We start from the raw sequence: 117,627 nt of genomic DNA on the forward strand, positions 1-117,627 counted from the left end.
CGAACGACCGCGATGGTCTTCAGTCTGCTTAGTGCGAGTTTTTTAACGTTCTCGATAGCGTAAACGTTAATTCAAATTTGTATGGAGTTGGAACTTTTGCGTAAGTTTGCCGCTAGGGGCGCTGTTCCAACTGTATACAAATTCTAGTTACCTTTTACGCTATCGAGAACGTTATAAAACTCGCACTAAGCACACTGTATACGTATTGAACCTAACCCATGAATCAGCTCGCTGAGTTTCCCGCCGGATCTTCTCAGTGGGTCGCGATTCCGATCCGGTAGTAGATTCATTCGCGAAGCAGCTACCCTTGAGCTGTTGGGTCTCCTTCGGAGGCGCTCGGGTAGCTGTTAGCAAATCCCACCCCTCTTGGCTGAGCCTTTGCTCGCCCACCTGTCCTGGTGAAACTGGAAAGGCCTCCGGGCCACCAGTAATCCTTCAATCATAAAAAAAAGTACACGTATTGTACGTGTGTGATTCACCAAGATCAGTAAATTCTCGTATCTGTATGGTCGAAGCCATTTTGTGCTCACCAAGAAATAAATAACTTTAAATTTTGAGAATTCTACTTTTATAACAACTATAAAAAATAATGGATTTTATTCATTTACTCGAATACTTTTTTGACATGGCAATATTAAATTAATTAATAATGTGAAATTTAAGGTATTTTTTTTTCATTCGTTCATCTCCATCAGCTGTCGTCTTTTGTTCTCTGTTTCGAGCAGCTTACGGCGGAGTTGCAACATTATAGCGTTATTTCTTTTCTGCGAACAATAACATTCCCAGATCAAGAAGATTAATGATTAAAGAATGGACTATAGAAAGAAGGTAGAAGAAGGTACTAAAATATATACTATAACAATGATATATTTTTTTCGATAAAAAACAAATTGAATGTGCGTGATAAGTTGTTATTAGTTTTACAGCTTTAGAAGTACTTTTACTGGGTTCCGTAAATTATATTCTGATTTTAGTAAAAAAATAAATAAATTTGTAACACTATTAATTAAAGTAGACATGAATCTCTATAAAAGTGAGTTTACATGAGTTTAAATGAGTGAAAGTGTATAATCTATGATGAGTGGCATTTGACCTTCAAAACTGCGCATTCCTTTTCCACAGCAGCGCATTTTCCCTCCACGACGACAGCTTCTCTGTCGTGTTCCGCATTTATTTCTAGAATCTGCTTTTCTTTTTGGATACGCAACTTTAGTTCCGCTGCTTCTATGTCTCTTTGCTCTTTGTTCTTTAATTCGATTAGTTCACGTTCTGCGACGTGAATGAACTATGACGAATCTTTTTTTTTTTTGGTTAGATGGTTGGACGAGTTGGACGAGACACCCACCTGGTGTTAAGTGGTTACTGAAGCCCATAGACATCCACAACGTAAATGCGCCATCCACCTTGAGATATAAGTTCTAAGGTCTCAAGTATAGTTACAACGGCTGCCCCACCTTTCAAACCGAAACGCATTACTGCTTCACGGCAGAAATACGCAGGGTGGTGGTACCTACCCGCGCGGACTCACAAGAGGTCCTGATACCAGTAAAAAATATTTCTCTAAATGGGTATAAGGGACCCACATTTCAACTAGTGTTACATAGCTACTGAAAATATTTTAATTGGCTTTATAGGTAGACGAGTTTACGGCCCATTTGACAGCGAGTGGTTACCGTCACTCATAGACGTCAGCAGTGCTAGAGGCATAGTCAAACCGCTGCCTAACGCTACGTGTCCATGGTCATCACTAACTTTAATGCAGCCACCCACATCAAGACAATATCGAAATCTCAATCGCATTGCTCGATGGGCTCCAAACCGGAATGCATCACTGCTTTGCAGCGAATGTAAAGGTTAAAATATAATTTCTTTACAGTTATTTTAATTGAAAGAAAAAAGTGTGTGTCCAGTTAAGATGGCGAAATTTACTTCGCGATTCTTTCCGGTAACTAGCTTAGACCAGATGAGCCATTCATCCAAATACACTATAATATTAATTGTAGTACACAGTATTAATGTATTAAAATGAAACCTTTTTCGAAAAGTCTCTCGAAGTCACTCAAATGTGAATTGAGGTTGGACAAATGGGCCCTAGATTTGGCTTCCTCAGATATTCTACATATTTCTATCATTGAGATTTGGTTCTGCGTCTGAGATATCTGCTCTTTCATATCCTAAAAAATTAAGGAAACGTGTCAAGGATTGCTTCCCACAACAATCTCGCCCTGGAAATTTGCGTGTTTACCGATATTGCGAATTTGGGGGTTAGAGAGATTGTTGGAGGCCTTTCCGGCTTCACCAGTGTGCTTAGTACGAGTTTTTTAACGTTCTCGATACCGTAAAAGTTAACTCAAATTTGTATGCAGTTGGAACAGCGCCCCTAGCGGCAAACGTTCCAACTCCATACAAATGTCAACTAACTTTTACGCTATCGAGAACGTTAAAAGACTCGCACTAAGCACATGGAATAAATAGGTGGAAGTCATTATAACAGGCGGGCGGCCCATTTGTGCCGCTAAATCCATTCACTTCTTTCAAATACCCAAATTAAAATTTAAAACTTACTTCTAATCGTTCCCTCAAATATTCTACTTCACTTTTCAAACTTCCAAGCTCTTCCAAGAGAGCCCGTTCCTTGTTACGTAGTTTTAGAACTTCTTTTTCTTTCATTATTTTCCGCTTATTAACTAAAAATAAGTATAGAAAAATAGCTGCTTTTAACTTTACAAGGCAACGTTTTTTTTATTGCTTAGATGAGTGAACGAGTTCACGGCCCACTTAGTTTTAAGTGGTCACCGGAGCTCATAGGCATCAACAACGTAAACCCACCTTGAGGCATGAGCTCGAAGTTTCAGTTTTATAGTACAACGGCTGATTCACCCTTCAAACCAAAACGTCTTACTCCTTCACGGCAGAAATAGGCAGGGTGGTGGTACCTACTCATGCGAGCTCACAAGATGCTCCACCAGTAAACCACCATCACCAGTAAAATTGCTCGTTGCGCTAAGTTCAGCAGTTCCGAACTTTTTCTCCGGCGTTAAACATATTGGAAAAAGAACAGGGACAACCAAACTCCACACGTCATACTTAGACTGAATCCAATATTCCCATCGAATTCTCATATGAAGCCAGATCTCGTATTGCAGAAATCATAATTTTATCACATATGTACGTATAATGTAAATAATTGAAAATATGTGTATATTTTTCATGGCCTCATGGCTTAAAGGTACCTAGGTGCCATACCAGGCTATAAGCTCAAAAAAAAATTTTTTTTGCCATTTTTTATGGACATGAACAATAATATAAAGCTGACTTTGATCGAGTAGGTACCAGCTGAGAAATCATTAATGGTACAGGAGTTATGTTAAGCGGCACTCACACTCGCTACAGCATTGCCCACATGAATCCGCACCGATTTTATATAAAGAAAAAAATAGATTTTCATTCCTTTTTACTAAATTAATTCTTGATAATACCTATTTAGTTCAAGCCATATATAAAACACTGAAAATTTAAGAACTCAAGCGTCTGTTTTAATACAGGGTTCGTTCTGACAATTACACTTTTCTACGTCTCATTAGTTATTATTATAGTATTAGGTATTTACCTGATTTAAATTTTAATTTCACTAAATCTAACTTTTCGTCGCGTAATGACATTTTACCTTATCCTGAATATTTCTATGAGTAGTTGAGTACATATGCTAGAGTAACTTGCCCTGCCTAAACCACTCTCTTTATTGTGCTCGTTATTTTACATTAATACTTTAAAAGTTTATGTGTATTAGTAATGGAAAATTTCGCAAATCAATTTTTTACTTTACCGCCTAAATCTATTACGACTTTTTCGATCTCAAAGAAGCAAAGACTTAACATACTATAATTCGCCAATAGGTTTACTTGCTTTCGATCCATTATTATTACGATTTATTTTTAAGATTTTTACATTTCTGATAAAAATTAAACGTGTGCGGTAGGACAAGTCATGTAAGCAGTTGCTTTTATATCAAATATCAAAAAGGGTTATTTTTTCCCCTACCTATTCACTGGTAGCCTAAGGGGCTATTTCAGCTATGCCCGAGCTCACGGGCTCAACTTGAGAGAATTTGCTAACACTAGCCTTCAATTTGCAGAATCTACCATCCGATCGAAGCCCCGACCCACTGAGAAAATCCGGTAAGAATCTCAGGGGGTAAAAAAGGGTCACTTCATATTTTAGGAAAATGATTATCAATAGGATGTAAAATTTGAATAACTAATCATAGAAAAATGGTTAATAAAAGCTAGACAACTAATTGAGCAACAAATATTCGTCTCGACACTCTCGACACGGGCACACATAAACAAATGTTCGATTCAACTACAAAAAAACGGAGAGAAAGAAAGTTCTTTTTTTATTGCTTAGATGGGTGGACGAGCTCACAGCCCACCTGGTGTTAAGTGATTACTGGAGCTCATAGACATTTAAAACGAAATGCGTCACCCACTTTGAGATATAAGTTCTAAGGTCTCAAGTATAGTTACGTGTATTGGGCATATCGCTTACGAGTTCATTTCTACTTTAATTCCGTCAACGATAATAAAAATAGCATTTCGAGCTATTTTTAATACACCAAATGAGTCGGTAAATTTCTAGTTTACATTTAACTTTTCATCAACTTAATAAACAAGGACTTCATTGTCTAGGCCACGTCCTTTTGCCTTACCAAGTCAAAAACCAAATAAATGTCAATTGTACTGTTCTAGAGTTTGAAAAAGTTTGTTAAAAACGATTAATCGAATTCAAAAAAGAAAAAGCATGTTTTGTTAAAACTTTTAAGCTTTGTTTGAAAATTAAAATGCGGATTGAATGTTATTTTATTATGTATTTGCTCTACTCTCATGTGTCTTGATCTCTAATATATAATTTATATGTAAATAGTAAAAACGATTAACTATTAAACGAAATTTATCAATAGTTTCTCTATTTTTATCAGAGTTTTTTTAATTACAACAAGCAAACCTAACAAAACATTAACAATTGACAACCGATAACAATCACAAGTGCGAACATCACGCTCCAATTGCACACATTTTTTGTATGTATTTAGGTATGTTCATTATTAGACATAGGGAGATAGAATCTATAGATTACAATATTATTAGAAGAGAATTCATTTCGAGTGAACTAGGGCCGCGCATATCGAGTTAACAAATCGATATGACACTTCACTAACGTCAATATCGTCAAATCGCGAATGCTCTTTTCAGAGTGAAGCCAAGTAAAGTTATAAAATACGTGTTTTAAGTTATGAAAATAAAGTAAAATGTAGTTCAACTCAAATTACAAAGATAGAAATATTGTTTTCTTGAGACATCAGATTTACAGTTTGCCGCACAAATGTGTAAGTCCTCGAAAATGGTGTCTGGGAGCACGAGGGTGATACAAGTGACCAACATCGCGCCTCAAGCGACTAAAGACCAGATGCAGACGCTATTCGGCTATTTGGGTAAAATCGACGACATCCGCTTGTATCCAACGATCAGAGACGTTTCGTGTCCCGTACAGTCCCGCATCTGTTACGTAAAATATTATGACTCTGCAAACGTAAATGTGGCACAGCATATGACTAACACTGTATTCATAGACCGCGCACTGATTGTGATACCGGTGCAGTCGGGTGAGATACCAGATGAACACAAAGCGCTCGAAATGTCCAGTAATGGAACCTTGGTACCGGGGTTAAGTTCTGTAGAACCAAGACTGCCCATGCATGTCATCAATACTTTGGATGGAATCCCGCCGAACCAAGTCATTCAAACGCACGACGCTAATTTGACAGCAGCTGGTTTGCCTCCATATCCCCCTTTGCCAACCACATATGACTCTAGAAAAATAGAAGAAATCAGAAGAACAGTCCTAGTGGCTGATACGGGTTCATTAACTTCCCAACAGTTGATTGATCACTTCTGCCAGGCAGGTGAAGTGAAGTATATGCGCTTCTGCAGCAGAGATGTTGACACCCTCAAGTATGCTCTTATTGAGATGACTGAGCAGGAAGCTGTGATCAAAGCATTGCACCTAAATGGATCCACTTTGGACGGACAAACTATTCAGGTAATAATGCATTCCAGCTGGGTAGATAGCTGTAATGGCCTATGTAGTTGAGGTTATACCTGTATTTCATAGTAAATGGCAGTATTCCTGGAAGACCCTTATGGTATGGCCAAAAATATTGTTCTTTATAGTTATCTATAATAGCAGAAATATGATCAAGCAGTTGTAAATTGGGTGATTTTGTCAAATCTCTTTTTCTAAATATACATGTGATAGTTTTTGTCAGACACTTATGATAAAAGTTGGGTATATATGTATAAGTTTTTAGCATTTAATACATTTATCAATCACGCGTCACTGAAGTGATGCTTTTGTGAGGAATCTGCTGCCCACCTGTGGGTAACACTTTTTGTTGACGTTAATAGGGTATTTTTGGATTTTTATAAGAAATTTAATGGAATAAGCATTAATATCTAAATATAGAATGTACATACATGTAAGTAGGTTTTTCCATTAAAACACTTTAAACAAAATATGCTTCTTGAAAAAGAAGAGTGTGGGAAACTGTACTAAGATCTCAGGTACTTCTCTACCCAAAGAACTCACTCATTTCCTATTTGGAAACAAAATTATTTACGATAAATAGAAGATAATTTTATACTTTATTCTTTGTGATAAATCTGTATGGAATAAAAGATAAGGGATAAATAGAAGATATTATTATCATACTCAAGTTGTGTTGTTTATAGACCTGTCTATAGCTTGTTAAGTTGTGGCATGCTGAGATTTGTGCTCCATGATTTTTTTTTTTTTTTTATTGCTTAGATGGATGGACGAGCTCACAGCCCACCTGATGTTAAGTGGTTACTGGAGCCCATAGACATCTGCAACGTAAATGCGCCACCCACCTCGAGATATAAGTTCTAAGGTCTCAGTATAGTTACAACGGCTACCCCACCCTTCGAACCGAAACGCATTACTGCTTCACGGCGGAAATAGGCGGGGTGGTGGTACCTACCCGTGCGGACTCCTAAGAGGTCCTACCACCAGTGATTACGCAAATTATAATTTTGCGGGTTTGATTTTTATTACACGATGTTATTCCTTCACCGTGGAAGTCAATCGTGAACATTTATTGAGTACGTGTGAGTATATTGAGTGAGAAATACAAACTAATTGTGCTCAGTTACAAACATGTTTAGTGTTTTTGACGATGTCGATTTCTACCACATGGCTGATTATTCTTGACAAGATAGCATTTGACAACTCGCAAATGAACTTACTAATAGTTTTGGCACTTCACCCAAATAGTTTTCTTCACTTGTAATGATCGAGAAATAAAATTGTACAATTGCAGAAAAATTTAGAGCGTCATCACTTAACATGTCAGTATCAACTGTTACTCAATCAACATAAATGTATTTAATTTTGTCCAGGTATATCATGCTACGCAATCAATATGCAAACCGCAAACAAAAAGCAATGAGGCTGCCCAACGTGAAATAGAAGAAGCTATGTGCAGAGTGAAGGAAGCACAGAATTTTATATCAGCAGCCATTGATCCTGTCATCGGATTACTGTCTAAAGACAAGAGAAGGTTTTTATTTCTGTTAATCCATATGATATGATGCTAATTAAATTAAGTAGTATGTTTTACTAAATATATTCTACACCACAATAATGAGATTTTTGTTTAAAATTATTTCAAAAATTACATTATGCCTAATGTGTTTACAATATGTGGGAAAAATCGAAATTTTACTACTTATTTTTTATGAATAATAGTTAAAAACATACATACAGGCATAGTTAAGATGAGATGTTTCATTCAGGAAAATCATTCTTCTTTTTGTATTGGCTTTTATTCTCACATAAAACGGTTTCGCACAACACGGGACTTTGTACGAACGTATCTGCCGTGTTATAGGAGGGTTATCTAAATAAAAAAACGGTGCACGTGCAACTTGGTGCACGTGAATGAAGTGAAACTTCTTTTTCGATGAATAGTATTATGGTTTTCTTCATTTTTCATCCTTAAATCAGATTGCTCTTGTAATAGGGAATGTTGTATATAAAAGATGAGAGAAATGATTTATAATGTAAATGTTGAAGAAATAAATGAAAGAAAAATTAATTTAAATATATATTTTTTAAAGACTTCATTAAAATATTAGAAGCTACTCGTTGTTAAAGTTCGCGCTGGCCTGTAACAGGTATACTACACGCATTCGTTCGAGTGCTACAGCTACACATTCACTCTCGCTCTGTCTCTTTCTAGTAAGTAGCTTTAAACGTTTAACGCAACCTTGTTGGAAGTCCCATTAGAAGTTTCACTTCTTACAAATATTACTTTTAAATTAGTAGTAAGTATTAACAATAGTTTTTTGTGCGTTACAGGACTCGGTCACGTTCCCGGTCGCGTCGCCGATCTAGGTCTCGGTCGCGTCGTTCTCGCTCCCGACACCGCGCCAAGCGCTCCTCCCGCTCTCGCTCGCGGCATCGCGCTCGCCGCTCACGCTCTCGACATAGACATCGCACTAGGTAAATACAATACCCGCCTGAGGTTAGCACTTGTCAATAAGAAGTCACGATAGAGGAATACTGATGCTTGAAAAATTATACAAAATTTCAATAAAGAATAAACAGTTTAGTGTAATTTAAAATTGTTTTAGGTCTCGTTCCCGACATCGCAGTTCCCGTCGTTCCCGCTCCCGGTCTCGGCACCACAGCTCGCGTTCGAAGAAGGAACGCTCTAAAGATCGCGACCGGAAAGATAGGAAAGGCTCTACAGAAAAAGATAAAGAGAAAGAGAAAGAAAAACGAGAAAAAACCAAATCACCTCCTCCTAAGGCAATAGAAAAAGAAACGAAAGAAGAACAAAAGCCAGAAATTACTGAAACGAATGGTACTAGTCCAGAATTAAAGTCGAAGGCTTCCACTCCTCCTGATGATAAAGAACGGGAGAACGAGAAAAGTGAAAAAGAGAAGGTGAAAGAGAAAGAGAAAGAAAAGTCTCCATCTAAAAAGAAAGAACGTTCCCGTTCACGGGACAAGAAGAAGGAGCGGTCGCGGTCGCGACGCAGATCCCGATCCCGCTCCCGTCGTAAACGTTCTAGATCTCGGAAGCGATCTCGTTCCAGAGAGCGGAAAAGAACGCGCTCCAGAGAAAGAAAGAGATCGAGATCCAAAAAACGGTCCCGGTCACGAGATCGCAAGAGATCTAGGTCCAGGGACAGAAAGAAGTCTAAATCTAGAGAAAGGAAGCGGTCTAGGTCGCGTGATCGCAAGCGGTCTCGCTCCCACAGTCGCCGCTCCAAGAGTCGTTCTCACAGAGATTCCAAAACACCCCACGATAATAAGTCACGCGACAGAACTCCCACTCTTCCTCCTTTACCGGATAAAAGCGTTCCAATAATTGAGAAGGCTCCAGATATAAATGATGAAAATACATCTCCAGATAATATGGATATTTCAGATTCTCCTTAGTTTAAGATGACATAAGTACTTTTTGGTTTATTAATATTAATAATTTAGGTTTAATATATGTCCGATTTCTTACATAATAAATTCTAGATAATAATCGATGTTTTATTTTATTAAATGAGTCAGACTACACTATTGTGTATAATTTATTTGCCTTAAATAAATCAATTGGCAACGACGGGCTGTTGTAATATTATTGACTACCTTTCAACTTTTTAATTAAAACATTGATAAATTTCAACTTCTTATGAAGTTGTCAATATTTCGATTATTCATGGCTCCATTCACGTTCCGCGTCAACGAAATCTTATTAAGTTAATAAGGCGTGAAATGATTTTTTCTTTTTCTAATTCATCAGTTATGGCGACAATATTCAACCAGTAACATCTCAAAATAGCTTTATGTATTAAAGAGATAATTAAAAAATGTTTTCCTTCACAAGATGTCCTTGAGTCGACTAGAACGAGTGGGAAATTTAGCGGTTCAAATTTTTGTGTCAGTTCTTGAAAATTTAACCTACTCTCCAAATTCTAGCCAATACAATATAGCCAAATAGCCTCGCTTGATTTCTGAATTTGCGTTTGTATTATTTATTTACTCAGAAAATGATGTATGGATTAGAGCATTTAAATCACCTACAAACTCAGGTATGTAACATATGCCTGGTGCAATATTTTTATGAACAACAAGCGAATCATTTAGTTAAATTTCTTCAAAAATCATTCAAACTTGAATTTACTGGTGGTAGGACCTCTTGTGAGTCCGCACGGGTAGGTACCACCACCCCGCCTGTTTCTGTCGTGAAGCAGTAATGCGTTTCGGTTCGAAGGGTGGGGCAGCCGTTGTAACTATCTTGAGACCTTAGAACTTATATCTCAAGGTGGGTGGCGCATTTACGTCGTAGATGTCTATGGGCACCAGCAACTACTTCACACCAGGTGGGCTGTGAGTTCGTCCACCCATGTAAGCAATAAAAAAAAACCTTATGACATATTAACAAACCTCATCCACGTCAACAATGCTAGGGTTACAGCCACGTCGCTGCCTACCACGTGAGTACTCTTTGTCGTCTTTGCCAACCTCGTTTAATAAATAACATGTCTTAAGATGGTTGACGATATATATACATAACATTGTTCGTGGAGTCCCTTAACTACTGAACACCGGGTGGGAAGTGGAACTGACAGTACTGGAAGTACTGAGACCTTAGAACTTATATCTCAAGGTGTGTGGCGCATTTAAGTTGTAGATGTCTATGGGTTCCAGTAACCATTTAACACCAGGTAGGCTGTGAGCTCGTCCACACATCTAAGCAATAAAAAAAAATGTACTTATAAAATTCTATTTCATCGCTTTCAGAATTACTTGATCACTGCTGTTTACCTCCACTATTTCACACCGGGCAGCCTAAGAATACGAACGATAGAGCATTCAATCTATCTCGGTGAGCTCAAGACACTAATAGAGAACATATTCGATCCATTGCTTCTCGAAACATCGAGACGATGGCTCCAGAAAAGCGAGTCGCCGTACCCCGGCTATTGTCGAGCGCCAGCCAGTGATAAATGTTTGCCTGTACTTTGTAATTGTGAAAAACTCAGAGAAATATGGAATAAACAAAAGAAAAAAATCTATCAAGGCAATAAATAAAATAGCATGCTTTAATAGCTCTTATATTGTACACTATTCCCCTCTTATACATCGTATTTCTCTCTGCTAATGGTTTGATGGAAGAAAACTCATGAATGAGTTAAGCTCGCCTTTGTACATAGTATTTATTTATTCTTTAAATCTGTTTTTATTGTATTTTCTTTTTGTGTACAATAAGTATTAATAAATAAAATAAAAAAAAGTCATCAATAGATTTGTGCCGCGTTTATTATTTATATAGTGCATACACATTTATTCGCCTTATCTATTATATTATTATTCTTAATACAAATAATAAAATCATTACACAGCCTAAAAAAATAACACTTAACGCTTCCACGTTAATATATTTAATTATTTGTACCTACGCATAAATGAACTCACTGCCAAGCAGTTTGTTTACCAGGGATATTTTTTCTTAACAGCGCAAATTTGAGCAATGAAATATTACGCCTTTACACGTTCGAAATACTAAGTGCTCTCTGCTAAAACATATCTATAGAAGTCTTGCAAAAATTCTGGTTTTCATTAAATTTTCTTAGCGTCACGGAGGAGGTCCTATAGCAGACAACGTAAAACGCTTTGGCATCTAAAAGAAGCCCCAAGGAACATCCATAAAATTTATGTTTTAGTCATAATATACAACGCCATGCAGTGGTCGCTGTGGCGGTAATATTCTTCAAGAAACCATGTTTTTAAAGCTACCAAAAAGCTTTTGCTTAAACTGGCAACACTGAGTTACTGTCTACAAACAAATAGTACATTTGAGTCGTCTATTATCAAAGGTGGCAATCTGTGCATTTGAACAAGAAAATGTTATTGATATGTCAATACAGATTGATTTGAATATAATCGTCTCCTTCAAAGAATACGGTTCAAAATCTGCATTAAATAAAGGTTAATACTTAACCTGTTATTTATCTAAGATGTCGTTCAGAAGAGTTTTGTGGCTGCCAATGGAATACAAAGTCAATAATTCGTTTTTCTGATTTACCAATAATTGTCCAAAAGTCACATTGCCGGCTTTGATACTAGTCGACTCATTTGCTGTCTTTTCGTTAGACTTTTTCGGATTATTTATTTGCTTGCGTTTATTTTTCCCTACTTCGCTTCAATCGTACCGAAATGATATTGAGTTGTGAAAAGCTATTTGGTTTAATCGACATTTCGGTTAAAAAGCGACATTTATCTTTGTAATTAAAAGTGCGTTTTATTTAGTGTTAGCATCAACAGTTCGATGTTTTTAATGGAACTTCAATTAAGTTTACTTCATTCGAGTGACTGCAGAACTATTTTTGTAATGATATAATAATTTTCTGAATTTTAAACGAAATGGCTCTCCTGTAAAGTTGTAAAAATGTCGCTTAAACCAAATAGCATTTCACCCGACGATATAATTTTGGTGCTATGGTTGCGATGACTGTAACAGTATGTGTTATCCTGCCACTTAACATATATTTTAATCATGGTGCTATGATTGCAATGAATGTAACAGTATGTGTTGCCCTGCCACTTAGCATACATCGCCTTTTCGCATTAAAAGTGTACAATTTCCAAAAATATTCGAAATTGAGTTAATATGCGTAACGTTTTTTTTCTCATAAATACTGCAAAAGAGCGTAGTTATGTTTTAGTTCTTTTTTTTTAGTTTACCCATGTTTTCACTACTATTAACAAAATTAATACATATTTTTATCTTACTTTAAAATACAGATAATGTAACTGGTAAAAAATAAAAAATAAATGTTGCAAATATGATTAATATTAAAAATATTACATGTTAAACCTTTAAAACAATATCCTGTAAAATTATAGTAAGTGCTGAGATTATACAGTTTTAATGCGAGAAGACGACATTTCAATTTATCAATATGTCGTGCATTGCGTATCTCCAGGTCCACCGGCGCGCCAACGACTCGAACCGCGCGCGATCTCTGACGTACATCTCGCCCAGCTCCGGCTCCATGCAAACCTAATTAATAAAGAAAAAAATGTATCTTTTTTTCCCACCTATGACTATTTCAGACTATTTCAGCTTCTCCTTGACGTGTAGGTGAGCTCACGGGACTCAAACCGGAGTGTTGCTAACACTGGCCCTAGCAAGAGCAGTGCTTCGCTGGATCGGAAGCGCGAGAAACTTAGTGGACTGTGTCTATGGGTTAATTTACTCCTCGAGCCCTTGGTCGCAAGCGACGGGTTCGGCGAGGACGATGACCGGTGCTTGGGGTACCTAAAAGCACCGTTAATGGATGCGTAATGACGTGTTTAGGGCGACGTCGACTGGATCGGGTATGTATTTTCCAGCGGCCACGACAAGAGGGTTTTCATGTCGTGCCGCCTTCTCAAAGTGGGGCATTGAGGCCGACTGTAGATACTTACTGACTGAGTCAAACTCCAGGTCACCATGGTGCTCCTACAGATATCGGGATTAATTGACTTGAAGGGGTTTCAAGTTGGTGCGGACCGCGTGAGCGAACACTACACTTGCATACGTCATGACGGAGCAAGTTTAGTAGTGTCATCTTGTTATGAAGGTACAATTTACTTCCCTTGCAAATCATAGTATAGAGACGTCCTAATATGAAGCACGGTCGCGTACCGTTTTAATGTGGGGTCGGAATGTCATCACTCTGTCGAGGGTGACGCCTAGACATTTGACTTCGAGGCCCACGGTATGGCCTGACCAAAGAGAGCTATGGGGCTAACGGCGAAGGTGTTAACGCGCCCATTAAGGAGTGGAATGCTCGAAGTGGTGTTCGGAAGGTGACACCTTTTCGAGAGCACCACTGTGCTTTTTGTGAGGTTGATGTCAATGCGCCACTTCCGGAACCACTGTCTCATGGTGGCTACTGCGATCTGAAGCCGTCGATGCAATAGCGACTTCTTCATACACGAGTAGATAGGGACTTTAGGGACGCGAGGAGTGAAGTTGTGTGATTTGTTTTATTTTGTCTATTTAGTGTTTCTTCAGGTTTAAATGTGTAATAACGGTGGTTCATTAACTGTTTAATATCTGTGAAAGTGCACAAATGTGGAAAATGAAACAAAGCCGCTGGACGTAACTTCTCGGGATTCTACAAAAAGTCCACTGAAAAATCTCAGTAAATGACCACCATTTTACTTAGATTATATTTAATCCCATATTATCTCATTTAATTTAATTTCATCCCAGTTGATTAATTTCTCAAATTAATCATCTTCATTTCATTTCATTTCACTCCATATTATCATTTTTCATAAAAATAAGAATATAAATTAGTATAAGACATGACTTAAAGGTCTTAGTTACCAGGACATAAAATCCCTTTAAAAAAAAAGTAGTAGATAGTGGTGTCATCAGCGAAGAGCGCTAGATGGGTCTCCGGAGACCGGGGTATATCATTGATATACAAACTAAATAATAATGAGGAGAGCGCGGAGTCCGGCCGTCAGATGGCGGGGGGTACCTCCCTAGGGCTGCAGTTGAGATATGCAATACTTACGGCAGTATAAGGGTCAGTGAGCAGGCTCTGTATGGAGATGAGCACCTTGCTGAGCGTGAGCGCAAGGGACCAGTTGTGGTGCACGGAGTCGATGCCGACGTCGCCGTGCCGCGACACGTTGGGGTGCAGAATGCGCGTCAGGAACCGGACCACGGGTGGACTCATCGGATACCTGCGTCGCGAGAGCGACTCACTTTCAACATCATAATCAAAGTGGGAGGCGCATTTACGTTGTACATGTTTATGGGTTCCAGTAACGGTTTAACACCAGGTGTGCTGTGAGCTCGTCCAACCGTGTAAGCAAATTTTTTTTTTTAATTATACTAACGAGTATGGCACTTGAATGTAGAGGTAGAAGACTCCGCCCTCATAGGGCGAGCCGACAGGTCCGGTGACGCTCGCCTGCCAGTGGCAACACTTCGGGTCCAGCGGAGTCGCCGCTATGCCTTCCGGAGGATCGTTGCGTAGCATCTGCGAATCAAAAGAAAAATATTTACTTTAACCAAAAGTAAATTTGAAAACTTTTTAGATGAGTTCATTGTATGCTCATATGCTTAATTACATATATAATCAGGTCAGTGGTCCCACTATACGCCTCGTTGTGATAGCTGTAAGCTTCTGTAACAACACAACTAAAAGTAGCTCACTTGTCATTCAGCCATCTTAAACATCTTTTTTTTTACTAAAGTTATTTATTTTAATCGTTTCTTTTCATTTTAACCGTACGCGATCGAGCATTCCATTCCATATATGTATATCGATATCCATTCGATATGCATTTCCAAATGCATGTCTTTCTTGAATGAACTTTTTGAAATGAGAAACCCGGGCAGCGGTCTGTCTATGGCGCTGATATTGCCGATGTCTATGAGCACCCTTAACCACTTATTAATTGTGCAAATTGACCTGAATGGTACGCATTGAATAGTAGGCAGCGGCTTGTTCTGCTCCTGGCATTGCTGATGTCCATAAGCGACGGTAACCACTTAAGCTGTATGCTCGTGTACCTAGAAAGGCAATAAAAAAACCCGAATTAAATTTGACTGTCTATTAGAACTGCATTCAAAGATGACATGAAATTTTTTTTATTGCTTAGATGGGTGAACGAGCTCACAACCCACCTGGTGTTAAGTGGTTACTGGAGCCCATAGACATCTACAACGCAAATGCGCCACCCACCTTGAGATATAAGTTCTAAGGTCTCAGTATAGTAACAACGGCTACCCCACCCTTCAAACCGAAACGCATTAGGGGCCATCCATAAAGTACGTCACACGTTAATGGGGAGGGAGGGTATCACCGAAGTGTGACATCGTGTGACAAGGGGCATGAGGGGGTCAATACTTTTGTGACGTCACATGTTAAAATTTAAAATACTAAAACGCAAAGTTTGTATGTGAATTAAAAATTTTAAAAATTTACAAACTTGATCTATATTTATTAATAATAATAAATAATTAAAAATGAAGTGCCTGATTTACCAGTAATAGCTGATATAAAAGAGTGGATCCAAAGTCCATGGACACTCGATAATTAAGTTTTTTTATCTTTAATTAATATAATTAATCGTTTATTATTTTCTAACTAGTCGTTTGTTTTTTCGGTTTTATGAAATGTTGGACTTTATGTTGATTTTATTAGATTATTATTTAATAAAAATAAGTAAAAAATGAAAATAGCTGTTTTCTCTCGATTATTTTTAAATACATACATAAATTTAAAAAATGTGTGACGTCACATCAGGAGGGGGGGGTTATAAAAATGTGACAACCTGTGACAAGGAGGGGGGGAGGGGTTCAAAAGTCCTAAAATTCGTGTGACGTACTTTATGGATGGCCCCTTACTGCTTCACGGCAGAAATAGGCGGGGTGGTGGTACCTACCCGTGCGGACTCCCAAGAGGTCCTACCACCAGTGATTACGCAAATTATAATTTTGCGGGTTTGATTTTTATTACACGATGTTATTCCTTCACCGTGGAAGTCAATCGTGAACATTTGTTGAGTACATATTTCATTAGAAAAATTGGTACCCGCCTGCGGGATTCGAACACCGGTGCATCGCTACATACGAATGCACCGGACGTCTTATCCTTTAGGCCACGACGACTTCGAGTTTGTGTTTATAATTGTAAATTTAAGTGCTGTTCTAATTACTACAATAATAATATAAAGTGATGAAAAGTATTAAATGATACCTGTAAAGTTTATAAATAAATCATTACATATATAAATAATCAGAACATAGGACCGTTTGCTTTAACAGAAAAACTGCCTTAAATACTCAGTATGAAGACTTAATGAAAACGACAGAAGGTAACTGACTCCCTACAACTCTATTCCAGAGAATAGTAGAGCAGGTTTCCACTGTGGCTAAAATAACATAATCACATTAATAGAATTTCAATTGAAACATGACTAAAACATTTTTCTGTCTGAATTTTGAAATCAGAGATTTAAATTTTTATTATAGTTCGAATTAGCTGTCTACTCCCATCTCAGTCTTTCTACATAATCAAATAAGTAATTCAGTCACGCTTGGCCAAAGTATATATTTTCTGCTTTTGTTTATCACAAAATCCCTTTGCTGCTGACTACTAACATAATGGGGTACAATGCATTTTAACATAAAATTACTTTTAAGCCGACTTAACCCAATAGGTGTATGGCTCTAATAAAGAATTAAAAAAGAAAAAAACTTTTAATATTTACCTTGAGTTCTATCCTAAGCCTGTTTCTCCTCCAAGCGTTTTCCTCTCCGGCCGGCTGAGCTTGTACACACATTTGCACCAGACAGTTACGGCAGAAACATGACTCCACTAGAGATTGATACTTCTAAAAATATATATAAAAGTTTAGTAAACTGACATTAGTTATATACATTTCCACGTCAAAAACTACATCTTAATAAAGATTCAAGATTCATTGCAGCAGTAATGTATTTAAAAAAAAAAGTAGGTCACAAACAATTGATTTGAGAAAGCGGCTTAATCCCGAGTACAATCAAAGTCAGAAATTATATTAAAATCAACAAACTGAACTTGTCAAAGTATTTTAATCAAGTAGAGATTGACGAACAATTTGAACCGAAACTACATTTCACCCATTTATATATTTCATTAATCCATACATAATTGAATTATATTAAATAAACTTATTTTATGATAAACTTTTTTTTATATATGATTTTTTACAATTAAGCTTGGAATAAGTATTTTTTCTCCTACCGACGCCGAAAGTTCGGTTTGCGTCCTGCTGTACAGAGAAGAAAGTGTGACTTTTCCTCCCTGGATACTGACAAGTGCGCATGCGCGTTAGTATCTGCGTCTGCTCTTACGCACCTAAAATTCTCCGCCATTGTTGTGCTCGGGTAATTTGCAATCTTGTGCTTAGTGTAAAAGTGAAATAAACAAAAGGCAAAAAAATTTAATAGTGAAGTATTAAACAAATATGAGTTCATCAGACAGTTCTTATTCAATTAGTAGTTGTTTATTTAAAAATTCAAAAACAGTTAAATTGTTTTTTTTATGAGTTGCGCGTGTTTTTATCCCGCGTGTTTACCACCCTCGGCTTCGGCTCGGGTGGCAATTTTACACGCGGGAGGAAATGCCCAACTTTTCTCTCTTGGCGCACAATGTACTATATTATTATCATCTTCATTACCTTGTGCCAGTCGGTGTGCGTGGCGAGTGGACGATAGAGTGGCCAACGAGCGGCCGCGAAGTCCTCCCACCGTCCTGGACACACCCGGGCTCGTACCAGCCTCCACCATCGCGTGCACACACAAGAACAGGCGCATAGCGACAAATCGTCCAGGTAACTGAAGATGCACAACAACACTGAAAACAATAATAAATACGAATGTAGGAACATGGCTAGCTGGCAATGAATAGCATGATGCCTTCCTGTGGCCGTCGTAAGAGTCGACTAAGGGACGTCGTAAAAGTCGACTAAGGGGCGTCGTAAAAGTCGACTAAGAGGCGTCGTAAAAATAGACTAAGGAATTCACCGGAGAATAGGCAACAGAATTCCAATTATACCAGCATGCTGCCATGGCCGACCGTTATTGACTGGTGGTAGAGCGTATTCTAAGCCAATATGGGAAAAACACCATGCGCTGCCAGAATATACTTGGCCTCAAGAAACATCAAAAAGCATGAATTCGTTCACACGTCTACTCAATGTTAAAATGCCTCTTTGTGTGTTTTTAGCCATATCACAAGAGAACGTTTTGAAATCGTCATGGCCTAAAGGATAAGACGCCCGGTGCAATCGTATCTAGCGATGCACCGGTGCGCGAATCCCAAAGGCGGGTACCAGTTTTTGTAATGAAATACGTACTAAACAATTGTTCACGATTTACTTCCACGGTGAAAGAATAACATCGTGTAATAAAAATCAAACCTGCAAAATTATAATTTGCGTAATTACTTATGGTGGGGCGTATTATAAGACCTCATGGGTAGCTACTACCACTCTGCCTATTTCTGCAGTGAAGTACGGCATTTCGGTTTGAAGGATGGGGCAGCCATTATACTATAAAACCGTGACATAGAACTCTTGTTGCAAGGTGGGTGGCGGCATTTTCGTTGTAGATGTCTATGGGATCCCGTGACCACTTAACATCAGTTGGGCCGTAAGCTCGTCCACCCATCAAAGTTCTAAAAAAAAGAAACTATTGGGTTGAAATGGCTAATATACCTTCTGATGGTAAATGTTCAACTAGTCCTGGAGCTAAATTATCAGGTGGCCGTGGTGTTGAAAGGGCGTGTAAAGATCGCGCAAGACTCGGAATTGGTGGAGGAGGCGGTGGGGGTGCTTGCACCGCACGGTCTGACATTGAACTGCTACTGCTTGCACCCGGGCCTGAGTTGCTAGCCCTGCTTACCTCATCTTCAGGACTTGTCTCACTGTCTAACGAGTTCTAAAAAAATACCTTCTATTTACTATATAAAATATTTCATGATAAAATGATATTACACTAATCAACTTAATAACAAACTATGCTATTTTATTAGTATAATTAAAGATTAATTTCAGAAAAAATAAATATTAGATTGTTCTCTTGGTAGGGCACATGGTAGCTAGCATCATCAGAGAACAAAACAGTACTTAACAAATGTTCACGATTGACTTCCACAGTGAAGGAATAACATCGTGTAATAAAAATCAAACCCGCAAAATTATAACTTGCGTAATTACTCTTGTGAGTCCGCGCGGGTAGATACCACTGCCCTGCCTATTTCTACCGTGAAGTAGTAATGCGTTTCGGTCTGAAGGGTAGAGCAGCCGTTGTAACTATACTGAGATCTTAGAACTTATATCTCAAGGTGGATGGCGCATTTACGTTGTAGATGTCTATGGGCTCCAGTAACCACTTAGCACCAGGTGAGCTGTGAACTCGTCCACCCATAAAGCAATAAAAAAAAAAGTTCTGACTAAAAACATATCAACCGCTGTAACTATAAAATCTACATTTTTAACTAGATGTAGTTTATAGCTCTAAATTTTAAAAATTGAATTTTAATCCATCCGTCAGCAGTGGATATTGTAGTTGCTGATGTTTCTATCACAATGTTAGTGCCATTAACAGTTGACAGAAAGAAATCAAAGTTTGAACCTATATACCTAAAAATTTTAATTACAGATAAATCAGAGAGCAACGGCACACTTTTATTTGAATTCATTTACTTACCCTATAATACCACCAAGCTGGCAATGTACATGTTCTATGTAACCTCCTTTCAGAGCTGTAGTTGAGATCCGAAGGTTCATCATTGCCAGAATCACCATCATCTGTTTTTTCAGTACAGAAGTAGGAAGTTGGAAGGTATGATGGAAAATCAGGGAATAGAAAAGCATGGCAAGTGACGCAGACTGGTTCCCCAAAACTAGGGCCATAATATCCATTACAGACATGACATGTTGAATTCTGAAAAACATGTAATATGTATGAATTATGTTATAAGTATTGATGCTTGTATGGAATTTTTTTAATATTTTCAAATTTCGATAAGCAAGTATTTTTCAAATACTAATTAAAACAAAAGTATAGTCCCCAGCACGTAACTTAGCAAGAGTCGTTAGATGCACAGAAGTCGTTATTCTTTTAAATTTGTTTGTAATGCCAGGACCAAATACCAATGACCATATAGTCGATTCAGTCACTGAGCGTTTTATTATTTACGCCAGTGACGACAGCGACGCTTTGTTATGTTAACGATGAAGAGCCAACTCCTTCCACCAGCTCAGGTGCTACCATAAATTTAATCCAAGGGGTAGCACTATTAGAAAATGATAGTAACGACGGCGACACATAATTTTTAATATTAAGTATATTTTTTTAAATAAACTCCTTACCTTTTAATTGTATTTTATTTATAACAACTAATACACTTCACGAATTCCTCTCTTTTCTTTAACTTTCTTCTAAGCACACAGGCTTAAAAACAAATTATGGCAAATAAAAAATAAAATAAAATAAAATAAAATTATATGCGGGCAATAAAAGTGACCATATTTTTGTTGCAATGTGCACTATGCGCGACATTACCCCCACTACACCAAAACCTTGCCAACTTACGTGCCGCTTACTATACTATTGTTTTGTCCCAAACTCTCATTGTAGGTGTTAGGATGGCATCAAGGAAATAATGAAATTATGTTTAGCAATATATTTAAAACATGCCAACAAGCAAACAAACAAATCTAAATTTTTTTACTATGGCAAATTTAAAAAATCATTGATTCCTATTTGGTGTCTTGTCTTAATATTTTTTAGTTAATAACAATGTGCAATACAATAGACATGAAATTATAAGGGTTTGTCCTCACCTTTGAACCCTCTAGGCATTGCAAAGATTTTCTAGAAAACTATAATTCCTATTTTCTTCTCAATTTAACCTGGCCCTGAAGAGACCACTTGAAAACTTTTGCAATGTTAGAAAATTAGAGAAACCATTTTTCTTAGTTGTCCAGTGAAGTTTGCTTTTATTTCAATTAGTATTACAATGTTGAAAAATCAAGTAGAATATAAAATGTACCAGGGTGTAAAGTTTATTTTTATTGTAGTGTTTACTGTAAAAACCTAATGTTATATTTAAGAAATCAGTATTTTACTCACATCATACTCAAAATCAAATGGTTGTTCATATGAAGTCACTAGTTTGTCACAGTTATCTTCTAACTTCTTTATATAGTCAATGAATTCCGGACCTATAGCAGTCATTGCTGGCACTTGATGATGTATTAATTTTACACTTGAACTTTTGCAGTTTTACAGACTTCGCAGGCAGGATTTTATTTAGGTATTTATTTAATTAATACAAAGCCTAAATTCAGTTTCCTTACTGTTTATTCATAAAAATAAATTATAGTGTTTATCTGTGATTTTCTTCTTCTTCTTTATTTTTTGTCTCCGGCACGGTTTGTGCATTAGCCAGTGTCAAGTATTATGATTTCTATAATTATGAATAGTAAAAAACGAAGGAAACTGTTCATGTTGGCCATTATTAATATCAGTGTAATAGCCTCTCATCAGCCTACAGAAACCAATCCCCTCAAATTTAACCGTCCAACAAAGTTGATTAATATTACGAAACATGGTATGAAATAAAATGAAATGAGATGAGATGGGGATGAAACATAATCTGGATAAAATGGTGGTCATTTACTGAGACTTTCTCAGTGGACTTTTTGGAGGATCCCAAGAAGTTACGTCCAGCGGCTTGGTTTCATTTTCCCACATTTGGGCACTTTCACAGATACTAAACAGTTACTAGACTTTCACAGATACTAGACAGTAAACAGTTAATAAACCACCGTTATTACACATTTAAACCTGAAGAAACACTAAATAGACAAAATAAAACACTTAACCGATCAATACCGCTATAGGTATACGGGAGCTCTCTTCTTCGACGTGGCAAAAGCGTTCGACCAAGTCTGGCACAACGGTTTGATTTTGAAACTATTGCTCGGGATTTCTTGTCAAACCGCTTTTTTTGATTTCGAGGCGAGGGAACCCGCTTCTCCCCGCGACCGCTCACGACTGAAGTCCCGCAGGGCTCGGTCCTCTCACCGCTTCTATTTAATTTTAATTTAGTTTATTCGTCAACGATATTGCCCGGTCGCCGCCAACCTTACGAGTGAGCTTTATTCGCCGACGACACGGCTTTATGCTATTCGAGTAGAAACAAGTCCCTAATCGCGAGGAAACACGTCGTTCCGAAAACGGTGCATAAACATCAACCCAGCGAAAAGCACTGCGATGCTATTTCAAAGGGGAAACTCCACGCGGATTTCCGCCCGAATTAGGAGGAGGAATCTCACACCCCCGATCACCCTCTTCGGCCAACTTCGGTCAATCGCCTGGGTGTCACCCTGGATGCATCCATGACATTCCGCCCACATATAAAATCAGTCTGCGATCGTGCCGCGTTTATTCTCGGCAGGCTCTACCTCATTGTCTGTAAACGGAGTAAAATGTCCCTTCGGAAAAAGGTGACACTTTAGAAAACTTGCTTACAGCCTGTCATGCCTTACGCGACTGTGGTGTTTGCTCACGCGACCCACACACACACACACACACACACACACAGACACCCTCCAATACCTACAATCTCGTTTTTGCAGATTAGCCAGGGCCGGGACAGTAGCCTACAAACATATTTTATAAAACACAGTCGCGCCATCTAATACACCGCTCTTAAAACTAAGCCACATAATAGTTCATCAAAAAGTGTAAGATGGCATTGCCACTCCATCGCATAGTTACCGACAGTCAGTGACAACGCTACGACAGTTTTCAAGTTGTCAGATTTGAGTGACACAAAATGGCGATTGCAATTTGCGTATGCGCGTGTTTGTAGTTTTCGTTGCGTTTTGTGATAAATTCTGTTTTCTTCGTGTTTGTGATACTCCAGATAGTGTGTGTAGTCGAGCTCCGTGTTCCTCCGCGCTTCTGTGAAGTTTATATCATAAATTCATAGATTTTGTGTGCCGGCCTGCCGGCTACTGACCGGGAGACGTTCGTGATAAGACGCTATCGCTATTTGTGTTGGTTTTGCGGAATAGACGCTCAAGTGTATACTTTCTCTGTGCTCTTAATATTACTTCGACACGATGCCGAGACGCTGTATATTAAAATGTGCACCAGAACCTGGTAAGCTTCTATACTTATACAACTTCTAGAATAATTCAGTTTCAAATGTCCAAATCAATAATACCAAATGGATTCAGCCCAACTGCTACCAAATTTATAAATTAAATAAAATTGCCCAAAGAATTTATGTTAACATCGAATGTTTGTACAGGTTACGAATCTTGGATAAAGTTGTCTTGATGTGTTTTTTGTACTTTGCTGTTAATAATAATTTAGAGCTGAATTATAGCAATAGAAGTAGCATAATGAAATCCCTTATACACTAGATAATCAATTGTCTCTGACAGTGCTTACCGGTTGTTATCAACAGTATATACATATCGTACTTAATTTTTTCAGGTGTAAGGTTTCACGTATTTCCCAGCCTAGAGAGTAAACCTGAACGTTTTAAGGCATGGGTTCAAGCAATTGGAGGTAAACTGGATACCCCAGAGGACTATGAATACTACAGAAACCAACGCATATGTGATCGGCATTTTGCAAAAGAAAATAAAAACCGATACAATCGTGTGGACGCTTTGGGAGTTCCATCGCTTCATTTAATCGGTAAAAAAAGTTACTTACTGTGTTACTGTAGTAACTAGTTTTAACAGATATATAGATTCTTTTTACTTTTACAGAAACTGATCTGGGAGAAAGAGAAAAAAATTCTTTAGGAGTAAGCTTTGCCTCCTCAGTACAAGAGACATTGAATTTGGATGTTATTGAACCTACAACTTCCAATGTCCTAGTTGAAGGTTTGTAAATCTTTGAACAAGAAAAATTGGAATTAATCATAATCATGATTGAACTATAATAATAAAAACAATGCAGAGAATCTAATTTGAAATTTAGATATTAATATAATTTTATACCTATGTATCTTGCACTTGAGTTTTGAAGCTTAGTGTACGAAAGGGTGCATAAGGGTTTATTTATTTAAATATACTTAATTGTACATCAAGATACTTAAATGTCACAATGGGCGAGCCTTATAGCTTAATTTATATTTATACAGGGTTACAGGCTAAGTCAACCTATTCCCGTTAAGGGCCTGTAATTTACATAGTTTCTGACTGATTTGACTATGAAGCCCCCTATCATAAAACTAACCAATTTAAAGATATTTGAATTTAAATACAAAAAAAAACCCAATTTTTTGCTATCAGCTTAGATATTTTGAAATGCATAAGTATAATTATTATTAGTACTTGATTTTTACTTGTAAAATAAGATGCCGTATGACCCCTATAACCAATATTGTATGTAAAATGAATAAATAAGTCACAGGCGATTAAAACTTATAAACGCGAATAAAAAATAGATTTTTTTTCTTTCAAGGATATCTAGAAACAATATTATCGCGCCTGTTTGGCAGATGTGCTTAACAATATCTACGTTTCATCAGCTATCCAACGAGGTATAACAATCTAGGGTTTAAATAAAACATCATAGAAAAAAAATTAGTTGCGAGCCCCCAGGTAGCAGTTCTAACAGTCCCTCGCCAATAATAATTCTCCTTCAAGGTTAATGCGGTGCGCTTTGTAAAACAATGCGAAGATGTGTGCAAAACGGGCAGACATGTTGAATATGAAATTTAGACTTAAGATGTTTTTTTGGAACTTGAAAGTTTAATAAACTTAGTATCTTGTACATATTCACTTATTGTTTTGTTTAGCCTCTCCTGTAGCCTATAAAACTAAGTGTTTTCTACAAATTTTTGATAAAAACCTAGATCGTTATACCTTGTTAGATAGCTGATGAAACATAGATATTGTTAAGTACATCTGCCAAACAGGCGCCATAATATTTTTTTTAGATATCCTTGAAAGAAAAATTAACTTTTATTATTATTATTTTTAAAAATTAATTTTTAATTGGTTTCTATAAGTTTTAATTATCTACATAGACTTATTTATTCATTTTACATACAATATTGGTTACAGGGGTCATACAGCATCTTATTTTACAAGTAAAAATCAAGTAATAATGATAATTAGGCTAATGCATTTCAAAATATCTAAGCTGATAGCCAAAATTTGGGTAATTTTATAAAAAACAATTATATTCAAATATCTCTAAATTGGTTAGATTGATGATAGGGTGTTTCATAGTCAAATCAGTCAGAAACTATGTAAACTACATGCCCTTAACAGGAATAGGTCGACGTAACCCTGTATATATATTATAGCCCATACTACTTGCTGATAATGTAGCTTTCATGAAGAAACAAATTCTAATCACAAATTTCAGAGCTATTACATTCTTAGGTTTTCAGTTCTAATATCTATTTAATTTTTTTACTTCCAGATATGATGACACGGAACAATCGTTTATCCTTGCGAAAATATAATATGTACCAAAGTCAAATCAAACAATTAAGGAAAAGAGTGAACACTTTTCAAAAAAGAGAAGATAACTTCAGGACAAGATTAGCAAATGCTGAAAAGATTACTGATGAATCTGCATTTAAAAGGATTGCCAAAAATATGACTCTGCCTGCAAAGATTTTTACGAATATGCAGTTTCGCACTACGTCAAAAAAACCGTCGGGCAGGAGATTTCTATTAGAAGAAAAAGTGCTATCATTAACACTCTACAAAAGAAGTCCCAAATGTTATTCAATGTTGTCCAGGTATTTTTCTTTACCAGCGCCTAAAACTTTGAAAAGACTTCTCAGTGAAATTAAATTGGGCCCTGGTATCAATACGATTGTTATGGAAAAATTAAAGAAAACTGTTAGTGAGCTCACCATGGAAGACCGCTTGTGCACTTTAATTTTTGATGAGATGTCTATAACCCCTCAGCTGCATTATGATGCAGCAAAAGACCAATTAAAAGGGTTCACAAGCCATGGACACAAATTAGCAGATCATGCCTTAGTTTTTATGGTGAAAGGCATAAAAAAAACTACAAGCAACCTGTCGCCTACTATTTTACCAACAGCCTCCAATCAGTTGAGTTAAAAACATTTATTACAGAAGTTATTGAAAATGTACACAAGACTGGACTCATGATACTCTGTACCATCTGTGACCAAAGCACAGTGAATGTGAGTGCTGTTAATAGTTTAGTTGGAGATACTAAGGCAGACTATTTAAGACAGAATAAAGAATGGAGACAAGATTTCTTTGAAATTAATAAGAAAATAATTATACCTCTTTATGATGTTCCACATCTCATCAAGGGATTACGCAATAATCTCCTCACCAAAGATATGTATTATAAAGACGATGAAGATAAAGGCAAAATCAAAAAAGTGAAGTGGGAATATTTCCAATTGCTGTATGAGGCTGACAAATCATATGGAGAGTTAAGATGCCTTCAGAAATTAACAGAGGAGCATGTTAATCCTGATAAAATTAAGAAGATGCGAGTGAAGGCAGCAACGCAACTGTTCAGTCACAGTGTGGCTGTAGCCACTGAGCATTTAACAGCCAGAGGGAATTTGCCACAGGAGTGCAGGGATATAATTCCAATTGTATTAATAATTGACAAATTATTTGACAGTTTAAATGGTAACACTTTTCATGTACCCAACGGAAAACTACATAAAGGGCCTGTTAAAAGGTTTTCACCCCATCATCAGCTTTGGCAAAAAGCCATAAAAGCCTTGAACTCTATCAAGTTTGTTACTAAGAAAAATGTTATAATTGAAACTGTACCATCTGTAAAAAATTTTGTAAAAACAATTGAGGGTATGCAAGCTCTCTGGAAAATTTTATCCCAAAAATATTCTTTTGACTGTATGTTAACAAGGCACTTTAATCAGGACCCAGTCGAAAACTTTTTTGGTAATATTAGGAGTTTCGGAGCAAGAAATGTGGCACCAAATTGTGTAGCATTTGAAGGTGCTTTTAAGGCGTTGTTATTAAATAATTATAATTCTCCCCACTCAATCTATGCCAATTGCGAAGCAGATAAAAATTATTGCTTACAAACCTTAGACTTTTTTGTTAAAGAAAAACATAATCTGCCCGCATCCAAAGAGCCAGAGATAATACACTTAAGAGAAAATTTATCTCAAAATATTAATGAAAGTCAGGATGCTGGGCAAAGGACATACGTGTGTGGCTGGGTTCTTACCAAATGTTTGAAAAATGTCGTAAAAAATTGTAAAATTTGTAGAAGTGCCTTGATTGGAAATAAAGATAGTCAACAAAACACATACATAAGGGCAAAAGAATATGAAAAATCAAAAAAGTGGTTGTGTTATCCCACTTATCAACTAGATAAAAGTTTCCAGGAAGTACAAGACATTACTATATCACATTTAAAGAAAGATGTGCCTAAAGAAAATTTAAGTAAAACAATAAAAATGTTTTGTGATATATTTGTAACATACCCTTTCGATTGTATAGACCATAAAGAAAAATTGACACACTATTTTGAAGACAGTGTAATTAATGTAATTATTTATAGCTGGTGCAGGTCAATTAATAGAATATTAAGTGGTAAGCTGACATATGAAGGTGATGATGAGATGAAAGTCTTAGCTCAAAAGTATTTTAATAAAAATCGACACAAAAAAATAAATAAATAAACTGTTTCGTTTGAGAATTCTTTGTTTTAATCATAAGACCTTGTACCTGTCGTCGGCTAACCATGTTAAACTGCTAAGTCCACTATCTTCGTAAAGATTTTGATGAGAAAAAATATCATCAAAATCTTTACTAGTAGGTGGACTTAACAGGTTAACATGTTTAGTCTGCAATAATAGCATTATACATACTTTATTGTGTATATATAGAGCTATACGTATATATATAGCGGATTAGTACAAGAGCGGTGTAATAGATGGCACTGTCGACTGGGTCCCCGAAAACATCCTAAGAGGGCTCTCTATTAGGTTATATATAATCTTACTCTATGAGATTAGCCGTCGGAGCTCCGTGATTCGTGAGGAACGTCGACTTACAAGACGACCTCATACTCGACCTATTAGTATCGTGTAGGTAAAATTTTAGAGCTTTAATTTGTAGATTAACTTGAAGGTTTTTTTTTATTGCTTAGATGGGTGGACGAATTCACAGCTCATCTGGTGTTAAGTGGGTACTGGAGCCCCATAGACATCTACAACGTAAATGTGCCACTTACCTTGAGACAAAAGTTCTAAGGTCTCAGTACAGTTACAACGGCTATCCCACCCTTCAAACCGAAACGCATTACTACTTCACGGCAGAAATAGGCGGGGTGGTGGACCTACCCGTGCGGACTCACAAGAGGTCCTACCGCCAGTAAATGAATCAAATAGAATAATTATAATTACGGTTACCTTTGTTGATAAACGTAATTTAAGACATGTTTTTGATCAGTACAATTGTAGGGCAACCGCTGATTCATCGCTAATATCAACGGTCTAGTATAGTGGGCATGTGTACAGAACGCAATGAAGACCATAGTTTGACCATAGCAGTGGTTCGCAAAAAGCGGCTCGCGAGCCACTTGCGGTTCTTCCGTGAAATATTTAGTTCCAGCAAGGAATATTACAGTCTTACCTTGAAAAGAAGAGTACCTATTTTTGAAACATAAGGCCATAATGTGTTAAAAAATGGCCCTAAATTTTGAAATTTAGAAAATTTCAATTGTCTTATCTTTAGTTGGCTCTTTTGGTTGACAAAATTGCCGACCGTTGGTTTATAGTATTAAGACAGTTGAGGGGTAGCAAATAGTTGTATACCCATGTTGAAGAATCGACCTATACGATAATACATGTTTTAGATTGAACCAGGCTTTTATAAATAAAACAACAGGCTTTTCTGCTTAATATTATCCTTATTGTTATGTTTCAGGTTTTTTGTTTTTTTTTCTGTTACGCATTATATACTTGTTTTTTTTTCGTTAAACAAATTATGCAAAACGTTTTTCAACATTTCGTGTTTCCAATTTCAAATTATATTTTCACACGACAGAATATATTTTCATTTAACTTATTCAAGATACCGACGATTCGATTTTAATTTCTGGATAAATTATTATTTCGTAATTTCATAAAGAACTACTAATAATATGAATATCATTCTGGGCTCTGCTTGTGTATCATAAAGTGATAAGTCTGATTCAAAAGGCACTTACTTAGTGTTTTTATGTATTGCAATTTGCCTAGAATATAAGAAAACTCGACACTATTTTACTTCATTTTGTAGGCTATATTACTTGTTAAGCTATGTATTGATCGTGAGAACTCTTTTAGAACTTTGTATATATAATTCCGTTTCTTGATTCGAACGAAGCTCACAATAAATAATTAAATGGTAGAAATACTTAGCAGACACGTTGACAGTGTTAGAATGTAGTTCTTCGATACGGACCAGTGTATTTCATCAATATATCCGGAAGTACATAACTTAAATGTATATTAAATAAAGTAGATTTCAAAAAAAAACACAAAAACGTCTATATTGCTGACAGAATACATAAACTCTCAGCCGCAGTATAAAATCTGGTTTAGATTTACTTTTTGATATAAAGTGTTATAATACTTATTTCACTTGCGTATTTTCTTGATCGTCACTTTAAATAACATTATTTTCTTGAGATTACTCGGACAAAGTTAGAAAACAGAATACACAGCACTGCGGGAAAGACGATACACATTAATTAAAAAACTAAAAATAATAACTCGTTGGGAAATGATAAGTTAATTAAGGATTATTTCTCATTAATTTATCTAATGAGGTACTCGAGGTACATTTATACCAAAATCACACAGAACCTATTTATTGCGTAATCGCATCTCTACAGTTAACTCTTTAGGCTAGGCATCTAGAACACAAGATGTAAGGAACTTATCAGTTACACACTTTTTATAATGTCACAAGCCTGATAATTTCCAATATTACAACTTATTTATTATATTACTTAAAACTAACAGTTTTTTTTTGCTTCCATTGATCTTATACAATAAATAAAATCAACTTCTAAATAAAACCAATCGTTGACAATACAACATTAGAATCTTGATAAAAATTTACAAATTCACGCGATTTTTTATTTAAAAAAAAAAAAAGATATTTCTTACCTACACAACACGTTAAAGTTAATTCAAATGCAGGGACACACTGCGGTGTTTTTGTTTGGACACACCAATGTTAGACATAGATAGCTACATAGGCGATCACATTACTGTCTTATGACGTCACTCGACAGTGGATTACGGAATAGTGAGCGTTATCGTCCTGGGTAGTAAGTTCGGGCGGCGTCACACTGTCGCGCTATGCTACAGTTAGATATACGCGCGCCACTTCACTAATGGGTTAACGAGGGCCATGGCCGGGGGGGCGGACCCCACTACCACACTCAGTACGGGGAGTAGTACGAGCCGCGCTTGAAGACTCTGCAATAAAGCCACGCGGTTAATTCGCTGAACTATCTCGCTAGCAGTTCATATTGCATCCGCTGATTTATATTTCGAAGCCATTCATAAAACATTCACTTCCGTATTCATTTCTTAATGTTAAATGTGAAAATTTGAAAGTTTTTGTAATATTCTAATAAAATAGAAAAATAGATACATTCGGGCATGCATGAATAGCGTGTATGCCCAGGCATGTAGTCATTCTTTTGCCGAAAAATTTGTCTGGAACATCAACCTTACCTCTTTCACACAAACCACCACCCAAGTTTTTTTTTTTTTCATTAATCGTAGCTAAGCGATTCAAACTCAAAACACCCGCAGTCATTACGATATTTCATGTCTACGTGCCTGTTTCTACAAAATAATAAAAGGAAGAGGTAGCACTAAAAATGCAAATTACAATTATAAACTTTATTGTAAACATGTACTTAAATATAAAAATATGTACTCAAATTAAACAACCAGTTGCGACGCAAATAAATATTTTCGCTAATGTAAAACAAAACATTTTGCAAGCCACTGTATTACGAAATTAAAAAGAATCGCATGCTAAAATAAATTGAACATGCTGTCGGGAATAAAAAAAAAAAAAATACAATTCAGTTGGTAAGCTTCTCAGAAGAAAAAAATTACAATACAATTTAACGTTTCTGTTTGTAGCAGCGATTTCACCACTTTGCAACTTGCAACAGAATCCCAATCAAACGGACATTTTCATTTCATTTTCATTTCATACATATATATTTATGTACATCACCAAACTTGACATTATAATATAGTAACATTTTTTTTCTCTTTAGTTAAAAATTAGTACGTTTACATGACACCTCGAATCCACCAAGGTCTCGAACGCTGAACGATATGTTTAACACAGTGAGAACCAAAGGTACGCGCTTCCATTGGCCTACGGCAGACGCACTGCACGCAACGGATTTTATTTTGCTTTGCTGCGTCCACTATCCGCGCCGCCCGCATCGAACGCGGGGGGGGGTCGGCAACGCGGCGCCCCCGATCGATTTTAATGCGCCCTCGCTGGACTAATATAAATGTATGATAGCCAGAGTGATTTACTTACTCTTGTCAAACGGCGATATACAGCAAGTATTCAGTTGAGTTTAGGAGTGTGCTAACCTTGAGCGTATCTAATAACACGCACGTATTTTTTGTTAGTGTGTGATCGTATTTCGAATAGATCACGGGTTGACAAAATCTATTTTTTTTAATGCCTATTTATACCTATTGATTATCTGTAAAATGTGCGCCCTCGGTGATTTTCAAATTTAGTATTGCGCCCTTGAGGACAAACAGATTGCCGACCCCTGAACGCCGGCATTTATGAGCCAAGACTACAAAATAAAATCCGTTGCGTGCGGTGCGTCTGGCGCTGGTCAATGGACGCGTACCTCAAGATGACGTCTGTTGCAAGAGGGGCGCGGTGTGCGTGTGCGGGGGGGTGTGCGGTCGCGCGCGCGTTGTTCAGTAGGGAACGTACCTGCCGCGTCGCGGGGGCCGGAAGCCCGTGTAGTAAGGCGCGAGGCCGCCGCGGTAGCCGCGCCCGCGCCCGCGCATCGTGCGCGGCGGGCGGTTCGTAGACGACAGACCCGGCTTGTTCGTACGCTTCGGCATCACCTGACAACGTTCATAATCTGCTAATTAAACACTTCGCACCGACTGTCTTCACATTAAACGTTTTAATACTGAGCTCATTTTCACATATTTTGCTAAAATTGCTAAGAGATTTTTTTAATTGTATTATGAAAAACAAACTTTAAAAAATATGTTAACAATTGACAGCCGGACGGGTACAGCTAGTATACCCTATAAACTACCTGTAATGAATCCAATCAATACCACCCAATACACCTTAAGATCAAACAATAATCGGTATTACGACGCTCACGCTTTATACGCATTATCGACTAGAGTCGACCTATCGACGGTTCACACTCAAAGAGTTATTATGAGATTGACAAATTGTTACTTTAATTATCATTAAACTACTTCCGACGTTCAGGTTACTTTACATGGTCATCGAGGACAAATTTTTGTCATTTTCAATATCACACACTCCAAGGTGGTGGTATCACACCCTTCGAGGTGGGTGGCGCATTTACGTTGTAGATGTCTATGGGCTCCAGTAACCACTTAACACCAGGTGGGCTGTGAGCTCGTCCATCCATCTAAGCAATAAAAAAAATAAAAAAATAAAAAATAAAAAACATGTATAGCATGTGAATCAATATGTCCATTATGCTTTATGAATTTATTTGTACAATATCTTTACTATTGTTTGACAGCCATGTAGGTCATATGCCCTAAATTCTGTTACCGAGTGCCTGGATTCTTAAATTTAGCCTCTTTTATTTGTATGTTTTAGTATTTTAGTCTCTTAGAAATAGATTCATTCTCAGTATCTTCAGATTCTGCTGTCCAGAGTCTACTATGTATTCCGGCGCTTTAGTAACAGAAATCGACATAATTGCTTATGTGCGCCATGAAGAGCACCTACATAACAGTCAAAGTATTAATCTGTAGAATATGAAAAAAGCTTGATACCTTTGGATAATGTAAGGAAAGTTCTAGTTCATTTTTTAGTTAAAATCACAATATATACCTTTATTTGCCTTCCTCTAAATAATGATTCATCCATAGCCATTGCAGTCTGGACACTATCCTTGTCGCCAAATTCGATGTAGGCAAAACCTTTTGGGTGGCCATCATACTTATTGCATAATATTGTAACCCTGAAAATAAACAATACAAAATGTATTTTTGTCATTTATTAATATAACGATATTTTTTTTTGAGGATATCAGAATTATCAACCCCAATTCAGCAATATAACAAAACGCTAGTAACTGTATTGATCAACACCAAAGTTTAACAGTAAAATTCTGAGGAACTTTACAAGCCAGGCCAGGCTTTGCGATTATAGGTTCAGTATAAGTACAAGTCAATTAAGAAAAAAACGAATCCACACCTAGCTGTTCCAGAGAAACCCAACTCAGCAACAGCCTATGAAAATTCATTAAAAATAATGTTTCTTAATTACCTACTATGTTTCTGATGACAATAGATTATAAAATAAACTACCAATTTTCTAATTTGAAAAAAAAAAAAAAACTTTTGCCACCTATGCTGGTAACCTCGAAGGGCTATGGTTACACCAGCTTCGCCGAACAGGGAATTGGTTGGAGATTTGCACACTAGAAACAAAAGAATTTTACCTGTTAATAGATCCACAACCATGAAAGTGCTGCTCCAGCTCCTCAGCCGTGGCTCCATAATCAACATTACCAACATATACTGATCTATTGTCTGCTTCTATTTTTTCTTCGATAGACATGTTTAATGGACTGGCTGTGGAACCAAAATGAGGATTTCAATACTTTTAACTTACTTCGTTGCATTTATTGATATTTAGTTTATTTTTAATAACATTAGAGTACAGAATGTGTACATTGTCTGTCTCGATTACGCTTCGCTGTGATACGCGAAATATTATCTGTAATACACAATTTGTTGAAATTACTCGCGTCCTAGGTACATATAATACGTACATACATTGATAATACTAGAAAGTCGTCGTGGCCTAACGGATAAGACGTCCGATGTATTCGTGTTGAGCGATGCACCGGTGTTCGAATCTCAGGCGGGTACCAATTTTTCTAATGAAATACGTACTCAACAAATGTTCACGATTGACTTCCACGGTGAAGGAATAACATCGTGTAATAAAAATCAAACCCGCAAAATTATAATTTACGTAATTACTGGTAGTAGGACCTCTTGTGAGTCGCGCGGGTGGGTACCACCACCCTGCCTGTTTCTGCCGTGAAGCAGTAACGCGTTTCGGTTTGAAGGGTAGGGCAGCCGTTGTAACTATACTTGAGACCTTAGAACTTATATCTCAAGGTGGGTGGCGCATTTACGTTGTGGATGTCTATGGGTTCCAGTAACCACATAACACCAGGTGGGCTGTGAGCTCGTCCACCCATTTAAGCAATAAGGAAAAAAAACAAAAAAAAAGTTCTTGCAAATGTCAAAACAAAATACTCTCTTAAAAATACCATATTCAGTCATTCCAAGGTTACAAAATAAAACAACTTGTGTTGACTGTGCAAATGTTATGCGGTTTTTATAAATTCCGCTGATCAGTTTTATACGCAAAATTAGGTCAAAATGACCTGATCCGAAACAAATTGCAAATTTTTGTTCCTATTTTGATTTTAATTATGGTTCATTAAGCAAAACGATACATATTTCGTTGTTCTTTAAAGGGATTAATTTTGATGAAACTTTTTTATGTTTAGCACACACTATCCTATTTAGCCTACTAGGCTATTCAAAGTATGCCGCCCCTACCGATCTTTATTAGATACCCAAGTTTACAATAATATTAATTATATTTCTTTTATTAAAACGAACTTAGGTAGGAACGACGGTCATATCACTCGTACGCGCCGCAATAACGAGACAATGGAAATTGTCTTTAAATTTCTGTAGATATTTAAAAAAATCAATGGTCGACATTTGATATTTTAGGCCTTGATTAGATTTAAAAAAAATGGTATTGTGGTGCTAGTTTCTCGATTACAATAAAATATCTGTTTTTTTCTCAGAATTGTGCATTATTCAAAAACACTTGATACGATCAATAACAAGAACATCAATAAAATTGTGCTCAAGATTTTTTTTTGTGACCTGGCTCACGTTGGTCTATACTAAAAATAGTCTGCTTGCCTGTTAGTTTCCGAAGAATACTTACTTAGTCCTGGTGGGCTTCCCATACTCATTTGCTTGTCAACTTCAGTCTGCATTTGTTTCAGTTTCTCAGCTTCTTCTTCCATCTCCCGCACTCGGGCCTTGATAGCTGCAAGGTCAGGAGCTTCTCCGCCGGCCGCTTCATCTCCGCCCTTTAAGACAATAGGGTCTAATAAAATATAACATAATAATTTTTTTTACATATCAAGTGTAAGTAAGTGATTCCCAAGATCGAAGCCAGATTGAGCCAGAACACACAAGTTTATTTATTTATTTTAATGTTGTTTTCTGCCATATACTCAAGTTAAAGATAGCAACTGACTAGTATCATTCATTGTTACACTTTACAATGTGCATGCACTTGTATGGCTGGGTAGAATCACAAGGACCAACCAATGAACCTAATTTTGACAATTATTATTTTGATGTTGACTGTATGAAAATTTTATAAATTAACTTTACTATTATAAGAAATTAAAGTTTTCCAGAATCTATTTTCATATTAATAATAAATAATGTCCGTGACATAAAATCACACTCCAAATGACCACCACAGGAGGAAGTTTTTATTTGAAATTTGATTTATTGATTAAAACGAAAAAGAAAATTAATTGTAAACTTTGCATGAAAAATTAGGGATCAAAGAACACTTTGAGAGGTAGTTATAATGAAAATTCTATTGAAATTCTATGCAATATAGTTAATACAACAATCATTCAATTCTTAATTTTATGTACATCTAATTAATTGCTATTTTAAAACCAACAACATAAAACTATTATAACAAAATATAAAATCATGCTAACCAATTTTGTGAGTTATTTTTACAGTAACAAACAATATATAAACAAATAGGCAGATCACACGAGACAAGATAATACAACTGCTACACAGGAATGTAATGGTTACTTTTTGAAGTATAAAACAACATAATAATGTTACTACACTGTTAAAACACACTACGCACACTACCACCAGTATGATAAGTGCTTAAAGTGAAATAAATAAATAATGTAATTCAAGTGAGTCTTCAAAATTTAGGTTGTTTTTTTTGTTTCCAGTTATTATATTATATTTGGAATACAAAAAACCATTGTCTATTTTTTAGTGATAGCAATTAAGCTAATCAATAACATAATATTACTTCTTGTTCTTATGTGCTCAAGAAAATGTTTTAGCAAACGGAGGAAAAAATGGTACCAACTATTTCGTTTTGGCCTAAAGTTATAGATATTTCAATAAAAATATGTGTTAATGTAATGTAATGTCTTGATTTATCAATCAGCAAAAAAGAATAATACTTTGAATACCATATCAATAATCATGTAATTTTTAATACTAATTAAAATATTGACAATATGTATTGTCAAAGAAAGCTGAGAACTATTTATTCTACTGAACAGACATACTACATTGCAATTATCATATGGTCTGACAAGCCATGCAGTAGTATGAAATAGGAAATAAACTTTTGATTTTTCTGTTTTCCAAACATGCAGAACTAAAAGTTCTTTAAACAAATAAAATACATTGTCTATTTTACAATATTTTACTCGGCTTAGAAAATGTGAACCATGCCAAGTTTTATTTTTGTGTAAGGCATAGTTGAACTTTCATTCCAGCTTACAATCACAATCGGTACACTATGTATTTTTATATAGAAATATAGTTTCCATGAAAAAAGTCCACAGAATAATGATTCCAAAATTGATTTAGAACATTCTTACAAAATTTACTAATATTCCAGTATTCGATTATATTTAAAATGGTATTTTTCCAATTTACATATGTATTTCAAAAACATCAAAAACACAAGAGTAGAGCTATAAAATGCTGCTTGGATATTTTGAAGTAGTTTTACACAGGATGCATAACATTGCTATGTATAACAAACATGCTGACAACACAACTACATTAAAAATTACATTAGCCAAAATAAATACAGATTTTTCAAAATTATTGATTATCTCACATTTAACATTTAAGTTGTATAAATTGAAGCAAGATACCTTATATACTGGTCTTGATATCCAACCGTGTTACATTTAACAATTAATATGAGTTTTAATAAATTTCATATATAAAGTTGTAGTAGTGCTTATTATGTGATTTATTTGTGGTCTTAAATAGGCAGAAATCCAATATTAGTAATTTAATAGGTGACACTATTCACGGTTATTTTGGTAATGATGCGATATAAGTTCTGTGTTAATTGTGTAGACTAACAACCAAGTAAACAGGTTCATATTGAACAAACACATGAAAAATGAAGCAATAGTGGGGTCTATATATGTTGAGATTCGTGGTGTTTTAACTGTTTATAGTTAAAAACATAATTAAGGAATATTTAAAACAATATCACTTACTCCGAGACTATTGTCAGTCATATTCATTGAGCCGTTAGTTCCTTCCAAATGATTGTTGTCAATCGAGTCTAAAAAATCATCATTTTCTGCCATTTCCACCGAGCGTCGAAATCATGAATTATATATTTCGAGATCACTTTACTTCTCTGAAACTAAAACCCTAAGTGTATAACCGAAATCGTATACAGTAACGCATATTTTCTTCATCGTAAATAAATTGCCATAGTAGCAAAGTATCTGACGTACCGGTAACCAAATCCACTATGAAATCGTTGACCTACTCAGGTAATACAGTTCATAACAACAAATAGGACAGTTTTCAAATTACAGTCAGTATTCGAATTACATAAAATAACAATTTGATGCAAGATATTTACGGATTCATTCTAAAATGCTAATGTATAGCTATTCGGTTAGATCCAAACATTAAACAATTTGCATGAAATGTCATTAGACCGTATGTCAAATATCATTGTTTGCTTGATTCGTTTATTAGATTGACAACGAAAACATAGCACATACGGCCAGCTTTCTAGAAAATGACGAAAACCATGCCTTTTGTCAAGTGTGAAAAATGAAATCGAAATTACAATAAAAATATAATTAATTATGAAATGAAACAAAACGAGGTAAAATAAGATATTCTAAGATAACCTCTCAGTAAAAGCATACTAATTTACCGAGTTCAATGGAGTTTCAAGAAAAAACCCTAGTTTTTTTTTCCACCTATGCTGATGGCCTTGAGAGGCTAGTTCAACTCACTGAGCTCAAGCCGGGAGTGTTGCTAACACTGCCCCTAGTAAGAGCAGTGCTTCGCGGAATCTACCACCGAATCGGAAACGCAAGCCACCGAGAAGATCTGGCAAGAAACTCAGTTGGCTGTGTCTTTGGGCTAAGTTACTGGCTGAGCCCTTCGTTACAAGCGAGGGGTTCGACGAGGACGGTGACCGGTGCTTGTAGTACCTAAGAGCACCGTTAATGGATCGGGAGGATCAGTAATGACGTGAAACCCTAGTACTCTCTCGAAAATGCTCTCGTTATTTAAAAAGTTATATACAATCTTAGATAGTACAAGTTTTAAGCAATTTACGAACTTAGTATTGGCCCTAGTATTCATTGCTGCAAAGGTTTTGGCAAAGTTTTACGACCGGCTGCCTATCTGACGTCAATCCTCTTTGGGAACGTTTTTGTTGGTAGATTGCCCGCTACCAGTCGGGTAAGGCGCTGTAAATTTGCGCTTAAATCCTTCTGTCGCCTTTTACGACACTCCTGGGAAGATAAGCTGGCGGAACTATTCTTAGCGGGATCCGCACGGGGCAGTGTGAAAGCAGTGTGACGAGGAAGTGTGAAAGTAGTCCCGGTAATTAACAAATTAAAGAGCAGACGGTTAGCGTGCCATGGACATGTGATGCGTAGAGAGAAGATCCATTTGACTAGGAGATGTATGGAAATGGTAGTACAAGATAGAGAGGGAAGAGTAACGGTTGAGATGACAGTGATAGAAGAGAATGGAATAGAAAAATTCACTGTGCTGAGTGAAGTTGTGTGATTTGTTTTATTTTGTCTATTCTGAAGGGTTTCTTCAGGTTTAGATGTGTAATAACGGTAGCTTATTAACTGTTTAGTATCAGTGAAAGTGCACAAATGTAGGAAAATGAAGCCAAGCCGCTGAACATAACGTCTCGGGGTCCTCCAAAAAGTCCACTGCAAAAGTCTCAGTAAATGACCACCATTTTACTGAGATTATCTTTCATACTATTGAGAGAGTTCATATAGAGTCCCTTATTTATTTCGCCGTAAAGTCATGTTTTATGTAATTAACACCACAGTTGAAACAATAGAAACTTTATTGTTGTAGCGGCATAAACAATTCTAAGTTATTATATTATATTAGTTATTAGACGGCGTTACATTCGGCGGTAATAAGGTCCCGTGTCACAGACTATATTCTGTTTCCCACCTCTCGTGCGTTCCGGCTTACGCATCATAAAAAGGTGCGTACTTAAACGCCACACTATATCGTCTCATCTCATTTCACGTCATATTATAATTTTTCATAAAAATAAGAATAAAAATTAAAATAAGACATGATTTAAAGGTCTTAGTTACTAGGTCATAAAATCCCTTAAAAAACTTTCATAATACTTATACTATTTTTTCTTTAAATAATAATTAATAGAATAGGTATTCTATGTACATTTTTTAAGGGATTTTCCAGGCCGGGGGCCGAACCTCCCACGAGGTCCCCGCGCAAAAGGGGCGCGCGGGGTATGTGAGACTCAACGATCTGCATGGTGTTGTGAGCAGACCGCGGGCCCAAGGATTTTAGGACCCACCCACTAAACGACTCCCCTGCACTCTTTCCCCCCACGTCCGATCCCCTCCGAAGTCAGAACCCGGATGAGGTAGGGGGGCTACCGCGGTCAACACTACAACCAGACGGCGTGGCTCACCCCAAGGACGCCCAGCCGACGGAGCCTTCGAGGCGAATCGAAGGCTCTGAAACGTCGGCCGTCTCGGTACGGCAGCCCGTCGGGCCGCCCAGACGGTGCCGCTGGTGTCCCGGAATACCCCGCTGGACCAGAACCAGCCTGCCGGGTCGGGACGCGATACACCGTCGACCGGTCGCTCTATTTACTCCACGGCAGCGCGCTAGAGTGCTGGTAGCGCGCCGCGCGGCCTCACCCCCTCAGGTCGCCCCTTGACCTTCACCGGGGGGAGGCCGCTACATACAGGGGCCGGAACGTACGGGCGTATTCCCGCCTCCGGCCCCCGGCTCGACGGCGACGGATTGGTGCGGAAAGGGAAGAGCTCTCCCTCTCTCGCTCCGCCGCCTCCTTCTGCGAGATGGTGGACTCGCAGAAGTCGAGCATCGCCTTCCAGGACGCGTCGCTGCCGAGCATCGTAGCCACGACGCGCGGCAGCGAGAGGTCCTCTCCTATGACCGCGACGAGGGCGGCGCGTTGCTCGTCGAATCCAGAGCAACGCGCCAATGTATGTTCCGCTGTGTCTTCCTCGTCGCGGTCCGCGCAGTGGTGGCACTGCGCCGTCGGTTCCCTTCCGGCTATCTTGAAGAGGTACCGGCCAAAACACCCATGGCCGGTCAACATCTGCGTCAGCCGGAAGGTGAGGCATCCGCGGGATTTTATAACCTGGTAACTAAGACTTTTAAGTCACATCTTATTTTGATTTATATTTCTTATTTTTATGAAAAATGATAATATGGAGTGAAATAAAATAAAATGAAGATGATTAATTTGAGACCTTAATCAACTGGGATGAAATTAAATGAAACAAGATGAGATGAGATGATATGGGATGAAATATAATCTTAGTAAAATGATGGTCATTTATTGAGATTTTTTCAGTGGACTTTTTGAAGGATTTCGAAAAGTTACGTCCAATGGCTTTGTTTTATTTTCCCACATTTGTGCACTTTCACAGATATTAAACAGTTAATAAGCCACCGTTATTACACATTTAAACCTGAAGAAACACTAAACAGACAAAATAAAACAAATCACACAACTTCACTCCTCCCGTTTCCGCGAAAAGTCCCTTATATAGGTAGGTACACTAATAATATAGCATAGATTTTTTTTTTGGTACAATTTTTCCTTATTAGGAAAGGCAAGGGGATCTAAGCCCAAACAGCCTTTACAGCATAGATTATACACGATAGTATGTACCTACACTGTAATAAAAATAAAACAGCTCTCGCATAATTGAGCTTTCTATTTTGTAGTTTTGACTTTATTAAATTTACTAATGGTTACTATACCAAATTGGTGCAAAATCATCATTTCGGTAAAACTATTTCCACAATACAATATCGGTGTACCAACTTGTAACAAACCAACAAATAACCATTATTGAAATCTGCGTCCTTATAGCGTTAAAAACAAAACAAAATGGAATGTTTATTGTTTATTTTATCATGTTTGTACTTGAATTCGATTTGCTTAAAATTACCAATATACAAATTTTAAATTTAGCTATCTTAGATGTGTACAATATAAACTTAAATTAATGGTACTACATACGTTTTATCTTGTACACATATTTTTATGTATTTACTTACTGTGAATGGAATGAAATAAGTACATTATTGTATTAAATCTCGCAACTTGTTTTGCCCCTTGTGAAAGGCCTTCTCCAAGTCACAGAGTCCTTTTTTATTTTACATTGGTGTCAAAAAGCTATCTATAAATACAGCCAATCAATGGAAAAAAGTAAAATAAGGAAGATAAGTTCTAATTACCTGCTAGACAGAGAACACACACAGAGAATTTCAATGTTTACTGTTTCTGTACAAATCTTGTCTTGCAATTGTACAGATTGATTCCCCTCAATGGTCATGTTTCCCCTCAAATGTTGAAGCTTATGTCTGAATTGTTCATTCTTCATGTTCACAGATCATCTATTCATTTACAATTATTTTAACATATAAATACATATATCATTTTATTAATGGAATAAAGCAAAGAACATCCAAGAAAGCTTTAAATAAAATTGAAGATTCATACTCTTCATTTGCTGTACTATAGACACTAACATAGTTTTACATGATTTTCCAGGTAATAGTGAGTATCAGCTGGATCCACACTATATATTTGAGTTGGAAACTATCGAATATTGTGAAATAATGCCTCTCACAGCTGACGTTGCTGCACAACAAGTACAGGTGTGAAGGATCAAGTGTGAAGTGATCATTTACTTAATTTTATATCATCATTTATAGACGTACAGATTGTAAGGAAACTATTAACAATTGAGCATTACTATTTTCTTATAATTAATACCTATGTAACCAGCAATGGGCCTTATGAGAAGGCTCAAGGTCACCCAAAGAGCAATGGAGAGGGCTGTGCTCGGAGTTTCCCTGCAAGATCGAATCATAAATGAGGAGACTTGCCGGATAACCATGGTAACTAACATATCCCAAAGGATTGCGACATTGAAGTGGCAGTGGGCAGGGCACATTGCTCGTAAAATGGATGGCCATTGGAGCCAAAAAGAAGATGTTACCAGCCAATAGTATTCAATGTACCTTTAACAAAACCAACTAATATTATGTTGTTTTTGTACACAGGAAAGATTGAGGTCATTACACAGATTGATTTATGATATAGAAGCGGAGAGGTCTCGCAATGAACAGTGCATAGATGCCATACTTAGAGCTGAAAAATCTACAGGATCTCCTTCGAGTGCTGATGATTCATCAGGATCTTCCCAACAAGTGATTATAAGATTTTTAACATTCAAATTGTTCAATACATTCATATAATGCAATAAAGTTCAATCATGAAATTAAAAATTTATAAAAGTACATAATAATCACCTACTTAGCTTCAATAACTTGAATACTTTTGTTGCGTCCATCTTCTTAAATTGTTTTTCAATTATTCTCACTAGGTTACACTTTATTATACAAAATCTGTATATCATGAAAATCAATTAATTAATAAATAATTAATTTTATTTAAAATATAATACTATAAGGTATGTAATTAAAATAGTAAATGTTCCAGTGGGTTTTCGGGAAAAGCTTAGAAGATACTCATCTTAAAATTGCTCTGTAATATTGGCCCAGACAGCTGACAGTCAATCCCATGTTACATAAGCTAATCGACACCACCACCACCCCAACAAACAAGAACTACTACTACTCATTGTATCTAATGAAGAAATGTTGATTGTTTTTTCCCGCTAATGGTTATTAAAATATTTTTGTTTAACAGGTTTCGCAGCTTAAAAGTTTATATAAATCGGGCTTAACAGCTGCCGAACAAGAGGAAAGACTACTTAGAGCTGCACTGTCAAGGATTTACGAAATACGTGCAATTAAAAATGAACGTCGAATTCAGGTATCAAATCATATTTATTGATGAATATAGGTTTGGTCCTGTAATATCTCACAGGCCTGTTCACATGCTAGGACCAGCATAATATGCCAGTGGCAGGCAGCGACAGTCAACAAGTACAAAGGCAATAAAAAAAAGTGTGTGTATGCAAGTCACACACGGTAGAAGCTAAACTTATAAATAAGATATAGATATACTGACTATCCCACTACACAGGAGCATACATATGGATAATGCTTAGTAGACGATAGTGGGGATGCTACGAAGAGTCGCACAAAGAGGAGACCGAGAACGTCTAATGTGTTCTATCTCATTCTATCGCCGGCTTAATCCTATACATTTATGTGTTTGTGTCTCTATGGACTAATTTTTTCGTTTCATCGACTTTGAAATCACGATTCTAAAGAAGATTCACTTCAATAAATAAAAAAAGTTTGGTTTTGAATCTGTAACGTAGAGTCGTTTCGTTGCGGCAGGCTCGTCACGCGGGTAACAAGGAGACGATCGGTTGCGGGGCGCTGATGAAGCTGCTCCTGAGTGCCGCGCAAACGTTGCCGCTGCACGTGGGGCGCGCGGGGGAGCGGGCGCCGCCGCTGTGCGGAGCGGTGCCGGCCGACGCGGGGCACGTCGCTCGACCCGGGGACGCCGTCGCCGCGCTCGTGCGGGTCTCCGATAACGAGGACAACTGGATATTGGCCGAGGTGCGTGTAAACAAACTTCCAATACACTGCAAACGTTTGGAGTGAACGTTATGGTTATGCACCTTAAGCTTGTTGGAAATATCGATATATGATGTTTTTGAGCGATATTTAATACTTCGATATATCGATGTATTGATATAAAATTCCAAGTATCGAAGAGGTATGAAAATCGATATTTTTTTACCAATACCAATATTACCAATATTTTACCAATAAACATAATTTTTATGTTGTAAAATGAAAAATCCTAAAAAGGAATTTTTTTTATTTTATTATCTTTTTAACAAATTATATTTTATGTATTTCTTGTTTTTGGTCGACTCGATTAGCTGTTTCATAATTTGGTTTTTAAGTTTCTTAAAATTAAGTTTTATAAAATATGTTAATAGTTGTTCTTGATTTATTGTAAATTATGTCTATTGATGATGTCCCTAGTGGTAAACGTAGGTAGACGTTCCAACTGCATACAAATTTGAGTTAACTTTTACGCTATCGAGAACGTTAAAAAACTCGCACTGAGCACATCGATGTATTTTTCGTAATTGATAATTTAAATTAATTTTTCTTCTTAAACAGGAACTGATCAGTATTGCTTTCGTACAGGTGGTGAGCTGGTTGCCCGCTCAGGGGAAATACGAAGTGGACGACATCGACGAGGAGCAGAAGAATCGTCACGTGCTGAGCAAGCGCCGCGTCGTGCCGCTGCCGCTGATGCGAGCCGACCCTCGGACCGACGAACACGCTCTCTTCCCTAAAGGTAGGCAGAGGCTTGGTTCTGCCCCTGGCATTGCTGAAGTCCATGGGCGACGGTAACCACTCACCATCAGGTGGGCCGTGCGCTCGTCTGCCTACAAGGGCAGTAAAAAATAAATAAATAAAAGGTGACACGAATATGTTTTTTTTAAAAGGATTTTATGACCTGGTAACTAAGACCTTTAGTCAAGTCTTATTTTTTAATTCATATTCATGTTTATATGAAATGAAATGAAGATGATTAATTTGAGACATTAATCAACTGAGATGAAATTAAATGAAATGAGATGAGATGGGATCAAATATAATCTCAGTAAAATGGTGGTAATTTACTGAGACTTTTTCAATGGACTATTTGTAGGATCCCGAGAAGTTACGTTTGTTTTATTTTCCCAGATTTGTGCACTTTCACAGATACTAAACAGCTCTTAATAAACCACCGTTATTACACATTTAAACCTGAATAAACATTAAGTAGACAAAATAAAACAAATCACACAACTTCTATCTTCACGTTCCCACCAAAAAGTCCACACAAATATGAAAATTATTAAAAGAAAACAAAAAAAATGCTTGTCGGGGTGAACGACCTCACGGTGCACCTAGTATAAAAGCTGTTCCATTTTTAACGCAGTAGGCTGGTCGAATACACACTGCTACTCATCCTCGTGTGTATACCTTAGTTGAAATTTCGAACATCCTCGGAAAGAGATAGGGTGGTGCTGTTCACACAGCCAATACGTTTTGCGAGAGCTTCGTTTTTTTTTTAAATCTTACAATGATTCGACTTTATTTTTTGTTTCTCGTTGACCTAGCGTTCAGCTCTCGCTCTAAGTCGAATTATATTTGGCGTTCGAGATTCGAGATGTCATGTTTCTTGTATGTATGCGATTTATCGACGTATAAAAAACATCTAAGCTCGATACTGTTGAGTACTATTGGTGTGAGTTGACCTTTGTCTTAATTTAAGTAGTTTACTATTATAATAAAAAGTAGTCTGAGTATTATTCCTACCCACTCTAACCGGCGCCATCTAGGCGGGCTTCGGACAGTCTGCCGACCGAGAGGGCTGGTGGTCGTGGCACCGACGACCGCCAGTCCGGCGTCCCGAGGGGGAGGGTGATGGGAGAGATGTGCTCCGCACTAAACGCTTCACTTTCCCCCCTTTGCCTTGTCATGAGTTCTGTCTCATGCGAGGTTTGGACGTTGGTTGTTGAGCGACAGGAGGTTTTAGTCAGTTCGACTCTGACATACCCCGCCCAGTATCCCCAGAAAAGGGCGGAAGTCCGGCGATTTACTCCTGACCAAAAAAAAAAAAAAAAAGAGTATTATTCCCTTCGATCAACAATAGTAACTAGATAAAGGGATACGTACAAAATTAAAGCAAAAACTGTCCGCGTGAATATATACTTATATAGCTACATTCGTTTACTAACAAACGGAGAAAAAAGTTTTGAAACACTTTTACTTTCAAACAAATAACAACTATGGCTCCTAGTAATAAAGTCACAAATCTCCAAAACATTATCTAATACTTACGATCATTCGTCACATAAAACGAGCAAAGCAATAAATTACTCCTGTCACTTACCAATAAAAAGACATATTTTAAACAACTTTTAATGTTAAATCAATCTTAAGGTGCAACAAATAAAGTAACTTTTCTCTTAATTGCTCTGAGAACTAACATCGTTTTGCTTTATTTATTTTTGCTTCTTGAAATGCCGATTTCTATTTACTACAGGAGGTAAGGGAGTCGCGCCTAACACTAAAATAATTTATTAATGAATTAAAGTAAAAGTTTAGTTGTTTACTTTTTATGTTTTGGAAATGTATGTTTGTTAGTATCTATACATTACTTATTATTTTATTAGCGTTACGTTTTTGTGTAATATATATTTTTAAGTTTTCGCGACCAGTGCACATAATAAAACAACGTTTAAACGGTTTCAAGCGTGGTATTTTTATTACAATGTTTCGGCCACATTTCAGTAGCCGTGAGCACGGAAGGCAAAGATGTCCAGTGTCAATAAGCGGAGTTCTTAGCTGGCTTATAAAAGTCATCTCTTGTTTCTCTGGCGACAATCGAGATCCATTCTGCACACGTGATTGCTAGGAAAGCTAAAATAAAAATGGAAAGCTAAGTATCTAATGAGAGTCCAACAAACAGACACAAAAGCAGCATTAACCAATTTTAACCAACTAATTTTGAAGTGCTGCTAACAATTTTTAAAAAATTATTACAACACAAATCTACTCCATGCATTTACTGTTCTGTTAAGCAAAAGTTTGTCCATGTGTTGGCCGAGCCTTGGCCAACATTTGTAGCGGTGGTTAAAAATCGGTAATTTTGTTCAAAATTTAATATTATTTATAAGTTTAAAGCTTACAATATAGTTTATACTTCATGTACTTACCGAAAGTAAGATACTCCGGCCGTTAAATTGCTTTTTCGGGCCTTATTTTTGCAACTTTTGAATACACACTGCGGTATTGTGAGACGGGTTGACATTGGCTGTGTTTGAAGTGAACTAAACAAAATAAGAGCTCACATTTCAAGTGCGCTGTTATTTGACGAGACGGATTTTATGCACCGACCCGAAATCTAGTTACTATTGTTGATCGAAGATTATTCCTATCAAAATAAATTGTTATTTATTTGTGTAAATATAAAGAACTAGCTGTTCCCGGTCCGCTTCGCTGGGCATTTAAAATTAACATTATTATTTCTCACCCACACAAAGATTTTCATCATTAACGCCCCCGCAACTGGTGTAGGGAGTCCAACACTCATATAAATATTAGCCTATCCATTAAGTACATGTATTTTCTACATGGATAACAAGTTTCAAGTCGTCAAAACCACTGTACATTTATATATTAGTATAGATAAAATGATTTCAAAGGTGCGGTGGTGATGGCGCTATACCCGCAGACCACGTGCTTCTATCGCGCCGTAGTCAACCGGCTGCCCGCGAGCGCTGCTGACCCCTATGAAGTGTTGTTCGAGGTAAAAATTTATAATATTATTACAATTCTATATACTAACTAACTAGTTGACCCGGCAAAAGTTCTTTTGCCATATAATTTTTCTAGGAAAAATAAATAAAGTAGATACCGACTGCAGCGCCATCTGCCAGGCTGATTTGCGAATTTAAACCATCCAAGGCGTGAACCAAACGCATACAAAAAAATTCATTCAAATCGGTCCAGCCGTTTAGGAGTTCAGTGACATACACACGTACAGTAGAATTACATATATGTATATGAAAATGTATAATAATATTTTAAAAGTAATGCAAAAATATTATAACTACATACTTTGTACCAGATTTTATTATAAAATATATTTTTTAACTATGGCAAGACCGCTAAACTATATTCCTATAAGGCCTTGTTTCAAATTAGCTCCAGTATAACAAAAAAAAAAAAACCTTTTGCCTGCAGGATTCGTCGTACGCGGACGGCTACTCGCCCCCGGAGCGCGTGGCGCAGCGCTACGTCATCGCCATCAAGGAGGGCAAGGGCCGTGCCACCTGATGCCGCCCGCACCGCCCGCCCGCCGCCGCGTCCTCCTCCGCTTCCGCTACCGCTACCTAGTCACCTCGGCCGACACCCACGCGTAATGCGTACTGTTGTTCTACATTACACAAGCTGAATCGAAGACAAATTTTCTTTCGCATATTAAAATGATGATCATAATACATAGCTGAATTTGAAATTTAAAGGCTTTACACAAGAATTCTCGAATATTGTTTCAAGAAACATTAATCTCTACGAATTACATGAAGCGACAGGCTAAACTCGCCTTTCAATGCTTCCAAACGGTTGATACTTTATACTGTCTGTGACCAGTTGAAGGATGCTATAAGCACGCCGCTTGTGTGTGATTCAGCCTTTATAAAGTGTAGTTTTTCGTTAGAATTTTGTCGAGTGTGTCAGAGAATTTGTTGGATGTACATTTTGATTTTAATGTGGTGATCGGTTAGTAATCGTTGTGGTGCGATGTGATTTGCGGATTTAGTGGACCGGACCAGTGTGTATAGACGATGACAAAAATAATTTTGTGAAAGGTTTAGTGCTTGTTCACAATAGACGCCAACGAGAGATAGTAAGAGAGACCTAAGTGTTGCATGTTTAATTTTAAAAAATTTAAATGGTACATGAATAATATTTAGATTGTAGACATATAGTCCTTAGATACGCCATATGGCAGATTTATAGAACAAAAACTTGCTGTATATAAATCATAAGATTTATTAAAATGAAATAAGTTATTGTGTTAACTGTAACTGTGTATTCAGTTAATGCAGCTAATTTAAGAATGACGAAAAATGCACGAATTTAAGTATTACCTATTCTAATTTTATCCACTTAGGACACTAAGAACAGTTCGCGTCTGTTCGAAATGTCAATACGGATGAGATGTCCAGGGGCCTCCGTGACTTCGTAGTGTTAGTCCTACAAGCCCAGATTTCGATCTCATTGACGTTGTTGTATGTAGATAGTTTTTCACATAATTCATAAAATTACACTTACAAAATTAATATTACATTACAGATGTAAAACCAAACACGTTAGTTATTTAATCATAAATATTATTATATCCATTATTTAAAATAAAACAACGTTTACGAATTAAATCTTCGCATCCGTTACGCTTTTTTATGAATCACTAAAGTAAATTACTAGATTTAAAGTTGTTGACCCTTTCGCTATGACAGGCCTCGCTGCAGTGTTCCGTAGGATGAGTATACGGCGCACCTGAAGAGTAATTACCATCGCCCGTGGGCATCAGCAATGCCAGGGGCAGAGCCAAGCCGCTGCCTACCGTTTTAGATAAGTTTTATAAAAAATTTAATTGACAGCTGCTAAAGAGACAAAAATTCTCCATAACCTTCATCTAGCGTTATGTATCTAGTTTAAGTGTTTATTATGGTAATAATATGTTGATTACCTATTTTGAAGGAATTAGATTTAGTCACCCTGTAAACTGTAGTGGTCAACACAGACAAATATTTTTATCAAAACTTAGTAGTAGCAGTAGTCTCTAGTAGTCATAATAAAATAAACATTTTAAGATTACATATCTTTTAATTCCTTAGGTTATGTAAAATCTACAGAATACATGATACAATGTTTATGTCCGAAATATACAATTAAATTTTGATTTGTTGTTAAAACGAATTGATTTTTATAAGTTCTTTGATCACTTACAAACTAAAGAGTAATATTAATGGAAGAAAATAAAATATACCTCGCTTTTTAAACAATAATAAAAAATGGTAAAGGAACTTCTTTGACATAAGTGTTTATATTTTCTTATAATGTGTATGCTTTAATGTTTTGTGAGTAAAATAAAGTTAGTCATAATGAAAAATAAAAATGTCTACAAACGTAGGACATATAATGGCAACCATACTTATAAATAAATATTTAAAAAAAACTAGTTTCATCACATGCCCACATACATCAATTCATACTGACACAGCCTATGGAAATTCAACTTAAATCTTACGTAAGAAATGAGCAACTTTTCCACTATGGCATATCGATACTATACATTCAACATAAATAAGAAATGAGATCAAAATGCTATGTTTTGCCAGCCTGGAATCTCGAGTACAATGCCAATGTATTATATTGTTATACATATAAAGCCAGTATTGATTTATAATTAAACATCTGATTATTGTGACTTCTGTTAATACATACAAGTGATATATCGCCAAAAACAGATTTTCCATTGATAGTCACCACGGCTAGAGAGCTAAAAGCAAATATTTGGTACTAAATGAAAATGACTAAAAACATAAATTCATTATAGACTCGTATTTTTGCTGTATTTGGACGAACTCGAAAAACCTGTAAAAAATATAATTAATAAATCAACAATATCAATGAACATTTCTTCATTGCGCAGTTTACTTTAAAACGACACAACTATAAATAAACTAAGGTAATATCAACAAAGCTCTTTCATTTTGTCAGTAGAAGCGTGTATTACACGTTTAGTTATTGTATTACAATTAGTTACTATCTGGTTCTGTCACTCATCAGGGATGAAGACCTTAAAAGTTTATTTTACAGCAAAACATTAGCTTAGAGACTGGCCACACTTCATTGTCAACAAGTGAACCTGATACGTGTCCAATCATTCGTTGATTTATACTTCATTTAATATAGTATCATGGATGAGATAGCACTAGTTCTACTGTCCATATATGGTTAGAAAAATATTCGGACGTTTTTAAAAATCAAATATTGACATTGACAGCTACTGTCTGTCAACAGTCACCCGTTCATTGTAAATGTACACGTCGTACCTCTAGACAGCCTGCCTGTCAGATAGTAGATGATGCAGCTTTCTGGCTACGGCGGGTGCGGCTCTGTTTCGCTTATTCGGGTCGCTGTCCAACGCTCCTTCCAGCGCACGCTTCAGGCCTACGCCCGACCCCAGTCCTGTGTCGCACCAGACCAAACTGTTGATCGCCTGTAGGTCCTATTGATAGTATTAATAAAAATTACTATTCTACTTAGGTCAGTTAATAGAATTGCATTTAAATTTAATTTTGCTAAGATTATCAGAAAATTAATGTGTTTCATTTAATTTGTGAAGTTCATTAGTGGTAGGACCTCTTGTGAGTTCGCACGGATAGGTACCGCCACCCCGCCTATTTCTGCCGTGAAGCAGTAATGCGTTTCGGTTTGAAGGGTGGGGCAGCCGTTGTAACTATACTGAGACCTTAGAACTTATATCTCGAGGTGGGTGGCGCATTTACGTCATAGATGTCTATGGGCTCCAGTAACCACTTAACACCAGGTGGGCTATCCACATATATAAGCAATTAAAAAAAAAGTAAGTAGAATTGTAAAGTTTTACCTTGGCGGGGCTGCGGCTGAATCTGTAGGTGAGGTGGTGGTGTTGCGGCGGCGGGTCGGTGAGCGGCTTGACGTAGAGCTGATGTCGCTCGGACACGCGCGTGCCGGCCGGGGAGCGCGCCTCACACCGCCCCGTCGGCAGCGGAGACAGGCTGCACTCCTGTACGCATACACACTATTGGCTCAGCCTTATTCTTAAATCTTATTCGACTTTATCATAAGTACTAGCGGCCAGCTCCGGCTCCGCTCGGGTCTTTACCAAAAATTTCAACGATATTTGACTTTTTTTTTTAAATAAAAGAACACTTATTGCGGCATAACTATGTGTTCCACAAAGTCGTAGTATATTATTTTATTCTATCATCAATAGTTTTCGCAGGGCACGCGATGTAAAGAATATTTTAGATGATTTTTTTACACCTTGATTTATATTATTGGAGTTTTAGTAAGGACCCCTTTTTTTTTCAAAAAGAATTATAGCCTATATCACTCGGGAATAAGTAATAAGTATAGAAGTATAGATGACAATTGGCTGTATATAATTCCGTAAAAAAATTATTCATAGCGAAAATCCTTAATTACCAACATCTATAATTGATACTCACATCCCTGTGTCGTCCAGAAAATCTAAGTGCAAAATTCTGCATACATTGCACATAAACTTTATTATAAAAGTTAATCAAATCTCCTCTTTCTGGTGAACCTGAAAACATTTCATTAGTTACATAAATGGTGCACTATAGATGGGTCAATACATTATTTTGTACATTGAATCACTTACTCTCGTCTGTGCTTTGTTTGATTAAAACAGATCTATAAACATGATTATCCGCTAAAGGGCGTTGTCTGTAACATCGCATGATTTCTGCAAATGTTTTCTCCACTTGATTACTAGACGGATTATTTGAAACCTAAAATTCGAGAAAAAACATTTGTGTTACCATTTTAAATTATTATTAAATTTGACCATTGAATGAAAACAGGCTAAATAAAAAAATGTGTTCATACCTTACATATAACATAAACAGAGCACATAAGTATCTGATCTAGATGTCTGTCTTTCATTAGATGTGTTTGATGCATTATTGAGTACTCAAGACAAGTCCAAATTTTGCGTTTTAATTCGTCGTCAGTCAGTCGCAATCTCGTGCACAGATCGTTCATACGTACTACCGCTAAACTGTAAAACTGAAAAATATCGTAGGACTGATTATAATGTAATCTACAATTTAGTTTATAATTAATTTAGTATTATCAAATGCGTTCCGTTTAGCGAGTGTCTCCCGACCACCAAAGTAAGCGCCTTTGGTAAGTAAACATTGGTACATTGTAAGATCTGTGGCACTAGTTGTTCTCAACATATAACTTGTGTACACTGAAAGTGAATATATTTTTGTAGATAAAGATATGTACCTAACGCATTCGCATCAGTATCATATTTATGTATTGTATCGTTGTAATTCAATAAAGACTATTGAGTCCCACTTTTTGTTTTCAATTACTATTACTTTTGAAACATACCTTCCTAAAAAACAATATTAATGAATTGTTTTTTTTGGGTGTCGATGTAGGCGTGGTCTCACAACTTGAAGTACTTTGTGATGGTTGTGATGTATTAGCAGACACTGCTGGCTCTTTCACTGGTGTTGTGTTTGCTTGTACTGAAATGACAAGAATTACACCTTTTTATGTTTTTTTTACAGTAGAAGAGTGTAGGACCCAATGGCCTACGTCATGTAAAGCTGCCTACTCTCTGCAAATTTGCCTAGAATAAGTTGGTCGCTTTGAGCAATAAGGAAGCATGTTCATTGTTAAGTGTCATTTTCTTTTATCTTTTTGCTCAGTGATGTTCAATCAAAAGTTTTTCATAATATTTTCATAAATACCATAATGAGTTTCAATGCTAAATAAAAAAAAAAAAAACAGAAATAAGTGATTGTCAGGACAAACAATGCTGGGTGCAAAAGGTCATGATAGATTGATAGAGGGCAGATTGGCGCTTGTATTGCTTTCGCAAAAGAACGAACGTCAGTTGCTTTAAATTGTGCACAGTGAAGCGTTTTAGCGAGGTTAACAAACGAATATTGATGTGCTGTATATCAACATTGTGTGTAATATTTGTAAACCCATAAAGGAGGAAAAAAGGAAATTAAATTAAAACGACTCTCAGCTTCTTCATTTACACTCAGTACAACTTGATACCTTATGAACTAATTTTAAATTGAAAAAATAGAAAGGCTTTTCAATATTACCTAAAAGTGACTGGCCGGGTTTAATAGGGTCTTTGAATAATTGCTTCTTGGCTTGTTCAGCCATAGGTGACATGAAGCGGTCTATTGTAGAGACAGGTGATTGTAGACCATCTGAAAAATTACAATATTTAATGCAGTGTTTATAATTTCTGTTTGAAAATTATGATGATGAAATAACATTTACAATTAACCATTTTAATGAAAAAAGTATACTCCTTATTTATATTATTCTTTAAATACTAGCCGTAGGCACTCGCCCGTTTCGCTGGGCATTTAAAATTAACATTATTATTTATTGTTATTATTATTAGGAATATTAGCATACCCATTAAGTACATGTATTTTCTACATGGATACCAAGTTTCAAGTCAATCGGATGCATGGTTCAGTAGTTATAACGGAACATCCGTAAAAACCACTGTAGATTTGTATATTAGTATAGATTAATGAAATAGATGCAATCCATGTTATGCACTTACTAGTTCTTCGAAAAGGTGAATCTTGTACGGAGACGTCGGCAGAGGCTGGCACTGGCGTTTTACTGAGTTGGTCCCACAGAGGACTGTCAGAAGTCCACACCAGAGACTCTAGTACTTCTTCTTCGACCTACATTTAATTTCAAGAAGATATTGAACGGTTAGTGATAGATTTATTCCTTGAATTTATTCATTTAAAAAAACACATTTTTTAGACTTGAAATTAATCAGTGTTACAACAAACTAACTATAGATTTGATGATGTTACATTGCAAGGATTTGGAATTTTTTACATTAAAGTATATGGCATTTCTAGGATTTGTTGTCTGAGTCAACTGTCAGACAACAAGTCCGTAAACAAATCTACCGCTATTTCAAGAGGCACGTTATTACTGGTGATTAGCTGTAAATTCCTTAAGTGTATGTTTGTCCAGAGTCACCCAGGCCGATATTTCGGGGCCATACCTCCCTACACTTATAGTAACAAATTAGTCTATCTATTACTCAGTACATGTCAACATGTGATTCTATGCAACCCTGTGATTCTTCATTATTCAGACAAGTTCCAGTTTGATGATCCAACTATTTGGCAAATAATAATTTACAACTACAACACTTACTGCATTCAAATGTTTGATGACGTCTCGACTAAGCTTATCGACCACGGCCTGTACAACTAGTTCAATAATCTTATAGAAATGAAATGCGCTCAGCTTGAATATCTGCAGCACTCTGGGAAACTTGAATGAATTCACTCCATAGGCATGTAGGACAATCTCCGTACAGCACGCATATACAGTTAGCTGGTATGTTTCTTGTGAAAGAAGCATCTGTAAGAAATATCGTTTTATAATGAACAAAGTGGAGAGGCAGAAATATTGCTATTGTAAAAGAAACCGAAATACTTAGCTTAACAGTGAAATTCTCTGCTTATATTAAGGTTGGATATTATTCTCAAGATAGCAAGCACAATTTTTAGGACAAAACTAAATTTAGAGCTATATATCTTACCTGCAATGAAACCTGTGGCTTTTTCCTATGTTCCTCTTTGATGATATGTTCAAACACCTTATAATATAAACATGTGACCATATTACAGCGTATAGAAATTGTCTCACTATGCGGGGTATTGTGTGCTTCCTTCAAGCTGGCCCCAAATTGTTCCATCCAACCATTGCAGGGTTTTATTAGTTTTGCATTTATCATTTCATCAGTTACGCCGCATTCCCTGTTGAAATAGGATTAATTTGAATAGTTTTTTTAGCGCAGAAACCTTTTTTAAATGCCTTCTTGATTAAATCTAACCATTCAATAAAATACTTACTGTTTGTCACAATTTATAGTAATTAAAACGAAACAATAAAAGTATAGACATATACATCAATATATATAGGCAGTCGTAGATAATAGATTAATTGAAAATAAATTGGTGAAGTAAGCATCCATTTAGTTATATCGTTATATATAGCAAGAAAATATGTAACTTAATTATGGGATATTTCTGAATTTGGTAGGTGAGTAGTATTTGTATTGTGATATTTGCATAAGTCCTACGGTGTTGTTACCTTTTGATATGAAAGTAATTGCACATATACTATAAGCCCTACTTTGAGAAAGATAAGCGATTATGACAGTTGAGTGGCTGAATCGCAGTACTCACGTGAAGAGCCTGAGCAGCGTGGGCGAGGGTTGGGGGCGCGCGTGTCGCAGCGTGGCGGCGAGGCGCGCCAGGCTGTTCTTGGCCTCCGACACGGGCGTCAGCTCCTCGCTGCGGCGCGACAGGTAGCGCCGCCCCGTCAGCGGCGTGTCCGGGCACGCACGACCGCTCTGTACACAAACATTACTTTTACTCAACGGTTCATTGTATTAATTAAGTAACACATTCGACTACATTGGATTTACTGGTGGTAGGACATTTATTTATTGAAGTTATACTTCTTTAGGCGCGTTATGAAAAACTGATGTGAGTGAAATTTTAAAATGCGCGCGCACCGTGACAAAAAATTAACAGAAATGAAGTTGCCCACTAAATCGCTCATTACAATACGACCGACGTAACTTGGCGAGTCTGAATATAGCCGCAGGTAAACTTTCGCGCATTTACACTCGTAAAAAAAAGTGTTATTAGCATTCATTTTTTAGTAATATAAATGACAAAATTATTATTTAATATAATTCATACTAAATATTATTAAATTATTAACGTTAAATATTTATTATTAATTATTTAATATTTAAAAAAAAAAGACAAATTTAATAAAAATAAAGTATAATTTCTTGCGTGCGTACATAATTTTATTTATTAATTTTTTATTTATTTATTTAGTCTACTTACAAATTAACAGTATAAACCAAAACATTTGTAAGGTACTAATAATTAGCTTATGTAATTTCTAACAACAACAATAAATCGCTGATTTTGTTATGCAATAACTGATAGTAATGCACCATAAGAGTCATTTTCCGTCTCAGCCCAAGAGTATCTAACCCGACCATACCAGTCACATAAAGTGATGAATACAAGAACGGATAGTATCCATAAATTTTCTTGAATATAGTTTTTCCAGCATTAGCTTTTGAACAGCTTCGCGAGGATCCCACACGAGTGCGTTATATTCAAGACTACTTTGCAAAGACATTGCGTGAATCCGCACCCCGCCTATTTCTGCCTTGAAGCAGTAATGCGTTTCGGTTTGAAGAGTGGGGCAACCGTTGTAACTATTCTGAGACCTAAGAACTCATCTCAAGGTGGGTAGCGGCATTTATGTTGTAGATGTCTATGGACTCCAGTAACCACTTAACACCAGGTGAGCTGTGAGCTCGTCCACCCATCTAAGCCATTCAAAAAAAACCTAGTAGCTGAAACACAGCATTGATCAGTATACAGAAACGAACGAGATTTGGTGGTATTGTTAATATTTTAAACCAAATCCTACCTCATTATTTGAATGTTAATAGTTATTACTACAGGTATATAGTGCTAACAACAAATTTATAAAGATTCAATTCAACATTGTGCATTCGATATTTAGATCACTTATTTAATCCAGCATTGCATAGTATAGTATAGTATAGCTGCGTATGTATATAGTATAGTATAGTATGTACTTCCAAATGTGAGAGTAGACTAAAATAATTGAATATTTAACTACTTAACTTTGAATCTAACAATGTAAATATATAAAAAATCATGAAGTGGATATTTAGATATCTGTATTTAACGTTCCCTATGCATTCCGTCAATGATACCCTAAATATATATCTCATTTATTGTTAGTTGGAGGCAGTAAAGTACTATGAAAAATTCCAAGTGTAAACATAATATAAACTTACAGGACCGAAATTAGCTATTACTTCTGAGATCTCATCACCGGACACTTTGTTCTTCATTCCAATTTGTTCATTTGCTTGTTCGCCTGCAAATAATATTCAAATTTAAATTTATAAATTAAACTTTATAAGGTTAGGTTAAACAGTTAAGCATGCACAACTGAAATGCTTTTAATTGGCATTGCTTACATTTAAATTACATTATTACAAATCAGTGCATTCTTACTGAAACACAACACATTCATAAAACCTACTACTAGTTTCATAATAACTAATATTTATAATCTTGAAGGTAAAATTGTTTCTATAAGAAACCATTAATGAAGTTTGTAATCAATATAGTCATATCTTTGATATTAATATTCCATACCTTCATTAGTATTATCAATAAAATATGTTAGTATGGGATTTAAATTATATGTTGACATCTTAATTAAACAAAATTCTTTAAATTTGACAGTGTCATAATGTCAATTAAAAGGAGTCAACATTTTTCAGGTTTGTTGTTTGAAATGATCAGTCTACAATAAAAAGAATTGCAATAATTCCAGGAAATTACAAAAATAAAGGTGAAGCTCAAGTGTGCTTAATGTAGTTGGTATATATATTGAATGTCTGTTACTTAAATGCAACATTATGATGTCTATGGACTCCAGTACTGACTTAACACCAGATGGGCCATAAGCCTGTACACCCACCTAAGCTATAGAAAAAAATACATATTAGATGACAAGCATTGATATATTAAACACCCATTAATAATTCAAAAACATTTCTATACTTTGAAGACATCAATTTTTTTCATTTGTTATCAAGTGTGACTTACCTAAAAAAATCCTTTCATCAAATTCTCCTACACTGAGAACATATGTTTCATACAAGTTGTTCAGTGATTTAAGATTTACATCAAACACTCCCAAATCTAGAATTCCAAGCGTAGGCTCACTATTGCCTTTCAGTATCTATAAATACAAATTACATATTATATAATCAAATAGTGTTATAAATCTATATACGCACCTCCATACACAAAACAAGTACACCTAGATCTTGTATTACTAATAAATAAATAACTGAAAACAAATCACATATGGTAACTTGGCCCCAATTTAGGATTCCCTGTGTTATGGGTACCAGCGACGGGCAAACATACTTATGTACATTTCAATATATACATATTGTAGATAGTAAGCACTCAAACAGAGAGCAAGTTAACCTATTCATTACATAATGTTTTATCAATGTGGGAATCGAACCCACAACCCTTGGCGCAACAGTCAGGGGTACTAATTACTACACCACCAAGTCAGTCAGTGGTATACAAAATAAACTTGTGATTTTATATTTATCTTACCCCTTTTTCAAAAAAAGAATCAATAACAGGTTTCCAGCTATATTCTTTCATAGTGGTTGCCTCTTTCGATAAGCCATCCTTGATCTCACATAAAGTAGAAATTACACATGGAGGAGTTTTTGGCATTTTGAAATCATTTTTAGTCCAATCTGTAGGTAATCCTAGAACAAAAAAAAAATTTGATCTATACAAATTCACTTCTTAAATAAATTATTTCTTTAACGATTTTATATTTTATTTTATGTTCCATTAACATTTGTTAAAGATTATTCAGAGACCTTAAAACTTATCGATTTAAAGTTTCTATCTAACACTAATTGAATGAATGAATTTTAGAACAATAGGGTAAGAGTAAAAGTAATCAACAACAATGTGTTTTTGTTACCTTTAAATTCAGGATTAATAATGTCTACCCTTCGGGCCATAAATGCATTGGCAAATATATAATCCAAACATGATAGTAATATGTGATACATATCTACTAAGTCATTAGCAGAATTGTGGAATTCTCCTTTCACACAAATGTACAAACACCATGTAAACTCAAACAAGGCATTTGTTGAACATGGTTGCAGTCTGAAAAACAAAATGATTTATGAGAAATTAATAGTAATATTTCAATTATAAAGTTCTTCGTCTATTGACTTTTCTTTATTGCACCAAATAGTTTGAGGGTCTACCTGATTTTAAGAGCTTACTGAAGATTACTGACAACACAATGTCAATACTAAAACCTTAAGACATGAGGTTCTAATCTTAACTAAACAGTATTTCCACCCTTAAAACTTGAATGCATGACTGCTTTGTAATAGAAACAGAATGGTGGTATCACTTTTTTGTTAATGCCTACCTCTATGTTAGTAACCTCAAGAGGTTATGCTACCTTCACTAAACTTAGGTGGTATTATATCTTAGTAACAGTAATTATCCAGATTTATGGTGATTTTATTTCACAATACATAATCTTTTAATCCTACAATGGGGAAGTTAATCTTAAACACCGGTAATCTAATACACAGGTATCTTAAACACATGTTTCTAAAAAAGATTGGTACCTACTAGTAAACCTCGCATGGTCATATTTCTCAATATGACATATCTTTTAGATTATTGTAACTACAATTTAAACAGGTAAACGAATTTTATGATTTGTCTTCCATTTCAGTAATCCATTATAAACAACATGTAACCAAAATTCGGTATAGCTTTCATTATATACAGTACTGTTATAGTTAATAATTTAGAATTCAGATCCTATTCAAAATTACTTAAATATCAAAATCAGATTTAATAATGAGAAGTTTCAATTTGATTTGTGTTCAATAACATACCAAACAATTTACATTAGAAAATGATTTTGTTTTTATAAAAATATATAATATTTTTTAACTTACTTTGGTCTTCTCTTCGAGACTTGTTTTACAGGCTCATTTGTTAACCCAACAAACAGTTCCATGAAAATCGGTTGGAACTTCCTGAAGAGTACTGAAGAGACTGCAAACTTGTGTTCCAAACGAGATATCCTTTCTTTAAAATCTGTAGACATTGAGGCCATCTCCATCCAGTTTTTTATTTTGATGAAGAACTGAATTAAGCTGTTTACAAATTTAAAAAAAATCTAAGCTTACATAATTTTGTGTGTACTGTTTTAAGTAAGAAAGTTTTAGGAGTAAAATTGTTGGTTTGTAAAATTCAAGACTATTGTTACCTTAGATTACATAATCTCAAAAGTTTTGTCAGGCTGACACAGTTCCCTTCCACCACTTTTCCTGTTTGCACTGTAGGAGTGACCGATGTCCTACAAGCCACATACAATGCGCATGCCATCCAATGTAATTCATCACCCTAGAAAATGAAAGGAAGTAATTGTTGTTTATTTGACTTCTTCTGAGATAAAGCCTTGTAACTATTTTTTTTTATTGCCCTTTCAGGCAGAGGAGCATACAGCCCACCTGATGGTGAGTGGTTACCGTCGTCCATGGATTTCAGCAATGCCAGGGGTAGAGCCAAGCCTCTGCCTACTATGTGATTGATGTACTCTTAAATACAGAACAAGTTGTTTATAGTGAAAAATGAAATGCCTTAAAATGTTGCTTCAAATGTTTTAAATGTTAGTATTTAATTTAAAATTGAAATGGGGCTGCAAATATCTCTAATTGTTAATAAAATTTCAGTAGATATACAATTAGACACTAAAACAAGATGAGTTCAACAAAGTAAATGTAAATCAACAAGAGTTTCAGTCATTTTCTAGAGAATTAATACATAGGGATAAACGAAGACAATAAGGGCAAAGATTTAAATAAAAGACATGTTACCAAAACATAATTCAAAACTCTTGTTTTAGTGTCATGAAGAACTGAAGTATGTAGAAGTAAAGTTATGCATGTTGTTTCGGAAATAATTGGTACAAAATAAATACGTAAAGAATATAAATAAGTTTTGATACACAAAGTATTGTACGAATATTTATTTGGAACATCAGTACTCCCCTAAATAAAGCACTGGTACCATTGCACTTGTGTATCTTGCGATCAAGTGTTTAAGGTTGAACTTTTTCGAAAGTGCTTCATTAAATGCGCAGTAAAGACAGGCAATGATAGTTTTACTTACATCTAGTATATAATTTCGTTTTATTTCTGAAAAAGAATCTTTCGATTTCTTCGCAGCTGATGAATCGACGTTTAAATTAGAACAAAGATCCTCCATCTTCTCAATCCAATCTTCGTTTTCGTCTGATTTGGGCATGATTATTGAATTAATTCGATTAAGTTACCTAATTTCAGAAAGATAAAATTCTTAACACAAGATCAACAAAATAAATATGCAGCACAAAGTTCTCCCGAATTTGACAAATTTGACATCAACTTGGCGGGAATAGTTGCACATAGTACACACGCCTTTCCCTCCCACGCGCCCACCCAACACGTCAAATTAAAAATTGTTTTGTCAAACGTACTTCTCTATGGAAATAGGCTGTATGGGCTTAGATCCCCTTGCCTTTCCTAACAAGAAAAAATTGTACCAAAAAAAATTTTTATGGAAATACTGGAATCTCTTTTGCAATAATTTGCACCGTGTTGAATAGAGGTTTTTAATAGCCGCGACATTTGTCCAAAATAATTAACTGTATAGATGAGGGGGTTTTGCAATTATTAAATTATTGAAAAGATTACTACATTTCTATAACATAAATCTCTTTTTAGCTTGAGGGTCTTCACTAAACGTTTAAACTATACCAAATTTTAAAACCATATAAGCTGAATAAGTTAATGTTTACTTTTAATATATGTTTATTCTGATTTCTGCTAGAGTTCTTCGTCGAAGAATGCTCCAGTTTTTTTTATGACCTTGTAAAAATGTTTCCAAAAACCTTTTTTTTAATTATCTGATTAGACCTCTTTTCTTATTTTTTAGCAAACTTTTACTACAACCACGCATGTACCTTATTAAAAATTGCACCCTGATAGGCTATAAGGGTCTGTTTGCTTTATTGACTCAACTTACTTAATAAGAATAACCTAACAAATGAAGTTAACAGAACTGACTTTAGTTTAATTTAGACAATTTCATGTGTTTAATTTTGTTAGCTTAGTGTTTCTTCGAATGTGAATATGTTATAATGCTGACTTGTTCACCGTTTAGTCTTCGTAAAAGAACATAAGTCTGATAAAATGACAATGTAAAATTAAATAATCATGGATATGACTTTTTTGATCATTGTGAAAAAATTCGTTGAATTGTTGGGTACTTCCCACTTATTCACTGAGAGATTATTTAATTGCAATTGATCATTTTTCAAAAATGCTGGATGTTGCTTACAATATAAAAGTTTTACTGGAATGAATTTTGCTCCTTTTGCCTATAAATTGACAATTAAATAAATAAAAGTTTGACATTGAAAACAAGGAAAACAAACTGAAAGCCTTTTGGAAATACATAAATATTTTCATTTTATCTACTAAAAAGGCCTTACAAAGAGAATTTAAACTTTACGCCAGGTTATAATTTTCAATAGTAATGTTAAGCTTTTCACGTCTTTACCATGTATCGTCTGTTACGTGCAGTATCAAAAAACAAAGTTTAAAATTATGTAAAATGGTTAATCCGAAACCAAAAAAGTAAGAAATAAGATTAAAAGCTGATACTAAAAAACTTATGAAATACAATGAGTTACATCAGAATCTTAATAGATTTTATTACTTTGTTATTAGGCACTGGTATGCACCTTCAATGTTAGAATTCAACAAAATGCCCTCTGTGAAATCTTTAACAAAAGTTACCCATGAACCCGGCAAGCGTGGAATACGCCGAGTGGCGATGCTGAACAAGATGTTTATGAAACACATTACTGATCTGATGTCCACAGGAACGGTTTCAATGGATATTATCGGACGAGGGATTGAAATATCAAAAGTAAGTAGAACTCATTAGATATATATGACTAAATATTTCACTGCCGTGTGCTGTGTAGATTTCACTGTAGTTTTATTGCCTATTGTTGAAAGAACTCAAAGTTAACTAACTTTAACTGTAAAGCCAAGCAAAGTAGATTAACTTTAACTGCAATTTAGTGTTATTTACATTTATTTTTAAGAAATAAAATGTCAATAATGTTTTTTAGTACCCCTCACATTTCAGATTATTACATCCTTGTTGTAAAGGGCCTTTTTTTTGGAAATCGCCGGACTTCCGCCCTTCACTGGGGATGGAGGGCGGGGCATGTTGGAGTGGAACCGACTAAAACCTCCTGTCTCTCAACAACCAACGTCCAAACCTCGCATGAGACAAAACTCATGAAAAGGCAAAGGGGGGAAAGTGAAGCGTTTAGTGCGGAGCACATCTCTCCCATCACCCTCCCCCTCGGGACGCCGGACCAGCGGTCGTCGGCGCCACGACCACCAGCCCTCTCGGTCGGCAGGCTATCCGAAGCCCGCCTAGATGGCGCCGGTTAGAATGGTCTATCCTACGGAATACCCCACTGGGTCAGGACCAGCGTGGGTTGAGGATAGCCGGCCTTCCATCACCCGGATGCTCATGCATAAAACGCGTGCAGAGCAGCTTGCACGTCGTCTTCTTAGGCCCCCTTCGCCGGTCCCCAGGCCGACTTAGAGGGCCAGGGCTTGGGCGATATCCGCCTCCCTGGCCCCCGCTCGACGGCGGCGGGCCTGTGCGTCTCTCACGCGCCCCGCCGCCTCCTTCTGCGAGATGGTGCACTCGCAGAAGTCGAGCATCGCCTTCCACGACTCGTCGTCACCGAGCATCGATGCCACAACATTCGGCAACGACAAGTCGTTTCCTATTTTTGCGACGAGGACACGGCGCCACCCCTCCCATGCGGGGCAGGCGACGAGCGTGTGCTCCGCCGTGTCCAAGTCGCAACCACAATGGTGGCACTCTGCCGTCGGCTCGGCTCCGATCCGGTGCAGGAACTCACCGAAGCAACCATGCCCAGTGAGCACCTGCGTGAGCCGGAAAGTGAGGCGTCCTCTGTCACGATTCACCCAGTTCACAAGAACCGGGCGAATCGCCTCGACGGTCCTACGACCAGCCGAAGGATCGGCCAGCCGTCTGGACCATGACTCCAGCACGGACCGCCGAGATTGGGCCCTCCGCGCTCTGACGACACTGGGGCTGGGACGCGCCACGCCCCGGACACGAAGGTCAGCCCGCCACTGATAGTCAGCAGCGAGCGCCTCCGCCTCCAGGACCCAAGGCGGCGTCCCAGCCAGTACACACGCCGCCTCGAAACAGACGGTGCGATAACCACGGATGACCCTGACCGCGATGGTGCGTTGCGGCCGTTGCAGCAGCTTCGCTACCCCCAGGGACTGGCCTCACACGGGCACCCCGTATAGGGCCATTGATCGCACCACCCCTGTATAGAGACGGCGCGTCACCTGGTCAGGCCCCCCAACATTGGGAAGGAGCCGGCTTAACGCGCCGGCCACACCCAACAAACGAGGGACCAGATTCTGAAAGTGAGCACGGAAGGTCCAACGACTGTCTAGAATGAGGCCGAGGTACTTCAACTGCACCCCGACCCCGATACGGACGCCTCCAACCACGATATGGACGCCTCCAACCACGATATGGGCATCGACAGGTGGCACTCTCCGGGGCCTGTGGAACCACATGGCCTCGGATTTACTGAGCGCCACGTCGACGCCCAATCTCCTGATTTTGCCGATGACATGCGCCACCCCAGCCGTAGCAAGACGGGCAGACTCAGCAAAACTCCCACCCGGGCCACGACCAACGTGTCGTCTGCGTAACAGATTACGCTCAGGCCCGGGAGGAGGGCATCCCTCAGCACCCACCATATTCCACAAAAGGGGGCCGAGCACCGACCCCTGTGAAACACCGCGCACGACCGGGAACCGGTGCACGATCCCACCGTGTCCGGTACACGTGACCGATCTGTCCTCCAAGTAGGAACCCACCAGCCGGCGAAGGTAGGGGGGCACTCCGTGTCGTTCCAGCGCCCCCCTATCACGGACCAGGGCAGGGTGTTGAACGCATTGGCGATATCGAGTGACACCGCCAAAGCCCAACCCCTGTAAAGGGCCTAGCTGAAGTAAACCTCTCCTTGGAATATTAGGTTTTTTCTGAACACTAGTATTTTTTTTATCTTTTATCCTAGACTGTCAAATAACAATATGCTGAATTAATGAGGTATCCTTTTATTAATTTAGAATTATTTTTAGGATCTTATCATCAAAGTTCAGTGTCCAGTGACTTTTTACGTGATTTGAAATTTGGTTTCAAAGTATTATAACTAGAATCCAGGCCAAAGCATACATTGCCTGTTAAGTTCTCACCTTAAGCAGTTATAGAAATGCATTAAAATAATTTGATTTGTCAAATTATATCTCCATTGTGCTTAAAGCTTCTTTTATAAAAAAATAGATTTATTGTTATTTTTAGAATGAAAAAACAAAATATGAAATATATTAACATAAAAGTTAATAAATAATTGTTTTGCATTTCAGGTGAATGTAACATCTGATTTTCAAACTGTACATGTTTATTGGATATGCAAAGGTACCTCGACAGATGAAGAGACGGAAGCCACATTGAACTCTGTTGCAGGAGCTCTGAGGCATGAGCTGTCTGTGCTCAGGATCATGGGCCAGGTTCCTTATATTGTCTTTGTTAAAGGTTTGTAAAAAAATAAGTAAACAAAATTTTTGAATTTTATTTTTTGCTATATTTAGAAAATTCTGTAATGTTAATTAAATTGAGCATTGAATTATGAACAATTCATATGTCTTATAATATATTTAGTGGAGCAGGCAAAGTCTGTTCTAACAAGTAAGATTTCGTGTAATGTGTGACTTTTTGTGTATATTAAATCACGTTTATATAAGGAGCTAACATTTTCTGGTAAATATCAGATTTTATAAGTAAATACATACAAATCATGTGTTCATAAATAACTTTCACTTTGGGTTCAAATTCTAAATATAAAAGCCTTGTTTGAGTTTTACTTTCTTTAAAGCTCTGAGATTCAGCCCGTTTAATGGTCAATGATGGTGGTCACCATTGTTCATTAACATTAACATTGCCAGGGACAAAACGCAAGTTGCAGCCTACTGTTAAAATTTATGTTCTGTTGAATTAATTTCAATTTCAAGTATGTATTTAATTAAGGGTAGGTCGAAAATTATTTTTTGTGATAAATTTCAGCATCAGAATCATTAGTGGAATGTTGTATAACAGTTATTTAATAGCGAGTTTTAGAAAATCTATGATAATAACGTTTTGTTAAACAGATATGCATGAAGCCCGGATATTAGATCTCGATAATAGATTGCTCAAAGCTGATTTTGGAGAAAACTACACACCAACTGATCCAGGGCATTTACTTAAGACAGAATTCACACTAGACACCAAAATATCTCCTGACATCAAGGTAATTTGGCCCACAGCATTTTGGTAAATTGATATAAAACTAGTAGAGTACCTGTTTCTTGCTTCTCTTGTGCTTTGTCAGTCAGTCTGGGCATTGTTTTATATTATTATCTATTATATATATATACAATTTTTTTTTTTTTATTGCCCTTGTAGGCAGACGAGCTTACGGTCCATCTGATGGTGAGTGGTTACCATCGCCCATCGACATGCCCATGGGAAACACCGTGGAGGGGAGCTCATTCTATAGCCGGATGGTACCTGGCAAAAAAGACCTCTGGAATCGCACTGTGGATGACCGCAGTGGTTCCAGGTAGTATGGGTGAACTCTACTCCGGTGGCGGGCGGTGCGATGGTAAAAACAAGATGCCGGTATCATCTCGAACAATTCCTCAGAGCACTCTCCGTGGAACATACGGTACAAAATACAGAGGGAACCGAAGTCCCTCCGCAGACCCAGAGGCTCCAAACGATCCGTGAGAATGGGATTATCGACAATCCGAACGGCCCTCTTCTGTATGGAGTCAAATGGAAGCAGCTGGTATTTGGGAGCCCCGGCCCAGAGATGGGAGCAGTACTCCACGCGAGGCCGGACTTGTGCTTTATACAACAAAAGTCTTTGTCCAGGCGTGAAGTACCGCTTCGCTCTGTTGAGGACTCCTAGCATTTTGGACGCCAACTTGGCTTTGCCTTCCAAATTACTCCGAAATTGGACATCGCTCGAAATGTCGACCCCAAGTATCCCAATACTCTCGAAAGGTTGCAGGGATACTCCTTGGAATTGCGGCGCCATGACAAAGGTCCTTCTTCGCAGTGAACGCGCATACCTGTGTCTTCAATGGGTTGAACTGAACTGAATTCAGTTCACCCCACTTGGAGACCCGCCCCCACTTCAGACACAAGTTTTGATCGTCTCTCTTGCACCACGCTCCGAGAGAGACTCTGATGGCCGATATATCGCGCATTCTCCGTGCTGTCATCCGCATAGCAATGCATGCCATCAATAGACAGAATGTCATTGATATACAGGATGAAAAGCGTGGGGGAGAGCACCGAACCTTGTGGAACGCCAGAGTTAATGGTCATGGTATCAGAACAGTCACCGTCTACAACGACCGTGATGCTCCGCCCATTATAACTAATATTTTAAATTATGTGAAAGTGTGTTGTTTTTTTTATTATTTGTTTGTCCTTCTTTCATGTCGTAGCAGCGGCTTGACGTGTAGTTTTTATAAAATAATATCATTCTATATAAAATGTCTCATTCTACACAGGAAACTACATTGAGTTTTAACCTAACCTAACAATTGCAAAGCTTTGATCCTGATTCTTACTTAAATAATAGAAAATGATTTATTTCCTCGGTTTGGTATAATTGGATTTTATCTACAGGGTGTAAAATATGATGGGAATAATTTGAGTTAAATAACAAGAAATAAATAAATTATTTTTACAGGCCAAAATACGGCAGTTAGAAATAGACGAACCAAGTCAAGAGAGTCCAATACCAGAAATGACTCACACGATCTACGGCTTAGACCACGCCAAGATAATGAACAGACTCTTAACTGCTAGGAAGAAAAGTAAAGACGCTTGGAGTAATCTTGAATCAGAATCGCCAGTTATATCTTACAGAATACATGAAAGCACACCTATCAAAGTCGATACTGTCACCCAAAATAAGGAATTGGCTGAGTTTTTACTTAAAAGACAGGTGAGAATTCAGTTCGTGGTAATTATTGCAATTATTATATTTTACTGGTGGTAGGACTTCTTGCGAGTCCGCACGGGTAGGTACCACCACCCTGCCTATTTCTACCGTGAAACAGTAATGCGTTTCGGTTTGAAAGGTGGGGCAGCCGTTGCAAGCATACTGAGACCTTAGAACTCATATCTCAAGACAGGTGGCGGCATTTACGTTGTAAATGTCTATGGACATCGGTAACTACTTAACCCCAGCTGGGATGTGTGATCGTCGATCTAAGCAAAAAAAAAAACGTATCCAAAAAGCGTCATGAAATTAAAATCAATTTGGTTTTGTCCGTGGTAAGACGTGGGAAGGCCGCGTTGGTCTGTAGCACCCATTTATGTTGCGGTTTTGTCATGCGTTCCGTTTGAGAGAGTAGGGTAGTCGGTTTCAAGATTTTGGTCTCTCAAGTCAGACATTGTTAATGACGATGTATATAGGCTTCGGGAATAGCCTAACGCTAGGCTAGCCGCGAGCGAATGGAAGAATAATTGGAAAATAAAACTTGTCATAATTGATTTTATGACCTGGTAACTGAGACCTTTAGGTCATGTCTTATTTTAATTTATATTCTTATATTTATGAAAAATGATAAATGATGTTAATTTGAGATATTAATGAACTGGAATGAAGTTAAATGAAATGAGATGAGATGATATGGGATGAAATATAAATAATAAAATGGTGGTCATTTACTGAGATTTTTTAGTGGACTTTTTGGGAGTTTTTAATAATATTATAATTAATAAACCACCGTTATTACACATTTAAACCTAAAGAAACACTAAATAAACAAAATGAAAGAAATCACACAACTTCACTCCTTGCGTTCTCGCCAAAAAGTCTGACGTTCGGGCGTCTTATTGTAAGATCCCTAGTAACCTCCTGATTTTATTGTATATATTTTTTAAATCTATCTGCAGATACTACAAAATAAATTGGCCAAGCAGTTACGGAAAACAAGCGACGACTGGCAGTTGTCGGACGATAGCGGATCCAATTCCGACGAGGAGTACATTGATGATACCTACTACGAAGACGAGGAGTATTATTACGATGATATAGAAGAAAATAAGAAAAAATTTGCCAAAGAATAATCAAATAAACATTGTTTTCGGTGTATATATTCTGTAGTTTTACTTTCAACGTAAATGTTTTGTTTAACTTAATTAATTTTAATACGTATCTAGTACGACTGCTACTAAGGATGTGTTCAGGAAATATTAAACTTGTTTTTATAAATTTGAGTTATAACTCAATAGTCTACTCTACTTATTACTAATAGTCTACTCGTACTACGAACCCGCATGGGTAGGGAGCTTCGTGCTTGGTTTCTATCGCGAAGCAAAAGGACTGCGATAATACAGTAAGATTGAGACTTCAATCTCATGTTTCGGGTAGATAGCGGAGGCAGCGCTCGGTGAAGTATTTCAATGTTTATCATAATTTTCATTGGTTGAGAAAATAAACATTTTGTTTAGTATCCTAAATTCAACGCCATTATCGAAATGTTATGGTATATACGTTTTTGATGTCTATTGGCTCCGATAACCACTCAACACCAGGTGGGCCGAGAGCTCGTCCACCTATGTAAGCTATAAAAAAAACTATTTGATCTGGTTCTCTCTGCGGCCGGTAATGTATTAATTGCCGCTACTAATAGTTAAGTCGTAAACAACAGGCTTTATCACAAGGCTCAAGATCACCCAAAGAGTAATGGAGAGGGCTATGCTCGAAGTTTCCCGGCGAGATCACATCAGCAATGTGGAGTATCGTAGGGAAACAATGGTAACCGACATATCCCGAAGGATTGACGTTGAAATGGTAGTGGGCAGCTGACATTGCCCGTTGAAAAGATGGCCGCTGGGGCCGAAAAGTTCTCGAGTGGCGATCGCGTACCAGAAGACGTAGCGTGGGAAGGGTTCCCGCAAGGTAGACCGAAGATCTCTTGAGATTCGCGGGAATCCGCTGGATGCAGGCAGCGCAGGACCGGTCGTTGTGGCGAGGCGTGAGTAAGCCCTAATCCGCTGGATACAGGCAGCGCAGGACCGGTCGTTGTGGCGAGGCGTGAGTAAGCCCTAAGCCAGCGGTGAACGTCAGTGTGCTAAAAGATAGAAGATAGATAGGTAGGGAAATAGATACATAGTGTTACGCTCTGTCTGGGGTTCGGGATAAATAAAATTCCACCAAAGTACAACTAAAAACTGTATTCAACACTTAGAACACTTAAAACACTTCACTACACTTTAAAATTCTCAATTCGCTTCTTTCGCTTCGCTTCAGGTGATCCGTTCGCTGTTTCGCTTCGAGTAGTTCCGATTACTGACTGTGTGCCATCTCTGCAACGCTTTTATAGGCGATACCACATCCTTAGAATTATCGAGAATATGCCACACATTTCTAGTATTGTGTTTTCGCTATATGACAATAGATAGCGTTCTACTTCTCGAGCGTTCTAGGTGCTACTGGATCCTTCGATATTCGTTCGACTATTCGGCGATAGATGGCGTTACTCTTACCAGCGTAACAATAGTACCTATATAATGTGCTCTAGGAGGCCAAAACTGTATTTTCAGATTAAAACCAGAATGAATTTATTTTATTTATTTTTTATGTAGACACAAAAAAGTTATGAATGTTGAAATGAATTAAGTTGTTCAAAAATCCTCTAAAAAATAATGTCATTGCACACTAAACATACTAAACTAAAAGCTCGCTCGATGAATGACATTTCAATTGTGGGAGAAGAGATAACTGCAATTTAGCTGTAGTATGTGACGTGTAGTATGTTTTTTTTATGATTGAAGGATTACTGGTGGCCCGGACGCCTTTTCAGTTTCATCAGGATAGGTGGGTGAGTACAGCCTCAGCCAGGAGGATGTTGTATGTAACGTGTAGTGTGTAAAGTAACTATGAACTTCTCAAAGGGAAAGGGTTCCACCGATCGGGTCACGTCGCCGCGTCGTTGGGAATTTTTCCCAACAAAAACGCGTGGTTTAGGATTATCGTTCGAGTGAAACTACATATTTGATTTTTTTTATTTTCCTACATAATCGTTGGTAGTCTAAGGGACTATTCCAACTTCACGCGGACCGGTAGGTAAGCCCACGGGCTCAACCTGAGAGAATTGCTAAGACTAGCCCTAACAAGAACAGTGCTTTGCTGAATCTACCACCGGATCAGAACTCCTCCTCACATACTACGCGAGGAGGACGTATGTAAGTTTTGCAGAGTGTCACCTTGTTATGAAGGGAGAATTTACTTCGCTTGCAGACCATGGAGTAGAGTCGACTGAGTAGGAGCGCGACTCGGTCGCGTACTGATTTAATGTAAATTTGAAGTCGTCGTGGCCTAACAGATAAGACGTCCGGTGCATTCGTGTTGAAGCGATGCACCGGTGTTCGAATCCCGCAGGCGGGTACCAATTTTTGTAATGAAATACGTACTCAACAAATGTTCACGATTGACTTCCACGGTGAAGGAATAGCATCGTGTAATAAAAATGAAACCCGCAAAATTATAATTTGCGTAATTACTGGTGGTAGGACCTCTTGTGAGTCCGCGCGGGTGGGTACCACTACTCTGCCTATTTCTGCCGTGAAGCAGTAATGTGTTTCGGTTTGAAGGGTGGGGCAGCCGTTGTAACTATACTTGAGACCTTAGAACTTGTATCTCAAGGTGGGTGGCGCATTTACGTTGTGGATGTCTATGGGCTCCAGTAACCATTTAACACCAGGTGGGCTGTGAGCTCGTCCCATCTAAGCAATAAAAAAAAATGTGGGGCCCGAATTTCATCATATTGTCGAGAGTGACGCCTAAGTATTTAACTTATAAAGCCAACGGTATGGACTGGTCAAAGATTTTACGGCGGGTATGGAGTTACCGCGTTTAATTCGTGTCGGGAGGAATATAAACATTCATAAAGTATATTGGAACTTGGCATTTTAAAAGGTTATCTAACACGAAAATTCACGAAACGATAACAAACATTAAAATTTATTGAACTTGGGACAGTGAAAAGTCTGTTGGTATAGCGACTTATGATGTCATATTAGGTTATGTTTAAATAAAAGTTACAATGTTGTGAAATAATTAATTTAAGTAATTTAGTTGGATAATAGTTTTTTTTAGCTAAACTAGATGATTTCCCTGGCGATCTGCGAGATATCATAGGGATCATCCATTCCCGATCCTGTGGAGCATGGAAAGCAGTCAACGTCGCCCAAAACACGTCATTTCGGATCCTTCCGATCCACTAACGGTGCTTTTAGGTACCTCAAGCACCGGTCATCGTTCTTGTCGAACCTGTTACTCGCGATGAAGGGCTCGACGAGTAAATTAACCCACAGACACAGCCCGCTGAGTTTCACGCCGGATCCTCGCAGTGAGTTGCGTTTCCGATCCGGTGGTAGATTCTGCGAAGCGCGGCTCTTGCTATGGTTCGTGTTAGCAACGTCGCGTCGTCAGGTTTAAGCACCGTGAGCACGCCTACTTGTTAAGGTTACGCTGAAATAGCCCCTCAAGGCTCTCAACTTTTCAAGGTTTTTCAGATAGGAAAAAAAAGGGATCATCACATAGTGAATGCCGCTGCGCAATGTGCTTATTAAATTGTTTCTATAATTATATGTATATTTCTATCCTGCTTAACATTATGAACTACTTCAAGCAAAGAAACTATACCTACTTGAGACCTTAGAACTTATATCTCAAAGGTGGGTGGCGAATTTACGTTGTGGATATCTATGGGCTCCAGTAACCACTTAACACCAGGTGGGCTGTGAGCTCGTCCACCCACCTAAGCAATAAATAAAAAAAAAAAAGACTATTGGACGGATTTTGATGAATCTTCGCACGAAGATAGGTTATAGCGTGCATTGACACATAGGATACTTTTTGTCACGGTAATTGACATGACAGTGCGTTCGCAGGTTTGTAATTTTACGTAAGTCGACTGTTAGTTAATCGACCAGAGAGTGACACAATCAATTATTTATCCCGGGAAAATGCAATGTGTTTCGCACCAAGAAAGTAGGTACCTATCTATTTTTGGACTGCAACTTTAAAGCTGGTGAAACCGCAGGTTGGGTCTAATATGCTATAAGATCAAATTATACAATAAAATATGAATTAAAAAACTCTGAGTTTTATTTTGCTGGCGTGATGATGGGCAGATATAAATAGATAAGATTATAAGGAATTAAAATAATGCTGGTATATCTGTTTGAAAACCTAAATTAAATGGCGCATAAGGTTGTAAGATTGTGAGATATCGCGCAAGGCTCGACTAGGTTCGAATAGGCACGCAACAGTGTAATAAAGTTTCAGTTTTGTTGAAATTCATAAGTATGTAAACTGTTATTGTTCAAGTTGATTGAGTGTTAGTACTCATATACTATTTATAGTGTTGGGCGTCGGCGATAGTGATAGCGGAGAAATCATCGCAGTGTGCAAATAATTATGTTAAATTAAAAATATATTCCTCTCACGATAACTGCGTACAGACGGAATTTAATAAAAGCCGCTGTGAGTAAGTACTAGGCCGTGGGAGGATAAATTAAATTACTAAGCTTCGTTGCCATAATAATTTGTTTTTCCATACGTGAAGTAGAGTACGAAGGATGTATTAAGCTCTTGACTTTAGACCTTGAGATATCAGTTAAGTGCAACATAAATATAAACATTTGGTATAATTGTATACATTTGCACAATGAAGGCCAGATCATCGGTTAACAACCTCATTGTAGTACACAATATAAATAAAACATAATTGATAATGTTATCAGAAAAACAAAAGGCTACGCCAGTATTCAATGTAAAAATCGAGCTTTTGATTTCTCATAAATCTTTTACGTGGGAGGCTTACGAATATTGTGAGTACATAAATTTTGCTACCGCTGGAACAACTACCGGTAGATATTTGAATAACCAAAGTCATTTTCAAATTGACATACATCGATTAGGTTTCGGCCCGCTGAAATGGCAGCCCTGAGAAGCGGAGGAGGGTTACGCCCGGGGTGCGGGCGACGGCAGACATCACTGTATCGATCCATCTCGTTGCCAGGTCACGTACAGCTCGAGTATACTTTCGGAAGGCGACGAAGGCTCGAGGCCAATCTAGGCAGACCTGAAAGAGCATATAACTTGGACCTGTACAGGGTTTTCGTGTCGACTTCGATGCAATAAGTTAGCTCGGAGTCCCGGGTGGGCGGCGGGGTGGGGAGACCGGCGCGGCCACCTGTTTAGCGCTCCCCGCACCCTCGCTGCGCGCCGGCCGGCGCTCCCTTCACTCGCTCGACTACTCGGCTCGATCATTCGTTCCGCGACGTGTCGTCTTGCCGGCCGGTTCTCTCGTCCGGGCTTCATTTGCAGCCGAACGCTACTCGTTTAGATACACCCGCCCCTATCATCAAAATGACTGAGAGTACGGACGCCGCCGCGACTCCAGCACCGGAGAAGACCCCGACCGAAAATGGTGCTACTGAAACACCGCAAGAGGAAACGCCCGAAAAATCTACCGAGGAGAAAAAGGATGAGACCCCACCGCCCAAGGAAATGCGCGCCGTAGTACTTACCGGCTTCGGGGGTCTCAAGACCGTTAAGATACTCAAAAAACCTGAGCCGACCGTTGGTGAGGGCGAGGTCCTGATTCGCGTGAAAGCCTGGTGAGTTTTAAACATTTTTTCTACCCTCAAATATTCGATACAAATTTATGCCGTTTTAATCGTGTGTAAATTGTGTTATTTTTGTGTTAATTCGATTCTTTTATGCACTAAAATTTTTAATTAACATAACTGTTAAATGTTTGATGGAATTTAGGGATCTACAGATAGTAATTAGATGAATGATATCTGAACATCCTAAAAAGAAGTCGTAGCCGTATTTCGTGAACCAAATTATTATGCATTGTTACTTTTCTTGTTTTGGAGTTGCGGTCGTGGTGCATTCGACCCATTATAAATTTCGCACGCACACCTTCACAAGACGCACCCTCCGGCGGAGGATTTACACTTCGCCGACTACAGCGCCTTCGGCTACTTTTTGACATCGAACGAGGATCGATCGTTTTAACTAGGGCATTATTTTCGCGGTCATTAATATGCTCAATTGATTACTTTCGATCGATTTCGCCAGGACGTTTATTCAAAAATATTAGTATGGTAATTTATTTTAGATCGTCTTCGAAATAACTGCATTCGCGCATGCATGTGCGCGCACCGGAGCGTAGAAAGCTGCGCATTTGGCTGCAAATATGTTTAATTTTAATGATATTTTGTCATTAAGTTGAGTTTACATATGCATCCGTTCGTAGGGGAATTGATTTTGCCAACTGAGATTTTTCTTTGTTCTTTTTATTTACCCTTCTGATAATACTCACACGAGTAGAATCGATATAGGTACCACTTGCGGCCGGGAAACAATCAATCTGCAACTTTCTTGTTAACGATGACTGCACTATATTATGGAAAATTATCATAAAGATCTTCCCATTAAATTGTTTTCTCGTCATATATGAAAGGCGCGATGTGGACTGTCTAATTAAGTCCAATATTTAATTCAATAAAACTAGTAGAATATGTTTTGTTTCGTTTTTAATTCTTATTGGTTTAATAGATCTTGTATAAAAGTTCTAGGCAAAGAATATATATTTTTATTCGTAAGTATGATAGTCTGTTGCGACTTCTTCAGTTTGCACGGATTAAAAGTCTTAACATACGTAAATAGGGCAATAAAAGTGTGTATGATACATAAATAGCTGAGTAACGCAGGAAAAAGCGACGATTTACGACAAAGCCCTATTCAACTGTTAAAATTCAATATATATAGTGTTTGCCTAACACTATCTATATTGAATTGAGATGTAAAACAAACAACAATTGCATAGTAAAATACAAGGATAGCAGGAAGGTGGCGCGGAGGTGTATGCCAGGCACAGATGAGTAGGGCGCATCCCGCTCATGCTAAATTTAGCCTCGCTTATCGTCTTACTATGGAAATGTCCGCGACATACCCGTTGCCATCTGCTGCGAAAATATTAACTGACTGGTTGCATCTCGACGCTCGACCGGTACCAGAGATACTAGTTTCGTTCTCAAGCGTTGCTGTATTCGCTAAAACGTGTGTGATTTCCGCCCACGACTCTCCTGCAGCCGCCTGATTACACCGCAGCCAGTTTACGTACGTACTCAACGAAATGCCTTTTATTTCATAATTTATCTCTAAGACATTTAATACGTTCCCGTCACACTGAATTAGGTTTTTCGTAAATTTGTGACTATGTGAATATATAAATCTACATATAAATCTATGGTTTTTACGGATGTTCCGTTATAACTACTGAACCATGCATCCGATTGACTTGAAACTTGGTATCCATGTAGAAAATACGTGTACTTAATGGATAGGCTAATATTTAGATGAGTGTTGGACTCCCTACACCGGTTGCGGGGGCGTTAATGATGAGAATCTTTGTAGGGGTGAGAAATAATAATGTTAATTTTAAATGCCCAGCGAAGCGGACGAGTACAGCTAGTACATGTATATACAGCAAGTATATATTTGAAAGTATGTAAATGATTTGTTAAAAAATCTTCATTTAAACTATTTAAATGATTGTGGATATTTTAGGCAAGGATAAAATTTGCAAAAGTACACGTTAGCATTGAAATAAAAAAAAATGTTCTGTGTGAAATGTCCTTTTGATTTTGTTTTTTTTTCATTAATTGCATAGTTGGGTGAAACGAGCTCACGATTCACCTAGTGTTAAGTGGTAACGAATCCCATAGAGATCCGAATGTGAACACTGTTTTTCTCTTATACGAGGTTGTAATGTCAGTTGTATTACGAATTTCTCACTCTTCAAACCCATGACTACTTTGCGGCTGTAATAATTAATATGTAGAATGGTGGTGCCTCCCAGTGCAGGCTAGCGTCATGTAACGTGAATATACCTACCGTTTCCCACAGGAAAAAAGATATATAATAGATATAATTATGTAAATATAACCTACCGTTTCCCACAGGAAAAAAGATATATAATAGATATAATTAAATATAAATACAAACCGAAGACAGAAAATTAAATTAAAATTATAAAAAAAAAAACTTATCGTTTTAAAAATTATTAGTAAAAAAATATTTCCTTGAAATTCGTTTCTAAAAAAAAACTAACGACTAGACTAATAAAAAGGTTATAAAATCGTAATACTCTTCGTCGTACAAAAATAATCACTTCGATAATGATAGGTTACAGTTTAAAGAACGCATTAGTACCTACTATTTAAATATTATAACACTAACCCGTTGTTCTTCTAAAACGTCATTTGGAAGACTTCCTTCGGGGATCGTTTCGATGAATAAGGCACCATTATTTTCAATTAGGTCAGGCCGGTGTCTGTGTAAGACGTCTTCCGAGAACAATGAATGTACTTACGCTTCCCCATGAGTGGCTTTCTTTTTTCACTCGGAGAATGCTTAATTGTATGTGGAGATGTTGGGAAATGTGATGGACGTACTTAATTTTTTGTTTTGTAACGCACATGTGTTGCGTCTGGCCTATATCATTTTGGACGTGATAGTTTATGTCTGGGGCTGCGTTTATGGTAAATAACCGTAGTCTCAATCGTGCCGTATCATAGAGTAATTGCACTACTAAAATTTTAGTGGAGAAAGGGCGTTAATTACTTACATCCTTTCCTTTGTTGGCGTATCAATTTAAGGATCTAAAAATAGCGTGTGCCCCTCTGGTTCCAGTGCCGGGCGTTATTGTATAAAGTGCAGTATTGTGCATTTTAATGGGCTCCGAAGCCACATAAGATGGGAGAGATGAATTTATTTATTACCCTCTTCCTCATTGAGAATGTCTGCGCGAGATAGCTCTCTTCCTATGAGTCACTAGAAAGTGATGTTCTTGGACAAACTCGATACAAATAGCTTGCGTTTGTACCTTAATCCTATATAATGAGTGAGCAATACTGAACCTTCTCGAAAATAATACTATAAATGTGTCGTCTATTATCAAAGGTGGCAATCTGTGCATTTGGACAAAAAAATGTTATTGATATGTCAATACAGATTGATTTGAATATAATTGTCTCTTTCAAAGAATACGGTACAAAACCTGCATTAAATAAAGGTTAATAGTTAACCTGTTATTTATCTAAGATGTCGTTCCGAAGAGTTTTGTGACTGCCAATGGAATACAAAGTCAATAATTCGTTTTTCTGATTTACCAATAATTGTCCAAAAGTCAGATTGCCGGCTTTGATAATAGTCGACTCAAATATAACAAATTGCATTTCCAGTCTTTTTAAAAAGTTTTTGCACGTTGTGGTAATCTTTTATGAACATAATAATACCTATCATGAATTATTTATTGTCTGACCTGACTGCCGCCTGCAACATTGAAAATGAAGATAACGCCGAAATATATTTTTATATAGGATAATATTTATTTTGTAATTAATATAAGCATTGACCAAACATTTACATTAGTAAAAAGCTTTCTTTTATTCTTCTTCTTTGTATTATTAAATTTCACCAGCTTATCAATATATCGGTATGGATATTTTGTGCTATTTGAAAAAATAAATAAATGCATATTAAACATTTAATTTAAAAAAAATGAACTTCGAAATAAGAACCATTATGATTCTCACGTAAGTACATAACTAATATGTATGTGTATTCGAAGTTGTTTTTTTAATAACACGTTTATCTCAAACATGACCCGTGACTGCGTCGCCCATCCATCAATCAATCAATCATATCAGACTGTATGTACCCCGTCTGAAACAGCTCTGTATGCAACGCTTCGCCAGTTCTTGTTTACGATTATCTTCACATTGTACTCAATTTGATATTTTACAGAATAACTGAACATATAACTAATTAGTGCAGCTCTGTTCAATGCGTCACGTCCTTATTTTCGTGTTACTGGCGGCCAACTTAAGGCATAACGACGTGACTCAACTTGAAAGACTATTACAAGTGACTCATTTATGTACAACTAAGAAATACACAATCTGATAACTGATAACAATACCACTTGTTTTCTCAGGAAAAATGCTATTGTTCGCAAATATCAGAATCGTAAAATTTTAACAGTTGAATAGGGCTATGCCGTAAATCGTCGCTTTTTCCTGCGTTACTCAGCTATTATGTATCATACACACTTTTATTACCCTATTTACGGTTGTTAGGGCTTTTAATCCACGTAGACTGAGGAAGTCGCAACAGACTCCACCATACTTAAGATAAATTGATCTAGGTCTCAAAGCATTATCGTCTAACAGCTGGTCGCCCCTAAGAACCTCCAATAAGTTAGTGTAATAATATAAAAAAGGTGAAGTGTTAGATAGGAGGACAAGGATGTAATTACGGCAGACGGGTAATGGGAAAGGGTGACAGTAGCTAGATATGGTCGGTCTCACGTACCCCTTAATATATCTTTATTAAAAAACCAGACAGATTTGATAAAACAGATAATACAAAAGGCAAAATTTAAATACAAATAAACAAAGTGTCTGCCTGTAATTTTGAAACATACGCGTTTTGTTTTAATTCTTGTCTGTCATATTTTAAATGTAACGTCTTTTATGTGTTGTTTTAAAGTCGTTCTTGCTTTTATTTTACGTAGATAGCTAATTTTCGTGTTTGTACAGGCCACCTGAGGAGGCGAAAAATCGATAAACAAAACGCAATGAGTATTTAGTTCCCGATTTTTTTGGATAATCCATGTTTATATGGGTTCGCAGTTTTCGGATGCTTCTTTTGTGAATTTTACCTTGATCGTTTAGGACTTGCGACAGGCGGGGTGTCTCATTCCCGACCACAGCCGCCCGAGGACACATTGTTCGCAGTCAATGAACTTACGAAAATGCTCCTTCGCTTATTGTATCCATAATCGAATCAAGTCGCTCCTGTATATGGTAGTCACCACGCTGTATTCATTTTTAACAAATACAAAAAGTAACCTCTAGAAAGTTCGGATAAAAATTCGAGCACCGCTCTACGGTCGAGCATATTTCGTTCTCGTCGGCGAGTACAATTTTTTTTCATTTCGTTTTTTTTTCTAGAATTTATAGAGCAAAACAGTTCTATATTTAATGTTGACGATGTATTCACTTTTTCGATTTCTGAGTAAATTGAATTGGAAAATCCCATGATTCGATACTCGCATGATATAGGGGTGTGGTTGCGTGTCGGGCGGGTGTCGTCTAGGCTGCGAGGGGCGGGGGTTGAGTGTTCGTGTAATGTACGGGGTGAGGGCGGGGCGCAGGGGCTGCGGGTCAGGGTGCGAGCGCCGGATCGATACGCCGCGTCTCCAAGCCGCGCCGCCAGCCGCCCCGCTATCCTCCGCAGGGCCTACGTCTTTCGACACCGGTGCTTATTTTTTATAGCTTCTATCAACCAGGCCCGTTCGATTAGAACGTCTGCTGGAATTTATTTCACAAGAAATGTTCCTGTTCGTATAACAATCTACCTAACTGACTGAAAAGTTATCGTTACTGAAATATTTGAACTCACATATGAAATTACAATTACGAGATCGCAAGAACGAGAAAACTTGGATTCTGTTTTGTAATTACATAAATTCGTTTTGTTAGGTTCCAATTGACATGCTCTCGAACATAGACGCAACCACTCCGAAATTAGTGATTCAATTTCGAAGCTTTAATTTAAATAGCGAACTTCAAAGGCTTCAAAGCAAGTAATTAAGTCGGCCACGGGCACAGGTAACTCGTTTATCTGCTTCAAAGTGGTGCGGTTTCGAGCACATTGTCGCGTGCTTAGAATACACGACTTCTTGTACCGTCCATATCTATATTTAGATAGCAAGGGTGTTCTTATTGAACCAACGCCCTAATGTTTCATACGTAGTGCGCGGAGTGTCCGACACCTTTTTTTTTCTGATCCCGAACACTATATAATATTCTGTTTATTACCCGAGCGACGCGGCGACGGTCAACATGTTCCCAACAGACGTCTTTTTTGTCGCCCGCATGTGCGTTAGTTGCGCGAGGGATTGTAACATTTGTAACGATGATTTCGGTTATTACGATTTCTTTGTTCGAACCGTAGTACGGTTATAATGTTAATGTTAATCTCGTTGTTACAAAGTAAGCGTTCGTTGTCAAATGAATGATATAACTTGTAAGGGCCAATAATTTTACGTTCCCAAAATGCTTCTTTGATCTAAAAAAGTCTTATAAATACAAAATAAATCATTGTTTCATTCCCTCGGCAGTCGGATAATAATTTAAATTTATAACAATTTTAAGTTAAAATACTCTGACAAACAATTAATACCTACTGGTAAATCAGTAAATTATTATTGAGATTTTTTTCTTATTATGTCTTCAAGGTAAAAAAGTGTTCATGTTGTCGTTTCGAATATGCATTTTTGTGTTCTTATCCATGAAAAATTCCAATAATATCTAAAGAATTCTCAAACATTTGTCCCTTATACATATTTGTGTTCTTATCACTGTTTGTTTGATAATAAAAGGGAATCATAAAAACGAAAAAAAGATCGTTTGTTTTAAAAAATCTTTCAAGAATATAGTCTCAAATTTAATTTGTAAACAGATAATTTGTTTTTAAAAAGCTTTTCATTTCCACCTCGGAATGATATTTCTAGGTGTAAAAGTTAAAAAAGAAGACATTAGTCCGATAATCTTACGGCGCTACGAAGTCTATTATAGCGTGAGGGTTCCAAACTGACCTTGAGTTTGATAGAAAACTAATAAGTTTAGTCCGTATCCGTCTGTAGTGTCTCTTCATCTTAACACCTTTCACATTGATCAATTGTTTTCGGTCGTGTAAGGAATGTGCGCGTGACTTTGAGACCATCTTCTTAGCTATTTCCGCCGTCAAGTAACCACGCATTCCAACCTGAAAGAGGACTCATTATCTAATGCAACAGGGTTTCGACCGAATGCTTCAAAGTGAACTGCGGCATTAGCGTTGCGATGCTTATAGGTTGCGGTATAGGAGCTTGTATTCTCGATTTATCCATTATTCTATTATCTTTTATTATCGTGTGAATGTTACGAAACTGCTAACAGTGCTCTCAGGCATCAAAGCGAATACGTTAATCTTGCCCGAATCGGTCGTGTGACGTCGAAAAGAAAAGAATAGAAAAATCCGTCGGGGACTTTCGCGTGTGTGACAAATTTCAAAATTCAACCGATCGTCTGTTGTCACAGTCTAACGAAGACGTTTAACGTTTCCAATTATTATTATCCAGTCACCCCAGAGTCGAACAATCAGCCCACAGAATGCAAGTTCACTTCCTGGATTGGACAATTAAAGCGGATGACTGGCTCAGGGACCTAAACATGACAAACGGTGCCTGCCATTAGTGGAACTAACGGACTTCCAACTTGAATTTATTTGATAATTATTAAGGTTATATTAACCGATGGAATTAGATACTTTCACGTTGTCTACTTTAATGACTTACGTACCTATAATAGCTATAGTAAACTATAGCTATTTATCTAAGCGTAGCAAATTTAATGCAAATTAAGAATAAATCTAGAATAAGCGTGTGTTATTACTCGTATTATATTATCTAAGCGCAGCAAATTCTTCTGTAGTTAGAATTAGAGACGATGGGTTGATGGCTTATAATTAAATTAGGTATGATATCTGGGGATGCAACAAGTAAAAGTGCATTTGATTTTCAAAGAATCTGAATGTCTTAACAAGGACATTATATGTATCTTTGATTTTCGGGAATCGTCAACGAGTTTAAATTACTTGACGATTTAATCTCTCGTTTTTTATTATCATTATACATATCATGCAATTCCGATCCGGTGGTTGATTCATCGAAGCACTACTCTTGCTAGGGCTAGTATCGGTAAGTCATCCTAGGCTTAGCCCCGTGCGCTCACCTATCAATCAGCACGTAGTTAAGATAACCCCTTAAATTTCATTTTCGGATGTTTAGCTCCTTTAACTCGTTAGTTCTTATAGCGGTCCACGGTATTCGTTGCATCACCGGTCATCGTTCTCGTCGAACCCGTCGCTTGGGACGAAGGGCTCGACGAGTAAACTAACCCCAGACACAGCCCACTGAGTTTCTCGCCGGATTTTCTCAGTGGGTCGCGTTTCCGATCCGATGGTAGATTCTGCGAAGCACGGCTCTTGCTATTGTACGTGTAAGCAACTTCGTCAAGTATTGAGCCCCGTGAGCTCATCTTCTAGGTTACGCTGAAATAGCCTCTCAAGGCTATCAACTTAGGTAGGAAAAAAAAGTAGCATCCTCCGCCACAACCATATTTCAAAGGCATCGATCGACCTTTTTGCCATCGCGGCTTTGCATGCACCATGTCTCCGCTTCGCAGAGGAATATGGGAAAGACCAGTGCCCGCACCAAGGTTAATACTAGGTACTTATAACGTTATATGTAAATACAATACGTACATAAATAGAATTGATCGAGTTAACAACAGTACTATCGTTGTTTACTTAATTACCCACATGGTATTGGATGATGCAGCTGTCACAAACTGTTGGTACCGGGTACAGTTCATCATCGGAGATCGGAAGCGGATAAGTGTTGGTGCGTCACGCGTGTCACATTGTGTACCGGTCATCGCCGAGGTCCGCTAACCGGAAATTAACGCTTTTAGGCTCTACATGCATAGCTGCTTCCTGATCCTTTGTTAATATGCGTTACATTCCTGTTTTTGGACTGCTGTTTCGTGTCTATTATAATTTATTAGTAGAGTAAAAAGTACAATGCTGTTGGCATTAATGTTACAAATATAGAGGAATGTTATAAATGAATTCAACCGGTAGTTCATCTTGTATTAAGAGCTTTCGGAGCCCACAGTGATCACAAAGTGAAACCACCACCCACCTTGAGAAATGAGGTCGTAATTGCAATAGTAATGTATATTGTTATACCAAATAAAAAAGACCTTTAATTAATAAGATTAATTTCGCGTATTAACCGAAATGTCGCTTAAAACAGTAGGTTTATTAGTCAATTATTAAATAGATCGATCACACCGTTCACGTTATAATCCGTTTCAGATTATTGGCTTAGGGCACAGTTTATTCATCTTTTAAACCGCACTAGTGTCTCGACTTATTTGTATCGTGCGTTTCTGCATTTTAAATACTTAAGTGCATTGTAGTTTTTAGTATTACAAATAATGTTACAATTGTGACACTACGTGTAGGCATTTGATGAGTAACAACAAACATTATTTTATTGTAATTGTCGTGTAACGAGTCCGGGCGCATGCGTCACACCGCAAGCATTGATTCATGCACCGCATTAATAAATAAATCGATTCATACAACTTCCGGTGTCTTTGCCTATAAACATAATACTTATTGTGTATTAACTTGGTACTCGTCGAATAGACATGTCAACGCGGAATACTAATGAATACGAATGTACGCGAATAAGGAAATTCCATTCAGTGCACATGTACTAGACTTTGCGCGTATGTTTATAGTAATTCACTATGGAGTAGTCACTTTTATGAGTCACATCCCATGCCGGTCACCGCACTACTGTAATTAACGTACATTCATGGCATAGTTAGTGGTAATTAAATGTGAGGGCATTCGAGGCTCCGTGCCGCCACCGATTGTAATCAGTCTGTCGCCAAGCGGTATGGATTGCGCGATTTTTCTTGCAACTATAGGCTTGGTGGCAATGTAGACTTTTTTTTGTAATTTATGAAGCTGGATGTTCCTTCCTGGATTGTCCTTCGGGTACTGTACTGACGTGAAATAGTTTTGAGGTTACATAAAGTCGTCTTGGTCTAAAGGACAAGAAGTTCGATGCATTCGTATTTAGCGATGCAACGGTGTTCGATTTCCGCAGGCGGGTACCAATTTTTCTAATGAAATACGTATTTAACTAATGCTCACGATCGACTTCCACTGCGAAAAAATAACATCGTGTAATAAAAATCAAACCACCACCCTGCCTATTTCAGCTGTGAAGCAGTAATGCGTTTCGGTTTGAAGGGCATGGCAGCCGTTGTAACTATACTGAAACCTTAGAACTTATATCTCAAGTTGGGTGGCGCATTTACGTTGTAGATGTCTATGGGCTTCAGTAACCACTTAACAACAAACACCAGGTGGGCTGTGAGATCGTCCGCCCAACTAACAAATAATAAAAAAAAAACTCAATCAGTCGCCTGTAATCGCGATATAATATAGAGGTCCAATAAACTCAAAGTCTGTTCGCACAACGTTCTTACGCTCTGTGATGTACTCGCGTAGAAATAATCAGCCTAACACGATAACGTCGATTTTTCGTCCACGGACTCCTGGTCTAGATGTTATTATGTGATATGCAAAGGTGCCGATAAGTGCATTCACTTCCACTTGCACGTTTATCACGTATGCGAGTTATATCAAAACCCCGCCGAACGGAAAGAGAGTTGTAACTACCGTTACGACATTCTATGAATTTTTAATAACGTTAAATAGTTTGGATGCGGTCTTGAAGAAACTGGTTAAATACACGAATGGATCGAGTGAGTTGTGCACTAATAAAATCGGTTGAGCTTATGTTAACAAATTGTTTTGTGCTTCAACCACCGCGGCACCGTCCCGATTTCTCGGTATTAATTCGTTTTTATTGCCCTCAGAATTTGAAAGGTAGCAGCTCGAATACGGCAACAAAACTTTCTCACGGTGAAAACGAAAGTGCAGAGTTCAGAGTATCACATACTGACCAGACAAGAAATTGCAGGCGTCTCATATAGTACCTACATTACGTAGAAATGCATCGTAACATCTTCGATTACACAATTTTCTACGTAAAAATACATGTGAATGCGATTTTTAATTTGCTATACTCATTTACGAAATGAAATTTTAAATCGTTAAAATGAATACAATGTTCGTTTTGTTTTTCGAAATTTTTAAACAGCGAAGTTGGTTAAGTTGGCAATGGCATGACTGTGTCTATGGGATGTGAAATTAAGTAACTCTTATTATTTATTATCCCTATATGTAGCGTACTTTTGATTTGATTTTAAGTCGTCGTGACCTAAAGGATAAGACGTCCGGTGCATTCGTATGCAGCGATGCACCGGTGTTCGAATCCCGCAGGCGGGTACCAATTTTTCTATTGAAATACGTACTCGGCAAATGTTCACGATTGACTTCCACGGTGAAGGAATAACATCGTGTAATAAAAATCAAACCCGCAAAATTATAATTTGCGTAAACACTGGTGGTAGGACCTCTTGGGAGTCCGCACGGGTAGGTACCACCCCCCTGCCTATTTCTGCCGTAAAGCAGTAATGCGTTTCGGTCTGAAGGGTAGGGCAGCCGTTGTAACTATACTGAGATCTTAGAACTTATATCTCAAGCTGGGTGGCGCATTTACGTTGTAGATGTCTATGGGCTCCAATAACCACTTAACACCAGGTGGGCTGTGAGCTCGTAAATTCATCTAAGAAAAAAAGAAAAAAAACTAGTAAGTCTACGGGGAGCATTTACTATTCTCTATAAATTCTATGGGGAACATTCTGAGCAATTGTTTGACATTATCCTGTTATTGGTACCAACCATCAAAAGCGGTAATTCCTATTATGTGGCTACGTTGATTTCCTTATTTTGTGTCAATAGATCACTGTTATCACCTTCCAGCGAGCGGGCTCCGAAATGAATTTCAGACGATTGTATTTACTGAGAATGAATTGTTTTGCTTGAATGGGGCTTGCTAAGACTCCTATGTGCTTCAATGGTAGGAGCCTAAGCAGCTCTATTGGTGAATTTTAGTGTAAATGTTTTTAATCATAAAATGGATATAATAGAAAGATATTAGGACGAAGTAAAAGAAACACTAAAAGAAAGAAACAGAGAAAGTCCTTCCCTATGACACGTTGCAATGGTTAAACTACTGGAGATATATATTCAAAGGAGGGTTCACGTCAGGCAGGTGGCCGGTCGTAAAACACATGCCAAATCTATATGCAGGAAGATAAGACAAGCTGCGACCAATCTGCATAACGTGGGATAAGGGAAGAGAACCCCGGACGGAGATCGGACGTCGGGTGTAAGAGTGCAGGGGAGTCGTTTAGTGCAGTAGGGCCCTAAAATTCCTTGGCCCGCGGCCTGTTCCCAACACTTTGCAGAACCTCAAGTCCCACATAACCCGCGCGCCCCCTAGGCACGGGGACCTCGTAGGAGGTTCGGCCCAGGGACCGAAAAAAAAAGAAGTAGGCTAGTTTCTCTTCAAAGTTAATAAACTGTTCTAAGTGTTTAATCAAATGACGTATGCAGTGTCGCGCCACGGCCGTCGCGACATAACGTCGATGCCCGCGTCGCGCCACCACCCTATAGTCTCCATGCAATTTAATATTACCCTTAACGCAGCCAATTCAATGAAATCCATTCATGTTCGCCGCTTTTCCTATACATTACCGGCTGTCATTACCGTGAATAGAAATTTAATTCAATTTATCACTCCCGCATAATCGCTTTATAACATCGTGACTGCGTGTTCAAGACTGCTAATCGATTTACCGTTTGCAACGTGTGTTCAAATAAAAAGTACGAACGCAGTATAGTAAATGTACTTAAATATTGCGCATTAAAATCAAACTTGTTTACGTGCGTGTCTCTGCAACGTAAACTTTTAATGGATCATTAATTTCAATTTTAAGATAAGAAACGATGAAATGTGAAATATTTTTGAGGTTATAAATCCGGTGGTCGCACCGGATATGTCGTTAGTTGACCCCGAGACCTTGAGAACCTTAACACGCCACTTGACGACTGGAAACGCCTAAAAAAAGCAGTTTTTACAACGTCGATTAAACTATATCAAATAACCCAAATAACTTTAATGCATAGTTCACAAACCAAACTCATAGGATCAAATGCGAATTTAAATCTTTAGGGACTAAAAATTATTCGATCAGGCTTAACTTAACTTGTAAGGTTGTTTTGTAGTATACAAAATATCGTCTACCTGAATAAGGTGCGCATTACAAACTATTGTTGTCGAAGGAAGCCATTCAATTCAGCTTGGAACGAGCATCAGGTAGCGTGCGTAAAATTCGATACGAGACTCGTTGTCGGAGATTATCTCGGATTAAAATTCCGGTCTTGGACTCGACGAGTCACAGGAACGACACATTCATCGTAAATGTGGGACAAAGCTTTTTCGTAATAAGCTTGTAGATCCCACACCCAATTTATTCCAATAAAACGTATGCGGGTGCGAACGCGGGCGACGCGGCCGCCGACATTGTAGCGACTATAGTGTACCGTAGACTCACTCATTCGACTTCCATGTCGTAATTATTCAGAATTACGGGGCTTAAGTGCATTAATATCCACATGTCAGGGGCTGAATGTCCGTCGGCGACACAACGAGGGGTCTTGAATAAACGGGGTACTGTTCTACGCATCACTATGCTCCCCCTGAAATGAACAGTGTGCTTAGTGCGAGTTTTTTAACGTTCTCGATAGCGTAAAAGTTAGCTCATATTTGTATGAAATGGGATCGTTTGCCGCTAGGGGCGTTGTTCCAACTGCATACAAAATTGGGCTAACTTTTCCGCTATCGAAAACGTTAAAAAACTCGCACTAAGCATACAGGTTTGCGAACGAAATTAAGTGAGCAAACAATCAAGATTCTTCTAAAGGAATTGAATGACGAACTAACTGTATTTAAATATCAGTAACATTTTAGTAGTTCATTTCATTTCAATAAATTATGAAGTAAAAGTCCTGTTCTGTTAATAACGTAAACGTTGTTTTCGAGAAATTTCTGGGAATCAATTCTTTTTTTTTTCACATATCGTTCGTGTGCTGCATTCGCTGTATTGTGCCGGGTGTGTGCTGCATGTATTTTTGGCGTTGTTTTAGCTGAACTCAACGGCATTTCCTTGTTTAGGTGCATGTAATGTACAATCGGCGATGAACATTAACGTATGTTGTGATTTTGGTTGAGTGAAAGCAGAAGCTGTTTAATGGATTACGTAGAAACTATTTATACGCTAAAAATAAAACATAGTAAAAACTTTAAACTATTTGCTTACAGTTTACGCTATTGATTTTATTCATTTATATCGAGACGATAGACTTTTGGAGAGTTTTAATCGCTTTTTCATGAATAGTTGCGGAGAATAAAACACCAAACGTTTACCTATAAGATTAAATTCTTATTTTTCTTTCAAATACGAACGTGATTGAAGAAAAAGAAAATATAGAAATCTTTTTTAATGTTCTAATATGTTTACAAAGAATTATACACGACTGAATATAGCCATGTGTGCTGTCCGATGCTTGTGTGTCGGATGTAGGTATTTCTGATATAGGATAGGCGTCGGCGAGCGCGAAATATCGATTACTTGCGAATACAACCTCCACGCAGACGGTACCTATAAAGGTCGACGCGCGCAGTTGTCGCCTCCAATTGACTAGTACATATGTATGTATGTATATTACAACATGATTATTTTGTTCAACTTACGTAGGTACTATTTATAATTACATTAAAATGTGTAATATCAAAGAATAAATTATAGGTTTTTAACAAAGTTTCCTTTATTTCCGATATGATTGTTATAGCAATTTCGAAATTGAGACGACGACCTCCTACAGTTACTTTTATCTTATTTTTTATTGCTTAGATGGGTGGACGAGCTCATAGCCCACCTGGTTTTAAGTGGTTACCGGAGCCCATAGACATCTACAACGTAAATGTCGCCACCCACCTTGAGACATGAGTTGTAAAGACTCACTTTTAACAGTACAATCGCTGCCCCGTCCTTCAAATCGAAACGTGTTACTGCTTTTTGGCAGAAATAGGTAGTCTGGTGGTACCGACCCGTGCAGATTCACAAGACGCTCTAGCACCAGTAATAAAATACTACTTTCTAGATATTACCATCCTATCATTCGAACGTAGTAGTAGTACATTCACCCTTATAACTTTATATGTTTATCTTTAATTCTTGAATTGCTCGTGTCTGAAGCGACGCAATCACGCATTCAAGTCTGAAAGGCGAGATAGGCGATATTCTAATGGGCCTCACATGCGGTGGCTATGGGCATCGGTAAGCGTCTAAAATCGGGTGGGCCGTGAATTATATGTGCATCCATGCTTAAAATAAAGATGTACGTCAACAACTCTTGTTTAGTTAAATGATAATCACGCCGACTTTTAGATATAGGGTTAAAGTTACAGAAAAGTAATGAATACACATTTAATCGTATGAATTCATATATCCTTATAAATAAACTAGCCGTACTCGCCCGCTTCGCTGGGCATTTAAAATTAACATTATTATTTATTGTCATTATTATTAGGAAGTTCAATACTCATATAAATATTAGCCTATCCATTAAGTATTTGTATTTTCTACATGGATACCAAGTTTCAAGTCAATCGGATGTAGGGTTCAGTAGTTATAACGGAACATCCTCAAAAATCACTGTAGATTTATATATATAGTAGTATAGATTATTAATAGGGAGTCCAATACTCGTATAAATATTAGCCTATCCATGAAGTATTTGTATTTTCTACCTGGATACCAAGTTTCAAGTCAATTGGATGCATGGTTCAGTAGTTATAACGGAAAATTCGTAAAAACCACTGTAAATTTATATATTAGTATAGATATAGATAATACCGGAAAATATTCGCTTTAAAATTCAAATTAAAACAATAGACGCATTACCGATCATCGTGAACATTTAAAATGACATAGGATAGCTTTGTTTCATATAAAAAGTAGTATTCCCGAGGTAGTTTTTTTTTTAATTAACGCGATTCTTTAAAAGCTTCGTCAATGGCATATCTATGTAGAGCGACACTTTATTGATTTTACTGTTTTTTTCGTCATAAATTACAAATATTGTTTTAATAACGGCTTCGTTTACGCTGATAGGTAATCTTTATTGTACATTAAATTATACCTGCCACATATGGAATGATGTCATATGATGAATTAATGGTAATGTACTTAAATAGAATAAATTACAGAGAAATATATTTTTATGTTTACTTTGTTACAATTATTATAGTTTATATCAACAACTTGATCTTTAGTAGGTAGTAGGTGTTTCTCTATGTTAGCGTTAATTCATCTATCTCTAGTTTATCTATGTTAAATTCATTGCAATGTATTGTTTATGTATATATATATATACTAAACCGTACCTACACATGGTATTAATAGTAAACAAACTTCATGTCTGTAGCCAATAAACCAATATGAAAACGATTTTTAATAATGCATCGAGATAACATTGGTCCAAGACAAAAAATCACCTCATTTTGAACTGCGCGCTCGCCCTCAATCATGCTTTCACAAGACTACAAAAAGTGCAGCTCTGCTAGTTTTTCAGAAGTCGCCGTTGTTGAGAACGAATAAAGTAGTGTAAAATAAAAATTGATGGAAATATGTTCTTTGCCACTGACCAAACTACCGAAATTACCCGAAGTGCTTAAACTCTTTTAAGCCATTAGGTATAATTAGAAGTATGACTAGGGTTTAGATCTATTCGCGCTCGCAATCGTGGGTACACACTGTAAACAATATAAATTGTGTCGGTTACTTTATAGAACACTCTGTGATTATAGTCTATGCGCAGATATGCGCCATATTTGTTTGGAACACGTTTAAATTTTATACGCGTGCAATATTATTCTGTACATGTCTGTCTGTACCTACCAACTATTATATGGAATGGCTACCGCATTCTTTGTCTCACTATATTAATTAAGTACTTAAAAGTGTACTCGACTCAATGAAGATGTCTGTTGTCGATTCTATTATTAAATCCTAGGTCCTAGATCCGTCAGGTTTTAGATTCATGTTATAACAAAACATTACATAATATTTTATAAAAATCGACAAATCTTTAATTGCTTTTTTTTTGTTTTCTTAACAGCGGCCTAAACTTCCAAGATTTGATAGTTCGTCAGGGCGCCATCGACTCTCCACCGAAGACTCCTTTCATCTTGGGCTTCGAATGCGCTGGTGAAATCGAGCAAGTTGGCGAAAATGTCACCAATTTTAAGGTAAAATGCCGACATCTACGTCAAACAGATCTTCTTTTATTCAAGTTACTGTGGTCTATTCTTTGTATCGCTCTTGTCTGAGCGGTCGTGGTCGTCATTCAGTATCATTGATGTGGGCAGATGTTATGTGGCTCACGAGCAATCGCCACTTCTCCCGGCTTGTGGTGAGCCTGGTACACTGGCCTATAGGCTCCTGTAATCGCATATTAATGTACTACTCTGAAAAATAAGCGACACAAAAGTTTCAACAATCACACAATTCATGCTATAAAACGTGTTTGTTGAAGTTAACGATATTTCCTTGACGTATCAAGTGCATCAATACGATACGTTTTCGCAAACCCTCCGTAAGACATTCCCCTCACAAACGACCCCCTGTAACTCGAAACTTAATGTCACAATGCAGTGTTGAATTGGCAAATAATGCAGAATCACCAATATTTATAACCGACCTGCGCAGCCACGTTCCCAAATGAATTCTACGAATCTTGTAGTTATGTTATTAAATGGTTATTTCGGTATGTGGATGTTTTGATCAGCTACCTTCTCAATAACTTATTATTAGTTTGCGAACAATTTGTTGAAATAAATTGAACTAAGTGTGCCAAAAGAGAAATCTAAATATTATTTTTTTAAATCCTGGTAAGGAGACCTTTAAGTCTCATATTTTACATATTCTTCTTACATTCTGTTATAATAAGAAAAATGTAATGAAGTTGATTAATTTTAAATTTCAATTAATTGGAATGAAATGAAATGGTATGCGATAAGATGGAATGAGATTTAGTCTTAGTAAAATACTGGTTATTGACTGAGACTTTTTCAGTGGACATTTTGGAAGAACTTGAGAAGTTTTGTCGAGCGATTTTTTTTCATTTCTCCACATTTGTACACTTTCACAGATGCTAAACATTTAATAAACCACCGTTTTTACAAATTTGAATCTGAAGAAACACTAAACTAACATAATAAAACAATTCACTTAACTTCGCTCCTCGCATTCCCGCCAAAAGTACACAATTATGCAAAAAATATCGATTGTCATTAGGAAGTTGTAGTCCTTACAATGCATGCCCGTTTGAAAGATGGGTTGTAAGTCACATTAGACATTATTTGATTTTCTTAAGACTCTAATTTCAAGTTGAGTTTTGGCATTTCGTCGCTGTCAAATCAAAATCTGCTATGTGCAAAAACTCTATTTTGAATTAACGAGTAAAAACATTTTCGTATAAAATTTTATATGAAGGTGAATTTTTAAGAACTATATCAAATGAAAGCTATAGATAAATATTAAAGCTATAGACACATTTCAGTTTTTTTTATACGGTAGATAGTGATGTGAACTATACGAAAAGGTCAAAAAATAAAAATCTCAAAAAGTGCACATAGCAGATTTTGGTTTGACAACGACGATTTCCTGTATGAGTTTTCTTAATACGAATGAGAACCGCTCTACATGTATGTAAAAAAAACTTACTACTGTACTAACACTTGATACTATTGAAAACATGGTCGTCTCATCAGGTGGGCGATCAAGTGGTGGCTCTTCCCGAGTACCGCGCTTGGGCCGAGCTGGTATCTGTACCGGCGCAGTATGTGTACGCGCTGCCCGAAGGAATGTCTGCCCTGGATGCTGTTGCCATCACCACGAACTACGTGGTGGCCTATCTGCTGCTCTTCGAGATGGCTAACTTGACTCCCGGCAAGAGTCTACTCGTGCATTCCGCTGGAGGCGGTGTGGTAAGTTCTACACTAATTTTTTTCTTTTTTTTCATTGTCTTGCAATCAGTTAGCAGACGTGTTGAGAGCTGTTAGAGACTAATTAAAATTTAAACAAAAAACTGCTAGTATGTATATATACTAAGAAATATATTATGGCATTATTTTCTTTACAAACTGGTGAGATCCTTGCTTAAAAAATGATTTTACGTCCAAACGTACATACATACGTCGTGTACATAATCAAATTAGACTATGATCACTTTATTCATTTATAGTCAGACATTATTTAGAGTTCAGATATTTTGAAAATTTGTATTTTTTATGTCTCTTTATCAACGTGAATTTATCTGAAATGTAAATAAGAATGATTGTGTATTTGTCCTCTGTGCCTTCCTAAATCATCCGATCGATTGTGATGTCATGTTTCATCAAAAAACTAAATGTAGTTTAAGTCGTCGTGGTCTAAAGGATAAGACGTCCGGTGCATTCGTATCGAGCGATGCACCGGTGTTCGAATCCCGCTGGCGGGTACCAATTTTTCTAATGAAATACGTACTCAGCAAATGTTCACGATTGGCTTCCACGGTGAAGGAATAACATCGTGCAATAAAAATCAAACCCGAAAAATTTTAATTTGCGTAATCACTGGTGGTAGGACCTCTTGTGAATCCGCACGGGTAGGTAACACCGCCCTGCCTATTTCTGCCGTGAAGCAGTAATGCGTTTCGGTTTGAAGGGTAGGGCAGCCGTTGTGACTATACTGAGACCTTAGAACTATATCTCAAGGTGTGTGGCGCATTTACGTTGTAGGTGTCTATGGGCTCCAGTAACCACTTAACACCAGGTGGGCTGTGAGATCGTCCACACATCTAAGCAATAAAAAAAAAAATGTAGCGCCTGAATAGTTTCAAGAAACCAATGCTTTTCATATTTACAATTCGCGATAGTCTCACAGAGGAGCGTAACCAGATTTCACTAGTTAACCATACACACATTTTAAAGATAAATTTCCTCGGAAGCTCTACAAGCAAAAATCTACAAGCTTACACCTTAATTTTATGAGGAATTTGCACTGTTAATAAACAAAGAAATTTACATCGTTCAAAGCAAACAATATTCGGATCGATTTATCCAAAATTTCACATGGTGCATATCACTACATAGTATAAAACAAAGTCGTTTTCTCTGTCCCTATATTTGTCTGTCCCTATGTATGCTTAAATCTTTAAAACTACGCAATGGATTATGATGCGTTTTTTTTAATAGATAGAGTGATTGAAGAGGAAGGTTTATATGTATAATAACATCCATTAAATAGTGGAGAAATCAATAGTAAATTACAGTTTCCGAAGCGAAGCGAGGGCGGGTCGTTAGTATGATTATAAATACTTTGTTTGTTATCGGGACATCTTCTCGGAAGTCGACAGATTCCGCCAATAATACAATACGCGTTCTTATTATTTTAATAGAAATAATTTTACCGTTTCCTCTAATTATCGGAAACTCCGAAAATCACGAATTTCGTAATTTTAAATCAAACAAATAACAATCGCACTTCTAATTATTGTTACCGTGAATGAATCGGTCGAGAAAAATGTTATTTGCTTTGGAATTATTACTTCCGACTGACCTCACCCTTCGGTTCGATGACCTTTGCAGCCAGGTAGACAGGCGTGGGTGGGGTCCTGGTAATTAGTTCACTTTCATTGGGACAATGCGGAATAGCATATTAGTCTTTATTTATTTATATATAAATTGATATCCGTTCGCGTTAATTTGACTCGGGTAATATTTTTATTTTATTTTTCTTATATAAAAATTACGCTAATATCTGTGATCTGTTATCGGAAGGCATTCCAGTCTTTTTTATCATATTATGATTGTTGACTACAACGAGGTCTGTGTTCAGCCGTCATATTGTCGATCCATCAAATACCTACCGATAAAGTTTATCTTCGAACCATTATGGTGTTTATCTGTTTAATATACAAACGGAAGCATCGAAAACTGGTAGATTTCGTATGGATGCTTCCTAATTAACTAAAGACTTGAATTCTTAAAGAAATATTTATTTTGGAAATAGCAATGAATCTTCCGCTATTATGAATTAGGAGTGCTCGTCAAAACGTGCCGGCTGCTGTTCGTTCATATTACGTTTAAAGTTTATGATTGTACTTAACTACTTATGAATGGATTTATGAATATTTATTTTGTGAATATCAGTTTTTTTTCGATGTTCGCCAGTTGATAATCAAAAATACTTTTATGGTTTATTCTGGCGTTTCGTTTGACTTTTAACATATTGTGATGTCAACAAATAACACCTCAGTCGTCCGGCATCACGAAAACTGTTGAAATATTCGAAATGTCGGGAATAATAATTTTTTATTGCTTAGATGGGTGGACGAGCTCACAGCTCACCTGGTGTTAAGTGGTTACTGGAGCCCATAGACATCTACAACGTAAATGCGCCACCCATCTTGAGACATAAGTTCTAAGGTCTCATGTATAGTTACAACGGCTGCCCTACCCTTCAAACCGAAACGCATTACTGCTTCACGGCAGAAATAGGCAGGGTGGTGATACCTATCCGCGCGGACTCACAAGAGGTCCTACCACCAGTTAAAAATATTAAAATAATTTCAAATAAAATACGTGAAATTACGCATTGTACGAAATTATGTATTGAAATTTGGAAGTTGTATTGAGATTTATGGCAATATGTAATATAGCGTCATGAATACAGTCAAATCCATTCACATTTTAATTTGCGCTAGTTAAATTCATTTGAGGTACCTAAAGGCACCGTTAATGGATCGGGAGGATCCGTAATAACGTGCTTAGGGTGATGTCGACTGTTTACCATTCCGTCCACAGGATCGGGTATGTAGGCAGCGGCTTGCCTCTGCCCCAGGCATTGCTGAAGTCCATGGGCGACGGTAACCACTCACCATCAGATGGGCCATATGCTCGTTTGCCTACAAGGGCAATAAAAAAAATATGTAATTTCTGGCGGCCACGACAAGAGGGTTTTCGTGTCGTGCCGCCCTCTAACTCTAGATATTGGTCGCTTTTAAGGCAGTTCAAGTGATCGCAAACATGTATTATGTGTAGGGACAAGCTGTAGCCCAGTTGGCGAAGACGGTCGAAAACGTGACCGTGTTTGGTGTCTGCTCCAAAAGCAAGCACGAGGCGCTGAAGACAAACAACAATAACATCGACCACCTGCTCGAGAGGGGCAGCGACTACACCAGCGAAGTCAGGAAGTGAGTTCAAAACCAATATCTATATATTCATACGTCAAACAAAAACTTTGTACTCCTTTTTACGAAAATTGCGCGGACGGAGGAGTATGAAATTTCCCACACTTATAGAGAACTAGCCGTACTCGCCCGCTTCGCTGGGCATCTAAAATTAACATTATTATTTATTTTCATTATTATTAGGGAGTCCAACACTCATATATATATATTTGTCTATCCATTAAGTACATGTATTTTCTACATGGATACCAAGTTTTAAGTCAATCGGATGCATGGTTCAGTAGTTATAACGGAACATCCGTAAAAACCACTGTAGATTTATATATTAGTATAGATATAGAGAAAGAGTGCAGAATGTTATTTTTTTTAATTATGTATAAAAATACATTAAATCATTAAATAAAAATATTACACACACTACCATGTATTTGACACACACACGCATGCATACTCTTTGTTTATATGTATATCATAATAATGTACAACTACAAACTTATAATTTCAATTAATTATAGTCGAATTTCAACTACCACAGGACTACTAGTTGTCTTAGATTCATTTACGCCCAATGCTTTTTCATTACGTTGTCCATCTTTAAGAAGTTTAGTGTTAACTTACTAAAGTTTTGATAACTAAGACCGTTACCGGGATCTATGTCAATTTTGCTTGATCTGAACCTTGTTCTAGTCGATATGGTTAATTCCCTTAAGTTTTGATTTCGAAGTATCCGTTGTACTTCGGAGATTAGTCGGAATGTGATAAACTGGGTTATGCGGATTTAAAAGAAAAATCGATACTTAATGAAATTTATTGTTTTAAGTTAAGCGAATTCTTTGTTTTTAATTCGAATATTGACGCATGAAAGATTATTTGGTTTCAACGATACTTTTGCAACTCTACCGGAGAGCCATTGAAAGTTTAAAACATAGAAAAAATATCATGACCTAAAAAACATATTTGAATGTGGTAAACTTAATTGAAGTTCAATTTAAAACATCTAGTTGTTGATACTAATACCAAATACACGAATAACTACTTATACTTTTAATCACAGAGATAAATGTCGTGTATTAGCTGAAATGTCGCTAAAACCAAATAGCGTTTCACCTCGCGAATACGTTTCGTCTCATTATGATCCCTCTTTGTACTGAATTTAGGTCGAAACATAAATAATAAAATGGTATTCGTGTAATGAAAGATTTCATTGTTTTCGATTGTCGAATAAATAATCAGTTTCCGACAGCAAATACCATTACCAAATACCATATCTCCCATCAGGAATGTGATGAGGTCATCAAATGAACTAAATCAAAAACTCAATGAATAAAAAAAAGAACGCATAAAAAAGATTATGTGTTAGCCGGTGCGTCTGCGCAAATTTTACGTGTCGGCGTTTTTGGAGACTGGTCCTTTGCATAATGATCACCTGTTACGTATTTAATGTTATGTTACTCGCGCGTTATAAAAGAATTAAATAAAACAAACCTTCGAATTTAGATCGATCGGTTCAATAATTGTTTGGAATTCTAAAAATGGGGGGCTGGAATGGTTTCGTGATATCGTGTGGCTAAATATAACCAACCGGCCCGCCCGTTCAGTGGCCCTTCATCTTCTAACTAAACCTTTGTTTACGTTACACGCCGAAATTTGTAGAATTCAGGAATGTTAATGCTCGTTTCAAACGAAGCGTTGCTGTGACATGATAATAATTAGTAAGATGTACATCTATCTACCTATCTTTCTATCTATCTATCTTTCTATCTATCTATCTTTCTATCTATCTATCTTTCTATCTATCTATCTTTCTATCTATCTATCTATCTTTCTATCTATCTATCTATCTTTCTGTCTATCTATCTATCTACCTATCTATCTACCTATCTATCTATATATATATAAATGAATTGCTGTTCGTTAGTCTCGCTAAAACTCGAGAACGGCTGGACCGATTTGGCTAATTTTGGTCTTGAATTATTTGAGGAAATCCAAAGAAGGTTTAAAAGGTAGATCAATATGAAAATGCTCGGAATTAAATAAATATAACAATTTTGTTTTTCCTTTGATGTGTCCCCCGTCGGACGGATTTCTTTTGTTTGTTTTAAGTTTATTTTCTACAAAAGTGTAGGTCTTTTATTTATCGATTGAGGAACTACGAAGTCTGCCGGATCTGCTAGTTATATATAATTCACGAAACTCTTTAATGGAAAGCCATGTTAAAACAGATTAACGGTCATCCTTTTAAGCCGCAGATGATTCTGAGCAATTAGTGTACAATATGTGAGCCATGTGTCATATTTAATAAGGAATTCGACGCTCCCGTTTATATCCTCTTGTACCGAATTGCTCTCGATCCCAGGCTCTGTTAATTGTTCATTATTACTGTTAGTTATTTCACTGACCGCTGACGGGTCGCCAGCCGACTAGGATCTTTTAGGGCTAAGCCTCATCTAAGCTTTCTCGCTCCGATATAATCCTTCAGAGATTATTTTAAGTACAGAAACACGGTGGTCTATTATTAAGGATAGTAGTTCAGCCAGTTGAATTACATAAATAAAAAAGTAAACATTAGTAAACGTAGTTTAAGACAGAATTGCTTGGATCAATGTTTTTAAGGTATTAAACAAACTAGGACTAGACTACAATTAATTGAAATTATAAGTTTGTATACTCTTATGATTCTATTTCCAAAAACTATTATACTTCTATAATCACAAATTTCGCCAAGACTACACTATAGAAAAATATTAATAAAGAAAAAACAATATTTAATTTATTCTCGATTTGACCACAGACGTCAAGAACAAAAGTTTGACAATAAATAGTAACAAAAGTTTGACAATAAACAAAGAGTTTATATATGTGTGTGTGTGTCAAATACATGGTAGTGTGTGTGATGTTTTTTTATTGATTTAATGTATTTTTAGGCATAATTTAAAAAAATATTAACATTCTGCACTCCTTCTCTATATTCTCTATAAGTGTGGGAAATTTCATACTCCTCCATCCGCGCAATCTTCCTAAAAAGATTAATCATATATAGATTTAATATTCACATCGCAGTCTTTGCATCGTCAGAATTTCGTATGACGCTTACATTGTCATCGGTATAATAACCGGCAAACTTCTTGAGCATTTGTTGACGTAGTGGGGGTAAGTTTGCGCATGGTACACTCACGTGCAAAAACATTACTTACTCTGCGTCATAATGCTATTAAATTATTAAAATCAACATATGTATTTATTTATATATTTATTAGAACACCAACAAAACATATAGGTTAATAATTGTAATAATTTAATCTTGGGGTAAAATAGATATTCCTTCTATTAAGTCAAAACTAGAGCTGTTGCCAGGTCTTGGTTCAGTTAAAGCGAAGCTGGTATTTGTAATTTTTTTTTCGTTATCATAATCTTGACCATAATCATCATCATTGTTTTCATCACCCGAGTCGCTATCATCGTGATGAGTCGACATAGGGCTCATCGGCGTAGTTTACAACTCGGTCGATTCGGTCTTCTTTTTTGTCTATAATTAATTATTTTTTGAAGATATTCGATTCGTAGTAATCGAATGTTACTTTTTTCATTTACCAGCTTCCGATTATTTTCTGTTCTTTTTTTCCATCTGAAGCCTAGCTCTTTCATAATTCGTCGTAAGCTTCGTTCCGAGCCATTAAAATTTATATCTTCTTTAAATTCTTCGAAGCCTTTCTACGGTACGGAGTTTCGCTGCTTGTTATGTAGTTATTATGATTACATCTTTTTATTACAGATTGAACGAAACTATCCATTCCGGTAACTTTCTTCTTCCCTGATCTTTTCTTACCCGGAGTCCGAAACACGGCGAGCAAGCCAGAGCCTTTAGCTTCGTTAATAATGCACCTAACAGTACTCACTGATGTTTTTGTTGCTTCCGAAGTCTGTTTTAATTTTTCCATATCATTCTTCCCCTGTTTTATAATGAAGCAATATACGTCGTACACAAATTTTCTACCCTTTCTTTTAAGTACTACACCAGTTTGTCACGGCATAGTGTATGTTTTATAAAAAATCAACAAACACTTAACAAATAGCAATGGCAACAAAGTCCACAAGCAATTATAACAAATAACTTAACGATTAATAACGATAGACTTTCCACTGTACGCAAGCGTACTTTTGGGAGCAAGCGGAATGAGGGCGCGGTGCGGGACGCAAGGTTCGACTGATCTACCAATAACGCGCTCGATACGATTTCCCCTGCCGTCGCGCCTCACCCTCACCACCAAAGTGACCTAAAATTCGGTTCTGCGCAGTCAAGGTCATTTGCTCAAGAAGTTTGCCGATTACTATACGCGACGTAAATAATATTACATCGAAGATCATGCCGGAGCGTGCACCGAAATGTTTTTGACAGAGTGAATCGTTCCTGCTCCTCTTATCCATAACCGGTTGACGGGAATTCTCGGGCGTCTCGATCGAGGTCCGATTAGATTGGTTACGACTCCGTTGATTGTACAGTTTATAACCGATGCTTTGGGGCAGCTGCTTCCTAACAACCGGCTCATTTGATTCTCGTAAACGGACAAAGATATATATATATATATATTTTATATGTAATATGTTGCTCTTCGCAACGTAAACAGAGAGCCACCCACAAGTTCAATGTAAATAAACAATGTCGTTATCTGGTTTACGCCGGGAGACTGTGCGTTATTATGTTTTTTCTTGAGTCCACCAAACTTATACTTGTATGTTAATATCAATATGTTATTTATAAACTAAGATATGATTTATCATTTCTCGACTTGCTCGGTGACTACTTACGTCAGCAGATGTACATATGTACATACAAGCTTATTAATAAACCGTTATAAATGCATTTTATGTGAGTTGATCAATATTTCAAAATATGGAAACTGGTAATTAAAATACATGACTCGAACTAGTTTAAAGTTTTCTCAGGCTCGGAGAAAAATAGGTCTACAAACATCTTTGATGATATCTTTAATATCATTACGTCACTATTACCAATGTACCAGAAACCTATGCAATCTCTACTTATCGGAAATGTGATCATCACAAGAGCTAATCTTTTGTAACAGGATTCTAATAGAATTACGGCCTCTAGGTAATCATGATTGTAAATAAAAGTAACCCACGAAAAATGTGTTCAGTTACAAAAAAACCCTTTGAATCTATGTGGAAAATAGGCTTAACGGACCCAATACCGCTTGTTCAGGGTAACTCCGGATGGCGTAGACATTGTGCTGGATTGCCTCTGCGGCGAGGAGTGCAACCGCGGGTATTCGCTTCTGAAGCCAATGGGCCGTTACATCCTCTATGGTAAGAAAATTACGAGATCTCTTCTTCGATCAACAATAGTAACTAGATTTCGGGTCGGCGCAAAAATCCGTCTCGTTAAATAACAGCGCACTTGAAATGTGAGCTCTTATTTTGTTTAGTTCACTTCAGACACATCCAATGTTAACCCGTCTCACAATGCCGCGGTGTGTATTCAAAAGTTGCAAAAAAATGCCCGAAAAAGCAATTTAACGGCCGGAGTATCTTACTTTCGGTAAGTACATGAAGTATACGTTATATTTTAAGCTTTAAACTAATAAATAATATTAAATTTTAAATAAAATTACCGATTTTTAACCACCGCTACAAATGTTGGCCAAGGCTCGCCAACACTTGGACAAATTTTTGTTTAACAGAAAAGTAAATGCATGGAGTAGATTTGTGTTGTAATAATTTTCAAAAATTTGTTAGCAGTACTTCAAAATTGGTTAGTTAAAAGTGGTTAATTCTGCTTTTGTGTCTGTTGGTTGGATTCTCATTGGATACTTAGCTTTACTTTTTTATTTTAGCTTTCCTAGCAATCACGTGTGCAGAATGTCGCCAGAGAAAGAAGAAATTACTTTTATAAGCCAGCTGAGAACTCCACTCATTGACACTGGACATCTTTGCCTTCCGTGTTCACGGTTACTGAAACGTGGCCGAAGCATTGTAATAAAAATATCGCGCTTAAAACCGTTTAAACGTTGTTTTATTATATGTACTAGTCGCGAAAACATAAAAATATACTATAAAAATATCTATTACACAAAACGTAACGCTAATAAAATAATAAGTAATGTATAGATACCAACAAACATAAATCCTCAAAACATAAAAAGTAAACAACTAAACAACTTTTTCACTGGTGGTAGGACCTCTTGTGAGTCCGCACGGGTAGGTACCACCACCCCGCCTATTTCCGCCGTGAAGCAGTAATGCGTTTCGGTTCGAAGGGTGGGGTAGCTGTTGTAACTATACTGAGATCTTAGAACTTATATCTCGAGGTGGGTGGCGTATTTACGTTGTAGATGTCTATGGGCTCCAGTAACCACTTAACACCAGGTGGGCTGTGAGCTCGTCCATCCATCTAAGCAATAAAAAAATAAAAAATAAACTTTTACTTTTATTCATATAATAAATTATTTTAGTGTTCAACGCGACTCCGTTACCTCCTGTAGTAAATAGAAATTGAAATTTCAAGAAGCAAAAATAAATAAAACAAAACGATGTTAGTTTTCAAAGCTATAACGGGAAAAATTACTTTATTTGTTGGTATATAAGGTTCATTTAACATTAAAGGTTGTTTAACATATGCCTTTTCGTTTGTAAGTGACAGGAGTAATTTATTGTTTTGTGACGAATGATCGTAAGTATTAGATAATGTTTTGGAGATTTGGAACTTTATTACTAGATGGCATAGTTGTAATTAGTTTAAACTTAAAACTGTTTCAAAACTTTTTTCTCCGTTTGTTGTAAACCAACGTAGCTATGTATGTGTATATTCACGCGGACAGTTTTTGCTTCGATTTTGTTCGTGTCTCTTTATCTAGTTACAAAATTGTTGATCGAAGGATCTCTTTGTGTGGCTTAAAATGGTGCAAGTTTTTATGAAATCACAACCATTTTTATTTTATTTTAATTTATAGCAATTTAACGGTAGGTAGCGGCTTGGCTCTGCCCCTGGCATTGCTGACGTCGACAGTGACGGTAACCACTTACCACCAGGTGGGCCGTATGCTCGTCTGCCTACACGGGCAATAACAAAATGAAAAATTAAATAAATGATAATAATTTACTGAACTGACGATAACTTCGTATAGAGCTCATAAATAAATTTATGTATCTGGAGCACAAGAAAAGAAAGAAAAAAATAAGTGCTTTTGAATCTGGAACGCAAGAAAAAAAACAAGTGAAATGATTGGTATTTTCTCGCGTAATATCCGTTTTGCGATTCCTTGAATCTGTAAACAGAGCACAGCGCATTCCGCTCGAGTACTTATCACTCGAGTGTGCCGATTAAACAATGATGTTTGTCGCAGGATCATCTAACATCGTGACCGGCGAGACAAAGAGCTTCTTCAGCGCTGCCCGTGCGGTAAGTCATCATTCTACGATTTTTGCCAACCATTGTCTAGATCTAGCTTGAAGGGAGGCGAGCTATTGCAGAAAGAACGGGACTATCTATCTGTCTCGTTTTAATGTCAATGTTTTTTTTTTTACAGAACCCTTAGAATACAGTTGAACAGACAAACACGCTTTTTATTTTGCGGATTTTAACAAAGGATATTTATTTTGAACGCACTAAGTGACGACACATGCTTCCAGTTTTTACCACGAATCCACTGTTGGACAAGACAAATAAAGTTTAATAACTATGTATATATAAAAGACTAGCTTTTGCCCGCGACTTCGTTCGCGTGGAATAGTTCACAAATAATGCTTTATTTTAGAACAAATTTGGTTAGCATAAAAAACGTTATAGTGAACCAAAAATGGTGGACGAGCTCACAGCCCACCTGTTGTTAAGGTACTGGAGCCCATAGACATCTACAACAACAACATAGGCACCACCCACCTTGAGATATAAGTTCTAATGTCTCAAGTATAGTTACAACGGCTGCCCCACCCTTCAAACCGAAACGCATTACTGCTTCACGGCAGAAATAGGCGGGGCGGTGGTACCTACCCGTCCGGACTCACAACAGGTCCTACCACCAGTAATTACGCAAATTATAATTTTGCGGGTTTGATTTTTATTACACGATGCTATTCCTTCACCGTGGAAGTAAATCGTGAACGTTTGTTAAGTACGTACCTACTAGATTTTTTTTTTTTGATAACGCCATCTTGTTGTGTCTTTAAAGCGGTTAGTTGCCCTCAATTAAGAAAAATAGTATTATTATTCGCCAATAGATGTCGGGAAGAGGTGATTATTGAAAACACGAATAAAAAAACATTTTCTGAAAATAAATCGTAGCTAGATCGATTTATCGCCCCCAAAATCCCCTGTATACTAAATTTTATGAAAATCGTTGTAGCCGTTTCCGAGATTCAGATTATATATATGTTATATACAAGCATTGCTCGTTTAAAGGTATAAGATTATATTTCATTAGAAGAATTGGTTAAAATTGATGTGTGATAATCGGTAATAAGCTGTTGTTTGTGTGGCAGTGGTGGCAAGTGGACAAGGTGTCTCCGATCAAGCTGTTCGACGAGAACAAGAGCCTGGCGGGACTGAACCTGCGACACCTGCTGTTCCAGCACGGGCGCGGGGACACGGTGCGGCGCGCCGTGCACAGCGTCTTCACTCTGTGGGCGCAGGGCAAGGTCAAGCCCATCGTCGACTCCACGTGGGCCCTCGAGGATGTACGTCTATACCCTTGTGCTTAGTGCGAGTTTTTTAACGTTCTCGATAGTGTAAAAGTTAGCCCATAGAGAGAGAGAGAGTACACAAAAAAGTACAATTGGCGGTCTTATCGCTAAGAGCGATCTCTTCCAGACAGCCATCAGGTGGACAAGAATCATTTGTAAACGAACTACGCGCGGTGTACCATTCCAGTGAAATACATATACATATATGTACACATACATATATCCGTAAATATACATACAATGAATACACAAAGTATTATAATATGTATAATAATAATTATTAAAAAAAAATTATTTTGCTTCTTTACACATAAGTAAGAATAAGCAATTTACATATAAAAGATACTTAAAATACCTTTGAAACATATACAATTAAAGTAGATACCAATTTCAGAAATCATATCATATTTTTATGGAATGGCATCGTTTGGGTACGTCTGCCGCTAGGGGCGCTGTTCCAACTGCATACAAAATTGGCTTAACTTTTACGCTATCGAGAACGTTAAGAAACTCGCACTAAGCACCACTGCTCTCTTGTGTCCTTCTCGGGATTCACTTTACAGCTATCCTCCTCCTATTTGAGTTAACTGGTGCCTTTGTTTTTCCTACCCAAGCTGCTGGTCTTGTGAGACCATGTCAGCGTAACCGGGCGAGTAGGTGAGCTCATGGGGCTCAAACCTGTCGTTCTTGCTAACACAAACCCTAGCGAGAATCTAATCGATCGGAAACGCGACCCACTGAGAATATCCGGCGAGAAACTCAGTGGGCTGTGTCTGTGGGTTAATTTATTTGCCGAGCCATTCGTCGCAAGCGACGGGTTCGACGTGAGTGATGACCGGTGCTTCGGGTATGCAAAAGCACCTAGTGGCGAGGAGTATTGTAAACCCCCACCTTCATACCATAAACCACCATCTCTCTCTGTATGTCTCAGACGCGAAACCATCCCTTTTTGAAGAATGAAGCAGGCGTTAGTCGATGCAATAGAGACTTTGACCTCATGGTTCAATATTGGGGGCGGCATTTCTATTGCATTGTTCATAGGCTCCAGTAAATACTTAACCATTAGGCACGGCTTGTGTGTACAATTTAGTAAGTTTAGTAAGTTAGTTAAGTTTGGTCAATGGGCCGATTTCAGCCCTCAGAGATTAATTTAGAATTACGTATAAGACGTATGCTCGTAATTATCCTACTTATATCAACGGAATTACTCGAATGGCAATTCTAATTTATAACGCTGTAATGGTGGAATCTTGTGTCGGTAACAACTCTGTAGCTTACATTTCATCAAACAGGTGGGCGAAGCCATGCAGAAGATGCACGACCGCAAGAACATCGGCAAGCTCGTCCTGGACCCGTCCCTCGAGCCGAAGCCTAAGCCGGCCACTCCCGCTAAAGGCAAATCCGGCAAGGAGAAGAAGCCGGCCAAGGAGAGCTCTGAGGAGAAGAAGGACAAGGAGGGCAAGGACGATGAGAAAAAGCCAGCCGAAAACGGGGACAAGAACGGTGAGGAGCCGCCCTCTAACGGTAACAGCGACGAAGGTCAGTCCCGGCTCTTGTGACCGGCATGCGTAGTTGCTTCACGATACACATCACTAGTTTTTGACCGATACCGAAAATCAATAAATTCCCAAAAGATTTCATAAATTTTCTCGTAAATAAACTGACATTAGCGCTTCGGTATGTTTGTTGGCGAAAAGAATGAGTGGGCAGGATTTTTTCTTAAAGTTGTCCATTTTCGAAAAGTGCTTTAACTGTCACGAAGAACACAGTTTTGCCATTTTTCGAAAAATAGTATTTCTTGATTTGGTCTTAAATTAAATTTTAACTTGGGCTATGCCTGAGAACACATTTAAAATAAAAGTGAATACACCCAAAGAAAGAATTCTAAATATCTGTCAGCATCGGTAACCGAACCGGAAGCCCCTGGTACAGTGACTGAGGCGATGACAACAATGTTACATACAGGATACATTAGACTTGTTGTAGTAAAGGAAAAATGAAACAAAATGTTAACAAAAAAATAATGGTGGCTTCATCGAAATAGAGAATTTCATCATTGTAGACGAAGTTTATTAAAAGAATATTTAAAACCTAGAAAACATTATTCTGGTAGTACACAACAAAAATAAATTAAATTGAGATTCGCCTCTTTTTTCAAATCAGTTAAAAATCGCCGAAAATTCGGGGTTTGAATAATTTTTTTTTCATCATAAATCAATATTTTTCCTTTTTTTTTTAATTTAAATCGTGGTGTCTGTTCAAGACAGACATTGTAATAAATGCATTTTTTATTTATTTTTGGTAGTTAAACATTAGTGATGCAACTCAGCGTTCATCGATCGCACGCGCCATGCCGTTTTCTGTCTAAATACATCGTACTAAGATCGAATATGGCGCGTGGGCGATCGGAATATTTTGTTTTTGCTTAACCATCAAACTACGCACGGCTAAACGCATCTAGACTCTTCTCGTCGAGAAGTAACATACAGCCTTTAGACTTGCTTGCTTCATAAGAACACGCAGAAGAGGTAGACGTGTTGCTTAGTATTTAAGACGCATTTAGAAATTAGTTAAAGGGTTCTTTGATCATTTGAATGCGACTGGGCCACTACGAACGCTTTCGCATCGATCGTGATTTTGTACGGAAACACGTCTAAGGGCTGTCACAGTGTTACGTTTAGCCGATTCGGTCATATGAAGTCGGGTCAACGATCTTCGAAAATCAAAAATCAGAATACAACTATGGCAGACGGGCAGGTCATTATGAACGCGTTTATTTTTATTTTATTAACACGACGCACTTTTAGTTGCAATCGGCTTTAATCTTTTCAAAAAAAGAATCATCCCACGTACCTATACAAAATTTATATATTCGACTAAATGCAAAAGACACCGCCTACGCCATGGCTTTCTCATTTTAGATTTCTTTAGTGGTATTAATGAATGATTTGTATTCGAATATGCATAGTGACGTCACAATCCGATTCCAGAGTCGAAGGAGAAGGAGAAAGAGTCTAGCTGAATCGTTCGCCGGAAGGAGTGAAGCATACAAACCACCGCATTCGATTATTTTAATGTTGAAGCTGCTGCGGGACGCGCGGCGTCCTATCACTGTGTTGCCTCGTCTTATATTATATTGTGTTTGTGTTAAGTGATTACAACCCTAAGAGACCGTCTGTGCGACCGGCTCTCTCGCTGCCCTACATTTATTCTTAAATTAATAAACATCATTATTTTATTCTTTCAATAAATTATTTCTCTCGCGATAAATCGTGACGCCGACAATGATTTTTTTTTCTATATTTTTTTTTAAATTTCGTATCTCTTCTTTTGTGAATTAATTTGGCCTAAGTTAAGATTAATTGTTTGATCGTACGAGTCTTTTTTTTAATTATTATTATATTATAGTTTAACGTTTAAGACTTTTTAATTTTTTAAGATGAGATATTTTAATCTGCAGTTATTTTTAATGGCTATTATATATATCGTAAGGTGCAGAAATGCTTAATCTTTATGTATGTTAGGCTTTAATATTTTATTAGTGAATGTTTAAATTAGACCCCTAGACCCACACCCGCCCTCGGGTCGAGCTCGGCCACGTCCCGACGCCACTGACCACTATCTCACTCGCTCTCTCTTTCTCTCTCTTTCACCCACTGAGGGTTGGGACATACCGATAATCCCACAAAGCGATCAATGTGACGACGTGGTAAGACATCTCTAAATTGGCTAGATCGCTTCTAGTTCTGGAGCCACAGCATCAGCCCACGACTGATCCTCCAAGTGCATCTGGATCGATATGCTCATTCGTACGTCATACGTGTATCAATGGGCGCAACATTACTCTCGGCATGTCCGTATCCTTGTGCGGTGAAGACCTATTACTTCTAGACGTTTCGATAATCGATGCTGCCCACCAATGATAACGTTATTTTTTGTACGTTCATTTTTGAAACATTCTATTTTTTATACTTAGACGATTTTTGATTGATGTTGTAGTTAAGTGATCTTCTGTGGAATTGTTTACAACGCACCAGTCATTGTGTGGTACGGGATGGAACTTGTCGCGGTATCGCGATCCGCCTCGGCGAGCCGGGACACGAGCTTAATTAACTGATTATCCGATGTATTTGTGCTATTGACATCCTTAATATTCTTAAACATTCCTGGCGGACTTATATTTTTTAATCTACGTCGTAAGATAATTTTTGTATCTGGACTAATCTGGAGTGATCGTAATGACGTCTCAAGCGAAGTATTCAAGTATCTTTGTACACATATCTAATGTAACGTGCACTCTTACACCGTTTAATATATTAGAATGAATATTTTGATACCAATGTTCGTTGCATTTCTTTGATACCTAGTATATATTTGTACTATTTCGTATTCCCTAAGGTTGTAAGTAAAACACCACCGCTATTTTATGTACAGTGCGGATATAGGTATATGTACCGAGTACTAATGGAATATTGATCTGTAAATCACATATCATGCGGATGTTTAATGTAATACCGAGAGGCTGAAAGTAGTCCGGAGAGCCCGGAATAAAATTGCACTTTCCAAACGCTGCTCAAGTATTAGTTGGCAACACTGCCGCTGACGGAAAATATGCTCGTTTCGTAACTCCGACTTGTTCAACAGACTCGATTTTTTATAAATTTTTACCCTTTTTGAATGTTTTTAGTGAGCATAATTTGCGTTAAGTGCGTGTTGTGTAGCAGACGGTGAGTACCGGCCGCCGTTGGGCGCGAACAGCGCTGGCTGGCAACACCAAGGTGAAGGCTGTTAGCCTTCTGTAGCTTTTGTATGGCGTTTAGTGGAGACACGAGCGGCAACACTGCTGAGCGTGCCGCTTTGTCTATCGTACGGTGGCTTGGTGCTAGTTTCGCATTTATACGCGGTTATATCTCGCTTCTGTGTCTTGGACCAATATCTTAGCTACTTTTTCTTATCGGTAATATTCAATCGCTTTGTGTGTCAAATATATTATGCGAATTTCTCTCGATTTAAACTTATATTGATTAAATCTTATGTAATCGACCTGTATAATGGTTTAGAAATCTCTGAAATTTTTTCTCCTATAAGAGTATTTGATGGAATTCAATAAAGGGGAAGCTGGAGTGATCGCGCTGTTTGTGATTGTGTCCAAATTGTTGTAGGTTAGTGTCGAATATGATGCCAATATTTATAAGACGCGAGATATATTAAAGATGATGGTGAAACTCGCGCTGTCACACCAGCCAACTAAGACTGGGTCGTTTATTGTATTACACATTTATTTTTATAAGGGCGGGCTAGTGTGATATCTCTACTATGAAATGGATAAATAAATATGTATGATCTGTAAAATCGCAATTCGTGTTTTATTTCGTTCGTGTATTCCATTTAGGTAGTACCTTTTCTGATGAATAAAATGTCTTATCATTTATTTACAACTTTTTTTAAATTGTAAATATGATAAATAAATAAATATTTACTAACAATCACGCCACGTTAACTGGTCCCGTAATAAGTTCGTAAAGAACTTGTGTTACAGGTACCAGATAACGGAAACAAATGTAAGATTTTTATTATACACATACATATATTTAATATACATCCATAACCCTGGAAAAGACATTTATATTTATCATACAAATATGTTCCCTTGGCGGGATTCGAACCTGCGACCCCCTTGTGTAGTGACCATGTCACTTTACCACTCCACCAGACGGCCGTTAAATATTATACTTACGTTAACAAGTCTTACAAATGGGCCACCGGCTGCCGTCACCGGTGGCTGTCGCGTGCTCCTTTGAAACAATGACTGCGGGGGCAATCGACCACATGTGGTGGTGTTGCGTGAAAAAACCTGTGAAGTGGTTGTCGCTGGCCACTGGTGGCTATCATCGGTTACCCGTTTAAGCCGAGCCTAAGCTACAATTTCAACGGGTAAATTTGTAGCTAAGTGCTAAATGCGTTTCGGTTTAAAAGGTGGGGCAGCCGGTGTACTGTAAAACCATAGAACTCATGTCTCAAGGTAGGTGGCGACATTTACATTGTACATGTCTATGGGCTCGGGTAACTACTTAACATCAGACGGGCCGTGAACTCGTCCACCCACCTAAGCAATAAAAAAAGGAATGTGACTGTTTGGGCTTATGTAGATGTGAGCTGATGTTAGCAGTCTCCCAGGCTGAGTTCAGTGAGCACGCCTACACATTCGGTGAAGCTTGCAAAGCCAACTGAGGTTAATAGCATTAGGTAGGCAAAAAAGTACATCTAAAACATTTTATAAAATCTCAGGAAAGGGTATTTAGGCATGAAAATTTATTAAATTATCTATAAATGTGCAAACCTTGTCAACAATATAGGCTGTGACAAAATAGGAACAATTAATTAGTAATGTTATTCTAATTACCTACTGTTTTAGTGCACTGTACTAAGATAAATGGGTTCGATCTCTCATCATTGTGTTTCTACTTCTATGTTAACAATAAATAAATAATTTTGTCAGGATGCTCTTTCCTGGGTCATCACCAGGTCCTTCTCGCGTCGTTTCCTAACTGCTGAGGGTCGTGACCATTATATGGCGACAGGATTTTGCTCCTTGTAATGTCCCGCCAGCGCCTCCGATCATTGGCCGCATGAAGGGCGTCGTGAAATGAGATCTCTAGTGTGGTGCGGAACCACCTTGTCGGACTGCGCCCGCGCGGTCTCTTTCCCTTCCCACCAGGTGCAGGTCATCAAAATAGCGGTTCTCCTTTTTGAGCCAAATTTTAGTTGAAAGTCGAATTTTATTAAATCACCGATCTATATATTACAGTACAATTTTTTATTATTTTAATCTAAGTAAACTGCGTAAACAACGACGTAAGCGTATAAATGACAATTCTCATAAGTTGCAGCCGCGAATCCGTCACGTTCCGGATCCCAGAGGAACGAATGGAACACGTGTACGCTCTGTTGACGACGTTGGCCTATGCTCACTGAAACTATGATCCTGTATCTGTAACAAGTAAAGAAAAACCATCAAAAATATAATATTAGTTTAAAAAAACTAACAAAATACGCTTTTATAGAAAATCCAACTAAAAAATGCTGCTGTGTGTGGGGTGCTTTTCAGGATATTATCAAAATAACCCTTCTGCTCATATCTGTTCATAAAATATTTATAACTACTGATACCATGCACCCCACGCTTTTTTTTTTAAATAAAATCATTTTTTCTTACACTATTTTTAATTCAAATTTATTAGAATTTGTTTTCTATTTTTTAGTTGGATTTTCTATAAAAGCGTATTTTGTTAGTTTTTTTAAACTATTATTTATTTTACATTTCTTAGTTCAATTTCAATTTTTTTTAAATATATTTTTTAATATTGAATTGTCATCGGTCCTTAAGAAGTATACCAAATTTCGAGTTAATCCGACGTTTTGAAGGGGGTCAAAATCATGTTCAAAGATTACGTTACATACATACGTCTGAAGCTAATAAAAGCGTATTAAAAAAGAAGGTCACAGTCTTGAATAGCTAATGGTGACAGACAAGATAGAGGGAAAACGTCCCAGAGGACGCAGCCCCAAGAGATGGTGGGACCAAATTCGATCTTGTCTAGACATCAAGCTCCACGATGCCCTCCGCGAAGCCAAGGATCGCAGCAGATTGAGGACAATTGTGCATGAGACAATGATACAGCGGGGGAGTCACTACACCCAGTAATGAGTAAAGCAACGCAATGAGGGAGGAGGAAGGTTGTCACTTCATCAAAAGCTCTAACGTTAAATAGTGTTCAAACAATTCTCGTCTGTTTCGTGACGGTGGTAGTAGCGTTTTTCGATAATTATATGCTTCGATCATCAATAGTAACTACTACTATTACTATTGTTGATCGAAGATTATATGGTATAACTAATTTTTATAAGACATGTATATTTTCGACGACAATATAATAATAGCACTGTCACTTGGAATTGAACGTAACTACCTACTATGTCTTTTTTTCCTGTCTATGCTGATAGCCTTGAGAGGCTATTTCAGCTTCTCCTTGACGTGTAGGTGAACTCACGGGGCTCAAATCGGGAGTGTTGCTAACACTGGCCCTAGCAAGAGCAATGCTTCGCAGAATCTACCACCGGATCGGAAACGCGACCCACTGACAAGATCCGGCGAGAAACTCAGTGGGCTGTGTCTATGGGCTGGAGTAAGTATGTCTTGCGTCAGAAGTTGACTAGTGAAAATTATCACTTATGTATAAAAGGTTATATTATGCTCCCTTCGTCTCACTTTCTCTCTTTTTCCCTTGTATTCATTTTTTATAATAACAACGAGTAGTTTTAAAGTAAAGTGTTATTTAAAAGGTTGACAGTTCAGGGAAATCTTAGTTAATGACTACGTCTTTTTTTCGCCTAAATAAAATCCACAGCAAGAATATGCCGAAGCGCCGGCTATCATTTTTCATAGTGGCTGTGGATATCATGCGTCGAATGTTAATGTGCTCTATGTATGAGAAGATCCGAGAGGATTTCTGGTAAAATAATATGTATTACCAAACATTTCTATTATACAACATAGTACATGCTATTATTTTGCAGATAATTTGGATTATGAAGAGCGCGGCTATCTAATAGAAGTACTTATTTTTACTGAAACACCATTTATCATGTTTTTAATAATCTGTATGTGTGAAAATTACGGGGATAAAATATAAAAAAAAGGTAAAATATACTGGAATACGTTTTATAATTTTAATAATAATAATATGTCCTTTTAATAAAACAAAAGGAACAACAGACAAGTAAAAGTTCGTCTTTTAAATTGAATGAAAACCATAAACATGTTCTACGTATTTTCTTCCACAATCGTACAATTCTGTTCTTTGTTTAAAAATTCAAGTCTTTGCTTATTTATTAGAAAGCTATTTATAATTGATTTTAATCGTCTCGATGAGATATATTATTATAAGGACTAGAATCAATAAAAATTAATGACCATTAATAAAATATCGAAATAAATGCGGTAAAATAAAACGTACCTGTCATAGTTTTCCTCTTTTACGGAGATCCGTATACTGTCAGCCAGATTCATACACAGTTCGGGAATTAACTTCTCACTATATTCAACTTCTGCTAATTCAGAATCCAAAATTGTGTTAAGCATCTTTTCGACTTTTTCGACATTGAAACGTTTTCTCGGATTTAATTGGTAAGTGGGTTGATATATTCGCACCTGTTTATCCTGAATGTCAGACATTGTGATTGATCAATAGTAACGATTGGATACTATATAGACAAGAGTGCCGTCTTCAAGAACAAGGGAAGGAGGAGGGAGGTAAGCAAGGGAGAGCTTTGTGTAGTATTTATGTATATTTTTGTGTAATAATAGTAGCGTATTTCTGCCGTGAAGCAGTAAAGTGTTTCGGTTTGAAGGGTGGGGCAGCCGTTGGAACTATACTGAAACCTTAGAACTTATATCTCAAGGCGAGTGGCGTATTTACGTTGTAAGTTTTTAGGAAGTATATGTGCCCATAGACAGATGTCTATGGGCACATATACATCCTAAAAACGGAATTCGCAGATTATCCCGATCCCTACTTGTAATCTATATATTAATATGTGAAGGAAACACTTTGTATCCCTTTTTACGAAAATTTCGCGAACGGAGGAGTATGAAATTTCCCACACTTATAGAGAATATGGAAGAAGGAGTGCAGAATGTATTTTTTTTTTATTATGCCTAAAAAATACATTACATCAATAAAAAAAACATTACACACACGACCGTGTATTTGACGTTCACACGCATGCAGACATAATATTTATATAATGTCAAACTTTTGTTCTTGACGTCTGTGGTCAAATTGAGAATACATTAAATATTTGTAATGAATGATTGAATGTCAATCTGTCATATGACAATTGATGGTTGTTTAAATAATTTTTCGGTTAATGGACGTTGTGAAATGTGTGTTATAGAATTATTGAAGAAAGGGCATTAAATGTTGTTTCTTGTTGTTTAGAAGAAACGCAATTTCGTCTTTTCTTATTTAAACACCGTAAATACCATTATAAAACAACATTTTTGCTAATATATTGAGAAAATGGAGAAATTAAGATTTGATTTTACAATGAAATCAATGGCGGATGGAAAAACAAACGTCACATGCATAACTTCCATTGCTACACCAAGTGGACAAGTTTTTGGAATTCCAGTCGAATATCAACCCGTAAATCTTCATAAGGTGATCACAACTACTCCTAACTACACCAGAGTAAAAAACTCTTTAGTAAAAAGGCATCAAACGAGGAAAATATGGATAACTGTGACGGAGGAAATTTCAAAAACATATTTGGATGAAGAACAAAATTTGCAATT

The 117,627-nt window shown here is 37.2% G+C and overlaps 9 protein-coding genes and 2 long non-coding RNA genes across 20 annotated transcripts; 5 read left to right on the forward strand and 6 right to left on the reverse strand.

Annotated features, from left to right (window-relative positions):
* Nucleotides 1-582: 582 nt before the first annotated feature.
* LOC110386464 (myosin-11) lies at nucleotides 583-3,868 on the reverse strand. The gene is made up of 5 exons (XM_021352789.3): nucleotides 3,611-3,868; nucleotides 2,566-2,687; nucleotides 2,033-2,174; nucleotides 1,094-1,269; nucleotides 583-764 (listed from the first exon to the last, which is right to left on the reverse strand). The coding sequence occupies exons 1-5, from the start codon at nucleotides 3,660-3,662 to the stop codon at nucleotides 675-677; spliced, it is 582 nt and encodes a 193-aa protein (XP_021208464.2). The 5' UTR covers nucleotides 3,663-3,868; the 3' UTR covers nucleotides 583-674.
* Nucleotides 3,869-5,139: 1,271 nt separating this feature from the next.
* On the forward strand, nucleotides 5,140-9,619 carry LOC101737273 (probable splicing factor, arginine/serine-rich 7). The gene is made up of 4 exons (XM_004933379.5): nucleotides 5,140-6,099; nucleotides 7,476-7,636; nucleotides 8,437-8,580; nucleotides 8,712-9,619. The coding sequence occupies exons 1-4, from the start codon at nucleotides 5,383-5,385 to the stop codon at nucleotides 9,523-9,525; spliced, it is 1,836 nt and encodes a 611-aa protein (XP_004933436.1). The 5' UTR covers nucleotides 5,140-5,382; the 3' UTR covers nucleotides 9,526-9,619.
* Nucleotides 9,620-9,940: 321 nt separating this feature from the next.
* On the forward strand, nucleotides 9,941-11,276 carry LOC134200664 (uncharacterized). The gene is made up of 2 exons (XR_009975671.1): nucleotides 9,941-10,169; nucleotides 10,882-11,276. It is a non-coding gene; the product is annotated as an uncharacterized LOC134200664 (long non-coding RNA).
* Nucleotides 11,277-11,382: 106 nt separating this feature from the next.
* LOC101737130 (uncharacterized) lies at nucleotides 11,383-22,097 on the reverse strand. Its single transcript, XM_012696577.4, has 8 exons — nucleotides 21,776-22,097; nucleotides 20,348-20,584; nucleotides 19,354-19,576; nucleotides 18,316-18,491; nucleotides 17,365-17,487; nucleotides 14,983-15,125; nucleotides 14,655-14,826; nucleotides 11,383-13,144 (listed from the first exon to the last, which is right to left on the reverse strand). The coding sequence occupies exons 1-8, from the start codon at nucleotides 21,878-21,880 to the stop codon at nucleotides 13,031-13,033; spliced, it is 1,293 nt and encodes a 430-aa protein (XP_012552031.1). The 5' UTR covers nucleotides 21,881-22,097; the 3' UTR covers nucleotides 11,383-13,030.
* A 7,452-nt stretch (nucleotides 22,098-29,549) lies between these two features.
* Pabn1 (polyadenylate binding protein 2) lies at nucleotides 29,550-38,799 on the reverse strand. Of its 4 annotated transcripts, none has more exons than XM_012696483.4 (7): nucleotides 38,659-38,799; nucleotides 38,282-38,433; nucleotides 35,920-36,067; nucleotides 34,379-34,511; nucleotides 33,766-33,895; nucleotides 32,644-32,780; nucleotides 29,550-31,130 (listed from the first exon to the last, which is right to left on the reverse strand). In XM_012696483.4, exons 2-7 carry the CDS (start codon nucleotides 38,372-38,374, stop codon nucleotides 31,094-31,096), a joined length of 678 nt encoding a protein of 225 aa, XP_012551937.1. In that variant the 5' UTR covers nucleotides 38,375-38,433; nucleotides 38,659-38,799; the 3' UTR covers nucleotides 29,550-31,093. The 4 variants fall into 4 exon arrangements, with proteins under 4 accessions (XP_012551937.1, XP_012551935.1, XP_012551936.1 ...); XM_012696481.4 differs by having other exon boundaries at nucleotides 38,528-38,743; XM_012696482.4 differs by having other exon boundaries at nucleotides 38,282-38,441; nucleotides 38,528-38,736.
* A 3,155-nt stretch (nucleotides 38,800-41,954) lies between these two features.
* On the forward strand, nucleotides 41,955-50,684 carry LOC101736998 (SAGA-associated factor 29). Of its 4 annotated transcripts, none has more exons than XM_004933377.4 (8): nucleotides 41,955-42,088; nucleotides 42,859-42,965; nucleotides 43,374-43,520; nucleotides 44,023-44,148; nucleotides 44,622-44,846; nucleotides 45,450-45,603; nucleotides 48,506-48,609; nucleotides 49,047-50,684. In XM_004933377.4, the coding sequence occupies exons 2-8, from the start codon at nucleotides 42,927-42,929 to the stop codon at nucleotides 49,137-49,139; spliced, it is 888 nt and encodes a 295-aa protein (XP_004933434.1). In that variant the 5' UTR covers nucleotides 41,955-42,088; nucleotides 42,859-42,926; the 3' UTR covers nucleotides 49,140-50,684. The 4 variants fall into 4 exon arrangements, with proteins under 4 accessions (XP_004933434.1, XP_062529932.1, XP_021208417.1 ...); XM_062673948.1 differs by having other exon boundaries at nucleotides 42,011-42,116; XM_021352742.3 differs by lacking the exon at nucleotides 41,955-42,088 and adding an exon at nucleotides 42,178-42,220.
* Nucleotides 47,538-48,238, reverse strand: LOC134200658 (uncharacterized). The gene is made up of 2 exons (XR_009975664.1): nucleotides 48,017-48,238; nucleotides 47,538-47,720 (listed from the first exon to the last, which is right to left on the reverse strand). It is a non-coding gene; the product is annotated as an uncharacterized LOC134200658 (long non-coding RNA).
* Nucleotides 50,674-62,802, reverse strand: LOC101736780 (retinoblastoma-like protein 2). Its single transcript, XM_004933375.5, has 19 exons — nucleotides 62,507-62,802; nucleotides 61,602-61,738; nucleotides 61,288-61,488; nucleotides 60,279-60,469; nucleotides 59,894-60,054; nucleotides 59,366-59,501; nucleotides 58,543-58,625; nucleotides 56,870-57,036; nucleotides 56,221-56,437; nucleotides 55,830-56,039; nucleotides 55,213-55,339; nucleotides 54,734-54,844; nucleotides 54,003-54,142; nucleotides 53,490-53,669; nucleotides 53,263-53,392; nucleotides 53,087-53,184; nucleotides 52,483-52,641; nucleotides 51,926-52,101; nucleotides 50,674-51,464 (listed from the first exon to the last, which is right to left on the reverse strand). Exons 1-18 carry the CDS (start codon nucleotides 62,639-62,641, stop codon nucleotides 51,928-51,930), a joined length of 2,757 nt encoding a protein of 918 aa, XP_004933432.2. The 5' UTR covers nucleotides 62,642-62,802; the 3' UTR covers nucleotides 50,674-51,464; nucleotides 51,926-51,927.
* Nucleotides 62,803-62,931: 129 nt separating this feature from the next.
* LOC101736638 (putative ribosome-binding factor A, mitochondrial) lies at nucleotides 62,932-70,678 on the forward strand. 3 transcript variants are annotated; one of them, XM_062673947.1, is made up of 7 exons: nucleotides 62,932-62,983; nucleotides 63,311-64,014; nucleotides 64,108-64,309; nucleotides 66,886-67,054; nucleotides 67,669-67,808; nucleotides 69,264-69,521; nucleotides 70,478-70,678. In XM_062673947.1, exons 2-7 carry the CDS (start codon nucleotides 63,914-63,916, stop codon nucleotides 70,649-70,651), a joined length of 1,044 nt encoding a protein of 347 aa, XP_062529931.1. In that variant the 5' UTR covers nucleotides 62,932-62,983; nucleotides 63,311-63,913; the 3' UTR covers nucleotides 70,652-70,678. The 3 variants fall into 3 exon arrangements, with proteins under 3 accessions (XP_062529931.1, XP_004933431.1, XP_012552044.1); XM_004933374.5 differs by having other exon boundaries at nucleotides 62,933-64,014; XM_012696590.4 differs by lacking the exon at nucleotides 62,932-62,983 and having other exon boundaries at nucleotides 63,028-63,894.
* Nucleotides 70,679-75,812: 5,134 nt separating this feature from the next.
* On the forward strand, nucleotides 75,813-112,628 carry LOC100101183 (vesicle amine transport protein). 2 transcript variants are annotated; one of them, XM_012696475.4, is made up of 9 exons: nucleotides 75,813-76,216; nucleotides 93,459-93,588; nucleotides 95,113-95,328; nucleotides 98,425-98,576; nucleotides 103,795-103,898; nucleotides 105,935-105,990; nucleotides 107,070-107,264; nucleotides 108,563-108,809; nucleotides 110,261-112,628. In XM_012696475.4, the coding sequence occupies exons 1-9, from the start codon at nucleotides 75,966-75,968 to the stop codon at nucleotides 110,290-110,292; spliced, it is 1,383 nt and encodes a 460-aa protein (XP_012551929.1). In that variant the 5' UTR covers nucleotides 75,813-75,965; the 3' UTR covers nucleotides 110,293-112,628.
* Nucleotides 112,629-114,047: 1,419 nt separating this feature from the next.
* LOC101736499 (dynein light chain Tctex-type 5-A) lies at nucleotides 114,048-116,718 on the reverse strand. The gene is made up of 2 exons (XM_021352736.3): nucleotides 116,288-116,718; nucleotides 114,048-114,261 (listed from the first exon to the last, which is right to left on the reverse strand). The coding sequence occupies exons 1-2, from the start codon at nucleotides 116,503-116,505 to the stop codon at nucleotides 114,096-114,098; spliced, it is 384 nt and encodes a 127-aa protein (XP_021208411.3). The 5' UTR covers nucleotides 116,506-116,718; the 3' UTR covers nucleotides 114,048-114,095.
* Between the last annotated feature and the right edge of the window lie 909 nt (nucleotides 116,719-117,627).

Source organism: Bombyx mori, chromosome 19, assembly GCF_030269925.1.
Source record: "Bombyx mori chromosome 19, ASM3026992v2".
Classification (NCBI taxonomy): Eukaryota; Metazoa; Arthropoda; class Insecta; order Lepidoptera; family Bombycidae; genus Bombyx; species Bombyx mori.

Excerpts from the sequence above, each read along its gene's own strand:
- LOC101736998 (XM_062673948.1), top strand. The coding sequence starts at position 42,050 with ATGGTTACTATACCAAATTGGTGCAAAATCATCATTTCGGTAAAACTA. Across the intron at positions 42,966-43,373 it reads TTGCTGCACAACAAGTACAG|GAAAGATTGAGGTCATTACA; the intron begins GTGTGAAGGATC and ends TTTTGTACACAG. Across the intron at positions 44,847-45,449 it reads ACAACTGGATATTGGCCGAG|GTGGTGAGCTGGTTGCCCGC; the intron begins GTGCGTGTAAAC and ends GCTTTCGTACAG.
- LOC101736499 (XM_021352736.3), bottom strand. The coding sequence starts at position 116,505 with ATGTCTGACATTCAGGATAAACAGGTGCGAATATATCAACCCACTTAC. Across the intron at positions 114,262-116,287 it reads AAAGAGGAAAACTATGACAG|ATACAGGATCATAGTTTCAG; the intron begins GTACGTTTTATT and ends TACTTGTTACAG.
- LOC101737130 (XM_012696577.4), bottom strand. The coding sequence starts at position 21,880 with ATGACTGCTATAGGTCCGGAATTCATTGACTATATAAAGAAGTTAGAA. Across the intron at positions 20,585-21,775 it reads CATTTGATTTTGAGTATGAT|AATTCAACATGTCATGTCTG; the intron begins GTGAGTAAAATA and ends CATGTTTTTCAG. Across the intron at positions 15,126-17,364 it reads GGCTTAGGATAGAACTCAAG|ATGCTACGCAACGATCCTCC; the intron begins GTAAATATTAAA and ends TTTGATTCGCAG.
- LOC110386464 (XM_021352789.3), bottom strand. The coding sequence starts at position 3,662 with ATGTCATTACGCGACGAAAAGTTAGATTTAGTGAAATTAAAATTTAAA. Across the intron at positions 2,175-2,565 it reads ATTTGAGGGAACGATTAGAA|GATATGAAAGAGCAGATATC; the intron begins GTAAGTTTTAAA and ends TTAATTTTTTAG. Across the intron at positions 1,270-2,032 it reads CGAGAGACTTTTCGAAAAAG|AACGTGAACTAATCGAATTA; the intron begins GTTTCATTTTAA and ends TTCACGTCGCAG.
- LOC101736780 (XM_004933375.5), bottom strand. The coding sequence starts at position 62,641 with ATGCCCAAATCAGACGAAAACGAAGATTGGATTGAGAAGATGGAGGAT. Across the intron at positions 54,143-54,733 it reads ACCCGGCCAGTCACTTTTAG|TACAAGCAAACACAACACCA; the intron begins GTAATATTGAAA and ends TTGTCATTTCAG. Across the intron at positions 53,393-53,489 it reads CTGTTTATGTTATATGTAAG|GTTTCAAATAATCCGTCTAG; the intron begins GTATGAACACAT and ends CTCGAATTTTAG.
- LOC101736638 (XM_062673947.1), top strand. The coding sequence starts at position 63,914 with ATGTTAAGCTTTTCACGTCTTTACCATGTATCGTCTGTTACGTGCAGT. Across the intron at positions 67,055-67,668 it reads TTATATTGTCTTTGTTAAAG|ATATGCATGAAGCCCGGATA; the intron begins GTTTGTAAAAAA and ends TTTGTTAAACAG. Across the intron at positions 67,809-69,263 it reads AAATATCTCCTGACATCAAG|GCCAAAATACGGCAGTTAGA; the intron begins GTAATTTGGCCC and ends TTATTTTTACAG.
- Pabn1 (XM_012696483.4), bottom strand. The coding sequence starts at position 38,374 with ATGGCAGAAAATGATGATTTTTTAGACTCGATTGACAACAATCATTTG. Across the intron at positions 33,896-34,378 it reads GGTTGTGGATCTATTAACAG|GGTTACAATATTATGCAATA; the intron begins GTAAAATTCTTT and ends GTTTATTTTCAG. Across the intron at positions 31,131-32,643 it reads CGGCCCCCGCGACGCGGCAG|AGTCTTCAAGCGCGGCTCGT; the intron begins GTACGTTCCCTA and ends GCTTTATTGCAG.
- LOC100101183 (XM_012696475.4), top strand. The coding sequence starts at position 75,966 with ATGACTGAGAGTACGGACGCCGCCGCGACTCCAGCACCGGAGAAGACC. Across the intron at positions 98,577-103,794 it reads TACACCAGCGAAGTCAGGAA|GGTAACTCCGGATGGCGTAG; the intron begins GTGAGTTCAAAA and ends CCGCTTGTTCAG. Across the intron at positions 107,265-108,562 it reads CCACGTGGGCCCTCGAGGAT|GTGGGCGAAGCCATGCAGAA; the intron begins GTACGTCTATAC and ends TTCATCAAACAG.
- LOC101737273 (XM_004933379.5), top strand. The coding sequence starts at position 5,383 with ATGTGTAAGTCCTCGAAAATGGTGTCTGGGAGCACGAGGGTGATACAA. Across the intron at positions 6,100-7,475 it reads TGGACGGACAAACTATTCAG|GTATATCATGCTACGCAATC; the intron begins GTAATAATGCAT and ends AATTTTGTCCAG. Across the intron at positions 7,637-8,436 it reads CTGTCTAAAGACAAGAGAAG|GACTCGGTCACGTTCCCGGT; the intron begins GTTTTTATTTCT and ends TGTGCGTTACAG.